Source organism: Marmota flaviventris, chromosome 6 (genome assembly GCF_047511675.1).
Source record: "Marmota flaviventris isolate mMarFla1 chromosome 6, mMarFla1.hap1, whole genome shotgun sequence".
Classification (NCBI taxonomy): domain Eukaryota; kingdom Metazoa; phylum Chordata; class Mammalia; order Rodentia; family Sciuridae; genus Marmota; species Marmota flaviventris.
This window is the reverse complement of record NC_092503.1, coordinates 112,330,418-112,471,839: the sequence shown is the minus strand read 5'-3', so window position 1 is coordinate 112,471,839 and position 141,422 is coordinate 112,330,418. Positions and strand designations below refer to the sequence as shown.

Genomic DNA, 141,422 nt, shown 5'->3' with positions numbered 1-141,422 from the left:
GGCCAACTGCCCCTGAATTTAATCCCTGCTTAAAAAATTAAAAAAAAAAAAAAAAAACAGATCTGATTAGGTGTAGTGGTGCATACCTGTAATCCTAGCAACTTTCTCAGGAGGCTGAGGCAGGAGGATAGTGAGTTCAAAGCCAGCCTCAGCAATTTAGCAAGATCCTAAGCAACTCATGGAGATCTTATCTCTAAATAAAATATGAGAAAGGGCTGAGGATACGGCTCAGTTGTTAAAGACTGGTACCAAAATAAAATAAAATAAAAAATCAGAGATTTGTCAATTGGCCCATTAACTTTCAAAGGATGCTAATCTGTCATCATTTCCCCAAACCCATATCATTGGCATTGAAGCATTTTTTGTTTTGGTTTATTTGATTTGGGTGCTGGGGACTGAACTCAGGAATGCTTTACCACTGAGCTACATCTCTGTTCCTTTTGAATTTTTTAAAATATTTTTTTAGTTGTTGGTAGACCTTTATTTATTTATTTGTGGTGCTAAGAATCAAACCCAGTGTCTCACATGTGCCAGGCAAGTGCCCTACCGCTCAGCCCCAGGCCCAGCTCCCCTTTTTAAATTTTGAGTCAGGATCTTGCTAAATTGCCAAGGTTGGCTTCAAATTTATGATTTTTCTGCTTCAGCCTTCCAAGTCCCCAGGATTATGGTGTGTGCCACCATGCCCTGCTCAAGGTTTTTATTCTGTTTTGTGGTGGTGGTGGTTTGTTTTGTTTTTCGGTACTGGGGATTGAACCGAGCAGTGCTTTACCACTGAGCTACATCCTCCATTTTTATTTTGAGACAATGCCTCACTAAAGTGACCAAGCTGTCCTTGAACTTGCAATCCTCCTGCTTCAGCCTCCAGAGTCGCTGAGATTACAGATGTGCAATACCACACCTGGCTAGAGTTTTTACATCTTTCTGAAATCAGGGAGACTGGACCCCAAATGGATAAATGTGAAATAATTTTCCAACCAGACTTTAAAAAAAAACACATTATTAATTCCTTTAGACATGAAATATTTATCAAGCACCCACTGCATGCAAAGCACTGGGCACCCACACCAAGATGAAAAAATAAATAAATAAGTAGGACTCAATCTAGATCCCAACCATGTGGTGATTGTAGCCATTCAGTGAGAGAAACACATGCATAGAAAAAGGACTGGGATAGGGACAGGGAAGGGATAGAGACAGAGCTATCAGCCTTCTCTTCCCCTTGACCCCCTGCTTCTCTCTCCATTTCAATCATGACCTCTGGATTGGGCCTGAAGCTAGACTTGCAAGTCATACTTTCATGGAAGCTGGATGTGCACTATGATATTATTGATCCATTTTTTCATTCATTCTTTCATTTGACAGGTATTCCCAAGTACTAATTCCATGCTGAACAGAAGACTCCTAAATCCCAGTCAGATGAAATACACTGTCATTCATTTGTAAAGATTAAGCTCATCATGATCCTGGTCGGAGCATGCTCAGCAGCCCATGAGGAGCACAGGCAGACCTGGCTGCAAGAGCTCTGCAGAGGAGTGTGCCCTGGGGTGGGTGGGTGTGGGCAGTCAAGGAAGGCTTGGGGGGGGTAAGTCAGGAATAGGAATGGGGGCTGGGGATCTAGCTCAGTTGGTAGAGTGCTTGCCTTGCATGCACAAGGCCCTGGGTTCCATTCCCAGCACCACAAAGAAAGAAAAAGAATAGGAATGGAACACTGCACCCTAAGTTAGCAGGTAGGAGCAGGATAGGATGCTAGGTTTTGTGGGGTGCTGAAGGAACTGGTTTGACTGGAACTGAGTTATTGCCAATGGTGCTGGAGAGACCGGAGGATGCAGACCTGCTTAGAGATGACCTGGAGGCTGTATGAGTCACCTGTTACCACAGGACTGCTGCCTGGTAACTCATAGGAACACTCCATGGTTTACAGCAGGCCTTTGTTTTCTTCCTCACAGACTTTGGGTTGGGCTTGAGACTGCTCTCTACTGTCCTTCAGCCAGCCTAGCAATCACAGGGGCTCAGAGAGCAGGCCCAACAGCACAGACATTTGTAATCCCACGCTCTGGTCACTGATGTGCCATCGGCCAAAAAAGGTCATGTGATCAAATCTATCATCAGTGTGGTGGGGAAAGTAGAGTCATATGGCAAAGGGTGTGGACGTAGAATCCTGTTCCTGGGAATGAAGAAATGGCACCAGGGACAGGCTCTACCTCAGCTGCTGTGCAGTAGCTTTGAGAAGTTCCTAAGCAGTTGGGTGTCATGGTTGCTCCATTCCCATTTCTAAAAACTTCCCAGAGGGGCTGGGGATGTGGCTCAATTGGTGGCGCGCTCGCCTGGCATGCGTGCGGCCCGGGTTCCATCCTCAGCACCACATACAAACAAAGATGTTGTGTCCGCCGAAAACTAAAAAATAAATATTGAAAATCTCATTCTCTCTCTCTCTCTCTCTCTCAAAAATAAATAAATAAAAATAAAATAAAAAATAAATCTTCCCAGACCACCATCATTTCCATCCTGCCTACAGCCTCTGATAGAAATTTTCTTTTTTTGTACCGGGGATTGAACCCAGGGGCACTTAACCACTGAGCCACATCCCGAGCCCTTTTTATGTTGTATTTTAAGACTAGGGTCTCCCTAGTTGCTCAGGACCTCGCTAAACTGCTGAAGCTGGCCTTGAACCTGTGATCCTCCTGCCTCAGCCTTCTGAGCTGCTGGGATTACAGGCATGCACCACGGCACCCATGTGATACAGATATTTTGATCCTATTCTTCCCGTGAGGATAGGAGACTCAAAGAAGTGTGGCTCAACCAAGTGACATAGCTGGAAAAAGATGGAGCTGAGATTTAAATTGGGATTCCTGGCCTCCAGGCTCCAGGACAAGCTTTGCTTTCCTCCCCAGCAGCTTTCATAAGATAGATCTGCTGCCCTGGGCAGCCATGGGAGGCTGCAGATGGCTGACAGCAGTGGGCGTCTTGTGAGGAGGGCCCCAGCTAGGCTGGTGGCAGAGGGAAGGCAGACAAAGATCTAATCCTTTTTGGTTTGTTTTTGCATTTTCTTCTTTCGTGGAGGTGCAATGTTCACAGAACTTTTTTTTTTTTTAATGCCCAGATCTTACCTGCAAACCCAAATAGAGATAGAGAACATTTCCATAATTCCAGAAAGGTTCCCTTGTGCCTCTTTCCAGTCCTCCTTACAGGCAACCATCTTTTGGACACTTATGACCACAGCTTAAATTTCCTTGTCATTATATTTTATATACATGGAATCATGTGCTGTGTTCTTGTTTGTGTCTGTCCTATTTCACTCTACGTAATGTCTTGGCGACTCACTCAACATGGATGCATGGAAATCCACATGACTACTGCTAACTTGCATGTCACAGTAGTTAGTTTATTTTTATTGTAATGGGTAAGTCTATTGTGTGGATTTACCACAGTCTAACCATTTTCCTGCTGGTGAGCATTTGAGGATTGTTTCCAGCTTTTTGGCTTACTGACATGCCTGCTATGAACACGCTAGCACAAGTCTATTTTGTGGACATATGTTCTCATTTCTCTTGGGGCATCTCCCTGTAGTGAGATTGCGGGGTCATAGGTCAGCTATCTAGTCGATTTTATTAGAAGCCACCGCACAATTTTCCAAAGTGGTTTTACTATCCTATACACAATCAGCCGCATAAGAGTTCCAAGGGCTCCCTGCCCTTGCCAACACGTGGCTTATGCGTCCTTTTCATGTTCCCTGTCCCATCTGCTGAGTAGGAGGAGGAGGTGTCTCATGGGGAAGGTCCATTTTCCAATCCAGTTCTCCCAGCTCCTGCAGGTTAGAATCCTGTTACTGGGGATGAAGATATGGCACCAAGGACAAGTTCAGGTTCAGGAGGTACTGGTGGGAGAGTGGAGGGAGGGGGCTAGAGAGAAGCCAGGGCGTTTCTAGCCTGTAGTGCATCCACGGCTTCAGCCCACAGGCCCACATGGTGACTATGTCCCTGGGTACCTTTCCTCCCTGGGCTCCCAAACCACCACTTCCTCCTTTTGCCTCTCTAGCCCAGGGGACAGTTGCTTGCACTGAATTACTTCACCAATGCCTCTTCGGGTTCTCAGCTCTGTCACCTCTGGTGAAGTCACTTCTTGCCTCTGGGATCCTTAGTTTGCTGCTCTTTTGGTTAATGCCGTACCCACACCCACCCCTCACTGCCCAGACATCTGCAGGGCTCCCTAGGTCTTAAGTGGCGTCTTCTCAGTAACGCCTCCCTTCCCTGATCACCCAGCTTAAAATTAACCACCAGGCCCTTGCTGCTCCTCTGTCCTCTTTATTTTCCTCCATGGTAATTATCGTCTTCTTTTATCTTGGTACCTATTTATTTCTTTATACCTTGTACCTAATTATATTCTAATTGCTTTTCTATCTCCACCCAAGTGTGAGGTCCAGGAGGGGAGGACTGGTTTTCAGTCTTGTCCATCACTGTGTCATCAGTGACAGTGACCGCTATGGAGTATGCCATCCAACGTTCGTTGAGTGAATAAATGTGGGCAGAGTATGAAAGCAGGTGGTCCCAAGTTCCGGGCTGGAACGCGCCAGTTACCTAGCTTCTGTAGAGCTGGTGGCAGGAGTTCAGGGAGTGGTAGAGTCCCAGCTGACAGTCAGGGAAGGCACTTCAGCCCTCTGTCCTCACTTTTCTCACTTTCCTGGAAGAAGTGGGCCACGCACATTTCAGGACCTCCCATGTTGAGAGCTTCACCCTGACCCCTACTCAGAGGCCCAGAAAGCTGCTCCTGAGTTCAGCTGTCAAAGGACACATTTGGACACAAAAGCCCTTCTTGATTAAAGTAGGCTTTCATTGGGAGTGGAGGGGGTCAGAGGTCAAGATGGTGCTAGCCCATATTTTAAAAATGAGTCTTGACCCCTACCTCACAGCATACAGAAAAATCAACTCCAGATGGATTGTAGCTCCAAATGTGAACAATACAACAACAAAGCTTCCGGAAGAAAACAGGATATCTTCGCGACTTGGGGTTGGCAACGTGTTCTCTAAAGAGAACACCAAAAAGCATTTAAACATAAAGGATGAAAATTCCTGTTAGCCAACATAATAGAAGAACTTCTATTTATCAAAAGACACTTCAAAACCAGTCACAGTGGCACACTCCTGTAATCACAGTGGCTTGGGAGGCTAAGGCAGGAGGATCGCAAGTTCAAAGCCATCCTTAGCAAAAGAAAAAAAAAAACTGTTCAAAAAACTTGAATGGGAATTTCACACAAGGAAGATATCCAGATAGTTAATAAGCATCAGAAAAGGGATTTGATTTTATTAATCATGAGAGAAATGCAAAAATTAAAGCCACGATGCAATACCACCATACATACAGTCAAATGGTCAAAATGAAAAGACATAAGTGTTGACGAGGACATGGAGCAGCCAGAACTCTGGCGCATTGCTGGTGGGACCAAACATTCATTCAACGACCATTGACAGCTGCCATTATCTACTAAAACTGAACACATGTATACACTGTGACTCACAAATGCTAGTCATCAGCAAATGCCCATAGCAATAGTATATGTAAAAGCAAAATATGGAAAACCTTAACAGTGGGATACAGAAATCAACTGAGGTATATTCACACAACAGAATACTATAAATGAGACAGAATGTGCCATTTCTCTGTATAGCAATGTAAATGATTCTCAGGAGCATAATTTTGGGGGAAAGAAGCCAGACCCAAAAAGGATGCATAGTGTAGCCATGGCTCACATCCATAATCCCAGAGGCTCAAGAAGCTGCGGCAGGAGCATCACAAGTTCAAAGCCAGCCTCAGCAACTTAGCAAGGTCCTAAACAATTTAGCATGAATTTGTCTCTAAAAAAAGGAGGGAGGGCTGGGGGTGTTGCTCAGTGGTTAGGCACCCCTGGGTTCAATTTCTGGTACCAAAAGCAAAAAGTTTGCATATTGTATGATTCCATTTATGTTAAGTTCAAAAGGAAGCAAGAAAAAAAAAAGATCTATTTGAAGGTAGATTTCTATGCGCTCCTTTTTGACAGGAAGTAGATGGATAGTGACTGGCTGAGCACAAAGCAATAGTCCAGGTCCTACAAGATATTCTGGTGTGGTTTTTTTTTTTGTTTGTTTGTTTGTTTGTTTGTTTTTCAGAGTGGTGGTTACACAGGTGGTTCATTCCGTGAAAATTTATCAAGCTGTCCACTTATGATTTACACACATGTCTACATGTACACAAGTGGAGAATTTCTTATCTGAAATGCTTAGAATCAGGAAGGTTTTAGATTTCAGAGGTTTTTGGATTTTGGAATATTTGCATAGACTTTACTGGTTGAGCATCCCAAATCTGAAAACCCAAATCCTGAATGTTCCAAAAATCCTAAACTACTACTTCTTTTTTTTTCTAAATGATTTTAGGAAGCATTTAATTTCAGAAGATGATATCAACTGTCTGTTACATCCATTTGCCCTCAAATGTGAAAGTTATTCTGAATTATAGCTTATGGAATAGCGAGTTATGTAGTAAAATTAATAACTGAATATTAGTAAATCATACAAAATCCAAAACTTCTTGAACATTGCTCAGTCCATTGGAGGCAATCCATCCAAATGCTCCATCAGAGATTTTAGATTTTGAGGTTAGGGTGCTCGGCTTGCATTATACATCAATAAGAATATTATTTGGGGGCTGAGGGCATAGCTCAGTGGTACTGCACTTGCCTAGCAGGCACAGGGTCACTCGGTCCTCAGCACTGCAAAATGAAAGAAATGTGAAGAAGAAGAAGAAGAAGAAGAAGGAGGAGGAGGAGGAGGAGGAGGAGGAGGAGGAGGAGGAGGAGGAGGAGGAGGGGGAAAGAGCTGTTCGACTTTGGAGTAAACTGGGGCAATGGAAGCAGAGTGGGTGGAGGCCCAGCAGAGGGCCCAGGTGGGGACTTCTGAACTTGCCTCCTGTAAAACCTGATTCTTTCTCCTCTGGCTCCACAGCTTCCCCTTGGGTCCTGGGGCTGAGGTTCCGGGGTCACTCAGAAACACAGGAGGACAGACAAGGAGCAGCAGGCGTGGAGACCGATCCCTGAGCCACAGGTCCAGATCTGCCACTTCTCCCAAACTCACGTTGCCTCTTTGAGGTTCAGCAACTTAGGGGTGCTGCCCTGGCCGGTTGCAGGGATGTCACTACCACCGCAGTGCGAGTGAGCCCTAGGAACTGGTGGGTCCTGCACAGAGGGGCTGCAGGGGAGTCACAGCCCATGAGCATGACTCAAACAGCAGGAAGAGAGAAAGAGAGAGAGAGAAACAGAGCTTTAAGGCCACCAGTGGCCTAAATATGATTCTCAGGTTTTGGTGGTGGTGGTGGTGATTGTATTTGGGGTCTTTTTTGTTCCTTTGTTTGGTTGCATTTTTTTGTTTGTTTGTTTTGCGGTACTGGTGATTGAGCCCCAAGTAGCTCTACCACTGAGTTATACCCCATTTTTGAGACAGGGCATCACTAAGTTGCAGAGGCTGGTCTCAACTTAAGATCCTCCTGCCTCAACCTCCTAAGTAGCTAGGATTACAGGTGTGAGCCACTTCACCTGGGCTATTGTCAGGTTTAAGAGAGACATAGTTTGGGTTTGTTTGATTGATCATTCTTTCTAGCTATACATGACAGTAGAATGCATTTTGACATATCATACATACATGGAGTATGACTTCCCATTCTTGTGGGTGTACATGATGTGGAGTTCCATGGTCATTTATTCATATATGAACCTAGGAAAATTATGTCCAATTAATGAATTCTACTGTCTTTCCCATTCCCATTTCCCCTTCCCTTCCCTGACATAGTGCTGCAGTCTGGCTGGGCACAAATGCCGCAGTCTGGCTGGGCACACAATCACGAGCCACCACACAGCTTGTAGATTCAAACAGCAACTCTTTATTCCCGAACTCACACGAGCCGTCTACAATCACGTTCTGGGGAAATCCACGTTCTCTGCCCAAATCCACCTCCACTGGGCTTCTATCTCCAAAATACACTGTCTGAATCCCGCGAGAACTCAAGGGGAACTCAGGCAGCAGGATACGCCCTATTCCCAGCAGGAATAATCTTAAACCTTAAACCTGGAACCTAAACCGGGAACGCCCTAATCCGCCTTGGTCCTTGAACAAGGTCACCTACATTCAATGTCACTGCAACATGGGGTACGCTGGCAAGGAAATTGTCATACCTACTTGGCTAATGGCTCCCAGCAACATAGTTTTCAATAAGCCCGTGCCCTAAAGAGAAGCCAGTGGCTTTGTCTGGTCTTAGCTGTGATCTAATCCAGGATGGAGAGGACACAGGCAGCAGAGGCCTCCAGGAAACCTTGGAGCAGGTGCAGCTTGTCCCCCACTGGGGAGTACCCCCACCTTCTTGTCCACCACCACCCGCATTGTCCTGGCTGCAAGACTCAGCTTCCTCCCGCCCTTCAGCCCATAAAGTCCTCCATCCCCTCTGTCCGGTGAGTCGCAGTGCTCATTTCTTCCCACAGTCTTTCTCCATCTGCTGCTGGGGACCCTGTCTAGGGTCCCTCCTCACAGCTCCCATCCCTGCTGTGGCGTATTTCCCTTCTGGACGGGGCATCTTCCCACCTTGGTGTCTCTGTGCTTGGCACTGAGGAAGTGACCGGTACTTCCTGACAAGGGAGGTGGGCACCCTTCCCTCATACAGTCAGGTCCTCAAGGATCTGCTAACTCCTCCACACAAAGATGATAAGCCGTCGAATCCCAAGGATCCTTGAAAAGGGGTAAATACACTAGCCCCAAGGGCCCACAGTGAACTAAGGGGAGAAGAATATATATTTTACTGGGATCCCTCAAGGTGACAGTGTGAGGGATTGTCACTGCAGGAGACCAATCCTACACATCCTCATCAGGTCATCAGCACCACTGCCAAAACGCATGCCAGGTGTGCTGTTTAGGCCTCACAGAGATGGTATGAGGTGGCTACTATTATTATCCCCACTTTGCAGATCAGAGAGCTGAGGCACAAAAGTTAAGCTGGAACTATTATATTGTAACGCAGGAATGTGAACAGGTCAGCCAACTTGAAAGCCTCTGTGCGGATCAGCCAGCTCAGTGCCTTTCTCTGACCCATGGACCCCTCCTCATGAATAGGTCTCTGCAGGGTGACTTCAGAGCTCAGGGTCCAGCCTGCTCAGAGGCTCAGGGTGAACTGACCTGAGTTAACAGCAAAATATATATATGAAGGCCGAGGGATGGGGAAAGCAAGCAGAGGCCCTGTGTGCACATGCGCCCACGCTCACACCCGTGTGCAAGAGGGTAGATGGGTGTGTGTGCATGCGGGTGTGCGAGGGTGTAAATGCAAGTGCTGTGTGCAAGGCCGAGGGGAGGGGCTTGCCTATCAGGAGAAAGTCATGCATGTGGAGGCCCCTGACATGGTTGGTGCACAGTAAATATTTGTAGAATTGAATTGAAATCCTAAAGAGAGGGCTCTAAACGTGAGGTGTCATTATTACTATTATCTCCAAATCTCAGGCCTTCTCAAAGGGAGGCAACAGAAGCTTTGGTGACAGTGTTAGCCTCCTGTCACCTGCAGATCACAGTGCACCGACTCTTGCCGGTGGCCTCTCTGGGGATGATTTTTCTCCTGAGCTACTTCAAGCAGGGATCTTGCATCCTGGGAAGATCATGGTGACAGTGAGGGTTGAAAGTGCTCATGCATGACTGTTATTTCATCACTGTTCCCAAAGTGGCCATTGAGGGTGCCATGGGTGTCCCCCATGTGCACAGGAAAGAAACCAGGCTCAGAGGGGTTGACCAGGAGGACATGCAGTTTGGTATTGAGAACTAATAGAGGATGTGGCTGTGCCTTTACCACCATGCATGGCCTGAGTCCTGGCATGTAACAGGTTAGCAGGGACTTGGGCCACGTAAGGGACTAAACAGTTGAGTGTAAAGCAACAGACCTTGGAGCAGGTCAGCCAGGGTGGCCAATTCATTTCCCTACACCCCAGTTGCCTCACTGACGAAGTAAGGAAAATAATGGCCTCATAGAGAGTCATTGTGAGGAGAGAATGTGGGTAAAACGCCTAGGACATGGTGAGCACTCAGATACCTTGGCCATTATTATAGGTGTGCTCAGCTTTTACTTGAATATAATATCCCCTCCTCCTCTGAAAAAGTAATGAAATTAGACTCAGAAACTTGGTGCAAGTTTTGGAATTAGTTCAACCCCCTCAGGTAACAGCTAGGAAAAGTGAGGCCCAAAAACCCGGCCCAAGGTCACACATCTGGTAAATGGCAGGACCTGGGTCAAATATGATTTTGGTGTCCCAGGCAGGGCCTTTCCAAAAGGCCTCTCCTGGGGTTGGGACTGCATTTGCCCAGCTGGTCTGAAGGTGCAAGGGGGCATGGGGTGTTGGGGAGGGTGCTGGCCCAAGCCCCCACTCCAGAGGTAGAGCCACAATAAATCTGGAAGGAGAAAAGGGGCCACATCTTCCCATGGTAGATGCCCACTGAGGAGGCCAAAGAATGGGGCTGGCCTGAGGGGCCACCAGCCAGCGCAGGATTCTTCCTGCTCGCCTCTCTTATGGGTCTTTAAAGTTTGAAGCCACTGATGAGAATACAGAGAGAGCCCTGGGTCCCTGAGCTGGTCCCAACCTTCTCCCCTGCCTCTGTCCCTCTCTAAGGCCTTTGCCTTTCTCAGCCCAGTCAGTCCCCTCCTGGCTGCCTCCGGGAAAAACAAGAGCCCACAAAACACCCATGACACCGTGCCACCTCCCCGGAGGTCCAAGGCCTTAAAACTTAATAGTCTCTCAAATGCTGTAACGCTAGAGGGGGCTTTTATGGACCCAACAGGGATAATGTTATGAGGGAGCGCTCACAGCGAGGGGCCGACCCAGCCCCTCACACACACTGCAAGGCCTCGGAGGGGCCCCTTCATTGCAAGGGCCACCAGCTCCCCGCTCCGGTGCAGTCACTCCTCTGCATCTGACAAGGCTATTACCGAACGGTTTGCTGCAAACAGGGGCCTGGTGGGAGGTTGGGACCCTGCTGGCCTTGGCTCATAGAAGCCCAGGAGTTGGGGGGAGGGTTTCCAGGGAAAATATCTCGGTGACTAATGAGCGGGCAATTGAAAGCTCCATCGTGTCAATGGGGAGCAGATGGGGAGGGAGGGGAATTCCTGCGGCCTGGCCTGGCCTCAGAGGTGTGGGCGGCTGGGAGGAGGACAGTGAGGGAAGGAGGGGTGAGAGAGCCCTGTGGGGTCAGGAGGTGGGGGAGCGAAGAGATCCTGGCCTGGCCATCACCCACAGAGGGGACAAGGTTCTGGGACCCAGGTCCAGGACGCAGACCTAGGTGGAGCAGCTCCAGGCGGTGAACGGAGGGCCAGGGCACTGGTGTTTTTTGGAGCACTTGGATTTTCTTCTTTTCCTCTTCTGAAGTTCATATTTTTCTGCTGTTTTCTCTCTCCCTCTCTCTTTTCCTCTCTTACCTTGTTGGTATCTCCTTGCTTATCTTTGCCAACTCTCCTTCCTCCACCCTGCTTTCCCTGGCCTGTCCTGGAAGACCAGAATTAGACGTTCTTTTATTTATTTATTTATTTAGAAATAAATAGGCAGGGTGTCACTAAGTCACCAAGTTGCCCAGGATGGCTTCAAACTTGTGATTCCCCTGCCTCATCCTCCTGAGTCCCCCGGATTGCAGGCATGTGCCAACACGCCTGGCCCCAGAAATAGGCACTCTGCCTGGTCTACAGTAGGTGTGGGCAGCCCCCCAAATAAACAAAATACTAAACAACACTGAATAAAACACTATGGTTGGCTGGGTGTAGTGGTGCACACTCAGGAGGTTGAGGCAAGAGGATCACAAGTTCAAGACTAACCTGGGCAGCTTGGTGAGACCCTGTCTGAAAATAAACTTTAAAAAAGGGCTGGGGGTGTAGCTCAGTGGTAGAGCACATGCCTAGCATGTGCAAGGCCCTGGGTTCAACCCGCATGGTTAATTTACACACACAAATACACACGGTTTATCCCAGACACACATGCATGGGGACACCTAAGTGCCCACATGTACACATATCCCAGACACACACACGAGTAAATACACTGACATTCACACTTACCCAGATCCGTGTGTGTGCAGACACACACTCACAACTACCCCAGACACACATGCGCACACACTCAGGGTGCACACACACATATTTTCTTCATTACCTCCTCTCATGCTGTCTTTTTTTCCATCTTGAGTTCAATGTTGTTTTTTGTCTCTTTTTGACCCTCCCCCTCCACTTCCCTTCAATTTATTCCAGCTGTGAAAACCTTTTTCCCATCTCCTCTGTCACCCCAGCAGATAGGTGAGTGGCAGGCAGAGGAGTCCACTCCGCAGCCACTGTTGGTAATCGATGCCAGATGGTGAGCTGGAGCCCAGCCCAGCCCTGAGCAGGGCCCCGCATCAGCTTCTGCATCTGGGTGCGAAAGGCGAGCCTCAGCCCAGGCCGGGGTCCAGTGAGACCAGGAGCCAGGGCTCAGGGGACACAGGAGGCTAGGACAGGGAACAGGAGCTACAGAAGGAGGGGGCTGGGTGCAGAGGATAAAGACGTAGGGGCCCTTGGAGCCAGGCCTAAGGCCATCTGCCAGGTTGGCTGGGATCAGGGAAGAAAGGACAGCCCAGAGCCAAGAGGCTGAGAGGAGGCCCTCCCCTGGCCCCTGGTCAGACATTTTATTTCCTTGAGGGACAAGGGTTTGCTGCTGCCCTTGTTCATGAATACATGCATTTGGTAAAATACAAGAAGGCAATTTTAACACTCTAGAATTCTCCATGCATGCTCTACCACCCGTGGTAAGGAAACCAGCTACCATTTATGGAGTATTTTTAGGGACTTTCTGAGTCACTATACATGATGAATTTATTCTCTTGTGTAATTTTCACAACAATCCTGTGAGGTGAGGGACTATCATTATCCCCATTTGACAGATGCAACTAAAAACGATGTAGAACATCTAACTAGACCATCTAGAAAGTGGGGGCACCAAGATCTCAGCCCCGCCCCGTCGGACTCCATCAACAACATGAGGATGTCAGAGAAGACTCTATTTATTTATTTATGGCATGGGGATTGAATCCAGGGGATCCCTACCACAGAGCGACATCCCCAGCCCCCAGCCCCCAGCCCCAGAGAAGACTCTGTACTGTTAAAAGGTCAGTACTTGAAGAGATCCGGTCCAAACCTTTTCTTCTCTCAAAGGGGAACCAAAATTCAGGGAGAAGGGCCTGGCCCATGTTCACACAGTGCGTTGGGCCCAGGGCAAGGCTAAATCTCAAGGCGCCTGCTCAGAGCTGCTCATGCAGCACTACACTGTGACTCCAGTCCCCACAACCCTGGCCAAGAGAGGGGCTTCCTCGGGGAGGTGCCTTTGTAGGGCATGGAATAAGATGAGGCTCCCAGACTGGCCGCCACGCATAAGGAGCCTTGTGTGTGTGCACATGGAAGGGGCCATCAGGATGGGCTGAAAGATGGCGCTGACTGCATCTCCACTGCACTTGAATCACGGAGGGGACTCAGAGACAAATTGCCCTCAAGAAACAACCTTCCCCCCCCCACACCCCATCTCTCAAAAAAGGAAAGAAAACAGAGCAAAGGGTCTAGTGACTGTCATGGGGAGCAGCCATGTGCCTTTTTACGTAGAATTGTCAGGATGATATTGGAACAAATCCCTGAAGGAAGTGAGGGAAAGAGCCATGTGGACATCTGGGGTAAGAGGGTTGGCAGAGGGACCAGCAAGTGCAAAGGCCCTGAGGCCAGAGTGTGCTTACCCTGCTGATGTGTCCAAGAGTCTGGGGGACAAAGGAGAGAACAGGAAACATGTCAAGGAAGTGGCCAGGGGTGGGGGGAGGTAGATCATGTAGGGGTCTGGAGCTGTTGTACTTAAAAGCCTAGCATATGGGCTGGGGCTGGGGCTCAGTGGTAGGGCTCTTGCCTAGTCGTGTGAGGCACTGGGTTCAATCCTCAGCACCACAGAAAAATAAATACACAAAATAAAGGTGTTGTGTCCATCTACAACTAAAACATATATATCCTAGCATGTACTCCCAGTCTGGGGGCTTCTGAGCAGAAGACTGACAGGGTCTGATTTAGGCTAAAAGTTCTCACTGCTGCTCCGTGGGGTGGTAGTCTGTAGCAGAGCAAAAGGCAGCTGAAAGATCCGAGACCCATGAGAGGGCGGCTGAAGTGTCATAGGACCAGGGAGGGACCAGCAGAGGAGGTGGGGAGAAGGGGTCAAATTCTGGACGCATTGGAGAGGAGAGGCCACATGATGTCCTGAGAACTGGGCGGGGGCTGTGGGAGGAGAGGAGTCCAGGCTAGCTCCCACTTTTTGGCCTGAGTCACTGGAAGTCTGGAGTTGTCCTTCCTAAGAGGGTAGGAGCAGGTCTGAGGACAGGCCAGCAGTTAGTTTTTGAACCCACTGAATTTGAGGCGGCTGTTAACAGGGCCAAAGTGAATCACCAGAGACTGATCCCGGTGACCATCAGTAAGGCTCCTTCTGTCTTTATTTAAAATTCTGGTGTTTTGTTCATCCTCCATTTTTAGCAGTCTTTAAAAAAAATTGCATTAAAATAAGATTTATCTTGGTGGCTGAGGTTGTGGTCTGTCCCCTCCTTGAGATTTACCCCAAAGCCAAGGCCCTGCCTAGCACAGCCATCTGCATGGAATGCAGGGTTTGGGCTGACCTCTCAATTTCTGCCCATTGTCCCTGTCCACAGAGATCCTGGGGTCGCCTTCGTGGTGAGCTGAAGAGTAGCCACACACACGTTGGGGTGGGCCCTGATGGGGATCTTGGGCAAGGGGAGGAGGCCACGTGGCTCTGCAGCTGGTGACCTAGAAGCAGCCAGGAGGGTGGGAGCCCACCAGCTCACCACACCCCACCCAGGGCCCCCGTGATGGATGGCATCTGTCTTCTGCTTTATTAAACTCACGCCGTGGTTCAGCCCTGGATTTGCAAACAGCTTAATAAGCATTTGGGAGGGATGGGGGGGGGGCTGGGATTTCAGGGGGTTACCAAGCCCCAGACAGGAAACTGCTTTCACCCTGAGTGGGCCCCAGGAGGGAGTCAGGTGTTCGGGTGGGCAATTGGAGGGGAGTGTTTGGTTTCACAGAAGGCAGTTGGGGGCCCCAGAGATGGGGGGCCCCGCCGGCCTTTGGTGCCAGCCCTCTCCAGCACAGTTGCTCACACCCTGGAGGTTCCCAACACTGTGGAGTGTTCTGGGCGTTGCTGGCCCAGGGAGAAGGACTGGCCAAGGATGGGGAGGAAATCCGGGGAGAAGAGGCCTTCCCTGTCCTCTAGGTATTCCCAACTGCTGGAGACACAGGGTTACACAAAGCAGATACCAACCCACAAGCCGGTCTCCTCCTTCTCCTTCTTCTTTATTTTATTTTTGGTGGCGGGGGGGGGGGGGACCACTGGAGATTGAACCCAAGGGTGCTCTACCACTGAGCTACATGCCCCCCCAGCCTTATTTATTTATTTATTTAGAGACAGGATCTTGCTAAGTTGCCCAGACTGGCCTTGAACTTGCCTCCATCTCCTGAGCAGCTGGGATTACAGGTATGCTCCAAAGCACCCAAATTCGTTCCCACCTCTTCTACAAATGCCATAGCATGTCCAGTTAGTTTAGAACATTCCGTTCAGAGCCTGCGTGCGTGGCATTGAGTGGGGGTACTGTGTGCCTTCCGTCTCCTGAATGAGGCTGGAGGCTCCCAGAGGAAAAGATGGGTACTCTGACATCACCTCTCCACACAGGCTGTTTGGGCCTCACCTGGTGACATGCCGGAGTCTATTACGGGCTCGTGGGAGGAGATCGCAGGCATTTTTCCCAACTCCTGGTCTAGTGAATGCCCTACTGGTAGCTTGAAGTTGGCCATGAGAAAGTGTTTGCAGGACGGATATTGGCAAGCACCTTCCCCCGGGGAGGGCCAGCTATGGAACCCCTCCCCGCACACCACTGTCTTCCCGGCTCTCCACCCGCAAAACTCACAAGCCCCTTCAGGTCCTCAAAAATCAGCTTTTCTTTTTTTTTTTTTTTTTTTTTTTAATATTTATTTATTTATTTTAGTTCTAGGCGGACACAACATCTTTGTTTGTATGTGGTGCTGAGGATCGAACCCGGGCCGCATGCATGCCAGGCGAGCATGCTACAGCTTGAGCCACATCCCCAGCCCAAAATCAGCTTTTCCTTCTGAAAAAGCTGAGGAGCTCCTTCTGGATAAGGGAAATGGAGACTGTGTTCTCCTGTTAATAAAGACAGTGCCCTGGGTGAGAGGCTATGGGGAATGAGCTTCAGTTCCATTGTGGCTTCACCATGTACGTGTGATGGTCAGTGTCCTTTGGTCACTGCCTGGATGGGTTGTCCTGAGATTAAATGAAATATTTGAAAGATAAAGATGCTTCGGAACAAGGCCTGCAGACCATAAGTAGCCCTTCACCAGTCTTTGGAGGTGCTAAATATTTTATCCACCCCCGCAACCATTGCTGGTTTTGGAACCCAGGGCCTCCCACATGCAAGGCAAATGCGCCAAGCTACATCAGAAGCCCTACCTTATCCTAATTTGTTGCAACTATCTGTATGAAAGATTCTACTGTTATTCTCATTTTACAGATGAGGAAAGTAGGGTTAAGGTGGGTGGGGACCCTCATCTGAAGTCACAGTGGCAGAGCTGGGATTTGAGCCCAGGATCGTCGAGGTCTAGCAGCCCATCTCTCTCACTGTCGTGACTTTGAACTTCTTCAACTTGAGTAGGGGTGGGAATCACACTAGTGGAAGTTTTCCTGCTGTCTCCACCTGGCCACCAGCAGAATCCTCTTTCTAGGTCAGCCCCACCCCTCCATATCACCTCCACAGCTGCTCATGCTTTTCATGTCCACAGGCAGTCCCTTCAGAGGCAGGGGTCTGCCTTACCAAAGAAACTCACATTTCCCCCTGGGATTTTTAATTTTGAGGTACCGGGAATGGCACCCAGGGGTGCTTAACCACTGAACCGCATCCCCAGCCCTTTTTCATATTTTATTTAGAGACAGGATCTCACTGAGTTAATTAGGGTCTCGCTAAATTTCTGAGGCTGGCTTTGAACTCGAGATCCTCCTGCCTCAGCCTCCCCAGCTGACGGGGTTATAGGCATGCACTACCCCACGGCTCCCGCTGGTATTTTTTATTTGCCTCTTTCCCATCACATTGCTGCATCATGCTGTCTTTTGATCCATCTCCAGCTCCCCAAATCCTCCAAAGCCATGCAAATGCTCACTCCCTCCAGAGGAGCTACCAGCCTCTACCAACCCAAGGCCAGGGTTTCAGAAACTGACCCTGGAGGCTGAGGGCCCCAGTGAGCTTCCTGCAACTTTCCTCCTAGGCCTCTCATCCCTGCCTCCCAAGACAGTTTCACCTCCTCAGCTTCCATTTTCTCCCCATTTCCTTTCTTCTCAAGCTTGTTTGTCTCCTGGGCTCTCCCCTGTCCCCCACCGGCCTCATCTCCCCCTCACCCACCTTTGTCTCTGTCTGGGTCAGTTTTGTGGCCAGTGTGTAAGTGTGTTTCTCTGTCCCTTTGTCTTTTGTGGGTGTCTGTGTGTCTGCTCTCTGCATGTATGTGTGTGTGTCCCCCTGCATCTCAGGGTCTGACTCTACCTGCCCGTGTCTCTGTGTGTTGTCTGTCTGTCTGCCACTGTATCCGCGCGTCTGTCTTCGGGGCTGTCTCTGGGGTCTCTTTCCGGCAGCTTTCCTTCGACAGGGCTGCACTCTGGAGGCTCCCGGAGGAGACCCCCCACTTACCCCTCCCAAAGTTCACTGCCTTGTCAAACGGAGCTAATCTCCTGCGGGAGGAAAAAGCCTCATTCAAACTGGGCGGGCGGGGTGGGGGAGGCAGGGGGAAGGGGAGGTCTCCTTGGCTGCAGCCTGAAAACACCCCGGCCCATAATACCCCTTTTGTTCTAGGCTGGTGGGAGGGGGTGGGCGGTGGAATGAAAGAAGGGGGATATTAAAGGAGCAGGTGAAAGACATGTGTCTTCAGCAGCCATAGATAAGCGCTTACCCCCTTCTAATCTGACTGAGGCCTATTATCTTCCCGCCGCAGTCATTACTATTAATATTAAACACCCCCCAACCCGGCTTGGAAACAACCCGAGGACCACGGGGCTGACCCCCAGCCCCAGCCAGGAGAAGACCCAGCCCGGACACCCCCTCCTACAGAACTTGACCACCAACCCGGACTCCCCAGGGCCCAAAACCCTTGAACTTCCCCGTGACCTTCAGTCCCCAAAGCCCCTCTTGTCCCTCCTGCCGGGGCCCCACTCAGCACCCTCTCTGATCATCTCTCTAGTGGACCCCTATCTCAGCGTTATTTCTGGAGACGTCTCTGTACCCCAACCCCCTTCTCTCCATTCCTCAGGATAACAGAAGCAGAAAGTTTATTCCCCCCGACTCTGACATCTAACAGCATTGGGGACCTTCCCATGACCCCAGTTATAGATCATGTGACCTCAGGCAGGTTCTTGAGTCCTCCGAGCTTCCATTTCCCATCAGTAAAATGGGAGTGAGTCTAGTCCCTGTGACATAGGGTTGTTTTGAGGATTATGAATAAGCCAATGAAAGGGTTCTCAGAGAGTGTGGATGCATTTTAATGACCCAGTCATCAGTGATGCTAACCTGTTACCTGGACAGAAAGCCACCCCAGGGCAGCAGCCTAAGCACTCATTCCTGCATAAAGCCACCCCTGGGCCCCACCTTTGTCAACCCCTGTGTTGAGAACACACGGGGGAAGAAAACGACTCCTCCCTCCAAGAATCCACAAGCTGGTGGCAGTGAGACCAGAGGAACAGGCAAAGGTACCATCGCAGCGCTCAGTAACAGGCACCTCAAGAGAAGGCAGTGCACAGGGCTTTGGGGAAAGGGGGCGGTGAATTCCTGCTGGGTGGGTGACGTTACACTAGCAAAGGATTAATTGCCTAACTCCAGGATGGCAAAGCCAGTTATCACCATGCCCATGTCTGTGGCGATGGCTTCTGGGGAAGTCTCAAGGCTTCTACCAACAGCAGCTGGGAGTGGGGGGACTGTGTGAGGCTGCTTTCCAGCTCCCAGCGCCCTGGATCAGGGTGCCCCTAGGAGCCTGCCGCCACAGAAAGAGGGAGGTGCAATGCCTCCTTCTATCCAGGCACCGTGCTAGGTGTTCCCCAGCGTCAAAGGGACACCACTGTACCCATTTTGCAGGGAAGCAAACGGGCTGAGAGAGGGCGGACTTTCCCAAGGTCGGACTGTTGGAAACGGGCAGAACAAGATCTTAAGCCTCATCTCTTGAGCTCCTAAATCTGTGTTATTTCTACTTCTTAGTGCCTCTAAAAATTTCCAATCCCCACTCTGTCCCTGTCTGAATATCCTTCCAATTGGAGGAGCTTGAACAAATACACAGCAAGGGGGGCGGGGGTTTAGAGGAGGGATTCCATATGAACACAGCCTGCTGCAAGCCCAATGCTTTCTCTGTATCTTGTCTCTTTTTTTTTTTTTGGTACCAGGGATTGAGCCCCGGGGCACTTAACCACTGAGCCACGTCCCCAGCCCTTCCCTTTCCTTTTTTTTTTTTTTTAATTTTGTGACAGGTTCTTACTAAGTTCCTTAGGGCTTCACTAAGTTGCTGATGCTGGCTTTGAACTTGTGATCCTCCTGCCTCAGCCTCCCAGATGCTGAGCTACATCCTAGCTCTGGTATCTTGTATCTTAGAAACCTGTGAACTTTGAATTTTTCAAATAATAAAGTCAGGTGCAGTATAAATAAAAATTCTGCTTTAAAATGTCACATAAAAAAAAAAAAAAACTTTCCTCCAAAAATCTCAGACTAAAATAGAAGCTTGAAAATGATATGCTAAGTTTATTCTATTGCTTCCTCTGCCTCTGGTGTGTGGGGTTTGTTGCTCCTATATACTCCTATATACCTTGTCTACTTTTGATGACTGCACCCCTTTCCTCCCCAGAATGGTGGTTGCCCCATTCCATGCAACTCTGTGGGACAGCTAATCCCAACTCCTCAGCTTCTCAGGCCTGGGGGTGGGCCCAAGAGCCAATCATCAGAGGAATTTTCCTGTACCCTGGTTTGTTCAAGATGTGAGCACGTGACCCAAGCTAGGCCAATAGGAATTCTCCTCTAGAATTTTATGGGCAGGAGTGTTGGGGATGGCAAATGCTCTCTTTCCTCTGAGATAGGAGCATGAAATTGCTGCCATGCTCTTCAGTCACCTCTTCCTGCCGCCCAGTGGATCCGAGAGAGGCCCTGACCTTCCTTCTCATTCCAGTTCCTTCTTCGCAGTTAAGAGACTTAGCTGCAATAGGGGGTTGAAAAAAGGAGCCAAGATATGGCTGAGATCAAGAACAAAATGCCAGGGCTGAGATTTTAGCTCAGTGGTAGAACACTTGCCTAGCATGCGTGACATGATTCTCGGAACCACATAATATATAAATAAACAAAATAAAATTAAAAGTATTTTTAAAAATTTTTTTTAAAAAATAAAAAAATGCAAGAGATAAAGTTAATTTAAAAAAAAAATCTCGTTTAGCTGTTGTTTTGTTTTGTTTTTGGTGCTGGGATGAAACCAAGGGGCTCTTTACCACCGAGCTACATCCCCAGCCTTTTTTAAATTTTTAATTTTTCATTTTGAGACAGGGTCTCTCTAAGTTGCCCAGGCTGGCTTGTGATCCTCCTGCCTCAGCCTCCCAAGTGGCTGGGATGTCAGGCGTGCCTGGTTGGCGGTACCTTTTGCAACATGACAGTCCTTAAACTCCACCTTCACCCCCATGAGTGAGCATCGCACATGCACACACAGGCACACTCCTGTCCTCTCTGGTTGTCAATGAGTCCCCCTTCCTTTGGCTTAAATGACTTGGCTATTGCTTGCTCCCTAAGCAATACTCTAGGCACACTGGGTCCTGCTTCACAGCTCCTGCAGCCTATAGACAGAGGAGGATCAAGGACTTGACAGGCTTGGGGATTGGAAAGTGGGGCAGGTGTCACATACTCCTAACCACAAAGCTCCGAGTTTTGGGTTGGAAAGGACTTCAAGCAGAGGGAGGCTGGGAAACTGATCCAAACCAGCCCTCTGCTATCTTCAAGAAAGCCTACCAGCCTCCTGCCTTACATCCCAGGGCTCCTTTTCTGAGACACTTGCAAATCTGTCCAGTTGCAAGTGCAGCCTGTTTCACCTGGTCCTGCCCCAGGGGAAGCCGGACAGCAGCTGACCCCTCCCTCTCCACTCTTTCATAGATTCAGCAAGGCCTTCTCTTCACTATCCTTTCGCCCTGATTAGTGTAGGTTCATGCATGCTGTGTGTACCACGTTCTAAGAGCTCAACCTCTAGACACACTACCCAAGAGACTCTATTACTTACTACCTGTGTAACTTTGGGCAAGTTACTAACCTTCTCTGTTTTTCACTTTTCTTCACTTCAAAATGGGAACGATCATATGAATTAATGCATATATAGTGCTTAGAATCATTCGTAGCACATAGCAAGGACTCAATAAATACTAGCTGTTATTATATGTTAATGTTGTGTGTGTGTGAATGTGTGTGTGTGTGTGTGTGTTTTCAGCCTCCCCCATCTGACTAGGAATTCTGTGAGGGCAGGAGACACACACATCCTTGTTCATCCTTCTTTCTTTCTTCTTCTTCTTCTTCTTCTTCTTCTTCTTCTTCTTCTATTATTATTATTATTATTATTTGGTACTGCAAATTAAACCCACAAGTGCTTTACCACTCAGTCACATCCCCAGCCCTTTGGATTTTTTTTAAAGCATCTTTTTTTTTTTTTTTTTACACAATGCCTTTATTTTTATGTGGTGCTGAGGATCGAACCGGGGTCCCGCCCGTGCTAGGCGAGTGCTCTATAGCTGAGCCACAATCCCAGCCCTCCTTTGGATTTTTTGAGCAGGATCTTATTAAGTTGCTCAGGGCCTCACTGCATTGCTAAGGCTGGCCTCAAACTTGCAGTCCTCCTGCCTCAGCCTCCCAAGTAGCTGGGATTACAGGTGCACACCATTGTATCCAGTCCTTGTTCATCTCTTAACGATGCCTTGGCATAAGAGAGGAGTAGCTCTGTGTGATGAGTGAATAAATGATGGATGAGTGAAGAGCAGTTGCCTTAAAGATTCAGAGTTTAAGTCCTACCTCTTGTTGGCAGTACCTCAGTGGTCACATGTGGGTAGACTTTAGTTCTGCCCACTCCTGAGCCAGGATGGGGAGATCTGCCAGGCAGAAGGGCTTCGGCAGCAAAATAGCAACAGAAGCAATATTCACCAGCTCCACCTTATGAATACCCTCGTCAGTGTCCCAAGCTCTGTCACAGCACCACACACACTGGGGTAGATGGGGTAAGGGTCATCTGATCCCACTTTACAGATAGGTAAACTGAGGCATAGGGCAGTGGGGTGATGTTCCTAAGGACAAACACAACCAGCCAATGGTGTGTCTGAGACAAGAGCCTAGTCACCAGACTTGGTTTGATCTCTGCCAGTCATACCCTGTCCCTTCCAGGCTGGGCCATCCGCACACACCACAACACCTCAGTCTATTATGGTTTAGGCAACAGCACAAGGATCCAAAGCAGATAACTCTCATTTCCATACACAGTATCTGTGGCTGCACCTTCCATATGTCTTGGTATTTGTTCAGCCCAGCCGGAGGGTGGTGGAGAGGAAGGGGAAGCCCAGAGTCCAAGAGTGCTCAAGAGCAACTCCTGAGCACACAATGAATGGCCTATTGTGTCCCCCAGTCCCCTCCCCCTCTCCACCACACCCAGAACACAGCGTCCTGTTTACCTGCCCCCGGGACCTGGCTCTGTCTCAGGTGCCACTCCAGCTGGGCCCACGCACAGGCACTGCCAAACCCTCTGCCCACGAGCCCTGGGTTTGGCAGCCGCGCACCTCCTTGGGGACTGTGTCCAGCCTTTGTCCTGCCCCAGTCTCTTCTCCCCCTACCTCTTCTTGGCTCATAACACAGTCTCTGGCCCATAGTAGGTTGTCTGGAAATGGGCCCTGGCAATAGTAGGTGTTTCCTTGGTGACAATAATAACCTCCAAGCATGTGGACCTCTGTAAAGGGCTTCTCCCAGCTCCAGAGGTGAGGGACAGTGTGAAACAGGTGGGTCAGATAGACTTAGACAAGGCTTAGTTTCCTGTCCCCTACCCTGAGGCTGGGATCAGGGCTGGTGGGGTGGGGGAGCATGGGAATATGGAGCCTGCCAATCTCTGGGGACAGAAGACCCATATTAAACACTTTCTGGTCCAGCTGGAATGCCATCCGCCCACTCTGCCACAGGTCAGAAGTCAAGGGTTTCTGGGAGCTGTGGTGCACACCTGTAATCCCAGAGACCCCAGAGGCTGGGATAGAGAATCCCAAGTTCAAGGCCAGCCTGGGCAACTTAGAAAGCCCCTTACCAACATGGCAAGACACTGTCTTAAAATTTAAAAATAAATAAAAGGGCTGAGGATGCAGCTCAGTGGTAAAGTGCCCCTGGGTTGGATCCCAGTACAAAAAAAAAAAAAAAAAAGAAAAGAAAAAGTCAAGGGTCAGGGCATCACCAAGGCCTTTGACACAGACTTGGATCCAAGGGGGCAGGTTGTGTTTAGGGGCCAGGAAGCTGGGTAGAGGTGGGAGGTGGAAGATGCGCAGGAAGCCAGGAGGAATTGCTTTACCCACACACCCTCTGCTCCCTAGGACTGTGGCAGAGGAAGAGGTGGAGAGAGAGGACGGTGGTCCAGAGAAGCAAGAAGGGAGAAGGAGAAGACACCAGAGAAAAAAGCCAAGGTGCAGGGGAGAAATGGAAGGGTGGGAAACCACAGCTCCAGCAGGGAAGGGGAGGTACCCTGGGGAAAGGAGAAATAAAGGTCAAAAAGGAGCCTGGAGCGCAGGCAGTCCACCTACTCACTTTACCTCCAAGAAGTCCAAGGCCCAGAGAGGGGACACACACTGCCTAAGGACACACCGCAAGCCTATACTCAGCCCAAACAGAGTCACAGAATAATAGCTTCAAGCCAGAAGACATTTCTTGGCTTTTTACTGAGCTGGACAAAAAGGGGGCTTCAGAGGGTCCTGCTCTGCTTGGCTTCTAGAGTTATGGAAACAGGAAAAACAGGTATCATGGCCCAGGCGGGTGATGACCAGTAGCCAAGCAGGAGATGATACAGGACTACCATCCACCACGAGCCACATTGCCTACCTAGTGTCAACGGAGCCAAGGTGGATGGGTTTTCCAGTTTACCCATCTTTGGAGGGAGGTGCTCTGAACTGAACCCAGGACCTCACACATACAAGCATTCGAACTGGAGCCACATCTGGTCTGCCCATCCATTTGTTCCACCTCTCCCTTTGTGTGCCTGGCTCTGTACTAGGTCCTCACATTGGGGAGGGAGACAAGGACAGGGTGGCAAAGAGGCTACAAGGTAATGTGTCCATATTCCTTGGAAGAAAGATCATTCAAGTGGACACTCATTCAGAGATCACTATATTCTGCTTCTTACCCGCTATGCTCACTTCACATGCCCACAAGGGACTTACCATTATTAGACCCACTTTTCAGATGATAAAACTGAGATTCAAAGAGACTAAGAGGCCCTGGATCTCATAACTGACGTGGTAGAACAGAAGGCTGAACCATACCACCTGGCCACCATCTCTCAGCCACTAGGTTGTACCCCCCCACACACAGGCTTTAATAGCTACAGCAGCTGCAAGAAGGTTCCTCCCATCCCCACCACCACCAACAGCCCTCCTTCCCCCAGCCATATGAATCAGCCCCTCCTCCGGACATACCCTGAAACTCTTATAAATGCCTCAGTTGGGCCTTATTTTCTGCCTTGTCTTAAAATTAGTTGTTGCCATGTCTGTCTCCCTGGCAGAAATGGTCTCTCCTCGTCCCTAAAGCCCCAGTGCCTAGCAGTGTCTGGCACATGGGAAACACTCAATGACTATCTATGGACGGAGCGTATCCAGGTAGTGGGATAGCCCCACGTAAACAGAACATAAGGCTCAGTAGAGGCTTCAGCCCCTTGGGAGGGGCAAGAGAATCATCTCATCCATCTCTATATCCTGAGTCATGCACACTGCCTGGCATAGACTAAAAGTTCGTACCTGCTCCAGTTAGGAGGCTTCCATGGGCCCTGGAGGGTGGTCTCAGAAGGTTTGGGACTACACCAGGATTGGGGCCAGAATGCAGGGCTCCTCCCCAGGAAGTCTGAAGCCTAGGCAGGCCACCATGGGAACCTCAGGAGGCTGGGATACAGGGTGTGGGGAGCCTCTCAGGAATGCTCGCTGTCCCTGGGGCCTCAGCCAAGACTCAGCTGGGGACTGCAGTGGGCTGGATCACAGTGAAGAAGAGTGGACAGGCTGGAGTTGGAACACATTCTCCAACCTCTTCTGTTGGCAGGTGCCTGAGGACAGTACCCCAGCCTGCAACCTTCCCTGCTCCATTATAGAGCTGTCCCAGCCACAGGAGGCAGGGGAGGGGGGACAACAAAGGGCTGAGCCTTGGGCTTCAAAGTTCAGGAGAGAAGCCAAGGAGACTGAGATGGACAGAGAGGTGAGGAGAGAGACTCAGGAGGCCTCTGGAGAGGGAAAAGGAAGGTTGCTGAGGAAGGAAGTCTGTACTTGGGGCCAGCCCTGCCTCTGGCAGCAGCCCCACTGGGCCAGGGTCCCAGGGATTTATTGACTAATCCTCAAATGATACACTCTCCCTGATTTACTCCCTCTCTGCTTGCACTCTCACAAGATCCTATTGTCTCCAGACACCGCTGGCCCAGGGCCTCCACCTCGGGGGGCCTCGGCCTCTCATCCACTTCCGGGAGGAATGAAGGTTCCCAGCCTCCAGGCACCAAGACCCTCCCCTGCCCTCTAACGGCTGCCCTAAGGGTCAAGCTGCCAGGCCACCAGAGAGTGCCAGGTAGGCTGGCAGCTCCTCGTCAACCAGGGTGACCGCCGAGAGCTGCTGGCGTTGGTGCCAGCGGCGATGCCATTGCTCCAGGGAGTCTGACCCGGGTAAGCAGCTGGCGGGTGGAGGCGGGGCCGCCAAGGAAGTGGGTGTCAGGGTGCTGAGCGAGGGGGCAGAGCCAGGGCAGAGTCGAGATTTTCATTGACCCGAGTGGGCGGGGGTAAAGAGAATTCGTAAAAAGTTTCTTTCTTTATTTAATGGTCTCCCCCCGAGTCCGAGGGCCTGGGCGCGGGAGGGAGGAAGACCGGCGGGGGTAGGGCAGGCCCTCCACAAGTGACACTTAATTCCCGGTCTGGACTGGGCCGGCTCTTGAAAGCAGCTAAATTAGCAAAACAGAAGTCAACTGTCGATTGCTTCATTGGAGGATTAAGTGTGATAAATGGAGGGTTTGTTCGCTCTCGGGTCCAGATGTTGTGTCTAAGTGAGGGTTTTTTTAAAAAAAAAAAAATTTTTTTTACATTCTTGGCCCAGGGCCCATATATATTTTGGATACTGCTGGGAGTATATAATATCATTGGAAAATGATGCGGTCTGCTAACCTTTTAAATAACATTTCCTCCCTCCTCTATTTTCTAATAGTTTGTTTTTCTTTCCATGTTTGCCTTTTATTGGGGGAAATTTTTTTTGGAAATTAATGAGGCTCAAGTTTGGAGACCAAAAGAAAAGAGAAGAGGAGAGAGAGAAAGTGTGCGGGGCGGAGGGGTGTGGAATGAGGCTGGGGTGGGGGTAGGGCTGCTCTTTGTGTCTTTTAAAGCGTTCCCCGGTTTGAGTTTTTTTGGGTTTTTTTTGTTTTTGTTTTTGTTTTTTTTAAATTTGCTCTGCGGAGGCTGCCCGCGGCTCTCCGGCGGGACTGCGTGGTGGCGCACTGGGGCAGGGAGCCCGGGGCTCTCCACCGCGCCCGGTACCCGCTCGCCCTGCCGGGGCCGCGGGGCTGCGCGCTGCTGGCCTCCGGGAAGAACCTGCCATTCCCCCCGCAGCAAGGCCCGACGTGAGGGGGGTGGTGGCGGTGGGGGCGCCTCCTTCCTGAGTGAAACCTACGGAATCCGGCAGGAATTCGGGCCTCCCAGATTTAAGAAAACAAACAAAGGAAAGATTGTCAGAGAGGGGCCGCCAAGAGCTGCCCGGCCGCCGCACTGCCCTCCGCGCTCACCCCCGGGCAGCCCGGGCCTCCTGGCGGGGGCGGAACACAAGGCCGGGGTGGGGGGCGGGGGTCCCCCGGGTGGTCCCCGTGGGCTTCCCTGCCTTGGGCTTTGGATAACCTGTCACTCTGTCTCGGGACAGAGGAGGCCCCAGGGCGCTTGGGAAAGCAGGCTGTCGCCGGAGTGGCTGCCTGGGGAGATAAGGACCCCCGCAGGAGTCATTTGAGGGCCTCCCTCTGCCTCTAGGCAAATCCTAAAGAGTCTCGCGTCCAGGGCGAATCCCTGTGTCCAGGCCCAGGCTTGGGGGTGAAATTTCCAGGCTTCAGGATCCCTTGGGGACGAGGGCGCCTCCTCTGTGCCGTCGCCGAGCCAGGCTAGGCCTAGTTCCACCGTGGGCAGGCTCAGTCCCCGGCTTTGCCCGGGTCTAAGGAGAACTATCAAAAGTGACAAAGTGGGGAGGAGGGGCTATGAAACAAAAGGCGAGGACCCCCGGGGCGCGGCAGCGACCCGAGTTCTCCCGGTCGCGTCCACGTGCGTCTCCTTCTCCTGATCTTTGGGGCTCTCTACTCGGCTCTCCCTGCCTGTTCCTCTCCCTGCCTGTTTCACTCTCCCCCTGTCTGGCTCTGGCTCTTAAATCTGAACACAGCTCAGTGCTTTGATTCTCTTTGTCTCGGTATCTCTGTTCGGGAACGTCTCTGTCCCTTCCTGTTGGCCAGTTCACGTGTCTCTCGGTCTCTGATCTCAGTCTGAGTCTCTGACTCTCTCCCTCCCTCCCTCTCTTCTCCTCCCTCCGCCCCCCCTCCCCGTTCCACTCGGTCTCCCCACTCCGCCCCCGCCCTAGGTAGCCCAGCGGGCGGGCGCCGGGCCAAGGCCGCCCCGGGCAGGGCCTTCCCGGCGCTGACAGAGCCTCGCGCCCGCGGCCCAATTAGCGCGCGGCGCGAGGGACGCGGCATCTGGAATTGCGCCGCGCTCACGGCCAAGGCCGATTGTTTAGTCTGCGCGGCGGGGCGGGCGGCCCGCGCGGTGGCCCCACATCTGGAGCCGCGGCCAGACGGCCCTGCTGGCGGCTGGCCGGGGTGCGTGTGCATTTTTAACTCTGGGATTTGCTGACAAGTTAAGAAGTCAGAAAGTCAGTGGCGGCGGGAACTGGCGAGGCGCGCAAGGAAGGGAGGGGCTGGCGGAGGCTCCGGCGCACACGCCGCGGCGGAGACACGCTCCGGGGGCGCGCACAGCCGCTCCGGGCTTGGGCCCAGCGGGGCGTTCCCGCAGCCCGCAGCTGCCCAGCGCCGCAGCCCAGCCGAGTATTGACTTTTCTTCCGGGATTGCTCCCCTTCCCCGCCTTTATCCTCTCTCACTTCTCCTTCCTCTTCATTAATTAAGTGGCTGAATTATCCCGAAATCCCACACTCCCCAGCTGGCTGGAGCTCCTTGGAGGCCAGCCTCTGGGGGGAAGCCCTGCAATACCAGGGCTCCCACGCTCTGCAGGAAGCACACAGAAGGCTCGGGAGGGCCGAGACTTGCCTGAGGTGGCTCCGCAGTTAAGTGACAGAGCTAGGACCAGAGGCCAACTCTCTTGATCCCTATTAGGGTTCTTGGCACAGCTCCTGGTCCCCTTGGGGCTGGTCCAGACTGATGAGCGGTATCACATTGTCAGAATTCCTTCTCAATCTCAGAAAATGTGCTTTTGCACTTTCACTCATATCTGCTGCACGCTGTGTGTTGGGCCTAGGGGATACAGCTGTAAACAAGACAGGCACATACTTGTGCCTGAAGACCTTGCGTTTTAATGGAGAAGATAGAGATGTGGCGAGCCAGAGACTGTACAGTCAACAAACCATCCAAAGTTACAAACTGTTGAACAGAAACAAAATAGCTAATACTTATTGAACAATTATTCTCTGCTGGTCACTGTTATGGTATTCTCATTTGTACTAACTCATCAAATCCTCATAATGTCCTAATGAGGCAGGTGTGTGTCTCATTTTGCAGATGGATAATCTGAGACACAGAGTTGAGAAGAGTGCTCAAGGTCATACACATGCACAGATGATTTATTGGAGGCGCAGATTCAGGTTTGACTCCAAAAGCAGGCCTCATATTCCAATATCAGGCTTCTAGGGCTTGAAAGAAAACGATAGTTGTCCAAAAGTGGGTAATTGGCATCCAGGTGGTATATAATTCACTCCCAGCAGCAGAACAAGCACTCTCCAGGCCTATGCTGTAATGATCATTACTAGCATTTACATGACTTTCTCCTTTTTATAAGCCATTTCCACTCACTAGGTCTTCTGTAATCTTTACCATGACTTAGATATAAGCATGATTTTTATTTTCCTTTCCACATCTGAAAACTGAGGCCCACCAAAGTGCCCAAGCTTAACTCGGTTTTTTTGTTTTGTTTTGTTTTTTTGTTTTATTTGTTTGTTTATTTGTTTTAGTTTCTTCATTGGGGATTAAACTCAGGGCCTCACTCATGATAGGTTAGTGCTCTTAACATTAAATTACATCTTCAGCCCTTCTTATTTTATATCGAGACAAGATCTTGCTAAATTGCCCAGGTTGACCTAAAACTGTAATCCACAGGAACTGGGATTACATATGTGCACCATCAAACTCTGGCTTAATTCAGGTTTTAAGGTCCCTGTTCCAACATTCTTTCTCAAACAGTTCCTCCCCCCACCCACCTACCCCGCTACACTTGGTCCAGTTTTTTTTCTTGTTTTGTTTTCCATGGAAATAGACTCAGCGATCACCTCAATCCCAGGGAATAGTGACTATATGGTGTCTTTGCGATGTTTCCCCAGGAGCAAGGAGGCACTGTGGTGTATTGTGGGTATTGCCCCTGGGGAGCCAGGCTGCTTTTCTGGTTGTACGGCCTAATTGACCCACACAGCCACACAAGATTAGCGACCTAATGTGATCAGCAGGTCACTTCTTCTCTCTGGACTTCAGTATCTCCCCCACCACCCCCCTGAGAGAGGAGATTCTGGCAAGAGCAAATCTACTTTTCTTGGCTCACAGACTCCTTTGAGATTTTGCTAGAAGCCCCAGGTCACCAATTTAGAGCAGTTCATGTACATACATTCTCACACACTCAGTTGTACACATTTTCAAGGGATTTGGGAACTCCTAAAGCTTACCCATGGGGCCTCTAGGGACTTTAAGACACCAAAGTTAAGAATTTCTGTACTGAATGGTTTCCATAGTCATTAGCCATTGGCAAAACCCACTAAGAATCTGAAAATAAGGAGCTGGGCTGGGGTGCATCTGATAGAGCACTTGCCTAGCTGTGCAAGAGGCCCCGAGTTTGATCCCCAGCACTATCAGAAAAGGGAGAGAAAGAAATAAGGAAACACAGAGCAGCCCTGGCAGACAGGGAAAATTGGGTCCTTTGCACTGAAAGAGTCAGCAAGTTTTAGACCCCTGGACTTTTCTTTCTTGATCCTTTACCTTTGAGGTTGTCAAGGGATAGGAAGGAACAGGAGGCATCCCAGTAGGGTCAGGTGTGTAAGCAAGTAACAGGGTGCTTACACCTCTTATTTGAAACAGGCCTGGAAAGAGGAACCCTCCTCCCCCACATCATCATCACAGCCCACTTTCCTGTTTTGAGCACCTCCCCGCTACACACACCCCAAGACCATCCCAACCCATCCCCAAAAGATTGTGTCTTAAGTAGAGAAGGTGGAAAGCTCCTAATTTTACAGAAGTTGAGGCCCAGAGTGGTCACGTGCTCACGTGCTCTCCTAGCATCACACAGTGAATTAATAACTGAGCAGTGGGGAAAGTCCAAGTTTTCCCAGCTCTTCACCTAAACCACCTTTGGTCCTCAAATAATTACAGCGCGCCAAGTACATGCAAAATACTACACTAGAGCACACGGGGGATGGAAAGCGGAGGGACACCTCTGTCCTCTAGGGCCACTGCTCAGTCCCTCTGCTGCTGTAATGGGGAGCCCCAGGTCGGTCCACCCCAAGCAGCCATTCTGCCTCTCCCCTGCAGGAGCTTTATCATCCCACAGGGTAGCTGAGAGGTGTCAGGGATTTCAGGTCCCAGGGGCAACCCTTATCTAATTAATAAGGGACAGAAATGGGTAGACAAATGCCCAGCCTTGGGGAAATTCAGTGGCATGGGGTTTTCTCATCATTGCTTAGGAAACCCACAGTCCACGGGGTAACTCCCTCAGTAACCACGCTTCACGGCTTTTCTCGATTCTCTTCTGTCTCTCTCTCTTTCTCTTCTTTTGGTACTAGGGACTGAACTCAGGAGAAGTTCACTACTGAGCTACTTTTTATTTATCCTCATCCCTTTTAATTACTTGTTATTTTGAAACAGGATCTTGCTAACTCACCCAGGCTGGCCTCCAACTTGGAATTCTCCTGCCTCGGCCACCTGAGTAACTAGGGTGACAGGCATGTACCACTCTACCTGCCCCTTTCCCATCTAATTTTTCCATTTCCTCCCTCCAGCTTCCAAGGATCACCTCCACAATAAACTACCTGCACGTCAAATTCTTGTCTTGGGGTCTATTTTCAGGGGAACCCACACCAGAACAAACACGTATCTCTGAACTGATAGGGCGCCGTGACAGGATGGTGCCAACATGTTGCAGGGTGCACTTTGTTTGATACATTCTACGCTGGCTTCATTTAGTCCTCACAATCTTGCTGTGAGGTGGGCACCATGATTTTACCGAGTAAGAAACTGAGGCTAAGAGATTATCCTGGCCAGATGCCTTGGCTGAGCCATGAAGCCTGGCTGTGTGCCCAGACCTGTCTTCCTCCCAAGCAGCTGCCTCATAATGACACATAGGACCGTGTGGGGCTCTCAGCACAGAGGAATAGGGGTGGGAAGACTTCCTGGAGGAGGTGGGTTTGACTTGGGCTTGAAGGCAGGGTAGACTTCCACGGGACTGATGGGAAAGAGGGAAAGTTCTAGGCAGAGGTGAAGAACCTCAAAAACAACAGCAAGGGGTTGGGCCTGGCTGGCAGGAGTGTGTCCTGGGGCAAGCTGAGATGGCACTGTGAGGCCTGAATACCAGCCAGGGTGGGGGTGGTGTCTTCCCCCCACCACCTGATGGCCTGTCAGAGAGGAGTCTGGGGACTGGCCAGCAGGGCCCCACTCAGGTGTGGGGGACAGAGGGTTCCCACCTGGTCTGCTCCCCCATTCCTGGCTAGGCACCCCTGGTCTCAATCATCCCATTTCCAAGTAGTAAATAGACATGTAAAGCAACCGTTTCCATTTGAAGCTCTGCAGACTGTGGGGAGGAGGGCCTGCAGGCCATCTGGGCCCTTGTTTGGCAATGTTTGTGCTCACAACAAACCTGATAGACAGAGATTTATCGCCGTTTTCATTAGCTGGGGTTGGTTTGGTTTGCTGCTCTCCTACCACGGCCCCCTCCCCACATCCACACACATGTCGCAGAGCTACAGATTTATGGTGGGTGAGGGGGCCAGGGGCTCCGCGAGAGGGGAGAGAAGGGGCAGAGCAAGGTGTGGGCTTGGAGCAGGGAGTGGGGAGGAGATGCAGAGCCTCTGCCAGGACTGGGGTGGCCAGGAGCAGAGAGCTCCGGAGGAAGGCCCTGGGGGTGGGGGTGGGGTGTCTGTGGCCTAGCCAGTGGCTGAAAGACACCTGCAGCAGCATCACTCTCATGCAAACTCACGCCTCTCAGGATCGACACGACTACTGGGCACAGAAGCTGGTGAATTTTGCAGGGCTGGGTTTGTAGCTCAATGGTAGAGCATTTACCTGGCATAGGTGAGGCCTTGGGTTCAATCCCCAGCACCACAAAAAGAACAGGAGGAGGAGGAGGAGCAGGAGCAGGGGGAGGAGGAGGAGGAGGAGCAGGGGGAGGAGGAGGAGGAGGAGCAGGAGAGGAGGAGGGGGAGGAGGAGAGGAGGAGGGGGAGGAGGAGAGGAGGAGGGTTGGTAAGGCATCACCACGTCTCTAGGCCAAAGGCCAGGAAGCATGCAGATCTGTGGCCACCAAGGTCCACTCTGGTCTGACCTTATTTGACAAATGCTTGTCTAGTTTCCCTTGTGTGCCAGACACTGTTTGGTGGCTTTGAATATTTTCACTAATTTCACCCTCAAGACAGCCTCTGAGGTGACTCTATTCTTGTTCTTTCCCTTAACACCAGGGTGTGCCCCCCCGCCCCCCCCACAAGAAGGAATCTGAAAGTGTGTTCCCAGTTGATGCAGAAAGCATTTTCCCCCTGGATGCTCCTGGGACCTTCCCACGGGTTCCACCAAGGACCCCTCTCTTAGGTCTCCTCTGCCTCCTGTCCTCCAGGACTGCTCAATCCCAGGCAGGTGTCCTGTGCCAGCATAGACCCGGCCTTCCCTGTCCTCCTGTGCCCTGCTCACACCTTCACCCATCACAATCCATCTAGCCCTGGGGCTGGGGTACAGCTCAGGGGTAGAGCGCTTGCTGCATAGCACGATATGCCCAGGGTTGGACCCCAGAACCTCAGGGCAGGGGGATCCCTCTAGCCTTCAAGTCCATCTGGACTCCTCCAAGAGGCCACTCCTTGCTCAAGGGGACTCAAGTCTTACAGAGAAAGACAGTGAGAGCTGCCCTTGGAATCATCTCAAAAGAAGAGAAGTTTGGCTCCCACCTCTTACAACCCAGAAACTTGTGCACTCTAGGCAATCATTCTACTACTGAGCTACATCCCCAGCCCCAGTGCAACTTTTTATACAGAGTTCCATGTTGGATTTCATTAGAATGAAGGTTAAGAGGAAAAATAAGTTTTAACTTGATAATCAATCCTAACAGTCATTTTATAAATAAGAAACCAAGAACAGAGAGGGCGAGTGATCTGCCCAAGGTCACACAGTGAGTTGATGTCAGGGCCAAAGGCAAGCCTCCCTGATGTTCCTTCCATGTGATGTTCCCCTGGTGTGTATATCCCTATTCCTATGAGATTGTAAACTCTGCAGAGCAAGGACCAGAATAAAACATTTCAGTTCCCACGAACAAGCAAGTGATGGCTAAGTGTCATTTGATGATATATATTTAAAAAAAAAAAAAAACAGGGAGAGAGAGAGAGAGAGAGAATTTTAATATTTATTATTTTTTAGTTCTCGGTGGACACAACATCTTTGTTTGTATGTGGTGCTGAGGATCGAACCCAGGCAGCACGCATGCCTGGCGAGCACGCTACCGCTTGAGCCACATCCCCAGCCCCATTTGATGATATTTTTAATCCCAAGGTAGGCAGCTTTCCAAGGAGCCCATGTCACCAACTTGCCTTTGTGGGCCCCAGATGGGGCAAGTTGTAAGGCTGAAGCAAGGTTGGGGTGGGAAAACATAGCTCCTTATCCCTGAGAATTCCTTTGTATAGAAAACCCACTGCCGAGCATTCTCAGTGGGCAAAGCACCTTCCTCCCCAGCCCAGCCCACCCCAGCCGTGGCCCTTGCAGAGAAGGTGGGTGAACCGAAGAACATCAGCATCCACCAGCCTATAACTGCAGCCCCACCCAGTGCCTCCCTAGGGATGAGGCCTGATCTCCAGACAGTCTGAACTCTATCAGGGTTGATGCGGCTCTGACTAAGGCAGGATTCATCGTGGTAAAGAAGGAATTCTCTAGCCACATGCTGTTGGGTTCCAGTCCTAGCCCTGTGCTGGGTTTTGAGAAACCCTGGGTAAGTTACTTAACTTCTCTGTGCCCTGGAAATAGGGATAAGAACATCTGGAACAGTGCTGGGGGCTTATTAAAAGGATCGAATGGCGGTGTGCCCTTTGGGAGTCTGAGACAGGAGGATCACAAAGTTGAGGCCAGCCTGGGCAATTTAGGGAGAATCTGTCTCAAAATAAAATGTAAAGGGCTGCGGGTGTACCTCAGTGGTAGAACGCTTGCCCAGAGCATGCATGAGGCCCTGAATTACATCAAGGTCCAGTACCTTAAAAAAAAAAAAAAAAAAAAAAAAAGGGGGCTGGGGTTGTGGCTCAGTGGTAGAGTGCTCACCTAGCACGCAAGAGGCACTGGGTTCGATCCTTAGCACTACATAAAAATGAAATAAAGATATTGTGTATCCACCTACAACTAAAAAATAAATATTAAAAGATTGGCTAGAGAATGTTAGGGCCCTCAGCAAGGGCCTGGACCCCTTTGCCGACCGACATCTTCCTGTGAATGGGGTCCTCCAGAATTATTAGCAAGGGAGTTGCTTGCCGAAGCCCTCAGAGATGAAAGAATAGCATGGATGTCACAGAACAGGGGGAGTTTCCCAAGGCCACAGACCTCCAGGGCACAGCCTGGTCACTGAGGATCCCCTTCCCAGAAACTCTGAAAGTAGGACAAGAAAAATCTGCCACCCACCCAAAGCAACTTCTCCTCCTTCCCTGAAATGCCAGGCTCGGTCCCTTAGTGTGGCTTAAAAGTTCCTTCCAAGGGGCCATTTCATGAGATAGTGATAATAAATGCTTTCTAGAACTCCTTACATGCCAGACCTGGTATCTTCCCCCAGGAAACTAGGAGATGGGGAAACAAGGACAATGTCATTATTTGGTCTTACAAGGAGGCAGCTTTTGCAGAAGAGCTAAACAACCTGCCCCGCACCATGAGCCCCAACAGTTGATCTGGGCTTTGAACCCAGGCAGTCTGCAAGCTCTTCACCCCCTGGGCATGATGTCAGTGGCCTCCCCAGCCTCTGACCACACTGTGCAAAGACCTCTTTAGTCAGTCCATCCTTCTCCCCGCCCAGGTCACATCATGTCCACATTTCTCACTATCAGGCTGGGATCTGATTCTCTTTCCAGTTGAATGGAAATTACCAAAGCCCAGGGGCCCTGGGGTAGGGTTGGGAGGGGAGGGAGATCAAGGCAAAGAAGACATAATCCCGGCCCTGGGGAGTTTCCACTCACCCCTCTTGGACCAGGCGAAGTACAAGTGGAGGCCTACATTCCATATGTCTAAATATTTAACAGTTATAAATCAAGTTAACAAACTGTTAAATAAAATATGTTCTATTCTCCTTTGCTAACACATATTCCTTCTAAAGATCTGAGAGGCCAGACCTGAATGTAGAGTTCTAGGCCTCTCGGAGTGGGAGGAAGGCCTCTGGGGCTCCCAGTCCCTGCCCCGCCCCCCACCTGCCTCCCTTTACTTCTTATCCCCGACTTTGAAATATGAAGGACTTCAGAAGCACATGGTGTGGATCCCCCAGTCTGCACACCCAAGCTCAAAGCCACAACCTGGTCTCCCCTGAGGAGAAGGTGGGACCTGGAGAGGAGGCCCGCACAGCCCCTTTGGGCAGGGAATTCTGGAGCGGAGTCTAGTGGCTCAAGGTGGGCTCTGCAGACCCCCCAGGGAGCTGGACCAGAGGAGGCCCTAAGTTTGCCTCCAGGCCCTGGGGCTGCAATGGGTCCCTCTCATTCCTTCTGTTTCCTAATCCCTTCATCCAGCCAGCCCACATCTGAACAGGAACACTCTGTGACTTTCCTGTCTAAGCACTTCTCCTGGCCCCAACACGGCTCCTCTGGCCCAGGCCCCCACCATCTGTTCCTGGGTCGCCAGGACAGCTTCCCAACTGGTTCCCCAGCCCTGCCCCCTCTGCAGCCAGATTTCTCCAGCACAAACTGGACCTTGAGGAGTCCATGCTTACCGTCCTCGGGAGGCTCCCTGCTGTCCACAGAAGGCCTAAACAATGCAGCGAGGGCACTTGGAGTGCGGCTCCTCCCAGCCCCCGCCCTGCCTGTAAATGATGCTCTGACCCGTCTGCACGGTGTCCAGTCCCTGAACAGAGGACTTCTCAACCCCACTCTCTCATCTCCTGTCTGGATTAACTCCTCCTCCTTCCAGATTCGCCTTTGTCATCAAACCTCCAGCAACACTTTCTCATCAATAGCCGGTCCCCACCCGCAGGTCCGTCACAGGGTCCCTATGCTCATATTGGACATCTACCCTGGATTACAGCGATCTCCACCACGGCCCCCTCCCTGTGCCCAACACCTCCATCTCTTACTGGACTATTCCAGTATCTTGCTCCCTAGACTCCCTGCTTCTACTCTTGCCCCCTCCTTTGGTTTGTCCTCTGCCAGCCGCAAAGTGAGCCTCTGAAAACATGTTTGCTCCTGAGCATGGTGGCACACACCTGTAATCCCAATGACTCAGGAGGCTAAAGCCGCAGAATTGTGAATTCAGGGTCAATGTCAGCAACTTGGCAAGACCCTGTCTGAAAAATAAAAAACGAAAAGGGTTGGGGATGTAGCTCAGTGAGAAAACCCCCTTGGGTTCCATCCTCAGTACAAAAAAAAAAAAAGTTTGCTTACGTCACCCCCTTGCTCAGAGTACCACCAATGGCTCCATCTCACACCAGAACCCAAAGATCTTGCTAGGACTATGATCTGGCCCCTTCTCTCTCTGACTCATCCCCTCTTCTCACCTCACTCACTGTGTTCTAATCACCCTGGCATTAGAACACAGGCATTCACTCCTCTCCCAGGACCTTTGCACAAGCTGTCCCCTTTCTTAGGTTCCTGTTCAAGTATCCCTGTTTCCAAACCCCTCTTTTTCTTTCTATCTGGGTTTTCTGCATTCTACCTGATGGATTGTATACCTCTTTGTGTATGTATTTCTGCCTCTTTCTTTCTTCTTTCCTTCCCTCCTTCCTTCTTTCCTTCCTTTCTTTCCTGCTTACAGTTTTGATGGAATCCAGGGTATCATATATCTGAGCTACATCCCAGTCTATCTCCTTCCATCATATAAGTTCCCTGAGCATAAAACTTTTTGCCCTCTTCAGTGTTCCTGTGACCAAGAACAGGGTCTGGCTTGTAGTTGGTGCACAATAAGAATTTGTCACCATGAGAGCAGGGCCTGTGGCTTATTGATCCCAGCATCTCTGTTGCCAGGGCACATAAATGGACATGTTCATGTAGATGGTAAAGGAACAGAGGGCAAGAGCAGGGCACGGAGATGGGTAGGTGCTAAGGGGGTCCAGGGTAGAGGGTGCTGGAAGGTAGGGTGGGGCCTAATTACAGAAGGAGCCAAAGGCTAGGGGGAGGATTTGACCCCATCTGGCATGGAGCCATTGCAAAGCCTTATGCTAGTGAGAATTTTATGCAGGAACTAGAATTTGGGAGAAGAATAGGAACAGAGAGCTGGGACTGATTTAGAGATTGAACAGAGGAAAAGTGTCAACTTTGAGTCAGACACTTCTGGGCCTCTTAACCTGGGCTTAGTCACTTTCTGACTCTGAAAATTGGCCGTGAACACACCAGGCCCAACTGCCTCCCAGGGAAGCTGGGATTTACCTGAGAAGGTGTCTGAGGGAAGGGATAGATGTAAGGGGCTGGGGGTCGTGGGGTGGGGAGGGGCAAGGACCAGGAAAGGGGCAGGGAGATGACTGGAAGGCATTACCTCCCACCCAGGCCTTGGTCAGCAGGGAATGGCTGGGAAACAGGGCAGCAGAGTGCCTCAGTGTCCCCTCCCCCCAAGCCCGCCCACCCCCAGGCTTTACTCTGGGTCAGTTGGAGCCTGAAGTGGCTTTTAAGCAATTAGACTGAGCGCTGGGCACTTGCAAATCTAATTGTTTCAACAGCCCTTGAAGGACTAGAGTCTGAGCTCTTCAAATGCCAGAGAAGAAGGAAACCAATGGTGGTGGAGGTAGGAGGCCCCGCTTCTCTGTGCCTCCCACCATTTCTCTGTGTTCTTGGGCTGGGGGCAGGGCCAGTTGGGGGTGAAGTGTCCCCCTCCCAGAGTCTGAGGGCTTGTGGCCCCTCCCCTGCACTCCTTCAGGTCTGCAGGGAACTGTCCGATTAAACTGAGCGCCCTCCTGGCAGAGCTGGTGAGAACTGGGGCTATGGATAGGCAGACTCCTACCAGCACGGAAAAGGGTCCCTCCCCACCTCAGAAAGCAGGTCAGCAGCCTCGCTGTCACACCAGCTCAGGACTGAATGCTCAAGGATAAAAGAAAAAAAAAAAAAAAAAAGCCCTTGACCTCGGGGGAGCCCTCTGGTTTGGTGACAGAGAAGAGATCTGCTCCAGCTGAACAGAAATTCAGGGAAGTTGATCCTAAGAGAGGGTAAAAGCACTTGCGAACCTGGAAGTGGTGGGAGTGGGCCCAGAACTGGACGCGATAACTGGGGAACAGCGCCTCCCAGAGGAGGTGGTGTCTGAGCTGAGACTGAAGGGAGGTAGGGTCTTGCAGGTCAAGTTCCAAAGGAGGACACTTTATGAGCTCAGAGAATGCACCTGGACCCAAAGCAGCCCAAGGGAGGGTGGAGGACCCAAGGACCCTCCTCCTCCATGCTCAGACTCAATTTTCTTGTCTGGAAAATGGGCTACCAGCCTAGCTCAGTGGGTTCCACTTGAGATCTCCTAAGCTTTGGAGTTCCACAGGGAAGCTTTGGCCACTTCAGGGGACAGTGGAGAGAAAAGAGTGGGCAGAGTCCAGTTCCCCACCTTCAACTGGAAGGTGCATCTTCTTTTAGCCATCTTATATTTTGGATTTCAGTGTAAATTAAATTTATCAGAAGGCTGTACTCTCTGTAAACTATTGGCCTAGATGACGCATGGAGCCCTTACAACCCTGAGCTCAGGGTCTTCCCTGCTGAGAAGGACAAGGAGTAAAACATGTCCAGAGCCCTGATGGCCAGTGGCCCCTTTGGAAATTCTACCCCAAGTTATGATGTCCTCCCTGGGTCCCTGCCCAGCTGCCTTCAAGACGTCAGACCCTCAACCAGACTGGATGCGTCCTGGTGGGTTGGTAGGTGAAGGTCAGTCATTGAGCACCTCCCTGGGCTGGTAGATCACTTGCCTGGCAGGCACAAGGCCCTGGGTTTGATCACCAGAACCACAAAAAACCAAAGTCCTCCTTTTGGCAAAGTCCCCAAACTTTTTTCAAAAGGATAAACTCCCTTTCCTTTCATCAAAGGTACAAATAAAGAAAGGCTGGGACTGCAGGTGAGTCTTCATGCAGTCACAGGGTGGGGGTGTCATTAGCTACAAGGCCCTCAGCTTGGATAGCAGCCCACTAAAGCACTTGGGGATGTCCTGGTGAGGCCTTTGTGAAGGGACGGGGGGGCTGTCCAGGAATGCTAAAGGAATCATCCAGTAAATCCAAGAATGAATGGAGAAAGAGGCTTTGCCAAGATGCACTTTCCCCTTGAAAGGGTCAATTTAGACACTGTTATCCGTCATGTTTACCTTGGTGTGAATGAAGTATCTTACAACAAGAGTTGCCAGGAGGAAGAAAGGTTTTGGAAACCGGATGTTGCTATATAAAGGAAAAATAATACATAAAGAAAGGCGATGACTGCAAGACACTCACCCAGGTGGCTCTGTCTCCACCTGGGCTACCTTGCCGCCCCACCTTCCCTCACCCAGCCTCCTCCCCACACTCTCTCTTCTTTCCTGGCTGGAAGCACACCCCAGATCAGGGCCCAGGTGCTGAAAGGTGCTTTCAGGGAGAGGGGAAAGGCATTTGGCTCCCAGCTGGAGGACCTGCGGAAGACGGTGTCAGTCAGTGCCATCTCGAGGGGTGTGGCCCTGTGAGGGTAAACACAGAGGAGGGGAGTGGCTTCCGGCCTCAGCTCTGGGCAGCCAGAGGAGTGGAAATTCCTACCTGGCCTGCTGCTCCCTTCCCCACCTGCCACGGCAGCAATTTCACAAACAAACAAGGCAGAGGCGGAAGTCAGTGGAGTCTTTACAATAACATCTACCCCTGCCCAGTGCCTCTGACCTTGGAAGCTCCGAGGACAGGCCACAGCTCCAGCTTCAGCACCTAAGACCCCAGGACAGCCCCACACTGTCCTGCATCCCCTCCCTGGTCCTGTGCTCCCCTGGGGACAGCTTCCACCTACAGAAGCCCATGCAGGTTTCAAACAAACAGACAAAACTCCCATTGCACAGGCTGAGAAGGCAGGTGTGGGCTTAGAACAGGTCACTTCACCATTTGCCATTCCAGGGTCTTCTTCAGTGGACAAAAGATGTGAAGAGAGTCTGAGAAATATAAAGTGCCTCAAGGGTCAGGAAGAAGTATCAGGCCATTTACTGTGGGTTCAAATCTTGCCTCCACCTCCCACTAGGTTTTGGGCAAGTTCCAGAGGTCTTGGTGCCTTACATTTATTTAGTTACTTATTTATTTTTGGTACCAGGGATTGAACCCAGGGGCGCTTAACCACTGAGCTACATCCTCAGCCCTCTTTAAATTTTATTTAGAGACAGGGTCTCAGTGAGTTGCTAGGGCCTCACTAAATTTCTTAGGCTGGCTTCGAACTTTCGATCCTCCTGCCTCAGCCTCCGGAGCCACTGAGATTACAAGCGAGGGCCACTGCACCTGGCTGGTGCCTTCCATTCTCATGGGAGGTGCTCCTTGACTGATCTTGAAGTTTCGGGAGGTAGGTTAACTGAGATAATATATGCAAAATCATGCAACTCAGGCCCACAGCTGGTGGGGGTTAGTTCCCTGTCACTGATTTCATTGAACCTGACATTTTAAGAGGCACCATTATTTTACATTCCACTAAGAAAGAACTAATGCTCTCCATGGGCTGGGAGACTCCTTGGTCTTGGTGGACTACCAGGTCACTGGGAAGACGGGGACAGAAAGACACCTCTCCACAGCAGCGAGACTACATTCGGATGCATTTTAGAATCCCATGTCCAGGCTGCTTCTCAATGAAGCCCAAATTTCTCGGGTATGGCCCAGGTATCTCCCTGTGCCTTGGTTTCCCCAAATGCATCGATAATTACAGGTTGTCCTTCTGGGGGCCCATTGTATTTAATGTGTTAATTCGTGTAAGTGATTGCACACAAGGCCACAGAAATGCTGAAATAAATGTTAACAATTACTCATCTCTGTACCCCCAGGTGCTGGCACACACTAGATGCTTCCTGAATGGTGGCCGAAGGGAGGAATAGAGATGTAGACATTATCATGTGACTGCTCCCCACCCCCCCACAGCCCCACCCCGTGCGGCTGGGAGAGGCCCACTCTGGCCTCAGCCAGGGGGGGTGGAAGCCCAAGAACAGTCACCTGCCCAAGGGCCTTCTGTCCAAAGTCCACGGGGCCCCACCCCTCCCTGCCACTGAGGGTGGGCGCTGCCACACCCGGGCCTGCCAGGGCCTCCTGGAGTCAGTGACAAGAACCAAACCTCCCCCAACTTCTACCCCTCCCCTTTCCTGCTTTTATTATTTTCTTTTCCATAAAGATTAGTCTGAGCTGCTCCTCTATCAAGGCCCAGAGGATAAACATGTGGTCCGGAGGCAGAGAAACCCCAGGCCCGAAGGCCCCGCTGCCCCCTCCCCAGCAGCATAAACCCAGGGCTTTTAAGTAAGGAATGGTTTTCAGTAAATCTCTCCTATCAGCAGAAACCTTTGAAAGAGTTTGTTTAAAGGCCAGGGAGATAAACAGCAAGGAGAAGTGTTTGTTTAAGATGTATGTTCTGTGTGGCCACTCTGGGGCCCGGATTTACATCTGTGGGGAGGGGAGCCACTCAGAGCCCAGGGCAGGGGCCTCCCAGGGGTGCCCCAGACTCCTGGGTATGGACTTCAGCCCAGGCAGGGACCTGGGTCCTCAGGGGAGGGAGGAGCTAGACTGCACCTGTGGGTCCCCCTTGGACTTGGGGGCAGGAAAGGGGGAGCTGCAGAAGGGAAGGAGCCCTTCTCACCCTGTACAGGAGGGAAGAGGACCTGCTGGTCAGAATGCAGGCAGAAATCCCACAGGAAGCCAGTCCCCTTCTCCCACATACTGAAAGTTCAGAACAGGCCTGGGTCCCCCCACCAAAAAAAAAAAAAAAAAAAAAACAGGCTCATTCTCAGCAACCCAAAATGCACCATGGTTTGCATTTAGGTATTGAGAGCTCTGTGACCTTGGAGGAGCCATCTAACCCAGGGCTAGAGCTCCAGTTCTTCTCTGTTGTGAAAATACCACTCACCTCACAGGGCTTCAGGTTTCCCCTTCCAACTGACAAATGTGGACTGGGCACCTACTTAAGGCCCAGGACTGTTCTAGGCGCCTGGGATTCAACCACAAACAAAGCAGTCTCTGCCCTTTGGAGACTTAAAGGGAGACAGACAACGAACCTAACAGAAAGAAACTTCTCACTGTGGTCAACCTGACCCATGGAAGGAATCTGGGCAGGGCGTGAGGCTTCGGAAGGAGGACTGGGGTGGCTTCCCTGAGAAGGTGGTATTTGAAAGAGATGTGGATGTATGAGGAAGAGGGGCCTAGGTAGAACTGCAGCCAGGGCAAAGCCTGGAGGACTGGATCAAACACCAAACAGCAAGCAGGTACACAGCCCTGGAGCAGGGTCCTGTGGTCAGTAAGTAACCACTAGTGCTGTGGTTGTCCCTGAAGCAGCCCCGGAGGGCTGTAATGGGCAGGGGAACCATGGGGAGGAGCAGGACTTATACAAGGTTTTTCCTGGAATTCCTTTCCCATTGAGTAGCAAAAAAGAAGGAAGCTTTGGAGATGAGGAGAGAGGAGACTGAGGACCAAGTTCATTTCACAAATGCAACGGTGCCCCACGGGTCTAAGAGCAAAGGCACCTGGATTCCCAAGGAAAGTCCTCTGCCTGGGTCAGGAATCTGAGCTTCCACCATGGCTCTGCCTGGTTTTTCTTTCCTCTCCACTAAGTAAGATTAACCCTTCCTCCTCTTCCCAGGTGGTTGAGACGGATGAAAGGAGGTATGCTGGATGCTCAGTAAGTGCTGTGCCTGACCAGGAGCCCTCCCTCATCCTTCTAGGACCCTTTTTGGCTCTTCCTTGGGCGGTGAAGCTGGATGGATAACCAGGTCCTAGAATTAGAGGGGAAGATGCAGGACAGTTGAGCTGTCTTCAGGCAGCTGAAGAACCATCTCACATTCATTCCTGAGTCTCCACAAGGAAGGTAAGAATTTTAGGGAAACAGGATTTTGCAAAAAAAAAAAGTCCAGGGCTGGGGATGTGGCTTAAGCGGTAGCGTGCTCGCCTGGCATGCGTGCGGCCCGGGTTCGATCCTCAGCACCACATACAAACAAAGATGTTGTGTCCGCTGAAAACTGAAAAATACATATTAAAATTCTCTCTCTCTCTCTCTAAAAAAAAAAAAAAAAGTCCAGGAGAAATTTCCTGTGATCGGTATTTAACAGTGGAATGGTCCTCTCTTTTTATTTTTTTCCCTTTGGTATTGGAGATTGAAACCAGAGGTGCTCTCAGATGTACCATTGAGCTACATCCCTAGTCCTTTCAAGAAAAAAATTTTTTTGAGACAGGGTAAATTGCTACATTGCCCAGGCTGGCCTAGAACTTGTGATCCTCCTGCCTTGGCCTCCCATGTCACGTGGCTGGATGGTCCTCTTTCGGGGTGCTGAGCTCCTGTGTTGGGTGGAGGTGGAGCAGAGGTTGGGGTGACCTGTTCTGGGAGCCATCAGGACACCCCCATTTCCAGAGCCCCTTCAAGCGCTGAGATTTAGGGTATACCATCACTCCTTCCTGGGCTTCAAAGTCCATGGATATTTTCTCCATTAGTTCAGGTAAAATTCACCTGGCCTGTGTCCTTAGTGTCCTGCTGTGTGACAGGCCAGTACGTCTGAAAGATAAGTCTGGGCTATATTTGGAATGGTCACAGATTAGCATGTGAGCCCTGCCAGGTACCTAGGTGCAGGTTAACAGGGTCTCAGATGTTCACTCAAAGGTACAAAGAGTGATGAGAATTTCCAGCACTGTGGGAAGGGCCAAGGGACAGATGTGTTTGGGAAAACATGCCCGAGGAGTTTATCAAATAGTTCCTAGTACCCTCCAACCCTATCTAGAATAAGATTGACTTTAGCAAAGATCACAAGTCATGGCTCCAAGATTTAAAGGGCTGGAGAGCCACCTCGGCCACTCCTCACCAACCCGCTGAAGTGCCAGGGGATCTCTGGGTAGCTTCCCCCTGCCCCGGGACACTGTGCCAAGGAGAACCCATGTGCTTGGCAGCTGTAAGCCAGCCCTTTTCTTTTCAAAGCTTCTGTATCGCCTTTCCCTCCTCCCCCTTCCTTCCCGCCTCCCCCCTCCCAAAATAAAGGAGGATGCCCCTTCTGTTGAGCACACAGCCTGTAATTTTGCTGTCAAATCTCAGCCAGGAGGTCAGTGTTGTGACTGACTGTGTAAGGATCGCTCCCTTAAGGGTAATTACACTAAATTCCCCTCTGAAGGACAGCTCTCTCTGGATAGAATACAAGAAAACCCCGCATCCCCATTCACGGAAATTCATGATTTCTGCGGCTGTCACTGGCACGCGAGAGACACTTCAAGGCGCTCCGGCTACTTGAAGTGAGGCTGCAGGGTGGTAGCCATGGCAGGACCCCGGCCACAGGAGTGGGTGGCCCAGCAGACCCAGGTTCTAAGGAGCATGGATCCCAGGCGCTGGAGCAGGAACTGAGCTCCTCTCGGGGTACCTCCCTCCACCTGAGCTGGCCATGCCCCTAATTGGGAAAGTAAGAAGGTCCATCCTCCTGCATGCAGCCCAGGAGAGGAAACCCCTTAGCCCTTGCTCATTCCTTTGTCTAACAGGTTGGCGCTGAGCATCTATTGCCTGCCCTCCACTATACCCAAGATGGGGTAGCAGGATCTGACACGGGGCAGTGGTCCCCTCTGGAAAGAGCTGGAAAATTCTTAAGCCAAACAAAGCACTTCCCATGTGAAAGGTGAATTCACATCCAAGCTCCCCCACCATCCCCAGCCCCCATCAGACAGGCAACATCTTGACCCTTGTCTCCTTCTGCCCTGAGGCCCCAAGGATGGCAGAAGTGGCCGTGACCTTGCAGGTCTAGCACCCCGGTACTTCCATTCTCCCTATCCAGGGAGACCTCGGCAGGAGTTGGGGAGTCACTCACCCACAACAAACAGTTAAAAGGAAGAAAGCGGGTCTGGCGATATCAATGCACTTTGATAACAATAAACTCTGCTTTTAATTTATGCTAATGTGTAGGGCTGTGGTGACAGTAAGAACTAAATTACAGAGTGGCTTTCGAGCCGGTAATTATCCCTCCATTTTTCGCTGCTCTGGAAGATGGACACACAATTATGCTCTCTTGCTGTATATTAATACAGATTCTTGACATCTTCAGCAGACCTGGAGCTGTCATCGAGCTTTTTGTCTCCTTTAATTGAAAATTAATGGTTACTGGGTTGCCACGGAAACAGAGGCCACGGACGCCAATGGCGCTCACGTCTCACCAAGGGACTGGCGGCGGCAGAGTCCGGAATGACCTTGAAAGTTAAAAGAAAAAAAAAACTTAAAAAAGAAGGGGAGAGGAGAGGAGGACAGGAGGGTGGGAGAGTGTGGGTCAGAGCTGAGAGACAGAAAGAGGAGAAGGAGAGGAGAGGGGGAAGACGAGAGAATTCCAGGAGGTTGGGAGCATGCATACTTGAGGAGAGGAAATTAAATTAGTAAGTTTTACCTCTCGATTTTTCTTCTTGCCACCCCCTGCCCCCTTTTAAAGACTGGGAGTAAGATCTCAAGCTCCAAAATCTGTGATTCTACTCATGTGTACTAGTAAGAATAACATCATCTGCCTAGAGTCCCCAGGAGGAAGGACAAAGGCGCCTGGATGCCATGGGAGGTGGCCCCAGACAGAGGCAGGGCTGGGGGTGCCATGGGGAACCTCCAAGGACCAAGAGGTCTGTGCTGTCAGAAATGGCAGCTGGAGAGGGGGCTGCTGCATGGGGCTCTGTGGGGTCCGGAGGGGGAGGGTCCCAGCAGGGGAAGCAAGGTTTGGTTTGCCCAGGAAGATAAGAGATGAAAAGAAGAGTGGCTCACTGAGAAACCCGGATGACAGCGGCTCTAGACTGGGAATGTTTTTTTAAGGGAAAGAATGGTGGGCCCAGCAAAGAGGCAGTGGGGACGCCCACATGCTTAAGAAAGAGAAGTGGGCTTCTTCCTAATCTGCCAGGAGCATAAGCTCCTGAGGAGCAATTCAATCCAATAATTATGGGACGCCTGCTGTGAACCAGTGTAAGCGAGACCTGAAGTTCATAAAAATGAACCTGCCTAGGAAGGACGGAACTCGGGGTTGAGGATAGACATGTAAATGAATGATCGCAAAGTTAGTTGCTCTCTCAAAGGTTTCTCCTACTAGGATGTTCGCTACAGTGTTGTTTAAAATAGCAAAAAATCTAGAAATAGCCTCTATAGCCAATAAAAAGAGGATTCATAAAATGACATGTTTTTAAAAGAGTTTTCCAGAAGCTGTAGCAGGGTCCTGGCATCTTGGATTATGTTAAGAAGATAATCCTGAGACGCAGGAGGCTGAGACCAGAGGATTGTGAGATCAAGGCCAACCTAGGCAATTTAGCAAGACCCTGTCTCAAAATAATTTTTTTTTTTTTTTTTGGATACTGGAGATTGAACTCAGGAGTGCTTTACCACTGAGCCATATCCCCAGCCCTTTTTTATATTTTATTTAGAGACAGGGTCTCAGGCTGGGTGTGGTGGTATATACCTGTAATCTCAGTGGCTCCAGAGGCTGAGACAGGAGGATCACAAGTTCAAAGCCAGCCTCAGCAACAGTGAGGTGCTAAGCAACTCAGTGAGACCCTGTCTCTAAATAAAATACAAAATAGGGCTAGGGGTGTGGCTCAGTGGTTGAGTGCTCCTAAATTCAATCCTCAGTACCAAAAAAAAAAAAAAGAAAAAAAAGAAAGAAAAAGAAAAAGAGACAGGGTCTCACTGAGTTGCTTAGGGCTTTGCTAAATTGCTGAGGCTAGTTTTTATCCTCCTGCTTCAGCCTCCTGAGCCACTGGGATTACAGGCATGTACCACTGCACACAGCTCAAAATAAAACTTTTAAAGGCCTGGGAATGGTAGTTCAAGGGTAGAGCCATTCTAGGTTCAATCCCCAGTACCCCCTACCTCCACACCCCCCAAAAAGGATTATGTTGAGAAGAATATTTAATGGTCTGAGAGGAAGTTCTTGAGTATTATTTAATGAAAAAAAATTGTTTACAAAATTGTGATATGTTCATTCCTCCATGATCAGATTTCTAAAATGTTCATGATACATGTACATTAAGCATATTCTGCTGCAATAAAGTTACATATATAAGCATGAGCATATGTGTGAGGGTGAACTTGAAAAAAAAAACAGCAGAAAAAGGAAAATCTTACCAGGTTTATCTCTGAGTGATCAGATTAAGGCTGATCTTTCTTTCCTTAGACTTTTCTATATCTTCCAAATTTTCTGTAATAAATACACGTGGCTGATTAACAGGGAAAAAAAGAAGAGGTGTTTTTAAAATTAGCTTCTCTAGAAATCAGTCCTCCGGAGATAAAAAATTCCTAGCAAGATACTCCCTGCACATTTCTGCAGAGACTGGACCCCTGTGCAGGATTTTCCCACCAAAAAAAAACAGACTCAAAGACCCTTCTCCAAAGACCCTTCTCCTAGAACCCCATCCTAGGCCCTCAGCCTCCCCAGACCCTCTCCCCATCCCAACCCATTGGCCAGTATGTCTGGAGAAGGGTGGGGAGTTGAGGACCCCAGGAAGGACTGCAGGTAGACAGGTAAGCAGACCATGGGGCCTAGACGGGGGAGACGCCTGGTTCCTGGGTTAACCTTTCGGGTAGTGCTGCTACCTTCAGCCGCATACTCACACTTGGTATAGACCACCAGCTCCTTGAGGGCCAGGTAAGGGGCACATTCATTAGGACCTGGTATCTGGCTAGAACTCAATAACCACCAAATTGAAGATCAGCCTTGGGCGTGTATTAAGTAACTGCCCAACACTGCAAATCCAAGGTGGATATTATTATTCCATTTCACAGATTGGGCAACTGAGTCCAAAAGGGCAAATTGACTTGCTCCAACAGCTGTGGATGGTAGAGCTACAACCCAACCCCAGGGACTCTCTGCCTCTAGGTTTGTACTCTCTATACCTGCCCCTTCCTCACCAGGTCCAGAGAGCCCAGGTGCAACTAGAGTCTGAATTGCAAGGATTTCTGGAATAAGCCCCATCTGGGGAAGGGAACTTTGAAAATCAGTGTCTTATCATGGTCTTTGCATCTCAACTGGCCCTTGGAAGAGCTAGGAGAGAGTAGTCATGATACCTCTAGTTAGAGCAGGAACTTTGGAGAAATACAGGCTGGGGGTGGGGCTCCTTGGGAATGCACCCTCTCCACCTCTCATCAGATGCAGGCTTAAATCACACTTGGTAAACAAGAGTGCTGTCCTTCACCCCTACTCTACTCCCCCACCCCTGCCAAGTTTTAGCCACCAAAGTTAGATTTCCACCCTCCCTTCCTCCAGGAAGACTTCAAGCAATTGACTTCTGGTTGCCATGATTCTTCCTTCCCTCTGCCCCTATGATAATACACCAGCCTATGGCACATGACCTCTGTGGCCGGCTCTACTCCATGCAGTTTCATGTGTTCACTCCCTTCCTCTGCTCACCAACCTTATAAGAAGATGCTATAGTCTTATCCAAGGCACAGAAAGGCTAGCCACCTTGCCCAAGGTAACACAGCAAGTCAATGACAGAACCAAAATTCCAGCCCACACAGACTGAAACCAGAAGCCAAGACATTCTTTACCATGACACCATGCAAGGGTTTGAGGTCTCACTAGAATTTGCTGCATTGGATGACCTAGAAATCAGTAGCCCATTTGATTGGGTTCCTGTGACATTTCAGTGAGAAGGCAGGTTGGTACAGGGCCTTGCCCTACAACAGGGATCTTGCATTTGCAGACAGGTGGAAACAGGCTCCTCCCCTTTCTGATGGTGTATGGCACCCACTTCATTGGTGTGGAGTGCCTCATGGTGAGGTCAATTCTATCCTCACTGATCCCACCACCCACACTCAGGACCTGGGGATAGGGGACCAGGGGAGATGACTGGGAGCCCCACTGTCCAAGAGACTAGCCACCTGATGGGGACAGCATATGAGAAGGTTCCAGGTAAAGGCACCTGTGCTTCTGCCCCGCCCCTAGCTGGGCCTTGGGACGCAGAGCGCAGGCTCACTCTCCAGGGCTCCCTGCCCTTGTCCACCTCTCCCCTGTCCTTCCCCCACTCCTGCCTGGCCCCTGCCTGCTTCCCTCCCCACCCACTTTCCCAGAGCAAGAACAAACAAGAAGACAAACCCAGAAGCACAGTCAGCTTCGGAGGTGGCAGCGAGGGATGCGGGGAACTTGCCTTCATTTCCCCGGCTTCCCTGATCCCGACCTTAATCCCCGCTCAGCATCCTGTCAGCCCGGTTGTTCTCAAGCTGACATTGCTGCAGGCAGCCTTTCCTCAGATCTGCCTCCTCCGGGGACTTCTAAAGAGGAGCCCGAGGTTTCTCTGTTACAGCCGGCTTCACTCACTGCCCTCGAGCAAAGCCTGGGCTCCCTGGGGGCCGCAGGGAGAGGGGGCTGCGGGGGGCAGTGCCAGGTCTGACGTTTCAGAGGAAGAGGGAGGATGGAGGTGGCTGAACCCAGAAGCTTCCAGAGTGAGGGTCAGGCATGGGGCAGGGGCCCAGCCAGCACTGTCTCTTCAAAGCAGGGAGGGGCTTGCTCAGGTGTGCGAGCCTGAGAGACAGAGGGGAAACTGAGGCTGGATCCCAGGGAACTCCCGCTGTTGGCACCAGTGCTGGGGAAGTGCTGGCTGTGAGGGTCTTTGAATTTCTCAGCCTGCAGAGACATCTGGGGCTTGCAAGGAGCCTACATGAAAGAAAACTTGTATGTCCACATTGTGGGTGGACTTCTGAACCCCTGCTGGGTGCTAGGGGAGACACAGGAAAGGCAGCCAGTCACTTGGCTTTTCTGAGCCCCTTTTCTCTCCTCTGTGAGGCTGGTAGGGTCAGGACAGCAGCTTCCTTGCAGGGTCAGTGTGAAGGTTAGAGACAGACAAGGTGTGCAGAACACCTGGGCTCTGTCCACAGGGACACAAGAGTCTGGAGCTCTGTCAGGGTTTTCGTGAATGGGATTCTGTGCAGGGGGTACACAAGAGCATGAGGAAGTGCAGGCCAGTGTCCATGAGGGTCTGCACGAAGTCCCTGTGAAGCTGCTGTGAGTCCCTGTTTGAATCATGTTTAGCCCGTAGCCTGAACTAATGTCCAGACTCTGGCTGTTGCCATTGGCCCTTCTCCCTCCCACTAGCTCATGCCATCCCCAACCTGCCAAAGGAACAGGGGTGCAGGAGGCTCTTGGACATGCAGGTGGGGTGCTCCTTAAGCTGGCTCACATGGCCCTGCCCTCCTGGGACCTCCTCAGATCCACGAGTGCTCTAGGGATTGAATCCAAAGGTGGTCCCCAAGACCCCCAATGCTCAGCTCCCTGGGAGAGAGCTCAAGGTGTGTGCTGGGTGGGCTTTGCGAGAGTCCATAGGGACCCAAACCACAGAGATGCTGGGGAGCAGCAGAGAGGTTGCCTCCCCACCAACCTCTCCATTCCACAGAGTGGCAGAGACGGAGTCCTGGGGAAAGAGCTGAAAATCAGGATCTGGATGCTGACTCTCAGAATCCCAAAGGGGCTCCTGCTTGCGGCAGTAAACAGAGTGCTGAGTGCTGGGAGGGATGGGGCACGCCTGTAACCTTAGCTACTCAGGAGGCTGAGACAGGAGGATCACACGTTCCAAGCCAGCCTGGGCAACTTAGCGAGACTCTGTCTCAAAATAAAAAAAAATAATAATAATAATAAAAAGGACTGGGGATGTAGCTTGGTGGTAAAGCACCCTGAGTTCAATTACTGGGGAGTACCAAAAAAATTAAAACACCAGCTTTTCCCGTTGCCAAGACTTGCATAGTGGGGTGGCCTTATAAAAGTCACTAACACAGGCTGCGGCTGGGGCTGGGGCTCAGGGGTAGAGCGCTTGCCTAGCATGTGTAAGGCACTGGGTTTGATCCTCAGCACCACATAAAAATAAACAAATAAAATAAAGGCTTTCTGTCCATCTACAAATATAAAAAAATTTTTTTTAAGTCACTAAACCTCTCTGAGCTTTGTGTTCTCATTAGTAAACCGGGGATAGCATTGCCATCAGTGTTACAATGTGGCAAACATCAAGCAACATGTGTAAAGTCCTGGCACATCCCAGGCACAGAGCAAATGCTTTAAGATACACAGAACCCCCCTGTTGTCTCTCTGATGAGGTACGCATGCCTGCGAGCATTACTTGGTAATAAGAAATAGAATGTTTGAGTGTTTTAGATTCCAGAAATGGGTACGAATGGCAAAAATTAAAAAGCAGCCAGGTAAAAATGGTACCTACTAGGTGCTGACAAATTCTATTTCCTTCCCTCCCTTCTTCCTTCTAAACCAGTTTTATCCTTCTTCTGATCAGACTGCTTCCACACTGAGGGAAGTCAAATGCCCTTCTGATCAGCTTCTGTGATGGATGTGCCTCTATCTCAGCTTATGTGCGGTGATGTTGGCGGGTGGAAGCGAGTGGTGGGGGGTGGCTGCCTCCAGGGCCCACTTAGGACACTGTTGTCTCCAAGTCTTTGGGAAATGACCAGTCCCAGAACTCCCAATTCCCAGGAACTTGTTCACCAGGATGATTATCCTAGACACCCCCACCTGCTGAATCACCACCCTGGGAGAGGGAGCCTGGGGATCAGCCTCTGAGAAGCTCTCTCTGTATCTGACATGCATTAAATTTGAAAAGGATCTTCTTGGGCTTTGTCTCTTTTGCACTAGACCAGTGCTATCAGCTCTTAAATTAATGTTAAAAGTCCTTGTCTTGGGAATGTGGCCGTTCCTTCCCCAATCCAGGAGATCCCTGTGGGATACCCCTGCAGAAGCTGCTGAGCCACTGAGCAGGATTCTGCCCCTGCCCCTGTTACCCCTCCCCAACAGTTGGTAGGAGTTGGGGCTCCCAGTTCCATTTTCCACAGTGGAATCTGCAGAAAACAGGGTAGTTTCTGGTACTTCTGGGTTCCCCCAGCAGTGGCCTGGGGGAACAGTGGGGCTCCGTGTCAAATGAAGATATCATCTTCCTGCCCGTTCATAGACAAACCCAAGAGAGAGTACAATTCCTCCAAATGCCCCAAAGCTTTCCTGCCCTGGGGGTGGTAACCAGAGGAGCTTTCTGTCACTTCCTCCTTCCCTGGTTTGTTATGCAGGATGCTCCACTCAGTATTTGGGGAGTGGGCAGGAAGCACTTCTCAGATTTCTAATGTCCCCCATTCCCCCCATTCTACCCCCTACACCCTTATAACCCACTCCCACCAGCCTTAGCATGAGTGACGCTGGACCCTCACCAGGGAGGTGTCCCTGGAGGAGGGAGGCAGCGGTTATGTGAGGGTTCTGGCGGCTGAGGCCTGAGTCCTGGCTTCCCATCAAGCAGCTGAGCAGCCCACGGCCAGCCCCCCTCACCACCCGTCACCTCACCTGAGAAGCAGCCAGTAAATGTCCTGAGGCTTCAGAGACCACAGATGGAAGAGTGGTCCGTGAGCACGAGGAGTGGATTTTGTTTTAATTCTTATTTTATAGAACGGATCCTTCTGCATCCTCTCCCCCGTAACAGGTGCAGGCTACCTAGGAAGCCCCTTGTCCAACTGCCTCCTCTCAGGGAGTCCTAGCTTCAAGCTGTCTGGCTCTTAAAACAAGCCCATCTGTTTGGGAGGTTTCAGAGGCAGCTGGGAGGGGCCCCAGCCATCCCAGTTCCTTCCAAATTGGTAGAGTGGGAGAACCCCGTTCTTTGGCCGCCTCCAGCCATGATGTCTGCCCCCGGGGGTGTCAGGGGAGGCGGCACCAGAGGAGGAGGACGCTGGGAGCCCAGATCCCGAAACTCCCATGGGCGTGAGACCAGAAACCCAAACCCTGGCCCCCCTACCCCACCCCTCAAGCCACCGTCCGGAAAAAATAAACTATTTCCTGCAACCAGCTCCGAAACAAAGTCTGTGAGTGCGCTGTGACACATGTTACATAAATAGAAGCCGCAGAGGGGAAAAGCCTGTTTTCTCTTTCATTATTTATCACTCTCTAACCATCTCCAGCTGGGTGAGTAAACAGGCGCATTGGCCCATAATGAGGAACAGACTGCTGCCGTGGGGCTGCCGAGGGGCGTGTGCGAGTGTGACAGAGTGTCTGTCTGTCTGTCTGCCCCTGAGATGGGAGAGTGGGAGTCTGTGAAGGAGGAAGGCTTGTGGGGGGGCACCCCATTCCAGAGGGCTAGGAGACCTTCCTGGGGTGGCCCAGCTGGGCCCAGGGTGAGGGTGGGTTGGGGGATCTGTTTGCTGGAGGAGGAGTCAGGGAGGAGAGAGTGTGTGGGTGGGAGGGGATGTGAGACTGAGCCAAGTGTGAGACTGCAAATGTGCAGGGCTGTGAGCATGACCTCCCCGGGGTGGCCTCTGAGTGTGGCCACAGGGACGCAGGGGGCGGGGAGCCTAGGGGCTCATGCAGGGCTGTGTGTAAGACTAGGAGACTTTGGGATTGGGCGTGGGTGATCCTGGTAGCATCTCTGGGTAAGTGTGAGCTTGTGCTTATGGGAATGTGGAAGTTTGTAGATGGGCATCACTGTGGGAATACTGTATTGTGCATGTGAGGTTTCATGACCAATTTAACCACAGGGTTGAATTTCATTCCCTCCCCAAAAATTTTTTTTAAAAAATGAAGTCCTATTGCCCAGCACCTCAGAATACAATCTTATTTGGGAAAAGGAACAAGCAGATGTCATTGGTTAGGAGTTGGTACTGCAGTAGTGTGGCCCAGATACAGGAGGACTGGTGTGCTTATAAGACGTCCTTAAGCGCCTGGGGCTGTGGCGCACGACTGTAATCCCAGCTACTGGAGAGGCTGAGGCAGGAGGGTCGAAGGATCGAGGCCAGCCTGGCCAACTTAGCAAAACACGGTCTCAAAGTGAAAAAAGAAAAGAAAAAAAAAATGTTCATGTGAAGACACAGAGGTGACTAGAGAACACTGGGAAAGATTGGAAGCCAAGGAGCCCCTGGGGCTACCGGAAGCTGGAAGAGAAAAGATCCTCCCCTACAGGTCTCAAGAGAAACCTTGAACTTGAATTCCTAGCCTCCAAAACCGTAAGACAGTGTCTGTTGTCTGATGCGACCCTGTATGTGGTACTTTGTTAGAGCAACCCCAGGAAATGAACGCAGGTGCGGATGAACATGTTGTGTGAGTTTTGGGGTGCAAATAAGTTTGAGAAACCATGGAGCATGCATGTGTGTGTAGGTGAGAATCCTGGTGAAGATAGGTGTGACCATGGGAGTGTACGAATATGCGTGCGAGACGGGGAATGTGTGAATGTGCACACACGTGCTCACCATCCTGGAGGGGAACCCGGCATCCATCTCCATGTCTGTGTGCCTCTGCCCATCCCCAGAGTTCTTCTCTGACCTTGGGCAGCCCTGTCGGAGGCCAGGGAAGCTCTGCCCCCAGCCTGGCCAACAGGACCCAGGAATGTTCCTCAGAGGTCCAGATGAGGCCAGGCCTGCAGTCTGGAGGCAGCAAGGTGAGGGGTCAGGGTCTTTATGTGTGGTTCTGGGCATTCTTGCCTAAAGCCTGGTTTCCTTGTAGCTCTAGGCTGCTGTGCTGGTATTACCTGTCCTGCATGGGGCAGTTACGAGCAGGAGAGGCAGGCCTAGGTGCTAAGATTCTTCTTTTCTTTTTGTTACTGGGATTGAACTCATGGGCATTCTACCACTGAACTACATCTCTGGCCCTATTTATTTATCTTTAGACAGGGTTCTAAAGATAAATAAGTTCTGAGGCTGGCCTCAAATTTGTGATCCTCCTGTCTCAGTCTCATGAGTAGCTAGGGTTACAGGACTGTACCAGTATGCCCAGCCAGAAATTTTTTTAAAAATACTTTTTAGTTACCAATGGACCTTTATTTTATTTATTTATATGCAGTGTTGAGAATTGAACCCAGTGCCTCACACATGCCAGGCAACCACTGAGCCACAACCCCAGCCCAGCCAAAGATTCAGATAGATAGATAGATAAATAGATAGATAGATGATAGATAGATAGTTGTTGATAGAGCTTTATTTTATTTATTTATATGTGGCGCTAAGAATCAAACCCAGTGCCTCACACATGCCAGGCAAGTGTGCTACTGCTGAGCCCCAGCCCCAGCCCAGCCAGAGATTCTTGAAGCAACAGTGAGCTCTTGAGCAGCTGTGTCGACCAGACTCATCCCTGTAGACCACCGGTGACACATAGCCATCTGGAGAAGTAGCCTCCCAAGCCATTATCCAACCAGCCTGGATCTCTCTCTCTGCCTCTGCGCCCCCAGCCAGGGGCCATCACACCTGTTCAGTGAACCAACAAGGCATGTTTTATGAGACCGATGCCTTAGAATATTCAAAGGTGTCCCAGAGAAACCTTGCCATGAAACCTTGGACAAGTCACTTCTCCCTGAGCTTCTGTTTTCCTTCTGAAAAGAACACAGCCACCCTTACCCTGCCTACATATAGGGATATTGTCAGGATGAAGGGGCCAAATGGACATGAACTTGTCTTATAAAGAAATACCTTTTAAAATGCCTGCCACACTCAGTGACTCAAAGTGGCTAGGGATGTAGCTCCATGGTAGAGCACCATGGGTTCAAGCTCCAGCTCGAATAATAAAATAAATAATTTTATTTATTAATAAAAATAAAAATAAAATAAAATGCCTGCCATACCCTGAATCTGTCAACAGCACATCACAAAGATAACCCCATTCACTAAGACTGTGGCATCTATCTCGCCTCTACCACCAGAGTGGATTGTCATTGTCTTTTCCAGCTCCATAGCTTCCTCCCTGGGGTTTGATTCCTATAATAGTTTGATTTAATTCAGGGGTCTGTGAACTATGGCCTGCAGACCAAATCCTGCCTGCTTTTGTATTTCAGACTATATGATTGTTTTATTGTTTTGTTTTGGCCGGTGCTGAGGATCCCACCTAGTGTTTTTTCTCATGCTAGGCAGGTGCTCTACTACTGAGTTACATCATGACCAGCAAGAATGGTTTTAATAGATAATTATTTGTCATCAATCTGATGATAGGGAGCATTGATTTTAACCCCAATTAAGTAAAATGTTACCTCTTTGCCCTAAATTCCATTCTTCTCATTAGCAGACATATATATGCTGTATTCAATTATTATTGTAATTTCATCAATAAAAATGACATGGAAATTTGTTCTCTCTCTCTCTCTCTCAATCCCCCTTCATTTTGTACCTTGTCCTCAACACCTGAAATATTTACTGTCTCTGAGCAGCAAGCCTGCTGTCCTCTGCCCCTACTCTTCAACTCTGGCACTGGCATAAAAATAGCCTGGAACTATGCATAAACAAATGGGCGTGGCTGTGTTACAACACAACTTTATTTACAGAAACAAGCGCTAGGCAGGATTCAGCCATAGTTTGCCAACCCCTGGAGCAGAACGCTGTAAGCCTTCGGCCATTTTGATCGGTGTGGAAAGGGGCAAGTAAATCCTAAGTGAGATCCAGAGGAGCCCGTGTTTCCTTGAATGACTCACTGCACTGGATTGGGCAAGATGTGAGTCTGAAGTGATGCGATGCCCTCCAAGGACTCTGAGAAGGAAGCCCACCCAGAGAAAGGCAGAGCTAAGCAATGGGAGGACCCAGGGGCATCGTTTTAAGCCCCTGGATCACACATCATCTGCAGCAAGCCCTACCCCTTGATTTTTCAGTTCCAGGAGCCAATCAATTTCCATTGTTATTTAAGCCTGTTTGAAGTGGATTTTCTGATGCTTGCACTGATATAAGAGCACAAAAGAAGGGTGTCTAATCCAGCCTGAGGCATTCAGGGAAGACTTCCAAGAGGAGGCGCCATCTGAGCTGGGTCTTAGCATGAGCAGCAAAAACAAATGGAAGAAAAGGGACACCAAGCACAGGCAGGGCATGAGAGGAAGCCCAGCTGCCTGAAAGAGCACAGCACACACCACAAGTCCCAGGAGGCAGAGCTGAGAGTGGCCAGGGATGAATCAGAGGTTCAAGAAAGGGTAGCTTTTGCTCTGTGCACCAGGCCAAGGTGCTTGGATCTGGAATGGGTCTTGGACAGAGCATGACAAGTCCAGGTTGTCACTTTACTTTATGATGCTGGGGATTAAACCCACAGGCTCCTAGATGCTAAGCCCAAGTGTTGCTAGAGGTTGGCACTTGGGACCTCTGTGGAGAAGACACTAGATGGGGGCACTGGGAGGGCATCAGGCCAAAAGTGGGGACCTCAGTTCATAGGCCCCAGGAATACATCAGGTAGAAAATAATGAGAGTCCCGACCAATGGCAGGGGGAGGGGTGGGTGAAGAAGAGGGGATGACCCTGGGAAGCAGTTTGGAAGACAGGGAGAATCAAGGAATGATTCCAGATTCTAGAAGGACTGGGTAGATACGGTACCACCAATGGGAAGAGAACGAAGAGGCGGGGCATGCTTTAGATAAGGATGATTGGACTGGGGACATGTCTATATGCTGTCACCGGAGACCCGCAGACATGGGCATAGGATCAAAATCTGAAACAGGGATGGTACTGGGAGCCTCAACTCACCAGGAGAGTGGGTGGGCTTATCCAAGAGGAGGCAGAACAAAGGGGCAGTGGGTCTCAGCCTTGAGAATGCCAAGGGTTTCTGAGAGGGGACAGTGGGACACAGATGAGTCCATGAGGTTCATAAAAAGGCAGAAGTGCAGGAAGAAGCTGGAGGGCAGAGTGCAGTAGGCGCTGGCACCCTGCCCACGTCTCTCGGCACTTGTCTCTGGATGCAGGAGGCTGCCGACTGCCAACACCTGCTCTGGGCCTGAGGGGGTTTTTCTGGCCATGGAAACACCCTTGGCTCCAGCCCAGGGCAAGACGGAAGTGCTGGAGAGTGAATTCACCTGCCAGCAGGCCTCAAGCAGGGCAAGGGGGCTGCTGAATAAATGGGCATGAGATGGGTACCCGGCCCTGGCCCCGTGCAAGGGTAACTGGAGGTGTGCCCCACACAGCTCCAAGGGTTCCCGGGGGGACTCTGCTCCTCTTGCTCAGCGTGGTAACTGGCGCAGTCTCCCTGTATGGGCTGCCTTCCCTTCCTCCCCATGACCCTACTCACTACTGGTATTTCTGGGACCATATCCTAAATAAGCCACTTGTGCTTGAATCCTTGTCCCGGAGTTTGCCTCTGGGGGAACCTAAAACCAAAAGGAAGGTTTTGTGAAATCCAAACAAGTAGAAAATGTCATATTCTGTCCAGATCAGGTCATCCCTGCACCCATCTCCAAGTCCATTGGCAGACCAATTTCTCCCAGAGTCCTCAGGGTCTCAGCAGGGCTCATCCCACATTCCTAGGATGAACAAACTTCACCATCAAGAAATCCTCTCTGCAGGGCACGGTGGCACATGCCTGAAATACCAGCAACTCCGGAGGCTGTGGCCAGGAGGATCCCAAGTTCAAGGCCAGTCTCAGAAACTTAGCGAGACCCTGTCTCAAAACTAAAAATTAAAAAGGACTGAAGATGTAGCTTAGTGGTAAATCACTCCTGGGTTTAATCACCACTGCCAAAAAGAAAGAAAGACGGAAAGTCAAATAGGGGCTGGAGATGTAGCTCAATGGCAGAGCACCACTGAGTTCAATCCCCAGTACCACCAAAAAGAAAGAAAAATAAATCCTTTCCTAGTCTGGGGTTATAGCTCCGTGGAGAGTGCTTGCCTGGGGCACTGGGTTCAATCCCCAGTATGGCAAAAAAAAAACCCAAATCTCTCATATCCCCTCTTTTGAAGACACACACTGCTGCAAAATGCAAAGGCTCTGAAGGATTCCTCAGTTCCTGTCCCTGCGCCTGCCTTTCCCTGTACCCCTGGTACAGCCCTCTTCTGTTCTGGCCTCCAAGTGGCTTTCACTTTTTTTTTTTTTTCTTCATTTGTCACATCTCCAGCCCTGTAGGTATTCACCCCTTCTCTTTCTGTCTGCCATCTGGGGACTGGTCGTGACTGTTGGCCAGTGGCCCACAGGAGCTATGGGAGGCTGAGCAGCCTCGGAATCCTCCCTGCCTTCAGTGGGTGTCAGCCTGACTAGTCTGCTTCTCGCCTCCTACCACCCAGGGAGGAAGCCAGTGGGATGGGGTGGAGAAGGTCTTGAACCTCCTAAGGGGGAAAAGGTCCTCAAGAAGCCACACAGGGGAGAGATGAAGGGTCAGCTCTGCTTTGCAACAAGCCCCGGTGTGAATACAGGCACTCACTAGGAGATGTCATCGTGGAACCGCGGGTGAGTTTCAGCTCTGCTGCGCTGTGGTCTTGTCATTGGCAGAATAAGGATGATCATAGTCCCCACCTGACTTAGTCTGGGTTCCTACAGAAGTGGCCCTCACGCATACAAGCAAGTGCTCTACCACTGACCTGCATTCCCAGCCCTTGTTTTGTTTTTTGTTTTTTTATGGTCCTGGGAATGAAACCAGGGCCTCATGCATGCTAGGAGATGCTCGATCACTGAGCAACACCCCAGCCCAGAACAGGGGTATTTTATACCAATTCCCATTGATCATGGGTGGAGAGCTCCCCTGGGGTGTTACCCAACCCCAGCAATCCTGGTCTCCCACACAGTGGCAGTGTGGGCTCCAATGGCCAGAGGGAGCCAGCCCCCAGGGAAGAAAAAAGCAGGTTCTGGCGAGTGGAGCCTCAGGCCATAAGTGGTCAGGATGAAGACACCAACAGCATGGTCTCAGTGAGCTGACGGGAGGAGAAACGAGGTCATCGGTGCCATGTGTAGCACCTGTGTGGTCACAGGAGGTTCTTTTCCATCAAGATGCAGCCTCACTTCAGTTTCCGGCTCCTGGCTCTAGGGCTTCCTGGTGAGAAAGGTCTTATGGGCTAGAGGGCCCAGGGTCAAGAGCAAAGGGGATTGGGGGAGAGAGGAACCTGAGTGATACAGGGAAGGCCACGAAAAAAAGCAGATGCCAGAGGCCCAGGCCTGGCATAGAATATGGTTCAGATCAGTGTATGGAAAACGTACACCTCTCCCCAAGGGGCCCAGGGAGATGCCACGCTTAATAGGGATGAACGAAGTCTCTCTCTTACTTTACCTTATATCCATCCTACCTTATTTCTGTCATTTGGAGATCTGCTTTCTCTTAAAAAAAAAAAAATCTGAGGCCATTGTGGGGATCCAAGATATATCTAAAAAGTTCCTAGTGAACAGTAGAGATGATCAGCATGTGGCAGCTATTTCCATAAGCCTACCCAGACTTTGGTTTCCCTCCTTCACATCCTACTTCCCTTTCCCAGGGCCAATGACTAAGACCCCAAGCCCCAGGCCTTTAAGGTTCCAAGGAAAAGAATGATTCCCTTGCTGAGCAAGGAGTTCTGAAGGCAGAAAGGGATCGAGGAGGGGCAATGCAAAGAACAGAGAGCACTACCTTCAGGTAGGAAAGGATGGCTCTGAGGGATGGAGGGTACTGCCTTGTCCCATCTTCTATCCAAGTCACCCCATCCTTGACCACCAACTCTTTTCTTGCAGCAGTGAAGACTCTGGCTGGGTATGGTGGCACATGCCTGATATCCCTGCAGCTTGGGAGGCTGAGTCAGGAGGATGGGGAGTTCAAAGCAGTCTCAGCAACTTAGCCAGGTCCTACGAAATTCGTTGAGACACTGTCTCTAAATAAAATATTTAAAAGAGGGCTGGGGATGTGGCTCAGTGGTTAAGTACTCCTGGGTTCAATCCTTGGTGTGTGTGTGTGTGTGTGTGTGTGTGTGTGTGTGTGTGTATCTCAACAATAACAACAACAACAACAAAATAAAAGTAGTGAAGACTCTGTTACTGCATACATTCTACAAACCCCAGCTGATACCTGCAGGTCCCCAACTTGTCCTAAGGTGTCAGACTATTTTTTTCAAGCAATGCTTTAAAGTATCACATCATAATCAGTTCAAATCAACATGCATTTACTGTGTACCTACTATGTAAAAACACTGAACTGGATGCAATGGGCAATCCCCAATTGACTAGAATCCAGGGCCCCTAACCTCAGCATTTTATTATAAATTTGGAGAAATGAGGCATACATGGCAAACAGTTTACAATGTGTTTAAAGTTACTAGGCACTTCTGACATAAAAGCTAGCCAACAACACATTGTAACATCAATGACACCTAAGTGCTAAAGGGGTGTGGGGGGGTGGGAGTGGCCAGGTAATCCAGAGATCCTGCCAGGAGCTACAGTCTATCCAGTGCCTTCTGGGAGAGGAGCTCTGCACCAGCCCTGCTTCTCCTACCAACTCTCTGCTGGGCTCTCATGCAGTGGAGGAAACTGAGGTCCAGCCTCGTGCTTCAGGATTTCAGGCTAGGAAATGACAGAATTAGGATTGAAATCCAAGATTCTTCATAAGGGAGGAAGATGTGGGGTAGTTCTTTAAAACTGAGGAAGAACTAAGCAAGACTTGTAGCACACCTTAAGTCCCAGCCACTTGGGGGGGGTGTGCTGAGGTAGAAGGATCCCTTGAGTCTGAGTGTTTGAGACACTGTGTTGAAAAGGGGAGGAATGTAAATAAAGGGAGAAGGGGTTCCTTCTGTTTCTTTTCTTGCCGTGCTGAGGACTGAACCCACAGTATGCTTGGCAGGTGTGATACCATTGAGCTATACCCCCAGGGGCTTCTTTTCTCAGGTGTCTGCACCTTGGCCTTTCCCTGCCCCCATGCTGTCCCACTCCACCTCCCAACCCCATGAACGACAAAGGGGAAAGTTAAGGTGTGGGGTCTGCTTTCCTGATTCTTCCTACATATGTCTTACTCTCCCTACATGGACATCCCATGGAGGGATCTCATTTGACCCAAAGATACTGTATTCTAATTAATGGAAAATTGCTCACTGCTTGTCAAATTATGTTCATTTCCTGATCTTTAATGACTGATTTTCTACCCATCAGCCCAAAGTCTCCATGCCCACCACTATGAAAAAAAAAAAAAAAAAACCCGAGTCTCTGAGTCTTGAAAAGTGATCACAAGGGTTTCTGCAAACATCTCCCAGTACCCAGGCACCTGGTCAGCCTGGTACCCAGAGGAGCAATGGAACCTCCTCCTCCCGCTAGGGACCTTCTCCTCACAGCTCCAGGGGCAGATCCCCATACTACTACCATGGTCTTCTACTTGGGTCAATGTGATGAACTGATAAATCTCCCCCAGAGGTGGGAGCCCCACTGAAAAGAGGGCCTTGAAGGAGTCTAAAGAGTGTCTTGACAGCTGCTGGCACAGTTCATTAAGACATCCACCCTTAGTGAAATAATTCTTTGTTTAAATTGTCATTTATGATGGGGAACAGTGTCCTTTCTGGAAAAGGAAAGGACTACCCTGTGCATTGTTCCCCTACCTCCACCAGGCACAGACCTGGGTCTTGCAGAATCAGAAAGATTGGGAAGCACAATAGATAGGGAGGGGAGAAGATTTCAGAAAGAAGGAACTTGGAGGAGCAGGGGAAACCTGCTGAGCAGGAGGCAAAGGGGGGTCCCAGAAGGAAGCCCACTGCAGAGGGTGCACAGTGGCCTACTGTGGATACAATCTAACTGTCCACCAACGGGAAGGTGGGTGAAGAAACACAGGAGCTTGATAGGGTGGAATGCTCTCTGGAAGCCTCTTAAAATAAATGACCTAGAGATACATGTAACAAACCTGAATTCATCTTGACAACATGAAATTGAGTAAAATCCAACAAATAAAAGCAAGGAATTAAAAAAAAAAAAAACACCTTTCACTTAACAGAGCTGGGTAGTACTAAATGATTGAGTATAAAACTTGGGCCAGGCACTGTGGCACATGCCTGTAATCCCAGAGGCTTGGGAGGCTGAGGCAGGAGGATCACGAGTTCAAAGCCAGCCTCAGCAAAAGTGAAGCGCTAAGCAACTCAGTGAGACCCTGTCTCTAAATAAAATACAAAAAAAATAGGGCTGGGGATGTGGCTCAGTGGTCAAGTGCCCCTGAGTTCACTCCCAGCCAAAAAAAAAAAAAAAAAAAAAAAAAGAAAGAAAGAACATTCCTGGATCCCCAGAAACCCCCTTGCACCTCCTCAGTTGCTTCCCTACCTGAAGAGGCCACTCTCTAGACTCCTAACACCATCAATCCATTGGACCAGTTTTAAAATTTCAGATGAATGGAATCAAACTATATGTTTTGTTGTCTGTTTTTGGTTTTCACTCTTGACACTATGTTTGTGAGAGTTGTTGTATGTGGCAATGGTTTGATTATTCTTGTTGCCAGGTCCTAGCCCCTGTATGACACCCGGATCCACTGATCTATTCTACTTTTGGTGGCTATTATGAGTAGTTGGCATATACTAATAGGTGACATAGCCTTTTTAGTGTATGCCTTTTGGTGAACATATTTAGGTATGCATTTCTGTTGACATATACTTAGAAGTGCAGTTCTTATGTTTTGTTAATAAAGTCTTATTCCTTAAGAATCAGAAAAAGAATATTTGAGCCAGGTGCAGGGGTGCATATCTATAATTCCAGCAATTCCAGGAGGCTGAGGCAGGAGGATCACAAGTTTGAGGCCAGACTCAGCAACTTAGTAAGACTTTGTCTCAAAATAAAAACAACAAAAAATAAACAATGGCTGGGAATGTGGCTCAATGGTAAAGTGCCCTTGGGTTCAGTACCTAAAAAACAAAACAAAAACAAATAAACAACTTTTAGAGGCAAAAAGGTAAGATTCAAATAGTCAGATAAATGGAATGATAAGATATCTGGGCCTAGGTGTTAGGACTATGGGAATAAAAGACTGTAGATACACTTCCACCACTACCACCATCTCCTTCCAAGTGGTGTCAAGCTGGATACTAAGAAACAGTTCATCTGTTAGCCAATTTCATACCCATGACAGGGAGGCAGCTGACCCAGGAGCCAGTCCTTGATGAATTACCTTCTAGCTGTGTGACCTGAGGCAAGTTTCCTGACCTCTCTGAGTTTCAGCTGTAAAATGGGGAAGAGAGCCACCCTAGTTGGGGTTTTGAAGCTAAACAGTCTGTTCATCAAGTGCCTGGCACACGGCAGGCACTTAGTAAGTGGCAACTCATGATTCACAACTTTCTGAAGTCAGTGTTCTTCATTTTTAAGTGAGGAAATGGGCTCACAAAAGGAAAAGTAAACATTTATGGAAAACCCTTGAGGAACAGGTTACCAAGCTTGAAGCTCCACCCATGCCTTTTCATGCTATCTTCCCAGCTTCCTGAGGAGGTATTCTCCCAATTTGATAGGTGAAAGAACTGAGGCTCAGACATCATGTCACTTACCCAGGTCATACACTAGTAAGTGAACAGAGGCTGAAGATCAACCCACCACTTCCTGGCTCTGGCCCCTGTGTTCCCAACCTGGCCTCCCTAGTAGGATCAGGCTCTGAGTCCTGGTTCCTGCTACCCCCTGAGCATACGCACCTGTCCTGAATCCTATGAAGGGACAGTTGGTTGTCTCTCTTGCCTGGTCCTATCGCTCTCCACCAGGAGCAGAGGATTACTTTCAAAACTCATGAAGCTCCTGCACCAGGAAGAAGGCTCCCAACAGGATTCTAAGATTTGGAGGCATCTGTTCTGTGCCCGCCTTTGGAGAGGCTTCCACTCTCCCTAAAATGCCCAGTAGGTGAGGACAAGACAGGGCCTCCTGACTCCCTTGGGCCCTCCAGTGAGACTCCCAGAGTGCTGAGAACTGAGCTGGCCTGGAGGTCTAAACTGAAATGAGAGCCAAAGCATTTCCCAGTGACCCCACGTGAGTGGTGTGGAAGGCCGATGCAGGCATGTGGTGGGACCATGTGGTGGGACGAGGGCTCTGGGGTATGAGAATAGCCCACTGGAAGTCACTCCATCCTCCCTATAGAAATCCTCTCTTTTGTATCCAAAGTCCCTAATTCTCACTTCACCCTTAGCCTTTGTTATATAAGGGATGGGAAGGGGACTCAGCTGTGCTGACACAGGACCTGCCACTACAGGCTGGGTCCAGGGTTGTTTGCACAGCATGACATCCACAGAGCTGGCTCACCACAGAAGATAAACTGGATGGCGCTACAAGGGCTTTGCTCTTCCCCAAACACTCTCCTGGGCGGGGAACCCTACTTAAAGGTTCCCAGGGGCATCTTCACTGTCCTTGCCAACTGGATCTGGTTAAAATCCTGTTGAATCTCTTCAGCCTGGGTGACAAGGTCTCTTTGTGCCTCAGTTTCCTCCTTTAAAAAACAAAACAGAACTATCTGCTCATAGGGCCACTGTAAAGATTCATTCAATCAATGTGCCCATCGTGTGGCATGACTCAAACATTAGCTGTCATTTGATGCCTTAATGCTAGCTTTATTGTTGCACTGGAAAGGTCACTCTGATGACCAAATAAATGGCACTGGGCTGGGGATGGAGTTCAGTGGTACATTATGTGTTTAGCATTCCTGAGGCCCGGTGTTCAATCCCCAGCACCACAATAAATAAATAAGTTAAATAAATGGCACAGAGTGTTCTCCCCCAACTTCACAACTACCTTTCAGAAAGGCTCTGGAAGGACCTACGTATGCCTGTCACCCCTGCCCAATAGGGCTTGTACAGTGTCCCTGCACAGAAAAAGGACAGCTTCCTCTCTGAGACCCCTTTCTCTCAAGCTCTATTGGAAGAGGCTTCTCCAGGAGCCTTTCTCCTCAGCAACTAGGCGTTCATTCTTGCCACAGCCCACCCTCCACAGACCATCATGTTTCTGCTCCTGGTCCACCTGCCTCAGGTGACTTGGGGCCAGGAGGCCTTCGGGAGCCATTATTGCTTTCCTGCCCTCATTCTACAGCAAGATCCTCCCTTAGTCTTGGGGACCTGGCATCACGGGGGGGGGGGGGTGTTTGCGGGTGGAGGGCACTCGTTGAAGATCCCTGAGGCCTTCTTCTCCTCTCCACTCCCTCAATACAGACGTGTGGAGAAGGAGGTGTGAAGATTTATTCGGATCCCCACGGATCTCCGAATGGGGCGTCTTCCACCCACCGGAGCCCTCCCCCCTTGGATAGTGGGCCTTTCCTCGCCCGGATGTCCCCCTCCCCACCCAAACACGCACCACGGCCACCAGTACAATCCCTCCAATCGGGGCAGAAACGGTAGGCAGAGACGCTGAGTTTTGTTTACAATCTAATTTGTCCAGATAATTGCCTCGACTTTGCTCTTCGCTGTGCCCTCGTGGATCCAGTCTTGGGCGCCTTCTTCACTGGTTCTCAGAGCACTTTACGGGAAATTCCCCTTCCGCGAGGGAGGCAGCGCGCGGCGGAGCGGCGGGGTGGGGGGTGACTGTTCACAACACCCAGAAGGAGCCTCCCCACCCCCACTCTGGTTCAAAAGCCCACCCCAGCCCCCACGCACTGGAGAGTCGGAGGGAGGCAAGGCAGGCGGGGACCGGACGCGGGCTCTGGACTGGGGGCCCCGGCCACTCCCCGCGCCAGGCGCAGCCCGCGGGGAACCAGTGAACCGTGTGGGAGCAGGACTTGGCCGCACCTCCAGACTCCAGGGAAAGGCCGGAGTTTACAAAGCGCACCGTGGGATTGGTCCGAGGCCAGGGCGAATCTCTGGGGTCTCTCTGCCTATCGCCTTTTTAAATCTGTAGCCCCAAGTCCTCTCTCCACGTCCCCATTTCTCCTCCCCTAAAGTTTGGTCCACGTGGTCTCTCTCGCTCGCGGCAGGCTGCCTCGCGGGGTGAAAGTTGCTGCACCTGCTTTAGGCGAATTATGGTAGCACTAGAAGTTGGTCGCTCCTTCCTCCGCCTCTCGCTCGCTCGTTCCCTCCTCCCGGGCGCTCCGCGCGCTCCCTCGTTCCCCTCCGCCCCTCCCGTCCCCCGTCCCCTCCCGCCCCGCCCGCGCGCCGCCCGCTCGCAGCCACTCGCAGCCCGGGCTCAGTCGCAGCCCCTCGGAGTCCGGAGCCGGCCACCCCTGCGGACCGGACAGTGCGGCCGGCGGCCGGGACAGAGCCCCCAGCCCGCGAGGAGGGCGCGGCGCAGGCGGCGGCGGCGCGGCGGGGAGGAGCCCGGGCCGGAACCAGGGCTGGGCCGGGGGCGGGGACGCCGGGGTCCCGGAGCCCGGGAGCCGGAGCGATCTAACGAACGTCGCGGGAGGACCGAGAAGGAGGAGCAGAGCCGGAGCGAGCCGAGCTCCCCACAAAGTGCGATGCCCCGGCGGGGCTAAGGCGCGCGGCGGTCGGCGCGGCGCGCAGGGAGGACGCCCGAGAGCTGCGCGGCGCGGGGCGGCGCGGAGGAGCAGCCCCGGCGGGCGGCGGCGGGCCCGGGCTGCGACCCGAGCGAGCCCCATGCCCTGCGCGGGCTGACGGGCCGGAGCCCGCACGGAGCGGCCGGGCCGGACAGGTAGGTGGCGGGTCCGGCCCGGGGAAGCGGGTGGGGGCTGGGCCGGTGACCAGACCAACTCCCTAGCTCGCGCACTCTCTCGCCTGCTCACTGGCTCACTTTGTGTTTGCAAACTGCCCGCCGGAGACGCGCCGGGCGCCGGGAGGAGTCGGGCCCTGGCCGGCGCACTTTGTTCAAGCCGGGGCCGGCCGTAGTGCACTGACCCGGGGAGCCGCGAGACCCCGCCCCCGGCTCGGGCCCCAGCGGGCCGGAGCTGCCTTGGGAACAGGTGGGGGCTACTGCGCGGTGGCGGGGGGGGGGATTGCGGTGGCGGGCAGCGGGGGCCGGCCAGGGGTGGGTGGCTGGAGAGGCCACTGAGGCCCGCCCCTCCCCCAGGATTCTGGGCTCCGCCCCCTCCGGGCCTCGCCGCTGGGAATGGGGTGTTAGGGGGCGCGACCCCCCCTCCCCGAGTCAGACAAAGAATACTTCCCGGCCCGGACTTTCCTGAGCTGGGAAGGGAAGTAGTGAAGTGGGCTCCCCCATTTCCAGTCTCGGGACTCTCCAAGATAGGCCAGAGGCAGAGGGACTGGGGCGGGGGGTACTACAGTCCCACACGCCGCATCGCCCTGGGTGAAGGGGAACTTGTCTTGCTTAGGTCGCACCTCGGAAGTTCTGAGACCAATCAACCCTCTTTCCCCCATCCCTCATTGAGCTCAGAGACAGAGCGGAAAACTTCTTGGGGACTTGAGAGCGTCTGGAAATGGCCTCTGTGATTTTTGTGCGCCTGAGCCACAGGGTGGGGGACCGATCTGGCGGATACCTCTATTCACCCGCTTTGGGGAAGCTACCACCCCACCACGTAGTGGGGTGGGGGGAAGCCCACCAGGGAAGAGGGTCCTAGAGTGACCAAGCAGGACCATGCCTCCCAGACTGAGGACTCTTAGGTCCCCCGTGAACAACCCCTTTCCTTCCCCCAACACCTCTCTGACCCGCGGCCACCCCGGCGGCGCTCCAGCATCGCGCTCCGCTTCAACGCCAAACAAACTTCCTTGGGCTGCGCCAGAGCAGAGCCCTTGGCTCTAGAATGCAGGGTGCCCTGAGAGAGACCTGGGGTCTCGGTGGCCACCTGAGTAAAGGATCGTGTAATTTCGCGGGATGCGGATTCTGAGGCAGAGCCCTGACGGCGGTGGATTACCTCTCTTCCCCCAACTGGGGCGACCTCGTGAACACACCCACATCCCATCCCGACGTTATAGGCTGGGAGGAAAAGGGTATGGGGCCCTGAGCTAAGAGATCGCCCCGCTCCTCCTTTTGCACCCCCGACCTCTCGTGCCAACCCCGCCTGGATATTTCCTCGCTTACTCGGCACCTGGGATTGAAGGCATCTGGAGATCATCGCATGAGAAGCACCCCAGCACTTCTGGGTCTCCCCTCTGGCAGACCGTGGCGCCCTGAGCTGGGGAGAGGGGCGGGGGACCCAGAGGCGCAAACCCCAAACTGAAGCTACAGTTCCGGAGAAAGCCCAGGAGCGTTTGGCCAATGCGGGATTTTATCTGAACTTCAGCATCTTCACCCTGCCTCAGAGCACTCGCCTGGATTTGTCCCAGACCCAAATGTTAGGTGTTGAGGGCCTCGGGGAGCGCAATTTGAGGGGCAATTGCGGTGGTTAAATCAAGGGCCCCCTTCTGTGTCCCCGAAGGAAGAGCAGCGGAATGATCTGTACGGTCGTCGGTGGCTGTGGGAGGGTCTGAGCGGTCTCACCGCCCAGCTTTCCGGACCCCAAGCTCACTTTCCGGAGAGAACCAGGGCAGATCGGCCCCTTGGCCTCCGTGCCTTGGGTCACAGGCATTTGGAGCCCCCTTCCTCTGCTCCTCCAACACAACCCGAACTGAGAGGAGCTGTCTGAAGGGGAGCCACCGGCCTCAGACAACCTCTGCTCGCCCCCGCGGAAAACCGCTGTGGGGAAGTCTAAAGCCTTTTTTTTTTTTAACTTGAGAAACTTTTTTTGCCCCTTGGGGTTCTGAGGTTATTTGTCACCTGGTGGCTGCAGGGAGGGCACAAGGACTTTGTGGTGGGCACCTAGATGGCTTGCTGGCTCCCGCGGTGCCTTTAGATCTGAGTTGCTCTAAGGACAGTGCACAGGGGAGATCCCTATGTAGTGTGATTTCCACTCTAGTCAATGCAAGATGGCATGGGGAGGAGGTGGTGCTATCAGTGCCCCCTCCCCAGTCTCCCAATCTGTACTCCTGGTTCCTTAGACACTCATCGTATCCTTGGTGCTAAGGTGGGGAGACCACTGGAACCTTCTGTTCTAGCAGCCTAACCCTGGGCCCCTGGCGGGGAGTTTTCTGTTCTCCCAGGCCTGGGCAGGGTTCTCAGGAGTTCTGGAGTTGGGAAGCCCCTGAGCCCTGGGAAGGGAAAGGCCTGACACCAGAGCTGAAGAATAGCTGAGGCTGGGCTCAACTTGCAAAGTTCCTTCTACCTAGACACCCCCACCCCCCTTTCTCTGCCTTTGGCCAGAAGCCTCCTTTCTGGCAGTCGGCAGGTAGGTCCCTTCTTGCCTGGAATGTGTGTATCCTGCTGGGCCCCTACTCCAAACACACCTCTTCCCGAGGGGAGGGAAGCAGGACAACTTGGGGGGGGGGTGTTCTTTTATCCAGTAATTCCCCAGTATTTGCTGTGCCCCTACTCTGTTTGGGTAGGTCCCAGGCTGGGTATTGGGGTACCTACGTGATAAAGGCTGGGGTCTGCTCTCTGGACCTCACAGTGTTGGGACAGGAGATTCTGATAGATGGGAGCAGTGGGTGTTTCAGAGAAGGGGTTTGAGATGTGAGGGGAGGGAAGGGACAGGGGCGGGACATCTCCAGAAGCCTTCCCTGCTCCACAGCTGTCCTCTCCTCCCTACATCTTAACCCTTAGCCTTCCCACTAAGAGCTGGGACTTGGCGGTTTCCTGTCACTACCGCTGGGGCAGTACAACCCCTACACCCTCCTCCCAAGCAGGTGCAATGTCTTTACCTTTCCTATAGATAGAACTATGTGAAATAATTATTTCTTTCCAAAAAAAAAAAAAAAAAAAGGGTTTTTCCCAGTTTCCCTTCCCTGGATCTTGCCCCATCCCAGTTGCCCAGGCCAAGGCAGCCTCGGGACTATTTTGGTCAGGACTCTGGGCTCCATGGGCTGGGATGACTTCCTCAGACTTAGTTCCAGAACTCTGGAACCCAGAGCAAGGAACACGGGCCTCCCCAGGGTAGAACATGTGTCAGAGTGGAACTTGGCAATAGAGATGGGACTCTGGGGAACTTAATTAAGCTCCTCGAACCTCAATTTTCTTAGGTTGTAAAGTAGGTCAGTAATACCCAATGTAGAGAGTCAGCTTGGGAGTTGAATGAGAGGTAAAGTTCCTAGCATGGTGCCTGGTGCCTGGTAGTGCCAATCCGGGGATGGCTTTTAAAAATTGTTAGTTTACCAGCACTGCCAGGCCACTTATTGGACTGAATACTGGAAACACTGGAGTATTAAAATTTATTTTATAGGCTGGAAAAAGAAGCCCAGAGAGAAGAGACAACTTGACTGAGGTTACACAGCTACTCAGTAGCAGAGCTGAGACCAAGTGTGGGGCTCCTGACCCTAGTATAAACCAGCATGGCTTGAGCCTCTGCTATGGGGAAGGGATGGAGGGGCGGTCATTCCCCCTGCCTCCTCCCCTCCTCCACAAGCTAGTCTTGGTCTCCTCTCTTCCCTCTAGTATGAAGGCTGTACCTTCACTCCCTGTCTTCCCTTTAGAGGAGGACTTGGGTATACAATCTGATGCCCCCCACCCTAGCACCTTGGAATGTCTCCCAGGTACTACTAAGATGCTCAGGATAAAAGTATAAATGAAAATTTCCCAGAACATGAAGGAGGAAAAAAATGATCAGTACCCTCTCTCTAAAAAGGGAGATTTCTCGTATTTGGAAACCATACCTCTCACATCCTTATAGAAGACATTTGGCAGCAAGTTTCAGACCAATTTGGGACCTAGTGCTGAAGGGATCACCTTTAAGAGGCAAAAAGAAACATCCCCTGAGCCTGAAGTTGGCTTTCTTCAGTTTTGCCTTCTGGGATTTTCCATGGAAATGCACACTTGCACTCACTGCTGGTTCTGCCCAAACGGGATCACAGTAGGAACCCTCTTTCTTCTGTCCTCCAAAATTTATGTCTGCACTTTGTGGCTGTGGCTGCGGCTGCAGTGGTCTTGTTAGATGCTGCTCCTGGGCTCAGGCATGCTGACTGGGAAGCAGGAGCTTCTGCACAAAAGGTACAGTCTGCCTAGGGCTACAAGTTGAGGGGCCATGGAGTCACTCTGGTGCGTGGTCAGAGCTGGCAGGGCCTGGCCAGAGCCCTCCCTTGCCTTGATCCCTGCTTCCAGGGCTGCCCCCACCAACCCAGGCCAGGGTCTTTTTGTTTTTCTCAGCTTCCCTTCCATTGAAGCCCCTGCATCTTTCTTTTTTCCTGCCAATCCCAGCTGTTCGGCCCACCTCCTGGGCCTCTTCCTTTGCGCCCTGAGGCCCCAGGGTGGGTGGGGTCTATTGATGGTGCAAGATAGAGGTAAATGTTGTTTCCTTTCCCACCCTAAATTGGTTCTGCTGGCATCTCACCTGGGCTTCCATGTGAATGGAGGTGGGGTCAAGAGGGTTTTTCCAGACACTAAAGACTTATGTAAAGACCCTCTTGACATTTCTCCAAGGTAGGCAGGGCTGGTAGGCATGGAAGTGACCTAGAATTCTGACTGGCAGGAAAGGAGAGGGCAAAATGATGACCACTTGAGGGCAGGGCAGCTCAGGGAAGAGAGACAAGACTCTCGACTCCACTGTACAGATAGTGTGGAGTGCCTACTAAGTGCAAGGACAGAGAAGAGGTAAAGTAAGAGGAGGCTCGCTTGTAACTTGTAAAAATCCGAATGGAGCAAGTGTGGGAGTGTGGACCTTTTGCATGGGTCCTGACCACAGAAGGCAGGCCTGGGTCCTGACAGGACACATGTACCAGTGGCACAGACCTTGGAAGAGCCCCACAGTAGGAGGGGAAAGTTGGGGGGGGGCAGGTATGGGGGTTTTGTTTTTTGTTTTCCTCCCTGGGGCAGGTCTGAGCAGGATCCCTGGGATTTGATTTCTGGCTTTCCATTCATTTCTGGAAGCCCACATTTCAAGGAGCCCCAGAACTAAAGAATTTGCTCCAAAAGTGGGCTGCAGTGGACTTCCTCCTTGCCTTCAGGTGTTCCTTGGGCAGATTCTTGTCTGCATCCTGGAAGAAAAAGGTGCTGCTGGGGAGAATTTTGGAGGGAGATGGAACATCAAGATTTGTGGGAAACCCAGGAGGGGTCACTTGGGGAGCAAACCTCCAAGGCTCTCCAGGCTTCCCCATCTCTAGATGGGAACAGGAGGCACTCCAAAGGTCAGGGGTGTGTTGAAGTGCTGCAGCCCACTGGGAGAAGCCCTCCTCCAGAGAAGCCTGGGGGGTTCCCCAGCAAGCCAGGGCTGCCTGCTCTTCTTCCCAGCTGAGGCACTACTTCAGGTTAGCCCTCCGGGAGCACTGCTCTGAGCTCTGGACACTCTTAGAGGTGTTGAGATCTGAGCTGAGATATGTTTTTGGCCCTTGTTGAATGCTGATAAAATGACTGGCACACGGGCTGGCTGGGACCAGGGCCTGGGGGTCCGCAGGGGTCTTGCACAGCGTGGACTATGTTTTTCAGCTGCAGGGAGTGCCACCCATAGTTCTGTGCTACATGCCTGAGTTCAGGAATGACTTGATGGGTCTGGGTTCTAAACGGGATCCAGACTTGCACACATATACCATAGGAACCCAGTAAGGCACTGCTACCAAGATCCGACCTCGCTCTCTGGCCTTAGGCACAACCTTGTCTTCCCAGTGGGCCCCAGATTTGTACTATACAATTGGTGAGGGACACCCGCAGCCCCCTCTGCCTGGCCTCAGCTTGCCAAAGCTGGGCACCCTCTTTGTTCTGACAGCGACAGGAACCCACTGCCTCCCGGGTCTTTTCCAAAGGGGTGACATGTGGAGCTCAGGGCAGGGAACCCTATGACCCATGGAAGTCTCCTCCTCGCCAATTAAGTAGCTGAGCCTGATTAAAAGGGGTGCGGCCCGCCCCCTCCTGCCTGATCCCCATCTACGAGATTTCCCTTCATCAGAATCTCACATCCTCCAGAAATTAATTTGATGCCTCTTGTTATCAATTAATTGAATCTCCTTGGGAGAGAGAGCTGTGCTAGGCGGGCTGCAGCTTGGCCCTTGTGTGCTGCCATCCCCCCTCCCCCTCACACCAGGACAGCCTTCCCCTCCCCCATTTCCCTTTTTCTGCTTTGCTTTTAATTTCACTTACTTTCTAAAAGAAAATTGCTTTAGACCCCTTTGCTCAATTTGGCCTGTGTGGCTACCTGTGGGCTGAGTACTGTTTGGGATTCACTATTTTTGAGGTGGGAGCATGGGGACTTCCTTTCCTCTGGTCCCTGTTTGATCTCTCCTTAAATAAACAAAATCTCACCCTTTGGGAATTTGGCCCTGGCCCTGACCCTGAGTGCTCCAGGGGCTACTGGTGATGAACTTGGAGTGGGGGACTGGGGGAGGGAAGGCTGGGGACAGCCTGTACTCTAGCTGGGGAGAGAGGGACAGAGAAAGAACCAGTTAGGGACCCTCCACTCCTTTGCCAGGGCTGGTCCATTAAATGTAGGGCAGAGGAGAGAGGTGTGGTACTTCCTAGCTTCCCAATAGCCAGGCGCCTGCAGTAACTAGCCCTCAGCATTCTTAAGGACACTTGGAAGCCCTGGCTCTGCTCTTTGCATGGAAGACCGAGTAAGAAGTTTCTAGAAAGTATCCCCATTAGGAAATCTGGGAGGGGTTTGTAGTGCGTAGAACTAGGTGGTCACCAGACTGACAAGAAACTGTGCTTTGCAGTTAGTTTCACAGCCCTCCTTGTTCTAATCCTCACCATCCCTGAGAGATTCACCAGATCTTGAGAATTCCTGTTCTCATTTGATAGGTGAAGGATCTAGGCCCAGAGAGGGGATGTGACTTACATAAGGTCACACAGTTAACTGGGACCTTCTGTTGGGAATGCTGGCCTGAAGGACTGTGGTCACAAATTGGATAACTTCACCTCTGCTGAGGTTTTCTGATGCCCAACACAGCTCAATGCTGTAGTAAATTTTCGTAGGTATCCCTACTGGGGCTTCTTTTGCACAACCCAAACCCAAACACAGCCAACACTGAGCCCATATTTCTGTGTGGGTAAGGAGGGACTGGGAATGAGTGAAAGCTGCTTCTCACCTGCCCTGCTGGTGACCCGCCTAGCCCCAGAGGGCATTTTGGTTAGCAACTTTGACAAGGGGACTTGCCAGTCTCAATATTATTCAAGGAAAATCTAGGAGGGGAGAGTCCAAAAGACTCTTTACAGCAAGGGCTTAGAGAAGACCAATAAGGACCCAAACCTAATTTCCACACTGCTGCTTACAAACTAATGGTGGCAGCTGGGCGTGGTGATGCATCCCTGAAATCCAGGCGGCTCAGGAGGCTGAAGCAGGAGGATTGGGAGTTCAAAGCCAGCTTCAACAACTTAGGTGGGCCCTAAGCAACTGAGGGAGACCCTGTCTCTCAATTAAAAAAAAAAAAAAAAAAATATATATATATATATATATATATATATATATGAAGGCTGGGCTGTAGCTCAGTGGCAGAGCGCTTGCCTAGCATGTATGAGGCACTGGATTCAATCCGTAGCACCACATAAAAAAATAAATAAAACAAAGGCACACTGTCCATTTATAACTATAAAAAATTTTAAATTATAAAAATGATATAAAAAAGTTTTGGGGACATGGCTTAATGGTGCCCCTGGGTTCTATCCCTGGTACTAAAAATAAATAAATAAATAAACCCAAAACAAAAACCCCCAAAACTAAAACTGATGGTGGTGGATAATTCTTTTTCCTTACTTTATACCACAGAGGTAATTATAAGGTCTTGTGTCTCTAGGGGCCTGTTCTAAGCTGAAACCAGTGCACCCCTGGCAGGTGAGCCCCTCTATGAAGGTTATCTGTCCCCCATACTTAATTTCTTATGTGTTGTTGGGAGGAATAGTCCCCCTTTGGAACCCATCTTGACACAGAGAGAAGTGGAAGGATGCTGCTGAAGCTTTGCATATTCAAATGTGGTTGTGCTTTGGATACCCGTGAATTGATGCCCAAGATTTCTGTGAATGCCATGCCTAGAAATCATCTAGGGAGATGAAGAGGGGCCAGGGCGTGCCAGGGGCAAGGCTAGACAGCAGCCAGAGGCTAAGCAAGGGCCAGACCCAGTGGTCTGTTGCAAGCCCACTGAAGCCCCTCCTATGCCCATAGGAGGCCCTGGTGTCAAAGGCCACTACCAGAACCAGGCTCCAGGTGGCCGTTCAGGCCCTGAGTGGGTTGCCCCTACTACTTAACCAGCAGGCCCCCCACGTAAGACGTCACTATTTAATTAGCCATCTCTGATTAACCAAACTTGGCATTCGGCTCCTCTTGCCCTCATCTTTCCCAGCTCCGAATCAATGGCTTTGATATGCTAATTAGGGAGTAATTTAATTTCAAAAGGCCGCAATTAACAAGGGTGTTGTGGACATGCTGTAGTTAAGCGGAGTAATCTAATTTGCATTAGTAACAAGCAGGGACTAATTAGAAGCTTAATTAGACACTTAGATGGCTCTTATGTTTACTTTCTTAATGAGATGGAGTGGGATCTTTGGTTCTCCCTCTTTTTCATTGTTAATTCTTCCTTTTGGTCACGGTGGTAGGAGGGAGAGCTGAGCCTGGCCTCTTTGCCAGGGCCTGGTGGGAACGTTTCAGGGCTGGAGCCAGTAAAAGGTAAATTGGTAGGAGAGGTGGTGAGGAGAGGTTCAGAATCCCCAGAAATGCCAGAGCGACTGTGCTCTGGGCCTTGCCGGCTCTGAGGTGGGATGCAGGGAAGAGTCCTGGTCCTTGACTCAGCCACGTAGCAGCCAGGTGACCTTGTCAAGTCACTTGGCATCTTTGACGAGTGGTTCCTTCCTCTGTCAAAGTGAGCAGAGGATTGTGTGGGAGGGAGAAGGGACAGAGTACAGGGAAGGGCTTTCAGGGACTCTGAGTGCAGTGGGTGTTATTAAGAATAAGACACAAGGCCTGGGGATGTGGCTCAGGGGTAGAGCACTTGCCGAGCACGTGTGAGGCCCTGGGTTCCATCTCCAATGCTGCCCAGCCCCTCCCCTCCCAATCACAAATTGTGCTCTGAGCCTGCTCTTGCCTTATGATAGCCCAGAAGTCACCTCCTCCAGGAAGCTGTTAGCAAGACCCTAAGCACCCCACTCCATCCAGGTTCTCATCACCCCCAGTGCATAACCTTTGTAAGATTGTATGTATGTGTTGTATAGAGCAGAGCTTCTCAACCCTACACTTGAAATTTAGAATACTTGAAAAAGCTTTGTGGGATACTCAAGCCTGAGTCCTTCTCCCCAGGGAGCAATTTAACTGACCTATAGTGGGACCTAAGAATGGTTTCTTTCTAAGGCTCCCTAGGTGATTCTGCTGCATTAGAAGGTCTGCTTACCTGCCCCATTGTTTGCCTCTGTCTCCTCCTTCCACCAATATGTAAGTCCCCCAGAAGCATGTCTTATTCACCTCCATTTACAGAGACCATAGTGACTGCTGCGCCCCACATCAGTTACAGGTGAAGACCCTGCCCAGCTGTGAACCCGGGGAGCTCACACAGGCTCCTCGGGGTCTGTAGTGTTTGATTTTGAACGCCTTATGCAGATCTGAGAATCTCTGGGGAGGAACTGAGGAGAATAGCGGGAAAACCAAAAAGTTGAGGGTTTGTGAGTCTTCTGAGATAATGGTCTCATTGCCACTGGATGGTAAAATTAGTACAGATTTTATGGCTATCAAGGATATCAAGAAAAGATATGCCAAAATATACCCTACTGTCATGTATAACTAAAAACAACAGCAAAAGAATAACCTAGAGAGAAATCGAGGACCTTAAAAATAGAGGCTGGAGTTGTGGCTCAGTGGTAGAGCACTTGCCTGGCACACGTGAGGCACTGAATTTGATCCTCAGCACTGAAAAAATAAATAAATAAAATAAAGGTATCGTGTCCATCTACAACTTAAAAAAAATTAAAATTAAAAAAAAACTTTAAAAATATGTAGCCGATAGGGCTGGAGTTATAGCTCAGTGATAGAGCACTTACCTAGCAATGTGTAAGGCACTGGGTTCTATCCTCAGCACCACATAAAAGTAAAAGAATTGTGTCCATATACAACTTAAAAAATATTTTTTAAAAATATGTAGCCGGGTGCGGTGGCGCATGCCTATAGTCCCAGAGGCTCGAGAGTCTGAAGCAGGGGGATCACTAGTTCAAAGCCAGCTTCAGTAACTTAGCAAGGCCCTAAGCAACTCAGTGAGACCTTGTCTCTAAACAAAACATTAAAAAGGGCTGGGGATGTGGCTCAGGGGTTAAGTACCCCTGGATTCAATCTCTTATGCCAAAAAAAAAAAAAAAAAAAAAGGTAACAGCCTAGATATCAAACTCTAGGGGATTGGCTACATAAATTCTGGAACATGCAGCCACTCAAGCAACTATGTGACCATTAAAAACTGTTGCTTAAAATATTTTATGTCATGTGGAAATGCTTATGATAGTAAGTGGTGAGTGGAAAAATAGGAAAATTCAGACCAGGTACCGATTACCCAATTTCACTTTTAAGCATTTGTATTCCAAAAGAGAGTGAAAGTGGATTGACTGGAAGGGTCACCCCCCAAGGCCAGTTCTCTGGGTGGTAGAGTACTCTTCTTTTTTTTTTTTTTTCCTTTTACCTGCCTACCTGCCCCACTCCACACACATCAGAAGTCCCACCAAGATGTCTTTTTTAAGATTGGAAAATAACGTTATTTGAGACTTGGAGAGAACCTGGAGCAGGAAGCACAGGACACCTTCCAAATTAAAGGCTGTGTTGCTGTGTTTTAGACTAGCATCTCCTTGCCCTACCACTTGTACTAAGCCCCTCCAGCTCTGAAGTTTTGTGCCAAGAATTGGCCTTGAATGCTCCCTAGAGTTGGGGTGGGTAGTTTCCAGACCCAACACTCAGGTTCCAGTGTGGGGGAGGGGAGCAGAGGATGCCAGCCTCTGACTCACATAGTAGTCTCAGAGGGAGGGCAGGGGCTTGGAGAGGGGTTGTTGTTTGGTTTTGGTACTGGGGCTTTAACCCAGGGCCTCTCACATTCTAGACAAGTGCTGTACCACAGAGCTAAGTTCCTGCCCCAAGAGGAGTTGAGATTGTTTTGGAACTCAGTGCCATGTGCTGAGTAGAAAGACTGCTAGCATGATCAGCCACATAGTGCTGGAGGGTTTTGCAGTGCATCACCCAGTTCTGGTTTTAGGACCCATTTTAGAGCTACAGTCCCCCTACTCTACATGGAGGGGATCAACCCACAGCCTTGCACAATGCTAGGCAGGGCTCTACCACTAAGCTATGTTCCCCAGCCCCATGTGGACAATCTAACCCGTAGGTCCTGCCTTGCTTTTTTGTAGTGCTGATCCAAGGACTGGGGTGAATTTAAATATATATATATATATATTTTAGTAGTAGTTGGACACAAAACCTTTATTTTATTTTTATGTGGTGCTGAGGATCGAACCCAGGGCCTTGCACATGCTAGACAAGCGCTGAGCCACAACTCCAGCCCCTGGGGTGAATTTTTAAACCCCAGCCCACTCAGAGTTGTGTTGCAACAGGAATTTTGGGCCCCATAACTAAGTAACTACCCTTGTCTGATTGTCTTCTTCATGCAGTGTGTCTTACCTGATACCACAGCATTCCTGGAGGGAAATTTTCTTGGTATTAGTCCCATATTACAGATAAAAAAAAAAACAAAAACAGACAGACTGGTAACTTCATTGCTTAATATCACTAAGGTAATCAGAGGTCAGAGTTAGCAGGTAGGATGGCAAATGAGTGGTTGGCTGTGTGTGAGGCCAAGGCCCACAGTGGCTGCCTGAAGCCAGTGGGAGGTCAGAGCTACATGCGGGAGGGCTTCCCTGGGCCTTCCCTATTGAGAGGCATCCTTCAGTTACTTGTAGGGCCAGTACTTCTGGCTCTGAAAAGCCCTGTGCTTTATGTTCTCTGACATAAGGAAGATCTGATAGTATAGTTTTTTTTTTAAAAAAAAAAAAGGCTAGAAAAGAAAGGAAAAAATAAGGTGTCCCTCAGGGTCTTTCTATGAGGTACCCACATGTCTGTCTTTATATATCATCTACAAATTTCAAAGACTGTTAGTCATTTCAAAGACTGTTAGTTCTGGAAAAGTCTGAAACTGGTGACCTTTTTTTTTTTAAAAAAATAAAGGCCTTTGCACTAGGCAGGGTTGGTGGCACACACCTATAATCACAGCAATTTTGGAGGCTGAGGCAGGAGGACCACATGTGCAAGACCAGCCTCAGCAATTTAGGGAGATCCTTTCTCAAAGATTAAAAAATAAAAAGGGCTGGAGATGTTACACAGTGGTAAAACACCTCTGAGTTCAATCCCCTGTAACAAAACAAAACAAAGCTAAAAAACCTGTATGTGCTGTTTCCCCTTCATCCAGTGTACATGATGCCTGGCCAATGCCTACTTATTCTTCCTACCTAATCGTAAATGCTATTTCCTCAAAAGAGAAGGCCCTTTCCTTCCCTGCACTCATACTGGACAGAATGTATTTTATTCAAGCTTAGTTAATTTTTGTATCCTTATTTATTGTTTGCCTCCCATTATGGGAACATAAGCTTGACAAGATCAGGGCCAGTGTCCTGTTCTGCTCCTGGAGAAGACTGTGTGTGTTTAAATACTTGTTGAACCAATGAATGAATAAAGGGTCATTGCTAGGGGAGTACACTCCCAAAGAAACCACTGAGGGAGAGACTCCTAGTGGCTAAACTTTAAAAAAGATTTACCTGGGAAAAGGCAAGGGGTGGGTCCCCCATTATTACCTTCTACCCTTGCTGATTCTTTTACACATGGCTCTTAAAGCATCTAGGACACTCCTGCAGTTGCTTATTCAGTGGGGACCACGCTTGAGTTTCCTGAAGGTAGATCTCTGGGGCTTAGTTTAATCTGGCCCTAAATACACATGAATGAATGGCCCTGGGAGATCCATCCCTAATTTTGGTCATCAGGAACATCATAACTAGAGCCAGGGTTCATCAGTGGAGACCTGCTGCCTCAGACAGCAGCTCTAAGCATCTTCTGGGAACTTTTTAGAAATACAAATTCTCAGCCCCACTCCAGGCCTATTGAATTAGAAATTCTGCGTTAGTGAGCAAGGTGGGGGGGAGCAGCTCTCCAAGGTGATTCTGTGACTACAATTTGGGATCCATTATTCTCCCCTCCTTTTACTCTGTTATATCTTAAATTTATCTGCCTTTTATTTATTGCAATATGCTTCTTCCTAGTACTTGGAATTATAAGTTATAAACAGCCATCTCTAGCCGGGCACGGTGGCATTGGTGCACTCCGGTAGTCCTAGTGGCTCCGGAGGTTAAGGCAGGAGGATCACGAGTTCAAAGCCAGCCTCAGCAAAAGTGAGGTGCTGAGCAACTCAGTGAGACCCAATCCCTAAATAAAATACAAATTAGGGCTGGGGATGTAGCTCAGTGGTTGAGTGCCCCTGGGTTCAATCCATAGTACCAAATAAATAAATAAATAGCTATCTCTAGTCTAGTTATTCCCATTATACAGAAGAAAGTGGAGAATTAACTTACCCAAGTCACTCAGCAAGTTGGTGATAAGGCTTGGGCTAGATGCGGGTTTCCCTACTTCTAGTGTCAGGCTACCAGCGGAGGACAAATTCTACTCTCTCCTGGGCTAGATTATAGGTTTCCATAGGGCTGGAAACTGGCTTCTTATTCTTATTCTTATTCTAGCAATGACCCAACTCCAGCTACCACCTTGGCTCTGTGGACAGGTGAGCTGTGGTCACACCCGCAACGGTGTGCTTCCTTAAGAGCTGGGGATGCGTTCCTTCTCCAGCTGCTCGCGTGCACGTCTGTGCCCAGTGGACGCGCCCCCCGGGAGAGCGCTGGGGGCTGCCCCGCCACTCCCTCCCTCTTGGGTAAACCCCGGGCATCCATCACTCTGTTAATTGCGCTAATTAGAGATCGCGGAGGTGTTAATTGGAAAACCCTGGTATTGTGCCTGTTTGGGGAAGAAAACGTCAATAAAAATTAATTGATGAGTTGGCGGCGCCGGTTCGCGGCAAGGCGCAGGGTGTCGTGGCAAATGTTACGGCTCAGATTAAATGATTGTTAATTAAAAAGCTACGGTAATTAATATTCCCTATGCCATATGGACCCGCGAAAAGGCACAAAAGGTTTCTCCACGTGTGGGGCTCCCCAGTCTTTCTTCCTCTCCCCCTCCAAGCACCCCAGGCCTTGGGTGCCCGCTTTAGTCTCAGGTAGGTGGATCTCGTCACTTCCGGCCAGGGAGGGGACGGGGTGGACCTGGAGAGTTCGAAGGCCTGCCTTGGTCCTTAGAAGAGCCCCAGCATCAGGGGAAGTGGGAGCCCCCGACAGCCACAGAGCCCCCCCAGAGCGGAAGAGGCGGCTGCGGCTTTGACCCAGCTTCCTTCCTTCCCACAGCGTCTGCTGACGCCCGGACCCATATAATCTCAAGCATGCCCCGGCTCCCCCAAAGAGAACCCTGAGAGAGGAGAGACTAGGACCTGCCCATGTGTCGTATCAGAATCCTAGATGGAAGTCCTAGACCACCCCCAAAGTACTTGGCCTCCATTGCCCCCATCATATGGTGGGAGAGGGGTCTGGGAAGTGTTGGGTGAGGATGAGAGCCCCAGTTTTAGTCAATCCTAAAAAGATCTCTGATCCCCCTTCTTGTATGGAGGGAGAAAGCAGCCCAGTGACTGGGCAAGAGGCCGTGACTCTAATAAGGTCCCACAGTTGGGCCTTGAAAACAGGTGGTCCAATTCTCAGAGCTTCTGCCCTTTCCTGCAGGTGTTCAGCTGCTCCTGGCTGGGAAAGGGGTGATGAGGAGGAGTGTTGTGGGAGGGTAGGGGTGTATGGAGGCTGGAGGTGGGACTTTAGGGAGGAGGTGCTCTTGGAATGTGCATCTCCAGTCCCAGAGCTGGCAGCTCAGGTCTACACTGGGTGGGGTCCTTTGGCAAAGGGATTCCAGCAGTGAGTCCTCAGTGGCTCCCAGCAGCCACTGAAATACTGTGGCTTCATGTCCACATGCTGGACCAGGAGGTTTTGCTACTGGAGTTTCCAAATCAGAAGAAAACTTCTCTACATGGAGGGGTGTATTGAAGGTGAGACCCCAAGAAAAGGCAAAAGACTCACAGCTGACTGTGGCTGAGCCAGGTTCTTGACACAAGGCCCCTGCTAGAGTCCAGGCTCTCATGGGCACTGACTGTCTTCCCCACTCCCTTGTAGTTACAGGGCATTGATACCAAGGGCTGCCCCCAGCACCCATCCCTAACTGCCTGGGCCCCAGGCACCCAGCATCTGCTCACCCACAGTGCAGGAAACACCCTGGTCCTATTGCAACACCCTGTGGAGAGGCAGAGGGATGAAGGAAGCTGCTGGTGTGCTCAGCCTTGGAGGGCAAGTGTCCCAGGGAACAGGTGAGGATTCTCAGGCGGCCTGGGAGTGCCTGCCATGCAGGTTTGGGGGGCGGGTGTTAGTGGGTGGGTGGGAGCATGGAAGGAGGTATAGGGCTGTGTGTCAGCAGGGCGAAGGCCCCTGGAGGGGGCAGAGCTTGCCACATGGGAATTAATGCCATTCATACACCCTGCGGAAATGACTTTTCAAATGCATATAATCTCAAGCATGCAAATGAGAGGCTTGCTTCACCCTGTTTAATATGAATGATCGGCCCTTGAATAGCTATTATTACACGCCACATTGCAGCAATTATGTTGTTCAGTGGGTGTCGCTCTATATCCCCCCCATGAAAAGACAGGAAAGAAAGGGATACTTCTTTTTTTTTCTTCCTTTTTTCTAAACTTGCTGTCTGATCTACAACTTTATGGTGCTCTTAAATGTTAGAAGGGGACACTCTCCCTTACCCCGGGGAAGTAACTGCCAGATTCTCTTTGCTTTATCCTGTGTGCACACACATCCCTGAGGCTCTGGTCTTTGTCCCCTGGGGCCCAGGAGTTCTCAGATCTCAGAGCAGCCAGACTTGGATTCAGGGCAGGCAGCTGCTCTCCACCCCCAGCAAGGCCAGGGCTGGGGGAGTGGGAGATGGAGAGCAGAGTAGGCCCCTGCTGTCTTCCCTTCCCCCTCTTTGAGCTGAGGCCTGGCTTGAGTGTGGGGGAAGTTGCTTCTGTAGGCTACTAGGGTGGGTGGTTTCAGGGGAGGGGACTGGCGCCCTGTGCTGTGGTGGGTGGAGGATGGCGTCCACCCCATCCATCATTTGGCAGCCACTAGGCCTCAGGCTGACACGGCCATTAAGGCTTGAGACCTAGTGCTTAATCTCTTCCAAACCATCACCCCCATTCTTGCCTTCACCCCTGGCCCAGACCCTCTCAGAACCCAGGGGTGGGAGTGGAAGCTAGGGGTTGGGAAGTAAGTCCTTGGGAACATACAGAAAAATTCAAACATGGGCACTCTAGTAGCATGGGGGTGGACAAGAGAGGCCACACAGACCATTGGGAAAGGGACACAGGGAACAGTGGTATGCCTCCCCATGGACCCTTGATCCGCTTTCAGTTCTCTTGTCCTCTCCCAGTCCACACTCCTCCCCTCTCTGCTCCTAGCAGGATAAAAAGAGTAAGTGGTCCATTGGAGTGAGAGAAGGTTCTTCCCTGGAAGAAAGGCAAGAATTTGGGGGTAAGAAGGGAAGCTCTTGAAATCAGCCACCTTGGCGGAGGAACTAGGAAAGTATTCTCTCCTCTTCCTACAGTTTCTTACCAGTTACCTGTGAGACCCTCACCCTCCCGTTGGGTCCAGGAGACCATGTGGTTATGGGCATTGGCCTGGGCCAACAGGGGTCAAGAGAAGGAAGAACATTGGCTGGCTTCCATGGACTTTGCTGGATGCTCATGTGGCTTTTACCCCTTAACTCTGTGATTTGGGCCAAGTCATTGACCTCTCTGAACCTGGGTCTTTGCTTTTTACAGTTAGGGTAGGTGGAGAAGGGGTTGGTCCATAAAGGATGCTTCCTCTACCAGGTGCATTGGTAGAGGAAGGAAATAAAACACTGGTTTATTTACTCCCCAAAGAACTGTAGGAGGTCGGGATTAAATACTTTAACAGACAAGGAAACTGAGATTTAGGGAGTTTGAGATGCATTAATAATCTGTGGTGGATGCCATCCATGTTCTGTTTGACTGAAATCCATGTTCCTCTCAAGGTGCTATGGCTTTAGGGGGAGTATTGGGAATTAGAGGACAGTTTTGCACACTAATGTTCCCCATCTTCATTGCAGTCTGTGTATGAGCCCATGGGACGTTGGAACCTCCATGACTCCTGGAAGGGAGCTCAGGCCTCTTCCTTCTCACTACCTTTGATTATCCCAGTCCTGTCTTCTTTTTCTGGGGTAGGAGGAGTTTCAGCTACTTCTTAAAAGCCTTGTCTGATCAGGGAATCAGATTCTTTGTTTTGTGTGAGGCACTTAACTCTCTGAACCCTCAGTTTCTTATTTATTTATTTGGGACAAGGGATCAAACCCATAGCCTCATGCACTTTAAGCATGTAATCTACCACAGAGCTACCTCCCCCCCCCATTTCTGTGGGGTGTTGATTGTGGAACCCAGAGCCTCAATCATGCTAAGTGTTCTATCCCCGAGCTACAGACCTAGCATCATATTTTCCATCTGTAAATTAGTGTGATAATAACTATCTCCTGCAGTTTTCTGTTTGTTTGTTTTGGAGGTGCTGGGGATCTAATATAGAGCCTCCTGCGTGCTAGGCAAGTGCTCAACCGCTGAACTGCCCCGCCCCCCCCCCCCCCCCCCCAGCCCTCTCCTGCAGTTCTCTCAAGGAGGAATCATGGGCTGTAGTTAGTTTTGAGTGTCTACTTGGGGCTCTGTGCTGGGCTGAGGGACTTAGAATAGGAGATGGAATGAGAACCCAGGGCTTCTTTCACTGCAGACTCCTGCATTTGTTGAGTGCCTGCCTCCTTGGAGGGGCTGGGTGGATGGAAGCCATCTTTACTGTAAAACAAAAAATATTGATTAGGACCTCAGTGTGCTGGGGAGGCAGGTCCTGCCCTGAGGGAACTTCCTCTCTAGAGGGGAACTAACACCAAGTCCTCTACAGGTGTGGGGGCGGGGATACCAATGGGGTCCCAGCGAATGAATAGCTCGCCTGCCTTTTGTTGTGGGAACACCCTTTCCAGCTAGACCCCCAACTCTTGCCCCACCCTTTCCTGACCTGAAGGGAGAGGCCAGAGCTGGTTTAAGGCCCCGAGGGGCGTGGCAAGGCGTTGTCTCCCCTCCCCTCCCTGCGGGAGGTGCCTGGGAAGTGTGGGAATGTGAGGAAGGGGAGCAAATGGAGGCCTCAGCTTGTCTGGATCTGTCCCTTACCTAGGCCTAAGGGAGGGGTAGCACCAGAAGGGCCACACCTGCAGGAGAGGGTCCCAGGGGTGGCCTTTGGGGAAGTTGAGGATGGAAGTTCAGAACCTGAGGGCACCCAGGCCCAGGGTGAGGGGAAATGGGGGGTTCTGTGACGATGGCGATTGTATTTGGGGCATTTTGGTGGCCGCCCTGGGTAGGACCCGCCCTGCCCGTCTAGCCTGGAGCCTCAGCCCCTCCCCCGTGTCTCTCCTCCTTCAGGTCCTGCTAGAGCGACATGATGGTGGAATCCGCCTCAGAGACAATCAGGTCGGCTCCGTCTGGTCAGAACGGCGTGGGCAGCCTCTCTGGGCAGGCCGATGGCGGCGGGGCCGGGGCCGCAGGCACCGCTGCAGGCGGAGCGGGTAGGGACGCCGCGGCCGGCGCTGACAGCAATGGCGAGATGAGCCCTGCGGAGCTTCTGCACTTCCAGCAGCAACAGGTAGGAGCCCGCGCCCCTCCCCGAGGTCTCTCCCACTCCCTGAGGGCCACTGGGCTGCTGCGCCCACCAGTCAACCTCATTTTAACATTCTTGAGAAGGTACACCTCCAGGGACTCCTGCGCCTCTCCTTCTGGTGGCCACTGTAAGCCTTGGGGAGCCAGCCATCCCCAGGGAAAGAGAGAAGTGGTATTGGAGCCTGAGTCTAAAGAGCTTGGAACAGTCCCAGGAATGACATAAGGACAGACAGACGCTGGGCAGTAGGCTTCGGAGTCTGTTTTGAGTGGGTGGTTGCCTCACTCTCTGCTTGCGCCTGCGCATTCCTGGCAAACTGGCTAAATTAGCAGGGGTGTGTGTGTGTATCTGGGCGGGGGGTGCTGTGCACACAGGGGTATCTTCACTTTATTTGTATTATAAAACATTCCCCGCCTCCAAGTCTGCCTGGATCTCTGATCCAAGCTGTGAAGAGATTAAACTTTGAGGCACCAGGGGCCAAAGCCACCAAGAAGAGGCCAAGAGAGGGAGGCAAAGGCAGGCCTCTATTTTTAGGGCTCAGACTGGCAACCCTCTGTGTGCCCCTTTCCTCTTCTGTGACCATTTTCCTACCTTTAAGTGCAGGGTTCAGGAGTTCAAGGCTAGCCTGCCTGAGGATCAAGAGGCACTAGGGTGGGGAACCTGGTTGGGTGATGACAGAGCAGGGCCCCCCAGGTCTCAGCCCCACCTGGAGTCAAAAAGGAAAAATCATGCTTGACAAGTTCAGGAGAACCCGCCCAGCCAGCCCTGGCCTCGGGATTCTCTTCTTATTTGACTGTGCTCCTCAAATCACTGTTGGTGGCACTGGCCCTTGGGGGCTCTTCTGGGAACATGGAAAATCAGGGTCTTTGGATGCCTGTCCCTGCCCAACATCCCAGCTCTGCCTCTGCTGTGTACCTGCTGTGCCTTCACAACCGGCTCCAGGGCTCTCCCTGTCTCCTAATAACCCCTAAGGAGCCCTTTCCCACCATACTTTTCAGAGCCAGAGGTTAGACTAGAAGCAGCACCAACCCAGGCCCCACAACTGCTCTAAGCTGGTCAGTAAGTTCTAAAGCAGGAATGGAAAAAGCCTGGGTTAGGTGCCAGCCCACTCCTTACCAAAGGCACCACAAATCATGGGCCTCCCTGAGCCCTGGCCTATTGGGCATCCAGTGTGCTGGTTTAGGATCAGATGCTATTGGGGTGTGAAACCTCTCTCACACTACTCATGGATGTGAACAAATCGAGGACTTTAAAAAATGACGTCCTCTTGCCAACAGAGACTGGAGTGGGAAGGGCCTTTTGTCCCTGGGGAGATGGTCCTTGGGTGTCTGCCGGCATCTCCCAAGCCTCCCTATGCAGGTTCTCTGGGGAAGAGACCCTCAGGGTCACAGTGCCTTCTGCTGGATACAGAAAGTCAAAGGGAAAAACCAGACCCTTTATCAAAATAATAAGGAAACACACCCCACCAGAAGTCCTCGAGGCCACCCATTTTGTATGACTAGCCCTTCCCCTCCTGCACCTCCATTAGAACAAAGCTATAAAAAAGTTGGGGGAGATAACAAAACTTTCTTTTTTTTAAAAAAAAAAAGATACTTGGAATGAAGCATGAGCCCAGGTCTCTCAACTGGAGAGATGTTTGGGGTGGGGAGAGGCGGGACCGTCTGTACTGATCAGGTTTCTGGGTTCTGCATTGCCATGTTTTACCATCTATATTCCACATTCCAGTTATTCCTGTTTGTTTTGGGGAATATCCCAATGTCCTGGAAAATCCTATATCGGTTTCACAAATAAACTCGGGTGGGGATTTGGAGGCAGGAGGACTGTTTTATCCATTTGGGCTCACTATGGGCGGAGTGCCCAGGGCTAAGGAAAATATTTGAGACTTAAAAAAGGTTTTGTTGGCTCCAAACTCTAAAAAGAACCCTGCAAAATTAAAATTACAAGGTTTACAATTAAAAATGAAATAGTCTGTGGGCCATTCTTCCACCCCCCCACCACCATAGATGAATGCTACTTTGGGGGGAGCTTCAAGGGTCACCCCTTCCTGGTGCTCCAGTAACACTGATCTGTGGAGCTAAAGATGGCCCCTGGGTTCCTCCTCCCTCTTGGAGGCCAACTGTCGTGCACACTGTGTCATTAAATCCCACTTCAGATGAGGCAGCCTGAGGTAGACACTGACTTGTCCAGGTGACAAAGGCAGCAGCTACACCTTGTATCCCAGGCCTGTGCAGGAGGTGGAGAGAGGAGGTTCTGGGGCTAAAACAGATGTGTGTTGGTGAGGAAGGTAAGAGGGTGTCATTCCCGACATAAATGTTCCCAGCCGGGCACCCTAAATGGCTATTCTGGTATCCACACGAACTCCAGAGGCAGAGTGTTGAGCGAGTGGGTCGGAGGATCATGTGCTGGCCCTGTCCTCCTTTTTGTGCCCCTCTTGGGTCTCCAAGGCCCTCTCCCTTTGTCTGTGTGTTGTTCCCTGTCCCTCTGCTCTGGGTAAACACACCAGAAATGCAATCCTGGCCTTTGGGAGTAATGAGTTTCTCTCTCTCTCTCTCTCTTTCTCTCTCTCTCTCTCTCTCTCTCTCTCTCACACACACACACACACACACACACACACACACATAGAGTCAGAAGTCAGGCTGGTGACAAGACTTTAGGCTGAAACAAACAGCACTAAAGAGGGCAGCCACGTCACTTCAGAACAAGAGCAGGCGCTTGGTTTCCATGCAACCAGCAGGCTGGGAGCTTATTTAAACAGAGGCTGGGGGTGACCCGGCACGCCTGCCAGGCCAGGTCTGGCTACACAGAGGGTCCCTGGCCAGCTGCCCCATTTCACCATTCCCGGCCCCCTTATTGGTGAGTGACAGAACCAAACCAGCTTCACTCTATCCCGGGGGCTTTCACCAAGTGTGTAGACTCAATCCCGCATGGACCTACTACCCCGAGAAGGTGGTGCTGGGGGACTGCAGGCCTTGGAGCTGGAAGTCATTCAGCAAGCAGTGCCTTGAAGAGTTGCTGATCCCCAGCTGCTACTGCAGAGTACCCCAGACTAGAGGGACATAAGGGATACATAAGCCCCCTCTTTCATCAAGGCAAATATCCTGTTGCCCCCTCTTCTGCATCTGTACCCCATATGATATTTTTTCTTTAAAAGTTGCCCTTATGATTTATATTCATCTGATATCACCTATATGAAAATGTTCCCAGTGTGTGGGGGCCAGCCCAGGGAACCCCACAGATACCCTTTGGGCTCTCTGATGGGGGACAGTGAGAGCTGGAAGAGGTGTGCACCAGATTTTGGGAAGGAGAGGACCTGGGGAGGTCTTGGAGACTGGTCAGGGCACATTGGCCCAGGAGGGCTGGACTTGGGGCCCGGACGGCTGAGCCGGCAGGCCTGGTGGGGCCGGCAGAGCTGCTGGCGGCTGGCTGAAAGGCTGCCTGGGCCTCCGGAGCGCATTCCCATTGTCCATGGGTTGCGGGGGTGACAGGTCAGGGAGGGTCATGGGAGGGTTGCCTAGCGTCTGGGAACTCCCACTGCAGTTGCCGTGGCAACTAGGCCAAATCCCACCCTGTTCACATCCTGTGAGGAGATTCAAAAGGGTTGGGGGGCTCTACACATTAATGGGCTTTTAACGTACCCCCCTCTAAAGAAATGGGGGGGGGGCGGGGAGTAGGGGGAGGGGAGAAGAAGAATGGAAGAGACTTTCCTCCTCCATCTGGTCTCCTCTGCTCAAGCTACTTTAGGGGGATCCGATGGGAAGGGAGGTTCCAGAGGGAAGTCAGCCCCTCCCCACAATGCATGTGCTGTCAACAGTTGTCTGTAGTCTGTCTGGTCCAGCATTGGGACTTTCAAGACTCCCAGCCTCATGCTTCAGATTCTGCCTTTGGCCCTGCACCTTCTGGCTTCTTGTCCTTCTGCAGACAGAGCCCCTTGCTGTGCTGGGTTATGGAGGGAGGTTTGGGGTCTGAGCTCCTCAGAGGAGGCACTTAGAGACTTGGCGCCTGTTCACATTCATGCTGGCTGCTGGGAAGTGCACAGAAACCTCACCTCGGCCGGCCTGGAAGCCTTGTGAGCAGGGCAGGTGAGAGGTGCGGGGACTGAGGGAGGGTGTGTCAGAGATGCTGCTTGTACTCTTCCTGGACTACTCTACCAAAGGCCACCCTAACGTTTGCCCCAGGAGGGCATTGTGTACCACACGTGCAGAGGAAAGAGCCCTGGTCTAGGAGAGGGGTCTCCTGGCCCCTGCTTTCTTGGGACTACAAGAAGCCAGCCCAGTCTCCCAGCTGGAGAGCCTCCTACCTCCCTCCTCCTTGAGTTGCTGAGGCCTCTGCCTGCCTCTCTCTCCTTCCCCCTCCCTACTTCACCTCCCTGAGGATGGAACCCAGGGAGCTTTACCACTGAGCTGCTTCCCTGCCCCCCTTGTTTGCAGTGTTGGGGATTGAACCCGGGCCTTGCACATGCTAAGCAAGAGCTCTACCTTTGAGCCCCATCCCTTTTTATTTTTTTATTGAGACAGGGTTTCACTAAGTTGCCCAGGCTAGCCTGAACTTGTGATCCTCCTGCCTCAGCCTCCCAAGTAGCTGGGATTATAGACATGTGCCACCGTGCCCAGCTCCTCACCCCATTTTGTTGCAGAATTCTTGTTCCTCCTGATAAGAATTTTGGGGATGAAGAAGAATGTGGGGAAGGTGGGTGAATGTTTCTGCTGAGGGTGTAGGGTTTATGAGGATTAAAGTGGGGAGGGCTGTACCCAAGGCCACCCTATCAGGTCAGGACTCAGCCTGGAGCCCTCAGTAGGTGAGCTGGGTTTTCTCCTGGAGGAGGAGTACATGCTTTTACTCTAATGCCACCTTAGAGTCCCCGGCAGTGTCCAGGGTACTCACTTAGCAGGCCTTGCCATAGACCTGCTTCTGTTTCAGCGGTGTCCACAGATAGAGCAAGCTGTGTATCTGGAGACATCTCCAAGCATCTCCAAGGAGGAGGAAAGCCCCTGCCCGCTACTACCCCTCAACCACCGCCTCAGCTTTGTGACTTCATTCCTTGCCAGTGCGCACAGTCCCTAGCCCCTGGCCCTGCCTCTCAGCACCTGGTGAAACTGGCTTCCGCTGGTTGAGGTTGGGCAGGTGGATGCTGTCACTGGAAGTTGTTGAGGCCCCGTTGCCACCATCCCCAGCCCTCCAGCATTTAGGAGCGGTAGCTCTAGAAAGGGGGGGGATAGAGGAGCCCTGCAAAGGACGGTGGTCCTTCTCTGGACCGCGTTTCATTTGCTAACTCTCATCTTTCTGAGGCCAGAGGGCCAGTTCCTTGTGGAGAGAGGCGCCTTCCTAACAGATGCGGGGCTGGGTCCTGAAGCCAGCATCGGGGACCCTGCATGTGTCCCCCACCCACGTGGGCCCGTCTGTGTCTGTGCCTTGCTGGTTTTCATTTTAATGGTTCTAATTTGAGAATGTGCCGATGTCATTTTTACGAGGTTGGTGTAAAAAAAATTTACAGCCTTTTCCAAAAAGCTTTTTTTTTTTTTTTTCTCTCCAAGGGAAAAAAGTGTAGAATCACTTCGGGGGTTTTATGGTCTCTTCTCCCCAACCTTCCTTGCCCCCCCTCTTCTCTGTGTAATTTCATTTTTATGTTTCTGTGTTGGAGGACAAAGCTTGGCTGGTCAAGAACTTGTGTCTCCCCTGGTCAGTTCCCTCAGTGGTTGTGGCCACTGACCTCCAACCCCTTCTCCCTATACCCCTTTCATCCACCTTCTGATCCCTGGGGAGTTGCATGTTGAAGGGTGGGTGCTCATTTCAAATCAGGCAGTGCTTATTAGGTACCTGCTGTTTACTCAAGTGGGCTAGGTATCTGTCCTCCAAGATTGTATCACTTTCTGCTCAAAATCCTCCACTGATTTTTTTTCTCCTCAAGTGTAGAAGGAAATTAAAAAAAACAGATCTATCATTGTCCCTGTGGAACCTGGCCTTGCGCACTTCTGGGGCTTTGCCTCAGGCTGCGCTGCTCAGCCACACTGGCCTTTTTAGTTCATAATGCACCAAGTTTTTCCTACCTTGGGGCCCTCGTACTGTCTGAATTCCACCTTGAATCCTCTCCCCTGGACATGGCTGCCTCCTGCTGCTGCCAAGGGTCTCCTCAGAGACCTCCCTGGCCACTCACCTGAGGTAGCCCACCGTCGCCCTCCCGTGAGGCCAACGTTGGCATGCGGTTTGTTCTCGTCTTTGTCGAGTGTCCGCATCAGTGCCTTAGGAGGTAAGCCCCTCAGTGCGGCACTGCAGAGGCCTCCGGGGTGCCATGACTACTTGAATTATTGGTCTATGGGTGGTGAATCATCCTGGGTAGAGGCCGGGGCTTTCCTGGGAGTGCTCTTCAGGTTTGAGATAGGATGAGGGAGCCAGAAATGCTTCTAGTCCCCGCTTCTCCTAAATTCAGCTTACCCCAGAGAAAATTCCATTATCACAATAACTTGGATATGACTGAATCCCAATCATGCCAAAATGTACCAGAGACACAGCTTTTGGGTTTTGCTTTGGCCGCCTCTCACCACAATCCACATTAGCCCCCTGGCTAGCAGGGCCTTATTCCTTCCTGCTGGCCAGCTCCTGGCTCTTGTTGCTGTGCAGAGCCTCCTCTGTTGTCTATTCAGGTTCTGCTTTTGCAACTGTGTCCCTCTGGGCACGTCACTGTCTCTCCCTGGATCTCCATAGTCTCATTTATAAAGTGAACTAGATCAGTATAAATATAAATGTGTGTGTGTGTGTGTGTGTGGCATTTCTATTTTTTGACACACTAAATTGATATTATGACCCGCCATGGGGTCATGACCAGTAATTTGAAGGACACCGGCTTGGATGCCCTCTGTACCTGCAGCTCAATGGGGCCGCATTTGTGACAGCCCTTTCTATCTCGTCTCCCCAGTCAGCACATTCCCATTCTCCCAGGCACACAGAGAATAAGGCGGGGGACCCCAGAGGGGACCTGGCACCCTCCAGACTGGTGAAAGGACTGGTAACAGCCCTGCACCCGACTTCCTTGGGGACAAGGAGCCTTCCTCCCACCTCCCAACCCAGATCCTCAGCTATAGAAATGGGGAGGTGGTCTCCTCCTGGAGGTGAGAGACCCCACTGCCCCGGGTTCCATCCATCACAAGCCATTTGTTCCTCATCGTGGAGATCCTGCTAATGACTTGGGAATGGGAATGGGGGAGGAGAGTGCGGCTTCATTAAGGAGACAGTTCTTAGGCTGTGGGGGCTGCCGGAAGAGGATTTGGTGAGAAGGCCTTCTGGGTGGTACTGGGCAAGTGACCAGGAGCTGCCTGGTAAAAGAAAAATTAGTAACAATAGTTAATTCACCCAGGACCCACTGGGTGCCCCGTGCTGTGCCAAGCCTTCCGTGTGCACTGTCCCGTGTGGGCCTCACAGCAACTCTGAAGTCAGTGTGGCATTGACCCCGTTTCACAGGAGGAGGAACTGAGCTTCACAGAACTAATGTGACTCAGCCAAGGTCACTCTGTACGGTGGAGCCGGGACCAGGGTCCGGGCACTGCATGGATGGAGCGGCTTCCCCTTGAGGAAAACGGACCTTGAGCTCCCAGACCACAGAGCTAGGAATTTGATTTTCAGTCCAAGGCGTGAAAGGAAGAAGATGAAGTTTAAGGGGCCAAACGGCTTCTAGTTTTCCTCTCTGCCCTCAGCCTCCCTCCCTCTTTCCCTCTCTTCAAGTGTGCCCCATGGCCTACCCCAGTGTGGGCTTCTGAATGCCTTTCCCACCAGGACTGTGTTCGGGCGCCTCTAGTTCCCAGGAGACGGACACTGAGCCCACCTTGTGCCTGGGGATTCCTTCCTTGGTCCCCTCCCAGAGCTTCCCCTCCCCTCCACACCAGAGAGCTCGACAGTGCACAAGACTCGGGGAGAGCAAATGCCAAGACCTCTCTGGACTCTGTGGGGTCACAGAGGCCCCTCAGTGGGAGTGATATGGTGGCCTGGGCAGTCAGAAGTATATGGATTCTTACAACTTCTACTCTTGGGACCTAGGGCCTCCGTTTTCTTGGCTATAAAATGGAAACAGTGACACCAGCTCTGCCTGATTCAGTGCTGTGAGACTTCTGTTAAATGCTAGAAGTACTTTGAAAACTGCAAGGCACTGCGCTGCTGTTAGCTCTCGAACTTGGGCTCAGCCTGTGCTTGCCTCCTGTGTTCAGCCTGGACTAAAGTGAGTATTGCTGATAGGCATTGCTTGTACGCCCTGGGCTGGAGCTGGGGGCTCACAGCTGCATTTGAAAACATCCACGATTTTAAGGAGGCTCCAGTCTGGTTGGCACATCAAAGAAGGTGGGGTTGGATGAGTTGGGGTCAGGGCCTGCTGTTTCTATCTCTGGGAGGTAGGCAGTCCAATGACTTTACCAGGCCTCAGTGTCAGCAGGGAGTGTAGACATGGCCCTGGTGCATTTCAGTGGTGGATGTGACTCAGATGGGGCTTCAGAAAGTCTCAGGCCTACATCATCCCCAGGGTGACTGACCACTCTAGGGCATCTTAGGCCAGAGGGACCCCAGTTTCCCAAGCACACCCTTGGCTGGGGAGCTGGATGTATGGATGGTGAGGCCCGTGGAAGTAGAACATGGAGCAGTACTTAAAGGACACTGAGCAATGGGGGAGGGGCCATCAAAGGAGGGATGCTTAGGCCCCAAGCCTGGGATTGTCCCAACACTCCCACCACATGGCACATGCAGCATGCTCTTCAGGTGATACTAGATCCCACCTAGAACCACCCAGTCATTGCTGGGCTGTAGGCAAATTTATATTATATTAAATGACCTCTCACAGTGTACCACGAGCTCCCTGTTTCCTCCAGGTCCAGTTCTATACTGGTGGGTGACTGAATGCTAGTGAAGAATGAATGAATGAAGTGCTTGGATGAGGTCAGAGCCCATACCTGGGGCCCTGGTCTTCTCCAGTCTCCTGCTGCTACCAGCACTGCTCAGCTGCTCTGCCTGCCTGGGGATTGTCCCAACACCCCCTCTTCCCCCTATTACTCACCTGTGTGGGGTGTGTGTTGTAATGGGAACGCCTCCTTGTCTACTTGGTGAGCTGGCACTTCCATTGGCCCTGCCTCCTCTGGGAGGTCTCCCCAGCAGAGGAGGCCCTTCCCTGGGCCTGGTGTGGAACTCGGCCCCCCTCAGGCTGCCCACCTTACTGGTGTCTGCAGAGACCTCATCACAGCACTGGAGGACTTGGGGACCAACCGCGTACCTTGTTTCTGTGTGTCTCCCATCTGACATGGCCCCTGGGTATTTCATAAGTGAGATGTGAATGAAAGAGGGCGGAATGGGAGAAGGAACAGACAGCCATGGGCCTGGCCTAGGTGCTTACCTGGCTCTTTTCATTGGGCCCAGGGAAGGGCAAGGTGGGAGGGGGTGGAACCTGTCGCAGGGAGGCCTGTCACAGGGAGGGAGGCCTCACAGGAATGAGATTTCAAGGCCCTATCATTTTTTTTCTTGTAAATCTTGTAATTTCATGCTCCAGGGGGTCAGTGAGGAGTGAATGCAACTCTCCTGACCACTCCCCCGCCCCAGGAAACCGAGTGGGGCTCTCCCTCACAATGTCCCCTGTAAACCCTCCCCTACTGTCCACCCCCCCTCACACAGGGATCTGGGGTGCTTCATCTTCCAGCCCTGACCAGTGCCCCCTTTGGATCAACTGGGCTGGCAGGTTCCCCTCCCACTGCCTTGCCCTCTGGCCTCTGACCCCTATGCCCCCTCCATGCTAACTCCACCTTTAGATGACAAAGGACATTTGTCATTAGACCTGGAGGAAGTCAGTAAAAGCCAGGGGCTCTTTCCTGATGACCACCTGGCCACCTCCTTGCCTCTCTGCACCCCACCCAGCGCCCACTTCTGGCGGGCTCCAAGAGCCTTTAGACCTGGGTCAGATTTCTGCTTTTCTGAAGTGAACCTTGAGGAGAAACAGCCTCTTTCTGGAAGCCCAGGAGTTTCTCTGGGTGTGGGGTCCCAGGAGGGGCCAGGGGGCAGTCTGGAGACTGCTGAGGAACACATATGTTCCTATGTAGATGTGAGGGTGCATTGAGGGACCATCCTCAGGCAAACTCAACCAGAGCCCCCTGGAGGCGGGCTGTGGATGTGGGGAGGGAAGGGCCAAGATGGGTGTGTCTGCTGCTGGGCACACAGCTGGGTTGGTTGGGTGTGAGGGTGGACCACACATCCACTGGAAAGGCTTTGCTGTGAAGGTGACTTGGCGGTGCGGGGGGGGGGGGGGGAGGTCGGTGAATGGCAGTGCACGTGAGGGGAAGCACTTGTGTGGACACAGATGTGAGAGTGAGCCTCGGGCAGGTGGGCAGGCATGGTTCCTTTAAGTGTGTGGCGCCAGGCTGTGCTGGGGAAGGCGGGTAGAGCGCAGCTAAGAGCAGCCAGGAGGGAAGGCTGGACACCTTCCGAATGCCAACAAGGTGCCAGGCGCTGCTCCCTTAATCCCCCTAGTCGTTCAGAGGTAGCTAGTGTCCCAGTTTTGCAGATAAGGAGATGGAAGTGCAGAGAGACAAAATGACCTGCCCAAGGTCACAGCTGGTAAGTGGTACCGTCGGGATTCCAGCCCAGGTCTGCCTCATGCCAAAGCCTGTGGGCCTCAGGGGCCTGGACACTGCGCTGGCTCCTGAGCAGGTCTTCGAGGAACCTGGAGGCAGACAGGCCTTATACTCCTGGAGGGTGATTCAGGACAAGCCCCCACAATCCCGCTGACCAGATGGAGGCGTGGAGGGCGTGGCTGACCTCACGGAGAATTTCCTGGGCCTCCTAACACCCGCCTCCTGCTAGACTCCTCACTGCTCAGCTCTCAGGTCCCTGACTCCCTGATGTCATACTGACCTGCTGTAGCTGCTTTTCCCATAAACTCCATACATGTCCACTCTGAGGACCCTACGGCCCCTGCACCATGGCCCTCAAGCCCAGACCACTCGTGCATCTCTGCTGATCATTCAGATGTAGCCTTTAAGACTCGATTTCATTCTCCCAGTGCAAGGCTTTGTACCCACTCTCCCTGGATTCAGCAAGCCACACAGTGCCCAGACCCTGTGCCCTTGACCCCTAGGCTCTGCCTTCATCCCTTCACCTATGTGCTCTCACTCCATAGTGACTGCTGCCTTAGTCCCAAACTGATCCCTCCCCCTAATATGTCAGATGGCCTTGGAACTAGGCTCCTGGGTTCACTCCTGTTTCTGATACCTCCAAGCTATATGGTCTTGGTCATGTTACTTAACCTCCCAGAGACTCAGTTTCCTCATCTGCAAAATGGGCCTGACAATCCCCACTTCACAGCCTGATGAAGGAAGATTCAGATCCTGCCTATAATGTACTTAACACATGGCAGATGCCACTCAACCAAAAGTGCCTGTTGTTAATGCCCTGAGCCCACCCCCTGCACTTTCCCCTGGAGTCCTTTTTGACCACTGACCCTTCCATTTGCTGTCCCCATTGAGTCCTAACAGAATCTCAGTGGTCCCAGGTGCCTTTTTTCTAATGCTATGATTCCTATAATGACTGTCCTCAACCCAAGTCTAGAAGTCGATGGGACCCCCGACCTCTCACCCTGGGCCTTCTGCCTTCCCTCGTGCTCCTTCCCTTACTGCCCTGAACTCTCCCTGCGCCGACCCGCCCGCCTGCCCTGCTGTTGCTGGAGTGTGCAGCTGACTCAGCCCTGTCTTGCAGGCTCTTCAGGTGGCCCGGCAGTTCCTGCTGCAGCAGGCCTCTGGCCTGAGCTCCCCTGGGAACAATGACAGCAAACAGTCTGCCTCTGCTGTGCAGGTGAGGGGGGCACCAGCTGGCGCAGGGCTGGTGTGGGGGTGGGGCCAGGCTGAGGGTGGTCCTGGCACCGAGGGAGGTCAAGGACCCCATGGAGAACTGCTCTTGCCAGTCCCCAGTGCCAAAAAAACGGGCAACTTTCCAGAAGGAAACAGAGTCACCACAGGGGTGGAGCCAAGACACTTCCACTTTGTCCCCAGTGCCACCTGATCACCCAGGCCTTGCTTCGTCTCTTTCCCTGGGCGCCTGCGCCTGTCTGCCGTCCTCTCTGCCTCCGTACCTCTCTGGCTGGGTTCCCCTTCCCTGCTTCTTCCCCTCAGGTTTCTCTGTCCTCCCTCTCTTGTCCCACACGTGGGTCTGGCTGCCTCCTGCGTCTCCCTTGCAGGGTCAGTGGGTCTCCCCTGCTCTCCTTCCTCTCACCCATGGACTCTCCACAGGTCTCCCCATGTTTCCTGTCTCTTGACGTCTCTCGTCTCTTTTGTTTTCCTTTGCACAATCTGCCCTTTTTTCCCCTCTCCCTCCCCCCCAGCTTGCTGGCCCATCTGGCTGGCTGGCTGGCTGGCTGGGGGAGGGGGGATCTGGGGGCCGGGGAGCCAGGCCTTCTGTTTACTTTTTGTGTCACAAAGAACTTCGGAGACTCGTCTGAGTCCTGGATGGGTCACCACTGGGGCAGCACTCCCTCCCCTCCCCCAGCAGTGGAGCCCCCTCCCCCCCCCCCCCAGCAGCAGGGGCTGGGGACTGGGGAGAGGATTAAGCTGGGTTTTGAAAGGAAGTTTATCTAAGGGAGGAAGGGTGAGCGTGATGCCCGGCCAAGCCAAGCGGATCCGGAGCCACATGCTCTGGAGTCGGGGGGTGGGGGAGTTAGAGGGGTGGGGTGTGATGCTCTGTGAGGTACCCAGTACTGGCCTTGGTCCTGGGGGAGATTCCAGTGCTCCAGCAAAGTATCTGGATTTATACAAAACAGTATGTTTAGGAACTGCTTTGGAGAAGCTCAAAGTGCTGGACAGCTGAGCAGCTAAAGCAGTCCGCAGCCTCTTTGAATAATCTGGAACCTTCGAGACAGCCCTCACTGAAGAGGGGTTGGGCAAGTGGGGGTGAGGACAGAGTCTGGAAGAGCAGCAAAGGGGAAGAGACTTCTCATATGGAGAAGGTCCTCACACCCAGGGGGTGTCAGGACTGGGGGACCCCCGTCTATACTTCCTGCGTCGGCAGTGATCTTCAGGCTGCTCTTCTGAATCCTCCCCACCCTTAGGACCTCCTTCCTCCAGCAGGGAGAGGTGGGCTGTGGAGCAGGAGTGTTCCCCAAGCCAGCAAGTGGCCTGCAGACCTAAAGCAAGAGGGAATGGGCTTGGTGGTGAAGGGACTGGAGTCAGACATCAGGAAGAGCTTCCCAGCTGGGTGTTGGGGTAGGAGATCTGAAATAACTGAGAGGGAGGGAGGCTATGGAATATTCCTCAGGAGACTCTTCCCCCTGCAAAGTGAGAGCAGCCTGGAGGTTTGGGGCTCAGACAGACATAAAATGGTCCTTTTCTGGGACTGTTTCTCTTGCCTCCTTACCTCCTATTAATCGATTCATTCCTTGATTCAACAGCTACTCAGTACTCCCAAACAACTGTCATTTACAGAGTACTTTACATGAGGAAGATAACCAAGCAATTGACAAGTATTGTGTCATTTTTTTTCTCACATCTGATGGGACAGGTGATGTTATTAGGACCACCTTGCTGATGAGGAAGCCGAGGCCCATAAACACTAAGTAACTTGGGCAAAATCACACCATTAAGAATGGGCAGAGGGGCTGGGGTTGTTGCTCAGAGGTAGAGCTCTTGCCTAGCATGCATGAGTCACTGGGTTCGATCCTCAGCACCATGTAAAAATAAAATAAAGATATTGTGTCCATCCATAACTAAAAAATAAAAGTATTTAAAAAAAAAAAAAAAAAGGATTGGGCAGAGCCTGGACTTGAGCTCAGAAAACTTGTCCCGGGACTCACCCTTTCAATCCTCACACTGTGATGCCGCCTCATGCTTAGCCTAGGTCCAGAAGCCGGGGCCAGTGGTTTTCTAGGACCCAGGGAGGTGGCTGTCCTTGGCCCTGTGTTTCCCCTAGAGCGCCTTCTGCTGAGCTCTCTCTTTAACTCTGGGTACCTTCCTTGCCTCCCATCCCCACCCTGAGTTCACAGTCTCCAAGGAGATGGGATCTCTGTCCCCCAGTAGGGTCCAGGGATTAGAAATGGCTTTTCTGTGAGCTTCAGGCTGGTGGGGAGAGGGTGGAGCGAGGCTGTGCTCCTCCTGTGAGCGGAAAAGTCCATGTTGAAGATTTGACACTTGAGTGAAGTGGGTCATGAGGGAGGTTGATGGTGGCCCCTTTCCCAGGCTCCTCAGGCTGCTGCTCTGCTCCCCAGCGGGTTGCCTGCCCACACCCCTCCCAGCCAGGTTCACCACCACGCCTAGAGCCAAGTGCAGAGGAGCCACCACATTAGGGCTCCAGCTGCAGCCTAGGGAAGATGCCTGGTGTGGCCAGGCAAGGACCCCAGGCAGTGCAGGTAGCTGGGAGGTGGGGATGGGGATGGCTGTGGCCAGGACCAGGTCCTTGGCTTTGTCTGCTCCCCGTCTGGCATTTCTGGAGGTTCTTCTGGTTTGGTTTTTGTTTTCTTTTTGGTACCAGGGATTGAACCCAGGGGCACTTGACCACTGAGCTACATCCCCAGCCCTTTTTATTTTCTATTTTGAGACCAGGTCTTGGTAAGTTGGTAAGGCTGGCCTCAAACTTGGCATCCTTCTGTCTCAGCCTCCTGACTAACTGGGATTACAAGCATGTGCGTGGAAGTTCTCTTAATATCCCATGACTATCTTGTGCTGCTCCTGCACAGAATAAGGCTAAGGGCTGGTTATTTGGAAGGGAGCTAACCCACACCGTGCCCCAACCTGCCCTCTGCATTGCTCCTCACTCACCTAGGGTCCCACACTGAAGATGTAGAATTTGGATCTTTCACTCTAGCACCAAATTGCAGCCACCCCAACTGTCAGCCCTCAGAGAAGCTTCCTCTGTCAGGCACTGTACCTGATCCTTCTGGTCAGATTATCTTTATCCTGTATTCATGGGCTGGAGCTTGAGGGGTGCTGGGGGGGTGGGGCTGCATCAGCTGCCAGCATCAGGCTGCTCCCCCTGCCAGGGCTTCAGTGAGCATTTAGCTGCCCTGGCCACTCTCCAGACGAGGACTTGCAGGCCATGTTGAACAAATGCCTATCCCGACCCAACCCAGCCTAGGAGGCCCACGGGGATGCCAGGGGAGCTCCAGCTCCAATCTCAGAATCCCAAGGGGCAGGTGGGAGGTAGATGGGTTCTGCCACCCCACTGACACTTCTTGGATCCATTGGGCCACCTGGGACGAGTACACACAAGCCAGCCCATCCAGCTCTACAGAGCGGCCCATGGCCTGTGCAGGCAGCTGCTCAGCCAATTGGCAGGAATGGCAGGGGCCAGGGAGGCCTTCCAGGGCATCTCTCCCATTCTCCCGCCTCCAAGTAGGAAAGCCCCAGGGGAAAAGGTCACATCCTTTCCTGAGTGCTACTGTCAGTGACTCACAGTCCTGGTACCCGGAAAGATCCTGTGGGTGTGTCTGGCCTCAGTCTCTCTTGCTGTGGAACATGTCCATCTCCTCTAGCTTGCTTCTTTACGCGATGAGCTGTGGTCTTCCATGACCCTTCCCATGCAGTGCACTTCACTCCCCGCTTCTATATCCCTTCGGGAGCAGGACAGGTTGCTTTGCCTCTGTAGGCCAAGGATGATGGTGCCCTCCTCACAGGGCTGCTGTGGAGAGTCATGGAGATGAGACATAAAGAGCTTAGCCAAGTGCCTGGCCCCTGCTCAGGTCACCAGTGTCCTCTTGTGCAGCTGAGGGGCAGGGAGGGCAGGTACTCTAAATCTCAGTAAGCAAATAGGGAAACTGAGGCTGGGTGACTTCAAAGAACAGGAAATAGCAGGGACAAGAGCCTAGATAACTGGACTCTGATATTCAGGGCTGGGAACTCACCACTACATAATGCCTCTCTTTGCTGGATGTCCCTGTGGGAAGAGGAAAGAAAGGAACAGCCTGTGATACCTACTCAGCATTGGACACTGCCAGCCTGGGCTTTGTGACCCCAGTCTTTGATAGTAAGACCCAAGTTCTCTGAGCAGCCACCCACAGACGCATCATCTGATTCTGTAAGAGGGATGGGCATGTGCCATTGTCTGACCCCAACCCTAGGTCCCCTTGGGTGTGGGTCATGACATCCCAGCACCCTGGCTTTCCAGAGAGTTCTTCTGGAATGCAGCTACAAAAAGGGCAGCTCACCTTTGGGATCTCAGCCACAGTGACCCTTTCCGCCCAGGGGGGTCCAGGCCTGCTCTAGAAAACTGGAATCCACACAGACGTGGACTAGAATCCCTACCCTGCCACTTAAGGCCACCAGACCTCTCTGATCTCCTTGAAGGTAGAAGTGGGGTTTAAAAACAAACCAAAAAAGCTCACATGGGCTCATGTGCACATGCCTGCTGCCTTAGTGGCCCCTGGGGGCCTCATGCACATGGTACATCCACGTCTAAAAACAAGGTCAGGTTGTTACCTGTCCCAGGGGCTTTGGACAGGGGTGGACTGCGGTACAGGAGTGACGCCCAGGTAAGGGCCAAGCTGCTAGTTATGGGGTACATAAGAGTTGGGGGCAGTGGCACCTCCCTGCTTGCCCTTGAGCCTGGGGATTCCTTGATCCATGGCTTAAGGGGTGGCTGGGTGCTGAGTTGTGGCCCTGACAGGGATTGGGAAGGGAAGCAGCTCCTCCTTCCCCACCCCACAGGTGGGGCTGAGGCTGGGGAGGGGTGTCCCCTGGGGAACTCACCTGTCCCGCTCAGAACAAGTCCTTGCGTGCTACTCCTCCCTGACTGGGCTGGCCCACACCTCTCCCTCCAGCCCCAGGCCTTCAGAGGGGCCTCTGGTCTGCTGGGGAAGGCATTTCAGCTCAGAGGAGCAAACACTTAGTGCCTGCTGTGTGCCAGGCCCTCTGCCAGGGGTTGGGGGTGCTGTGCATACAGGGTTCAGAGGAGTAGGGGTGGCAGCCCCTCAGAAGACCTGTTCTGCTAAAATGGGGTCAGGCTGACACTGTGACACAAGCCGGTAATCCCACCTACTTGGGAGGCTGAGGCAGAAGGATCACAAGTTCCAGACCAGCCTCAGCAATTCAGTGAGATCCATCTCAAAATCAAAAAATAAAAAGAGCTGGGTTGTAACTTGGTAGTGAAGCACTCCTGGGCACAGTCCCCAGTACCACAGAGGGAAAAAAGAAAAGAAAGAAAATTATTTTTAAAAAAATAAAAGGGCTAGGGGTTATTACACAGTGATAAGAGAACCCTTGGATTCAATCCCTAGTACTTCCCCCCCATCCCCCCACCCCCACCCCCACCCCCCAAAAAAAGAAAGAAAGAAAAAGAAACCAAAACAACCCTAAAACCTATTGGGCTGGGACAGTGTAGTGGCTTGGACCTGCCTGGCTATGACTGCACAAGCCTGGGGGTTTCAGAGGCTGGGAATAGTAGTACCATTGCCTCTCCCTGAGCCTTCTCCCTGCAGAAGGGTCCTCTGAGCCCCCTGGGGCAGAAGGCAGAAAGCTGCTCTGCTTCGGGAATCCAGGGTCAATCCGGGGTGCTCCTGGTAGGAGTCAGTTCTTGTAGTCCATCCCAGAGTTTTATGTTTGAGGAAACTGACATCTGACTGGGCAAGTGACTTGCTTGAGGCTGCACAGCAAGTTCAGCCCAGAGCTGGAAGTAGAAGCCTGCCGCCCTAATTCTGTTCCTGCTGTTCTTTCCCTGGCATGCACACTCATAAGGACAGCACCAACAGAGCTCACTTTGCCTAAGGTCTGAGCCACTGTGTGTGCTATCTAGAGAGTCGTGCTAGAGTGCGTGACATGTTTGTGAGCAGGCCGAAGTTCAGATGGGCCAGTTTTTTAATAGTTCCAATGGCTGCAGACTGCCCACTGGCCAGGCTTGTCTTAGCTAGTGGTCTCAGAACAGACTGCGCAAGAGCTGGGGATGTGGAGTGCTGCTCTTTCCCTCCTTGGGTGAAACCCCCCCCAAAGCATGGCTTCCCCAGTGACCCAGTGTCACTAGGGTCTAGTCTTCCTGCACCAAGGACAGCACATCCTGCAGTAATAGGCAACCCGTATAAACACTTGCTATATGCCAGGCTCTGTCCTAGGATTAATTAATCTTCATGGTGACCTTATGAGGCAGGCACTATTACTATTTCCATTTTAGACACAAGAAACACAGAGATCAGGACGGTTAGTCACTTGTCCTATTAGACACAGTCAGTAGGCAGCCAGGCCAGAATCCGAGCCCAGCTACTCTGGGGGACTCTGGGTGCTGCCTCTACCTAACAGGGTAAATCCCACAGGTGCCCGTGTCAGTGGCTATGATGTCGCCGCAGATGCTCACCCCCCAGCAGATGCAGCAGATCCTGTCACCCCCACAGCTGCAGGCCTTGCTCCAGCAGCAGCAGGCCCTCATGCTCCAGCAGGTGAGTCTGGCCCCAGGGCAGTGGCCCCTGCCTTTACTGGCCTGGCCTTTGGCCTCGCACCTCTCTCCTTGTTTGCTACCAGCCTCATTGAGGGCCCAAGCCATGGCAGAAACCAGAGAGACTGCTCAGGCTGGCCTGGCCTGCACTCCTTCAGGGCAGTAGGGAGAGGCCAAAGGTCCAACCTCAGCAGCCCCTCACCCCACTCCACCCCCATACTCCTTTCCTGTATTCTGGCCCCACTTCTATCTTTTGGAACTCCAGGAAGGGACAAAGTTCTGGAACATCCTGGGCTCCTGTCCCTGTGGCCTGTTCAGGAGATCCACCAAGAGGTTGGGAGGGTTCACAACTGTGGGATACCCTCCCCTCCCTCTCTATTCCCTCCCTGCCCAAGTCCTACTTCAGTATCCTCAAGGCTGACTGGAGAGAATAGATCTCTCCCCACCAGGTTGTGTTTCCAAGAGACCTCCGCCCCTGCCTCGCCTGCAGGAGCCCAGGCTGGGGTTGCCGGTAGCAGCCCCTGCTAGGTCACCATCCCTTTGTTCCCCACCAGCTGCAGGAATATTACAAGAAGCAGCAAGAGCAGCTGCACCTTCAGCTCCTCACCCAGCAGCAGGCTGGGAAGCAGCAGCCCAAAGAGGTGAGAGGCTGCAGCAGGGCCCCTACCCAAGGCACTGGATGCCCCCGTAGGAACTCCCATCCTGGCACCTACAACCTAGCTCTCCTCTGCCCAGAGTCTGACAGTCTAAAAGTGGTCAGGAGAGAATCCCTTTGCAGGAATAGAAAAATTGGGAAAAAGTTGGGAGGAGTCAATGTAATAGGGGTTAAGGCAAGGGCAGTCCACTCGCAAGCCCCCACCCCGTCCCCCTTCACTCCCTCCTATGTCACGTGTTGTCTGGGCCACACTGTAGGTTGCATCCTGTCATTGGTGTGTCTTATTGTCCGGCTGTGTCGTGGTCATGCCATCTTCCTGCCTACTTGTCTCTCTGTGCTTCTGTCCCTCAGCAATGCACCTCCCCCCACTCAGCCTGTCCCAACTTCTGCCCTTTCTAATAATGCCCTGCCCGTCTGTGCCACAGTGCCTCCTGGGCTTCTGTGTCCAATCCCCGCTGTCCATGACCTGTGCCTCCCTCCTGCTGGCCAAACCACAGACCAGGTTCACAGCAGCCTCTTCCTAGCAGGCTTCCCTGATGATGTCCAGGCAGTCTCCAAATCCTGTGGGCCCTTCTGGGTCTTGTAACGCTGCCTGTCTGCCCTTAAACCTCTGGGCTGGACTGATCCTCTTGTCTCCTTACTGAATAACCAGCCCCACACTCTACCTCCTCCAGGGCAGGGAGGCAGGCAGACAATCTAGCCTCCAAAACACCCAGGACACGCTTGGCTCTGAGGGCTCAGAAGGCTTGCTGACAGCCTGACTTGTCAGTGCCTGTGTGAAAACTAAAGCAGGGGGTGGGGGTGGGGTGGGAAGGGGGTGCTGCCTGTGCTGCCCGCCAGGCTCAGTGTGCGCCCGGCCTACCAGGGCCAGCTCCTGCCAATTGAGTCCCATTGGACTACTAGATTCTCTGTGTCTAAAAAGCAAGAGAGGGCTGGATCTGCATGTGGGGAGACAATCCCTTCCCGCAGCAGAGCCCCGCCCCACACACCATGTGGGAAGGGTGCCCTCCAGGCAGGAGTGGCCCCCACATCTGACCGGCTCATCTATCTTGGTGACGAGGGCCCCCGCCCCCAGGCACACAGCTGCGGGACTGAGCCAGCAGCTGAGGAAGGAGGGGAAGGAGGGAGGGTGTCTTGCTGCGTGTCTGGGTCTGGCTGTGTGTTTGCGCGCCTGCGTGCGTGCGTGCGTGCATGCGTGCGTGTGTTTACCGCGAGGAGGCATGCAGCCCTATGGAAGCTGGGCCGGGAGCAGAGAAGCTGCAGACGCCACCACGACAGCTCCAGGGGCTGACAGGCCCTGGGAGGGGGTGGCCGCAGGGTGGGGGCCAGACGGCACCCCTGAGGCCGCTGGCAACCCTCTCTGCCCGCCCCCTCGGGCACCCTCCCAGGCCCTGGGGAACAAGCAGCTGGCCTTCCAGCAGCAGCTCCTGCAGATGCAACAGTTGCAGCAGCAGCACCTGCTCAACCTGCAGAGGCAGGGACTGGTCAGCCTGCAGCCCAGCCAAGCCTCGGGGCCCCTCCAGACCCTCCCCCAAGGTGAGTGCCCCCCAGCCCCTCAGATTTCCCTGGATCCAGGGGCCACGCGTGCGCCTGGGGCCCGGCCAGCCTCCCCTGTCTCTCCCGCAGCAGCGGTGTGCCCGTCGGACCTGCCCCAGCTGTGGAAGGGTGAGAGTGCCCCAGGGCAGCCTGCTGAGGACAGTGTCAAGCAGGAGGGGCTGGACCTCACTGGCACGGCTGCCACCGCTACCTCGTTCGCTGCCCCCCCCAAGGTCTCCCCCCCACTTTCTCACCACCCTCTGCCCAATGGACAGCCCACTGTGCTCACATCTCGGAGAGACAGGTAGGGGGGCTGGGCCCTCAGGGCAGTATGTTGAGGGCTGGGGAGGGAGGGCTTGGGACTCCGGGACCCAGGAGTTCACCTCCATCCCAGGGCATAAGAAACGGTGCAAGACCCCTGGGAAACCTGTAGCTGGGACAGAAACGTCACCAGCAGGGGAGCTGGTGCTGAGCTGGGCCCAGGGCTGCTGGGGTCTTTAGAGTCTCCAACCACCACCTCCCTCCTGCCCTCCCAGCTCCTCCCATGAGGAAACCCCCGGCTCCCACCCCCTCTACGGACACGGAGAGTGCAAGTGGCCAGGCTGTGAGACCCTGTGTGAAGACCTGGGCCAGTTTATCAAGTAGGTGGTACACCAGTGGCCTTTCCTCACAGGGCCCCTCGCCCTCTACCACAGAGCTCACCCCTTCTGGGGCTTCTGGTCACCAGCTGTCCTATGTCCTCACTCCAGGGGAACCCAGGTTCTCTCCCCCTGCCGTCTATCCTTTGCCACCCCCCCCCCCATCAGTACTTCCCGGCTTGCAGCCTCCGCACCCCCTCCCTGGAGCACTCTGAGGGCATTTCCCTAGCCACCACCCTCCCCACAGCCTGGACAGTGATGGCCTGAGACGGGCTGGGGACAGGCAGGGAGGGAGGTGGACAGGCGGCTGGCAGCAGGCCGCCAGCTGCCACAGCCGTGCCAGGCTCTGTCACTGACTGATTAACTCCGCATCAGGGTCAAACAAATTGTTTTCACGCTTCGTCAGAGGTTTACTTAATTAGTTCATTTGCAATTAGATCTCTCTGTAGAGGGGGTTTTAGCAAAGACATCAAAGAAGGCTGAGGAGAAGGCTGCTTCCGTTGCCCCCTTTTCCCACCCTTTCTTTGTATCTCTTGGTCTGTCTGCTCTTCGGGCCTTGGTGGGAGGGGTTGGAGGATGACTTGGGAGGTGGGGGACAGCAGGGCCAATTCTTTCTTCTCTGCCCCTCCTCCCCTTGAAGACACCTCAACACAGAGCATGCCCTGGATGACCGGAGCACGGCCCAGTGCCGGGTGCAGATGCAGGTGGTGCAGCAGCTGGAGATCCAGGTGTGGCCCGTGGGATGTGGGAGGGCCCCTGCTCGAAGCATCTTCCAGGAGAGGTCTCTAGTCTCATGGTCAAAGCCATAATCTTATGCTTTCTAGGTCCTAATTAACTATGGTGAGAATGAGGACAGCTGGATTCTGAGGGGTGAACTAGAGTTGTGGGCATCTCTGCTGGGAGGTGCAGAGAGACTCGCGCTACATAAAAATAAAAATGACACGAACAGCTAGCACATCAGGCACCTGCTTTGTGCTGTACTACATGCTTTATCTAAGTAGCTCAAGGAGTCCTTCCAGCAACCTGTGAGGCGGGTACCTTGATTCTCCCCATGCCACACAGCACGCAGACATAAAAGAACCAGTCACTTGCTGGTGCTCACTCGGCTGCTGAGGGACAGGGCCGGGTCTAGAACCCAGGCAGTCTGGCCCCTGCATTGAAGTTCTGGAACACAATCCTTAAGAGGTGACTCTGGACAGACCATCAATTAACCAATCAATATTTACCCATCTCCCTCTGACTCCTAGCAGAGCGCCCTGCCTGAAGAGGGTAGTCATGAAAGATCCATTGAATTTATGAATGGGGTGAATGAACCATTCATCCATCCCTGCATCTCCATTCAGTACTCGAAGGCCCTCACACACAGGTGCCACCACACTAGGCACTTGGGTGCTGTTCAGCCACAGACTCTGAGTGCTGGTTTGAAGAAGGCACCCCGCCACCCCATGTGTAGGGGTGATGCTGAGCTCCAGCCTGGGACACACAGGGCAGACTCTGATGGCCATGGGCCAGAGGAGAAAGGGAAAGGCTTCACAGAGCTGGCAGCCTCTAGTCCTGGCCTCTAAGGTTGTGAAGGGTCCAGAGGAGCAGAGATTTGCTGAGGCTTCTGGGAGCCGGGTTCAGGGAGCCCGGAAGCTGGCCTGTGGAGGCGAGTTGGGGGGAATAATGGACTCTTTGAGGAGTCTGGTGGAAGGTGGGGTGGGGAGGAGGAAAAGGAGCCCACTGCCTCCTGCTTACCTCCAGCCTCTCCACAGCTCGCCAAGGAGAGCGAACGGCTGCAGGCCATGATGGCCCACCTGCACATGCGGCCCTCCGAGCCCAAGCCTTTCAGCCAGCCAGTGAGTGACTCTCCTGTCCCTTCAGCCTCCCCAAGTCCCACCACAGGCCCATGGGCCCTCAGGACCCCTCGGGTGCTGGTTCTCAGCCCCTCCCCATTGCTCACAGCTGAACCCGGTCCCCGGCTCCTCCTCATTCTCCAAGGTGACCGTCTCCGCAGACCCGTTCCCAGATGGTCTCGTGCACCCCCCGACCTCGGCAGCCGCCCCTGTCACACCCTTGAGGCCCCCTGGACTGGGCTCTGCCTCTCTGCACAGCGGGGGTCCGGCCCGCAGGAGAAGCAGTGACAAATTCTGCTCTCCCATCTCCTCAGGTGAGGGCAGGTGGGGCTGTGGGGCCACTGCTTGGAGGGACAGTGTCCCTGGAGGGCCCCCTCTGGCTACCTCATCCTCTGCCTGTCTCCCCCAGAGCTGGCCCAGAATCACGAGTTCTACAAGAACGCCGACGTCAGGCCCCCCTTCACCTACGCTTCCCTCATCCGCCAGGTGAGCGTAGGAGCAGAGGTAAGGCTGGGGAGCTCCCTACAGCCCACCCCTAGACCCCAGCCTCTGGGGGTTCCTGGGCCAACATCCCCCTCACATATGTTCTCACATAGTCCTGTGCTTAGGGTGCCCTGTGCCCAAATTGGGGAATTCCAAACAGCCCCCACCCCATGGCCGCGGCTCCCATGCACAGTGCTTTCCAGGAAGCCACACGCCCTCAGAAGAAGCTCCTGTTTCCCCACACAAGAGCTAGCCCCTAGAGTCTGGGCTCTGGTCAGCCTTGCTGGGCCATGCCCAGCCTGACCCGTGTGGGTTACAGCAGGCCTCCTCCACTCAGAGGCTAGTTAGGGGCCAGGTAGAAGGGAGAAGGCACAGAGCTGTGTCCCTCCAAGGCCCAAACTGAGGGTTCCCTTGGCCCTTTCCTTGTCCACAGGCCATTCTGGAAACCCCTGACAGGCAGCTGACCCTGAACGAGATCTACAACTGGTTCACCAGGATGTTCGCCTATTTCCGAAGGAACACTGCCACCTGGAAGGTGAGGCATGCCCCTGCCACCTGCCCGCCCCTGGGCTCCAGTCATCCTTGGACATCATCCCACAGAGCCCAAGGTTGCCTGGCAGTTAGTCCCCTCAACATTAGTTCTGCTGAATTGGCCCAGCAGGGCACAGGCATCGCCATAGGCCCTCGCCCCACCCCAGCAAGGGCTATGAATTCCTCCATCACTGTTCTCTGGGCCCCTTCCTTCCAGCCCGGTGCTACCTCCCTTTGGGAAGAATCCTTCCCGTGATCTCCCATGGGCCCCAAAGACTCCAGCCCCGTGAGGTCGGGCCTGAGGGGTTGGTGATTCCCAAACTTGGTATTGAGAGGCTCTAAGGATCTGGATATCCTGGGATGACCACCTGTTCTGAAGGCAGCATGCAATGGAGTAGGGGGGCCTGGACACAGGGTGGACCAAGGCCCATGGACCATATACTTGGGCACAGACAGGTGCTCACACGTCCCCGTCACTGCTGCCAGTGGCGGGAGATAATTGTCTATATCCAATTAGTCACTTCAATGCCTTCAGCTAGAGAGTTTTCCTGGGGGACCAGAGGAAGGCAAGAGGGGGACCCTAGAAAAATGGGACACAAAGATGAGGGCTAGGGCACTAATGCATTTATTTATTTGCTAAAATAAGGTGTGTGTGCATGCACGTGTGCCTGTGTGTGTGTGTGCTCAGGCAGCTCAGTGGGAAGGTGACATCTAAACTGGGATGGCGCAGAGGGAAGGAGGAGGAAGTCTTGGCCCCTGTGGGAAGGTTGGAGGGGGTCCATATCTCAGAACCTTAATTGGATCCCTGGTTCTTGAGTCCCCCTGCTGGCCAGTGCAGAAACTGCACTTCAACAGGCTACCTCCCGCAATGTCACCAGGTTTCAACAAGTGTTTTGGGAGACCTCCCTCCCTACCAGCAGCCCAGCTGGGTGGGGTCTGCACCAACAGGCTTCTCTGAGTGCAGCCGGAGGGACTGCTTCCCGGCTTCTGTAGCCCCATGCCTAACTCCCAAAGCTTAGAAGAGAGGCTGTGAGGCAGGGGCAGCTGTTCTGATTGGCTATGAGTGATATCATTTCCTGCCAACCACAGACCTGCCCTCTTTCCAGCATGGCCTTCTTGGGACTACCTGGTCCAGTCTCCAACCTCTGGGCCAGATCAGATACCGGGTTCTAAAAGTGATAAGAGTCCAATACCAATGAAAAGGATCATTACAATTATTATCTAATGTTCACTTTAATATTACATACTAATCCTTTGCCCTTAGGAGTAGCAACACAGAGCCTCATTTCCATAAGACAGCAACCCCCTGAGGATGGTGTACTAATCACCCCCCCCCCCCCTTATCTCTCTCACCTGCCCTACTTCACTGCAATTTTCTACTTCTGGCTTCTGTGGCCATTAAGAGGAACTGGCTTCCTCTTCACTACTCAGTGACCGTCCTGAAGCCACCCACCCCTCATATTTCAAACTGAACACCTTGGACTGGTTATGCAGCCTGGTCCTCACCTCCATCTCCCACACCTAGCTGGGGTCCCAGTATGAGGCCAGCTGGGCCTGGGGAAAGTGAATGGATGAGTGAGTGACCTTCCCAATTGGCAGTGCTTTGCTGTGCCGCCTTTGCCACTGGGGGGCACTGCATGGCCTGTGCCTTCCCTACAGCAGAGCAGAATCCATGTCAGCTCAGGTCCACTTTGACAGTCAGGGTTTTTATCCTAAGCCAAGCTTCATTCATGTTACTTGGGAAATATGCCCTGTCTACCCTCAACTCTCTTTCCCTTCCATTTCTACTTCTACCTGTTTATCTGTCCCTTGAGGTCCTTCCTTTTCCTCCCCTAAATGATTTTGACTTCCTTCTTTCCCTCTTCCTTTGCCCTCCCTGTCCCCCACCTTGAGATGCTGTCTACTTCAGACTAGGGCAGAAGGGTTGGGAGCCGGTGTGGGCCAGGCCAGCTGCTGTTCCTACGGGGACAGAGCGACCATCTGCCGGGCTGATGGTCCTCGCTGGCCCTCCCCATGTCCATCCCCTCCCAGGGCCCATGTTGTGGGCCCATCCTTTTGTTTACGCAGCCCCCGCCAGACCCCTTAAATTGCCGTTAATGTTTCAGCGTAACGAATTAGTCTCTCATCACGAATCAGGCTTCGAAATGAGGGAAAAAAGCCCCGGTGAGGCCATCCTCGGAAATTGGGGTCATTCTCATTTGCAAAGCGGAGGATCGGAGCCCCGTAATGCGGGCAAATTTATTCCGAGGCAGGAGCCCCGGCGTGATTAGGCCCTTTGTAATTATCGCTCCAAGAGATTCCACTCCAGCCGCCCGCCTCCCTCGTGGATTAGCAAGCGAGTCGGAAAAATACACAGGATTTAATTAGAGGCAAATTAAAATTGGTAATGAAATCGGGCCAGTTGCAAGTGGCAAGAGTTGGAAGGGAGAGAGGGAGAGGGGGTCTCCAGGGGCTTGGGCTGCCCGCCCTGCCCGCTTTCTTCCCCGTTTAGAAATGTAAAGAGGAGACAGGAATGGGGTGAGGCGGGGGAGGTGGAGGAGGACAGGTAACAGGGACAGGGACGTAGGCAGGGATGGTGATGGCTGGGGATGACCAGTGGGGCACTGAAAGCTGAGCAGAGAGCACAGGGACAGGATTAAGGGACGTGGGTGCCAGGCAGTGGGTGAACTGGGGCCCTAGCCCACACTGGGCGGGCGTTGGGCCTAGCACCCCATCCTTACCAAGTGTCCTACAAACCGGGTGACCTCAATTCCTGAAGCTATCCTGCCGGGAGGAGTTAGAGTGACAGGGAGACTTCCCCGCTCTCCGTTCCTTCCTGCCTTAGGCACACTCACACCCTCCTTCCTCCTGGCTTCTTTATTTCCACAAGCGTGGATCAGGCCTCTGCCATGTGCCTCATGCTCTCAACGAATAAGTCACAGTCCCCAGACTCCCAGGGCTCCATGAGGGCAGCAGTGAGGGTTCACGAGTTATTGCCCAAACTTGTAAAGGCTGCGTGTATTGTGCATGGGCCCGAGCGGATCACACTCATCAGAAACCGGCTCCCTGTCTCTGGTGGGTGATGATGGCAAGATGAATTATTGATACCTAGACATCATGTAGTTGACAGACAGAATTTTCCTAAGCGTGGCAGGGAGAGAAGGAACGTACTGAAAGGCTGTCTGTGGTGAGCAAGCTGGGAGCCCACCCCTGCCCGGCCCGCCCCCTCCCTGTCCCTGACTTGGGACAGGTGACTATTGTGCTTGGGGTGTGGGACTGAACCAGGTGCCTGTGCTCACCTGAGCAGAGGACAGCCCAGCGGCTGCCTCTGAGCCTCTCCTCACTGCACCCCCAGAATGCCGTGCGCCACAACCTCAGCCTGCACAAGTGCTTCGTCCGTGTGGAGAATGTCAAGGGCGCTGTGTGGACCGTGGACGAGCGGGAGTATCAGAAGCGGAGACCACCAAAGATGACAGGGTATGTGGGCCAGGCCCCGGTGGGCCACACCTGGCCTGGGTATGAGCTAGGTCTCTGCAAGACTCTCCAGGGGACCTGTGCCGCAAATGCCTCCCAACTCGGGGATTCAGGGAGAGTGAAGGCAAGTAGGAGCCCAGTGCTAGCACAGGGACAGCTGGAATCAGAAGGTGGGCATTTACATGGTTTTCTATCCCCAGTTCTGACTGAGGGGAGTTAAGGGGACCCGGTATCAGAGAGACAAAGCCCACGGTAGCCATAGCCAGAGCTGGGTCATGGGCATCTGGCAGCCAGCGGGTCAAGGGTGAGGGGGCTGCTGTCCCCAGGACCTACTCCCCTACTCATCATAGGATGAGCCAATCTCTGAGACCCCTGGGCCGGCCTCTTTATTTGATGGGGAGGAAGGGGTAGAAGGCAGAGAGCACGGAGGGCTGGCAGGAGGCGCACAGCACTGTGAATGGAACTCACTTGTCTCCCCTCATGGCACCTCTCTCCCGACCCCCAGCATCCCCACCTTGCCTGTGCGTCTTGGCCAGAGGCCTCGGGTCAGGAGAGCGAGACCTGAAGCAAGTTAGAAGGATCCCTCTGTAGTTCCCCTTCCCCTGGAGGATTCCTTCTCCCCAGGCAGTTGTGTGGCACTCAGGAGAAGCCGTCTCCCCCACACCAGTCTCCATGCTGGTTACTGTCACGTATCATTACCAACTTGGAATCAGAAGAGCTGGGTTCAGGGCCTGGCGCGGTGGTGCACACTTGTAATCCCAGCAGCTCGAGAGGCTAAGGCAGGATGTTTGTGAGTTAAAAGCCAGCCTCAGCAACTTAGTGAGGCCCTGTGCAACTCAGCAAGACCCTATCTCTAAGTAAAATACAAAAAAGGGCTGGGGATATCGCTCCGTGGTTAAGCACATGGCGCAGTCTGGCTGGGCACAATTCAGGAGCCACTTGTCAAAAGAAATCGAACTTTATTTTTAGAACACACACCGCACCACACAGCTCTTCAGGAAAACCCTCAGAGCCCAACTGCCACCACTGCCTTCCCACAAGTGTCTCCACCTCCCCCACTCCTCCTGCTCTTGAGGCCAATTGGCTGGGTTGTGTGGGCAGAGCCAAAAAAAGTCCCCCAGTGAGCAGCTCCCTGGTCTGAAAGGCCGGGGAAACAGCCCAATGAGCATCACCTTAGAGGAGCCAATCAGTTGGCAGCTAGAAGTTTGCTGAGGCCGCTGTGAGCCAATCATCAGCTGGCAGCTGGAAGTTTGCTGGCAGCTGGAGGTTTGCTGGGGCCCATTGGCTGTGGCTCTCAACATCCACACTCTGGGTTCAGCCCTCAGTACCAAAAAGAAAGACCTGGGTTCAAATTGCACCTTGTATCTCATCAGCTGTGTGACCTTGGGCCAGTTTTTTGACTTCTCTGAGAGGTTCTGTAAATGGGGTCATCATGGTGGTAGAGAAGCAGCCTTGAACCATTGCTTTCTCCAAATACCTTCTGGTATCTAAATACACACACACACACACACACACTTCCTTTTGTGTGGAGTCCCCAGGGACAAGCTGAGCAAATGGCTTATTGCATAGTCCCAGAGTTCAGAATGGCAAGAAAGTAGATTTTGCAGACGTGGAACTATGGCATTCTGGAAGATACAGCTCAGGCTTTGACGCACATGAGAAAATCCAAGCCAGAGAGAAAATAGGCTGAGGTGGCCCGATGTGAAGACAGACATTGGGAGGGCTTCTGCTTCCCACCTGACAGTTCTGAGACTGGCCAGGTCCCAGTGCCCCTGTGAGGTTTAAGCACCCTCCCCTAGGCAGGGCCATGGCTGCCCGGGGCCAGGTGAGTTTCCCAACTGACTATGATTAGAACACATGAGACTGGGCAGACAGAGGCTGATCCCACTGTGGCCTCCCAGGGTAATGGAGGGACAGTCCTTGGCACAACACCAGCCCTTGGGATTAGGAGAGTACATGAGGAGTGAGGGGGTGAGCCAGAGTCTGCCTTCTCTTCCCCAGGAGCCCCACCCTGGTGAAGAACATGATCTCCGGCCTCAGTTATGGAGCACTTAATGCCAGCTACCAGGTGACTGGGCCCTTCCAGCCCACCCAGCTCCCTTCTCCAGGACCCTGGGCTCAGGGTGGGAAGAGACCCCCTGCCCTCCCTACAGAGGGCCCACGGGAGGAGTGGCGGGTGGGAAAGATGAAGACCACTACCCCACTCTGACCCAGGGCCCAGCTTCACCTCAGCTTTCAGGGCTGGTTTGGGACCATGTGGGGCAGAGAGCAGGGAAGCTGGGATGACCAGTGATATCCCTTCCTGGGTGTGAGGGTGAGCCAGGCCTGGTTCTCAGAAAAGCTGGGACATCGGAGGCAGGGCCAGAGCTCTGACCTTGGGATAGCTCTGTGTTCCAAAGCCCTGGGGTTGCCCAGGTAGACACCCCAGGGCCACCCGCAGACTGCCCCACAGGGGAGCCCCCCCACACACACACGTGGGGAGGACTGGTTCCCTGAGCCCGCTCACAGGCTCAATCCTGTGTGCTCCAGGCTGCCCTGGCCGAGAGCAGCTTCCCCCTCCTCAACAGCCCTGGAATGCTGAACCCCGGCTCTGCCAGCAGCCTCCTGCCCCTCAGCCATGATGACGTGGGCGCCCCCGTGGAGCCGCTGCCCAGCAATGGTAGCAGCAGCCCCCCTCGCCTCTCCCCACCCCAGTACAGGTAAGCACCCAGTGCAGACCCTTGCCTCTTTTCTTTGCAGAGATGGGGGACATCAGACCTCAGGGATACTGGGCGTGGGGAGGACGCTGGGGGCACGGCCATGTTTGGATGAATGTGGAGGGCACACGGATGAGGGATGAGGGAAAGGCCCGGGTCCACCTCATCTCTTCTGCCCCTAGCCACCAAGTGCAGGTGAAGGAGGAGCCGGCTGAGGCGGAGGAAGACAGGCGGCCTGGGCCCCCACTGGGTCCTCCCAACCCCAGCACTGTGGGGCCTCCGGAAGACAGGGACCTGGAGGAGGAGCTGCCCGGAGAGGAGCTGTCCTAAGGGCCTGGAGGGGCAGGCAGGGCAGCAGGAGATTCCTCCGCCCAGTACCCCGGCCCACCTACCCCCACTCCACGCCCCTCCAACCTGAAGGCACTTCCAGGACTCAGATAGGGAGGCCTGGGCCAGCACCTCCCACTGCGACCTGACTGACAAACGCTTGGGGGCAGGAACGGTCCCGCCCCCAAGGGGACACCGAACTGAACCCCTGGTCTGGGACCGGCAAAGGACACGGAGGGCCCAGACCCCTCTCAGACCCTCCCCTACATCTGACACCACCTCCCCCAACCACCACCAGCAGCAGGGCCCTCCTCCCCCACCAGCTCCCCCTACAGGGCCCTCAGCGCCATGGAGACCCGCAGGCGGGGCTAAGCCACCTCTCGGGCCCTGGCCCACACCTGGCTGAGGCCGAGGTTTCTGGCCAGAGGCCCCTCCCCACTTTGTGCTTCCTTCCACCTTCTTTTCTGTACTGTGAAGAAACAACTCTCCAGCTCCAGCTCCTAGCCCTGCCCTGGCCTGGTGGGGGAACAAAGTTTCCCACCATCCCCAAGAAATCAGCCCTTGGGCTGTTGTGGGGGACCAGTGTGTGCCCTGTGGGGGTCTGTGCCAGCCGGGCCACCCGGCTCCAGCCCTCCCCCAACCTGAGACCAGGTCCAGGCTGACGGGCCTCCTGCCACACTTTGGCTGGGTGCCCCTCCAGTGCCCCGCACCAGGGAGCACGGATGTGCCCAGTGCCACCACCCCTTGGGTGGACTCCTGCAGGTGGAGCCCAGATTGCCCTGAGGCCCGGGCTGGGGCCAGATAGTGCCCACTGCTGGGAAGCATGGGGCGCAGTGTGGGTGAGGCTGGCCCCAGCCTCCCCTTCACACCTGGGGTCCCGCTGCAGTCCTCACCCACCCTCAGCACCCCTTCCCCACCCCCCCAGTTAAACGGATGACCAAAGACCTTTCTTATGCCGGAAGCAAAAACCAAAACTTTTTGTTGGCTTTTTCCTTTGTGGCCTCCCCAGACACCCCACTCTCCCAGCTCCCACCCTGGCCCCAGGCTGGAAGCCCTCCCTTCACTTAAGTTATTGTTTTAAACCAAAGTTTACAGTGTCTGTTGGTGGCAAGACCCTCTCCCTCCACCCTGCCCCGAGGACCCTGGGACCCCGAGAGGGCCCTCTGGCCTCCCCTCTGCCCTTGCCCTGCCTGGAGGAAGGAGAGAAGGCAGAGGGGAGTGGGTGGGCTCGAGTCCTGGTCCCCAAACCTGGGCTGCTTCCTGGGGGCTCTCCAGACCCCTCTCTAGGACCAAGTCCCCCGTCACGCTGGGAGTGTGGATTCCAGCAAAAAAGCTGGAAAAGTGAGACTCCACAGACCCCCTATGGGGGACCCCAACCTAAGGCCAAGGACAGGGTGTGTCGAGTGCTCAGAACACCCTGGCCAGGCCCTTTTGCTGAGAAGACTCCTTGGATGTTTCCCAAGAGACCCCAACATACCCCATCACAAGCCACCCCTCCTGAGAGGCAGGGGCCCTCTGCCCCTTCCCCCATGTGTCCCCACCTGTGTTCCGTGTGACCAGCACAGAAATATTAAACGTCCTCTATTCACTGGGCCCTGTGCGTGTCATGGAGGGGAGAGTGGGGAGGGACGTCCAGCTGGAAGGCTGCGGTGGGAGGATGGCACAGTAGGGCCCCTGCCAAGGTGGCTTCTGCAGGTGCAGCACTGGGCATGTCGGGCACCAGGCCTTGTGCCCCAGGTTCATGGACCAGGGTGTCTGGTTCCTCCACACCTAAGTCAGGCCTGCATCGCCCCGTTTTGTCCCTGAGTCCCAGCCCCCTCTCCCCAGGCTTGAAATCCAAGTTTCTGCTTCCCGTCTTCAGCCAGGGACTTGCTCTGTTCCTGGGGTGAGCGGAGGGGGGCTGGCTGCAGGGCTCTTTTCCCCTGGCCTCCACCCCTGCAGGTACCCCCTCCCCATGCCTTGGGTCCTTTCAGGCCCACCGTCCATGTGTCTGTGGGGCCACCTGGATAGGCTCATGCACTGTGGGGTGGCATCCTGACACCTGTGACGGGGCTCCAGGGGAATGCACGCACACCCATGCAGGACGCTGGTGACCACAGTACTGGTGTTTGGAAAAGGAACTATTCAAACCCACCCAGAGGGACCCTGGACAGCCAGGAGAGGAAAAGGAGAGAGGAGGTAGTCCAAGCTGGCACACCAGGCAGGTGACACCTCCCTGGGCCCCATTGTCCCAGCCCGGGTCTCATTCCATGTCGAAGCCTAGTTCCTCCCACCTTCTCAGACACCAGTGCCCCTTCCCAAGCCGTCCCTCCTCAGGCTGGGTGGGCCCCTCCAGTCCCTGGGGCAGGGCCCCAGAAGGAGGTGTATGGGGGGAGGTTGTTGAGAAAGCAGCAGAACTGGGATCCATTACCCTTCCCCCAGATTTCTCCCAAACTGCTGGAACTTTCCAGAAGCTACATTTAAGGAGAAGGTGGGGCAGGAAAGGGGGTAGGACCAGAGGTGGGGTCTGCTGGCTTCTGTACTGCTCAGGGCTGCCTGTGTCCTTCTCCACCATCATCATTTCCTCCTGTCTGGCTCCCTGGCCTGCCTCCTCCCCACCCTAATGAACTCCTGGTCCCTCATTCCTACCTTGAGAGGGGCTGAGTGGCGGGCAGGGGGTGTTCAGCTTGGAGTCTTAGAGTTTCCCTGCCCTCTGCCCGCAGTCTGTCCCCCCAGACACTATAAGGGGCAGCACTGCTATGTATTGTAATCTGCCCTCCTGGTCCTCCCTGGAGGCCATGGGGCCCTGCACAGTAGAATTTAGCTGTGTGTAATCCGTGGACAAGGCATTCTCTAATGCAATAAAACAATAACCCTTGACTTTGCTGCAGCTGCTTCCCCTCCCCCTCCCAGCTGAGACCCACAGGGCACCTCTGGCTCCAAGAGCCCCAGAGGATCCAGGGGTGTTGGCTGCCAAGCACCCAACTAACTCCCTTACCCTGCCCCTGGAAGCAGAGTCTGTTCTGTAGGCTGGTCCCAGGGGACTTCTTCCTACTCCAGACTCCAGAAGAGGTGGCACCCAGCCTCACTGGCAGGACAGTTCCCTCAGCAGAGCTTCAGTTTCAACCACAGTCCTTTTCCTTTTATCCTTTCAACAGAGCTATGGTAAAAGTCTGGTCAGTTCACCTCTGTGGGAGGTGAGGCCAAGAACTATCTCAGGCACTGGCAGAGAAGACGGTCTTACAACATAAGAAACAGGCTGGCGCACACCTGTAATCCCGGTGACTTGGGAGGGTGAGGCAGGAGGATCCCAAGTTCAAGGCCAGCCTCAGCAAATCAGTGAGATCCTGTCTTAAAATTTAAAAAGAAAGAAAGAAAAAGTGGAAGTGTGGCTCAGTGGTAGAGCATTTGTCCAGGATAAGTCAGCCCTGGATTCAATTCCTAGTACGTGGGTGGGGTGGGGGAGGAAGAAAGAAATAGGAAGCTAGACTCTAGCACATACCTGCAATCCCAGAAATTTGGGAGACTGAAACAGGAGGATCACAAGTTCAAAGCCAGCCTCAGCAACTTACTGAGATCTTGTTTGGAAATAAAAAAAGAATAAAATAAAAAGGACTGGGGATGTAGCTCAGTGGTTAATCCCAGGTACAAAATAAATAAATAAATAAAAATAAAGAAAAGAAAGAATAAATGAGAGAAACAGGAGACTGCCAGACCTGGTGTCCCATCCCTGTAAACTCAGCTAATCAGGAAACCAAGGCAGGAAGATTGCAAGCAAGTTCAAGGCCATCCTAGGTAAGTTAGTGAGTCTGTCTCAAAATAAGAAATAAAAAGGGCTGAGGATGTAGCTCAATGGTAGAGCACCCTGGGTTCAATCCTCAGTACCACAAAAAAAATATTCATTACATTTTAAAAATAAGAAAAAAGAAATGAGAGGCTACCCTGGATCTCCACCTTCGGGGTGCATGGAGCTTATAGACTCAATAACTAATTTTCCTACTGATCTGACAGACCCCACATGGGGCAGCACTCCCCCCGCACACACACACCCCATTTTTACCTTCTAAGTAGGAATCAACTCCTCTGCCTGCCCCTCAATCACACTTTGTTCTGAGGAAGTCCTGCATGCTGTTTTGCTTCTCTCCTTAGTTAACTGTGGCTTGTGTCTTATCCTTATCCCCTAAAGGGGGAGCTATATTTGGAATATGTTCTTAGGTTGGAGAGAGAGAGAGGGCGGGGAGGGAGGGAGGGAGAGAGAATATGAATATTATTCGAGCTGGACATTTTAAGGGTAGGTCAATACCCCCCTGGGCCCTGCGCAGGTAGATCTCTCCCTTGCAGTCAAGGCTCTTCTCCTGCCACCCTTGCCAAAGGCCTTTTGCCAATGGCCAGCAGAGGGCGCTTTAGACAAAGCGGACCTGCTCCTCGGGACGAACTTGCGCTCACCATCTTGGGAGAACTCCCGCCCCCGCACAGCCCTGCCTTGGCCTAAGGCTGAAAAGGGTTGGTTTTGCTGTTGGAACGTGCCAGACCCTTCCAACTGTGACCTGTGAAATATCTTAAATAGAAATGGGAGAATACAAGAGGGGGGAAGAGAGGGAGTGGACACGAAGAGATCTCTGGAAACTAGCACAATGAAGGATTCCAATCTTTTTGATAGTAGCAATAAATGTTAACACTTAATGAGCTCTTCTTATATGCCCAACACTCCTCCAGAAGGCTTGTATTTCATTTAATACAACAGCAACTCTGAATTAGATACCATGATTATCCCCATTTTACAGATGAGGAAACTGAGACAGGAAGTCAAAGAGGGTAACAGGTAAAGCATTAAGAATGAGGTATCTGGTTTGCAGTGGGACAGGTAAGAGGGAAGCTCCAGGCTCTGTGGCTTAGTCCCAGCTTCCTAGTGACCCTGTTGACTTTGACATTCCCCCTCCACATCCACTGCTTCTAGAAATTCAGCCCTGGCTTCCGAGTTCCCCGGTCTCTGTTCTTCTCTAGGTAGCACGAGGTACATTTGGGCTTGGGACAATCACCCAAGGACAGAGTGAACCAGAGAAAGAGACTGAAACACCCTAAAAAGTAATCACACAGGGCCCTCGGGATGGAACGGGGAGCCAGGCCAGCGAAGACAGAGAGGCCCTTATCCGAGGTGGGAATTCACTAGGACCACCCCCCACACTCACGCTCACACGTGCACACCCCTGAGCACAACGGAGACACACCCAGGCCACTACTCAGGTGAATTTATGCTAAGAGGCCCCTCCCATCTTGTAGCCATCTTCAGGTGATGAATCTGTGGACAGCCTGGGGGGGTACACACGCCTCACCGAGATCACAGTGACACCCGTCACTCAGGCCCTGGGACCCCTCCACTGGCCTACAGTTTCCATTCCCAGATCAAAAGTTCAGAAAAACAGCCCCTGCCAAGGAGGCAGCAGGCCCACAGGCCCTCTGTCCTGGCTGGGGGTTGCCAGGTGGAACGTGGAGGGCTGGCCACCTTCAGAAGGCAGCCCAGGGAACCTGGGGGGGGGTGACAGTGCTGAGGTGGGATGGCACTCAGTACCCCAGGGGTGTCTGGCACAGCCATCAGGCTCCTTCCGTGCCCCGTTACATCAGAGAGCCGCCTCTGCTCAGGAAGGGGCTGGTGGCCACCAGAGGATACAGGACAGGCCTCTGGTCTCAGAGCCAGTTCTCTGGCCAGGAAACGGATGGAGATCTGGAGTCCAGGGTCCATAAGAGAGTAAGTGCCGGCCCTGTAGGGGTTGGCCAGGCCCCTGCCAGGGTCCCAGCCCTGCCTCCGCTCCCACCAGCCAGCTCTGGGGGAGCCTTGGGGAAGCCTCTTGGGAAGCTTCTGTAATGGCCACTGATAGCATGTAGTCTTGAATGTCCATTACCATACAGGCCCGGAGACGGAGTGCTCACCCGGGACCCGAGTGTCCAGCAGACTCTTGGGAAGAGCCCTGGAGCTAAGGAGGGAAAATTTAGGTAGGGAAAGGGGAGAGACCTGCAGAGGGGCTGAGGCTGAGCCTAGGGAAGTTAATGTGGCAGAGAACAAGGGGCGGAACCCAAGTAGGAGAGGCAGAGGCAGGGAGGCCTATGGGTGCCCTAAACCTGGCCTCTCTCTGGCCTTACCAACCCACACTAGCATCCTTGCACCTGGGTCTTGGGTAAGTGAATAGAGTCTGTTTCCTTTTCTAAAAAGCACTGGTAAGAATCTCTCACTGCTAGCTGGGCATGGTGGCGCACACCTGTGTTCCTAGCAGCTCAGGAGGCTGAGGCAGGAGGATTGCAAGTTGAAGGTTAGCCTCAGAAATTTAGCAAGGCCCTAAGCAACTTAGTGAGGCCCTGTCTCAAAATAAAAAATAAAAGGGGTTGGGGATGTGGTTCAGGGGTTAAAAATCCCTGGGTTCAAGTTCCACTACCAAAAAAAGAAAAGATCTCTGACTACTCAGAAGATTAAGGGGAGAATTAAGTGGAAGTGGGGGTACTGATGATGCTGTTAATAACTACAAGATCTGGCCTGGGTCATTAAGGAGTCTGCATCCAGAGGGGGGTGGCTATCCTGTCCTTTAGTACATAGGAGTGTGGCAGGGAGCACATCAGTGGCCTACCACCATGCTCTGTGGCCTTCCGAGGTATTCAGAGTGGGCTTCCTGGAGGAGACGGGGAACCTCAATGGGAAGATTAGACCTGGCAGGAGAGCACTCCAAGAGGTGGTGGAAAAAAAACAGAGAAGGCCAGGGTAGGACTGGGTAGCATGTTGGGGACCACAAGGGGACCAGGGAGACTGGAGCCCTGAGAGGTGACACTGGAAAGATAGAGTCAGACTGCGGAGGACTGTGAGGACCATACTGGGGAACTAAGTGGGTGACTCGGGTGTCTTGCTCCGTTTTTTAATTGCAAATAACTGAATGCCACAGGCCAGGTAACTTCATAAAGAAAAAAGGTTTATTATTTTGGTCCACAGTTCTGGAGGTGCAAAGTCAAGGGGCTGCATCCAATGATGGTCTTCTTGCTGACAGTGTCTCAAGGGGGCAAAGAGCATCTCATGGCAAGAGCAGAGAGAGAGAGAGCAAGCTGTGTGCATGTATCGCTTCTGGTCTCTCCCTCTTTTTATCACCAATCAATCATGGGGTCCCCTAATGACCTTATCTAAGGCTAATCACCTCCTAAGACTCCATTTCTGAAGAGCATTTTCCAATTAAGTCTCCATCCTCCTGGTTTGCATTTTTGTGCTTTGTTTTGTTTTGGTACTGGGGATGGAACCCAGAGGTGCTTTACCACTAAGCTACATCCCCAGCCCCCGGCCTTTTTAAAAATTGCTTTTATTTTTTAAATACATGACTGCAGAATGCATCACAATTCTTATTACACATATAGAACACAATTTTTCATATCTCTGTTTGTATGTAAAGTATGTTCACACCACTTCATGTCTTCATACATGTACTTTGGATAATGATGTCCATCACATTCCACCATCATTGCTAACCCCCTGCCTCCTCCCTTCCCCTCCCACCCCTCTGCCCTATCTAGAGTTCGTCTATTCCTCCCATGTTCCCTCTCTCCCTACCCCATTATGAGTCAGTCACCTTATCAGAGAAAACATTTGTCATTTGTTTTGGGGGATTGGCTAACTTCACTTAGCATTATCTTCTCTAACTCCATCCATTTACCTGCAAATGCCATGATTTTATTTTCTTTTATTGCTGAGTAATATTCCATTGTGTATATAGAAAAAGTAGGCCCTAATCTCTATCATGTTGGATTAGACCCCACCTTCCTTAATAAGACTCCTTTAACACAAGAATTAAAACCAAGAATCAATAAATGGGATGGACTCAAACGAAAAAGTTTCTTCTCAGCAAAAGAAACAATCTGTGAGGTGAATAGAGAGCCTACATCTTGGGAGCAAATTTTTACCCCTCACACATCAGATAGAGCACTAATCTCTAAGGTACATAAAGAACTCAAAAAGCTAAACACCAAAAAAACAAATAACCCAATCAATAAATGGGCCAAGGACCTGAACAGACACTTCTCAGAAGAGGACATACAATCAGTTGACAAATATATGAAAAAATGATCATCATCTCTAGCAATTAGGGAAATGCAAATCAAAACTACTCTAAGATATCATCTCATATCAGTCAGATGGCAGCTATTAAGAATATAAACAACAATAAGTGTTGGCGAGGATGTGGGGGAAAAGGCACACTCCTACATTGCCGGTGGGATTGCAAATTGGTGCAGCCAATATGGAAAGCAGCATGGAGATTCCTTGAAAACTGGGAATGGAACCACCATTTGACCCAGCTATCCCTCTCCTTGGTCTATACCCAAAGGACTTAAAAACAGCATACTACAGGGACAAAGTCACATCAATGTTTATAGCAGCACAATTTATTTTTTATTTTGAGACAGGGTCTTGCTGAGTTGCCAAGGGCAATTTGCTAAATTGCTGAGGCTGGCCTTGTACTTGGATCCTCCTGCCTCAGCCTCCTGAGACACTGGGATTACAGGTACTCACCACCATGCCCTGCTTCCACCCTCTTAATACCTCACAACAAGGATTAAAGTTCAGCACATGATGCCTTGAGGGGCATGCTCAAACCACCCGAATAACAGCAGCGGCCACAGTGCCCCGGAAGGATTTGGGCAGAGGAGTAACAGGATTGATTGGGGGTTGTGGGATGGAGCACTATGGGAAGATGGGCTAAGTAGAATGCTGGAACTGTGGAGCCAATGAGACTACTACTGGGGTCATCCAGGTGACAAGTGACAAAGTCCTAAAAATGGGGTTGCTTTGGAGAATGAAATTAGGAGGCACTTTGCATAACAACTGAGTAAAGGAGGGACTGGGCAGCTGCCTGAGCTCACCTGGGGATAGCTAAGGTAAATGTCCACGTTGAGAGGAGGATGACAAGTGTGGCATATTTTGTGGTGGAATATTATTCTGCAAAGAAAAGGTATAAACAAGTACTCTCCACCAGCAGGGGATAAGTAAGCCATTAAAAACAAACAAACAAAAAACCAGTGGAACAGAAAAAGGGTTTCAATTTACATAATGTCTGAAAACATGCATATCATATAAGGACATCTGTGCCCACATAGCACACATTTAAAGAATTTGTAGGACTAGCCAGGCGTGGTGGCACATGCCTGTAATCCCAGCAGCCTGGGAGGCTGAGGCAGGAGGATCGCGAGTTCAAAGCCTACTTAGCAACTTAGCAAGGCCATTAAGCAACTCAGTGAGACCCTGCCTCTGAATAAAATACAAAATAGGGCTGGGGATGTGACTCAGTGGACCAGTACCTCTGAGTTCAATCCCTGGTACCCCACCCCCCTCAAAAAAAATTGTTATGGACCGGGGATGCAGCTCACTGGCACGGTGATTACCCAGCATGCACAAGGCCTAGGTTCAATACCCAGCAACCTGAAAAATGAGAAATAAACCACATTCCACTGGGGGTGGGAACCTGCGAGAGGGTGTGTGCAGCTTCCTGGGGCCTCTTGGAGCTGGGTGTGGGACAGCGAGTAGGTGGAGGGAAGAGTGTGTGCCAGGCACAGTCTGCAAGGGACTACCATTCAGAATGACTGTGTCCCTCCACAGCAGCAGGGGAACTGGGCCTGAGAGGCGGTGGAAAGCTGCCTGTCCAGTGTAGAAATTTGGACATTGTACTCTCAACAAAATAAAATCTTTTTGATCAAGGAAATGACACTATCTTGACATCTTGGGGGAAAAACAGACATTTTATTTTTTCCCAAATGGAATGCTGTTGTCATTCTTCGGCCTCCATATCTAGCTGTCTTTGAGGTTCTTGGAGGAGAGGGACTGTGTCTCATCCATTTCTCATTTTCAGGTCTTAGTGTGGTGCCTTGTACCCAGTATGTTCTCAATAAAACTTGAGCATGTGAGTGAGTAGTCTCAGAGCTCAGAGATGTTCTGTATTATTTTTGTCCATTTCCATTTCTTTCTCTGCTGCTGACTTCACAGTCACATTATTATTATTATTATTTTTCTGGTTGCTGGGTATTGACCTTAGGTCTCCCGAATGCTAGGTGATGGCCATGTCAGTGAGCTCCATCTCAGTCCATAACAATTTTTGTGTGTGGCAGGGGCCTAGAGACTCAGGAGAGGGGGAGAGCTTAAAGATCAGTAACGGGCCAAGGCTCTGGTGTGAGAAGCTGGATGGAGGAGACAGCTGTGAGCTGAGATGAAGGAAAGTGGGAGGGACACACTCAGGAAGAAAGGAGACATAGCCAGGCTCGGTGACACATGCCTGTCAACCCAGCAGCTCCAGGGACTGAGGCAGGAGGATCGTGAGTTCAAAGCCAGCCTCAGCAACTCAGTGAGACTCTATCTCTAAATAGAATACAAAAAGGCTGGGGATGTGGCTCAGTGGTTAAGTGTCCCTGAGTTCAATCCCCAGTACCAAAAAAAAAAAAAAAAAAAAGAGGGGGTGGGGTGGGGGAAGGTGAACTGGTTCCGCAAAAAGGAAGCCAGGAAAACAAAGACACAAAAAGGACCTATGGTTTTAAACTTTAGGTAACCGAGTAGCGGAAGCCAGTGGCAGAAATCAGGATATATGAAGAAGGAGCTCATTTTGTGGTGGAAGATGAGAGGATTGGTCTGGGTCAAGTTGAATTTGAGGTGAGAACAGAAAATCCAACTTCTAATTAAAGATGGCAGATGGAACCCTGGCCCTTCCCTTCGTGCCATCTGAAGCCCTGCTAAATCTACAGTGGGGAATTTTATTTTAAGGATTAGACTCCGAGAGACAAACAAAACAGGATCAGGGACATCATCAACAAGTTAGGGAAGCTGGAGAGGAAAGGGCAGAGTGGGGTCCTAAACTAGCACTGAGAACTGAGAGGCAGTCTGCCCGCATGGTGGACCCCACATTGGGTCTTGATATTGGCTGGGGCTGGTGACCTCTAGGAGTGAAGATATATATATATACATCCAGGAATTGAACTCAAGGGCTCTTGACCACTGAGCCACATCCCCAGCCCTATTTTATATTTTATTTAGAGACAGGGTCTTACTGAGTTGCTTAGCACCTCACTTTTGCTGAGACTGGCTTTGAACTTGTGATCCTCCTGCCTCGGCCTCCTGAGCTGCTGGGATCACAGGCGTGCACCACCGTGCCTGGCTAAAGACCAGTATTTTTTAAAAAGCAAAAAATAACTGGCTACCGTGGACTTGAAGGGAGGGACTACTGATCACACAGAGCACAGAAGATTTAAAGCGATGATGCCGATGGCTCTTCTGTAGTGGTAAACAGAGGGCTCCTGGGCTGGGAGATTCCGGGGATACTCGGGGATACTCTAGGGGACTTAAGGAAAGGATACAGATATCAGGGTTCCCAAAGGCCATAGTCATCAAGACCATCCAGAGGACAGGGCTTTTGAATTGTGTTCTTTGATTTTTATCTAGGATCACCAGACAAAGGAAGAAACCATCTACTATGAAAAGCAGAGATCAAAACAGACAGAAAGGGGCTGGGGCTGGGGCTCAGTGGTAGAGTGCTTGCCTAGCATGGTGAGGCACTGGGTTTGATTCTCAGCACCACATATAAATAAATGAATAAAATAAATGTCTATACATCTAAAAAAAAAAAAAAAAAAAAAACCAGAAAGCAACTTGGAGGACACTTCTACTCAGATAGTGGAAAATATTTTTTTTTAGTGCCAGGGATTGAACCCCAGGCCTTGTGCACGCAGAGGCAAGCACTCTACCAACTGAGCTATATCCCAGCCCCGAGGAAAACTTTTTTAAAAAGTCATTTATTGGGCTGGGGTCGTGGCTCAGTGTTAGAGCACTTGCCTCACATGGGTGAGGCACTGGGATTGATTCTCGGCACTACATACAAATAAATGAATAAAAGAAAGATCCAACAACAACTAAAAAAATTTTTTTTAAAGTCATTTATTCTCAGAGAGAGCTGATACTACACACTTATGAAATAAGAATGAGATGCTAGAAAAATGAGCATTTGGAGAACAAAATGAGGTCTTAGAAACAAGAAATACGACAGCAGAAATGAAAACAGGCTTTGAAGTTAAAGACCTCTTGGAAGAACAACAAAGCAAAACAAAAAGACAAAATCGAGGCCCAATTTAAGAGGCTCAATAGCTAAACGACAGGAGATTTAGAAAGAAACACAGAAACTAAGAAAAAGAAAATATCTGAAGATGTATTTCAAGCCAGGAGTGGTGGTGCACAGCTTAGCCCCAGAACCCCAGAGGCTGAGGCAGGAGGATCTCTTGAGCCCAGGCATGCAAGGCCAGCCTGGGCAACATAGTGAGACCCCATCTCAAAATAAAAAATAAAAACAAAGAAGGAGGAGGAGGAGAAAAAAGAAAGGAAAGGAAGTAGTTCAAGAACTTTCCCCAGAATTCACAGATATGAGTTTCCAAAGAGCATGTCTATGCCAAACAGCCTATAAAAATGTGCTCTCCCCAGAGAACATCATCACAGAATCTCAGAACACTGGAGACAAAGAGCAAATCTCAGAAACTCACAGAGAGAAAACTAAGTCACATTAAAGGATGAAGACTCAAAGTAGCGTCAGATCATTCAATCACAGCGTCATAGACAATAGTGTGACATTGCCTTGGTGTTCTGAGGAAAAATATTTACCCTGCTGAACACTGAATGGAGCACAGGGGAAACACGGGGAGATGGGGAGACATGCAGGGTCTCAAATCACAACCACAATCATTCTTCCTCACAGTGGGAGGGTGGAGGATGGATTCCAGGAGAGAGTCACCAGCTCAGACCTGAGCAGTCAAAGTTTCAGAGAGTCTTCTAGAAGGCTAATATTTGGACATTTTTTATGTGATCTCCATCACTGGGGAAGATATGAGAGATGAGTCACTAATCTGTAATAAAAAAAAATCCTAAGCAAAAAAAAAAAAAAAGGGGAGGGGGAGTATGGATTAGGTCCAGAGAGCAAAAAGTGTTGAACAAAGAACAGTAAATAACATAAAGCTTAGCTGTAAATGACATTTAGTCCTGAATTCAAATCTAACCAGGAGGATGATAGGGTAGCCATATGGGGAGAGACGCGTAGGGCTGCTGGGAGAGGTCACAACAGGGAGGGTGGGTGAAAGAACTTAGTCCCCATCATACAGAGGGAGAAGTTAGTTGTCACTTAAAAGCAGACAATCAAAAGGTAGCAAGGGAAGTCTCTTTTCTACAGAGGGAAGGCTGAAAACCAAAAGATCCTCTAGAAGAGTTGAAAGTGGCTGTGTCCCAGGAATTGGAGGAAAAGGGAAGGGAGACAGAGACAATTGCTTTCCTCAGCAAGGGTGGTAGAACCGGTTGATGCTCCAACCACCATACCAGCCCTCTGTGCGGACCTGTGGGCCTGGCCCCATCCATCTTGTTACCCCAGCACCAGGCCCTGTACCTGTCAGGCAGCAGGCCCTCAATTACATGTTTGCAGAACGAGTCACTGTGGGTTCAAGCAGGGAGGGAACTTTTGTTTTCAACCCCATGATTTTACAGAAGAAATGACAGTGCTCAGGTGGTGAGTGGCAGATTGGCGGCTACGGTGGCAGCTTCTGGATTCTCTGTCCAGAGCTCCTGTAATGAGCAGTGACAGTCACAAGAGACAAGCAGCTCTCCTGGGGACAGGATTTAAAGAGGGAACAGAAGCCTGAAGCCTGGGTATGGTGGCGCACACCTGTCATCCCAGAAACTCGGGAAAGAGGCAGGAGGATCACAAGTTCAAGGCCAATCTAGGCAACTTAGCAAGACCTGTCTCAAAATCAAATACAAAGGGCTGGGATGTAACTCAGTGGTAAAGAGCCCCTGGGTTCAATCCCCAGCACCACAAAAATAAAGAAAAAAGGAGCAGATTGAACGAGAAGAGAAAGACAGGGCTGGGGGTGCGGCTCAATGGTAGAGGCTTGCCTATCAAGCACCCGCAAGGCCCTGGGTTCCATCCCCAGCAAGGCAAAAACTAAAGAAAGAAAGAAGAGAGAAGATGAGAAGCCATCCAAGAGAAGAAGGAGGTGTGGGAGAGGTGGGCGTGGCTCCTGCCAGAATTGTGTGACTTTGCCTAAACCCAGAGAGCAGCAATTCACAGAGGAGGTGGTGGCCATCCGGACCCACCAAAAACCCTGTGACACCCAGCAAAAGCCAGGAGTTCAGGAACACAGCCCACAGCTGTGATCCAGGGATCAAGAAGCTGCTGCTGCTAAATGTGCCTCTCCACAGCCAGGAAGCTCCAGAAGGGGCCCTGGGACGGCCGGTCAGTCGGAATCTGCAGGAACACTTCATAGTCCCACCACCTGGCCTGGGGGCAAGTGCAGCTCCCAGAGCTGCCTCACCCCTGCCTTCCAAATTCCACCAAGTGCAATGACCTTGACTTCCACTTGGATCCGTCTTGCAAGAGAGTTTTGAGAAATGTGATTTTCAGCTTTCTGACATTGCCTGAGAAAGAGGGACCTGAGCTGAGACGGTGCTCCACAGATTCCGCCACACCTGGCCCCTCTCCTCCTCTGCTCTGTCCAGGCCACTGCACCCAAAACTTCCCTTCTCCTCCCAATACTCCAAAGAAGAGCCTGGCGCCTGCCCACCTGCCTGTCTGTTAGGATCCTCTGCAGGCAGGTGGGGGCAGGGAGGGAGGTTCCAGCAGGGATCAAGGAGCCGCCGCCTTGAAGACCCTTCCTTCAAGAGCTCCGGAGTTTGCCCTGGTGCACTCAGTTCCCTCTGCCACCCTGTTCCTGCTGCAGCACAGGACAATCCTCTATGGAAGAGAGAGATGAACCACACACTTTACCCTCCGTATGCTTTGGATATGAGGTGTCACTCGAAAGTTCTCGTGTTAATAAAGAAAGTAAAATGATTATATTAGCAGAGCTGTAACCTAATCAGTGGATTAATCCATTTGGTGGATTAATAGTTTTGAATGGGTTATGGGAAGGTAACTGTGTGCAGGTGGGGCATGGCTGGAGGAAGGGGGTTCCTGGGAGTGTGCCTTGGGGATTATATATTTTGTCCCTGGCTCCTTCTGTTCTCTTTGCCTCCCGGCTACCATGACATGAGTAGCCCTCCTCATGCACTTCAGCCAGGATGCTCCTCCTCATCTAGGGCCCAGAGCGATGGAGTCAGCTGACCACAGACTAAGACCACTGAAACCATGAGCCCCAAGTAAACTTTGGGCCACCTCCTCTAAGTTGTTCTTGTCAGGTGTTTTGGTCACAGCAATGTCATGCTAACACACCCTCCCTCCTGTCATGGGGACACAAGCCCTTCCCTGACCTACCTCCTTGCCAGTCTCTGTACCTGCCCACCTTGAAGTCATATAGACTTAAGTCCAAAGCTGGTCTCCACCATGAGACCCAATGCAAGGCCATGTCACTCTCTGAGCTTCGACTTTCTCACCTGTGAAATGGAGTTAAAGGTAACACAGGGACGTTGTGAGGATTGAGTTCATAGTTGGTAAGGCTTTTAGCAGTTCTTGGAATGAATTTCAGTTGCCTATTGCTGTGCTAAAACCACTCCAAAACTTTGCAACTTAAAAAAACAGCTCTGCATTCCTTATGACCCCTGGGGCTCAGCTGGGCAGCTCTGTTCCTCGTGGTGTGGCTGCAGCTACTCATTTAGCTGTTTTCTGTTGGGGAGATCAGAACAGGTGGAGGCTGGCTGGATCTCTTCTTGCATCAGGATGGACTTCTTTTTCTTCTGGGGGAGGGGGTACCGGAGATTGAACTCAGGAGTGCTCCACCCCTGAGCCACATCCCAGCCCTATATTTTGTATTTTATTTAGCACTTCAGTTTTTGCTGAGGCTGGCTTTGAACTCGTAATCCTCCTGTCTCAGCCTCTCGAACCACTGGGATTACAGGCGTGTGCCACCATGCCTGGCAGGATGGACTTCTTATATGGTGGCCCAGGGTCCAAAGAAATCAGGCAAAAGTGGCTGGGCCTCTTAAAGCCTGGCCAGAGCTGACACAGTATCATTTTTGGTGTATTCTTTTTGGTCAAAGCACATCCCAAGGCCAGTGCAGTCAAAGGGAAGGGAAGCGGCCTCCACCTCCTGGCAGGAGGAGTGACATGACCCAGGGATGACAGGGATGAGAGAAATTGGTGGGGGCCACCTTTGGCAACAGTGGACTCACCACATAGATTTCCAGAAGTGGTAGATGGGGATGGTAGAACTTGGGCTTGACCGGTTGGGTTAGCACCCTTTTGGAGTCTGGGCCAGCCTGGTGTTTCCCAGACCATGGGGACTGTATCACTGGGGTCCTGCAGATGATTTGGGCATGGTGAGGAATAACATCACATTCTGAATTCTTTGGATGCCGTCAAAGAGAGCGACCCAGCTCAGCGCAGCCAGTCGGTAACCCTTCTCCAACACTGGCTGGCCTCTGGCTCAGATGCAGCAGTCAACAGGATCTGACAAGATGGCTGTACCTTGCTCGTCCCTCCTGCATTTATTTTAGGATTGCCAAGTGACACTGGTTTCCATTCTGAGGGTGACAGGAAGTTGGCTGAAGTAAACGAGCCATCTCAACAGAGGAGTTGGAGTCCACACACTCCTCGGTTCCAAGCTTCAAGCCAACATCTCCTTAAGGTGCAGTTCCTGCCAACATCTCTTCTAATGAGACAGTTGTCCCCAGAGGAAAAGTTGATGATCCCGGTGTCCCCCATCCTTAATCTGTCCTCCTTACTCCTTTGCCCAGCAAAATTTTCCTCTTTAACGTTACCTTCCCCTCCCCCATAGAGGTCCTCTGGTATCATCATATCTCTCTTCCAGAAAGTTCTCCATGTGCTCTTGCTGACTCCCTGCCCACTGTCTTCTCTCAGGCAGCTGAGTCCTGAGGCCAGACCACCTGGGTGAGGTTCTGGATGTGTCACCTGCCAGACACACCCCACCCCTCACATTTGCACTCCCGGGCAAGCGTGCAAAGGAGGAGGGAGAGGGAGGGGGAGGGAAAGAGAAGGCACTGGATGGAGAAGGAGGCTGATCAAATCAAATGCATTTATGAACATGGCATCATGAATCCCACTATCATGTATAATTATAATACACCAACAGAGAGAAAGTTAAAAAAATGTAAAGGAGGCCCCCCCAATCTGTATCTTGGGAGTTACAGTTTACAAATAAACCTGACAAACCATTATGTAAAAATACATTCCATCCTCCTGGTCTAACAACTGCCACCTTAACCAGGAGAGAGGAGCCGCACAGAACAGGACACCAACGGCTGGCTGTGTTTGGAGTGAGGAGCACAGGCACTCCCTGAAGGCAGGACAAAGCTGGTCCCATTCCGGTCACTCAGAGATCATGGAGGCCCTTGGGGGCCTTTGCCTCGCTTGTAGTGTGGGGAGTATTCTGAGAGATTTGTCCTCAGTCCCCAGGGCTGCAAAATAATAATAATAGTAATAATGATGATGAGGAGGAGGCGGGCGAAGAGAAGGAGAAGAAAAGGAAGGGGAAGAGATTTATCAGCAGGCAGCAGGCGAGCATGGCCTTGAGACTTATTTTTTTTCTTCTTGCCAAAGAAGAGAGAGATATTTAAACAAAGTTTCTTGAGGCTGAATAATTATGATGCTTCAAGTTATTTATTCCCCTCATTTAAATTAAGTGAATTTTAAATGTCAAAGACAATTCTAGATAGGTTTCTTCTGGGTCAAATAAAAATTTTATTTAAAAACATAGACTCAAAAAGAAAAAATAACAAAAAAAGGAAAAGAAAAGAATATATACATAGTTCATTTTTTCACCTATCTATTCCTCAACAATATAATGTATCTATAATATCTAAAACCTTATTGATCATAAAATGTGCCATTATTTATGTTCAAAGAAGAAAAAATATGCAATTAAATTGACAAGCAATTCTTTGATTAGAATCTCCATTTTATGTTTATTAAGAAGAGTATCTGGTGGGCATGGTGGCTCACACCTGTAATCCCAGCTTCTCGGGAGGCTGAGACAGGAGGATCAGGAGTAGAAGGCCAGCCTGGGCAACACAGAATGACCCTGTCTCAAAAAAAAAAAAAATCCATCAAAAAGAACACTATGACTTGTGCGTATGTTGAAAAAAAATATGCCTTTCTTATAACTGAAAATATCTATGTATGCACACACAGAGCTATAATTTCATAAAAGACAGTAAAATATAGAAATCACTGAATTTCATTAATATTGTATACGTCTGAAAGCAGTAAAATTTGGATGAATAATAAAAAAAGTCCATAATTCATAAACTATTATATATGTATTCTGCAACATTTCTTTTTTGTGTTCTCCTTTCAGTAAAATCACCAATTATGGTTTTATGATCAAGATTTTCATGTGATTGTTATGTTAATGCCATAAAAAAATTAAAAATAAGATGTAATTTAAAAAAGTATCCAATGTGTAAATGTATTATTATACATGCATTTTAAAGTAAATATAAAAAGTTAACAAATTAAAATAATTTAGATACTTTTAAATTTTAAATTTTAATTTAAAAAATGTGGGATATTTTTAAATTTTAAAATATTCAACATTTTTATGAGAAAAAGAAAAAACACAAATTATAGTTAACGAATAGCAATCAATTTATCTGTATGTGAATATCTCACCATAATTTTATAATAAGTCTGGAATTCAGTTTGTATTAATCCTTCTACTTTGTACTTCTTTTCAAATTTGCTTTGGCCAGTCTAGCTCTCGGTTTTTCTAAGTCTGAAAAAGTCTTTCAGTTGCCTTAACTTAATTTTTTAATTTTTTGCAGCAGCGGGGTTTGAACCCAGAGGTGCTTTACCACTGAACTACGTTTCCAGACAGGATTTTGCAAAGTTGCTGACTCTGGCCTCAAACTTTCAATCCTCCTGCCTCAGCCTCCTGAGTCACTGGGATAACAGGCATGCATGACCATGCCTAGTGGCACAATTTTCTTTTATCACTGGTTTTCAGCAATTTGGTGATGTGTCTTTATGTGGTTCTCTTTCTTTTAGTTTTCATCAAATTTGGAAAAATCTGAACTGGTATTTCTTCAACTATAATTTACTTTTGTGGTGCTGGGCTAAGCAAACACTCTACCACATCCACATCCACAGTGCCTTCACATATGATTTTTTAGCCTCTTGCCCAGTCTGTATCTCCAACCACATCTATTAGATTGTTTGATATAACCTCAAATATCAGTGATGTTCTATTTTTCCCCTTCTCATTTTCTCTCTGAGTTTCATTTTAGATACTTTTAAAATTGATGTATCTTCAAAATCTTTGATCTTTTTTTCTATAGTGACCTAATTGAATCTGCTCTTTATCCAGCCCAGTCTTTTATTTATTTATTCATTTATTTTTTAAGGTACTAGTTTTCACCTCTGGAAATCCTGTTTGGATATTTCCTATGGATCCCATTTCCCTGCTCTCCATCTTCATGCTTTGCTCTACCTCCTCGAATAGCTAGCCTATCATACACCCTCTTTCCAGGCCCTTCTCTGCTAACTCCTTCACCTTCTCCTGATTGTTTTCTCCCAGTTGGCTTCTTTGCTTGCCTTTTGTTATGATTTTGGTTTGTCTTTAGATGCTCTTTATCAGACGGAGGAATTTTATTTCTATTCCTAATTCTCTGAGAGTTTTTATCAGGAATGGATTTTGATTGGATTTTGCCAAATGCTTTGGTGTCATCTGTTGAAATGACCATATGGTTTCCATTTTTGAGTTTGTTAATCAAGCAAATAAAATTGATCGATTTTCAAACATGAAACCCGTTTTGCTTCCCACTTGCTCCGGATGTATTGTCCTTTCTGTGTATTGTTGGAGTTGACGTGCTGACATTTTGTTGAGAATTATCGATCTGTAACTTGACTGGCTGCCCCACATTGTGATCGTTCCATGGCGTGGTGCTGGATTCTTCTGCATTCCTTTCAGTGTTGTTGGCCTCTGTTCTGGCACGCAGTTAATATACGTGGAATCAGATTCCTCTGGTGATGCTTTGCTTTTATTAGGATGGATCCAGAGCAGGTGTTAGCCCAGGGTTAATTTAGACCTCAACTAAGGCAATGGCCTTCTGAGGATTGTACCCAGTATCCCACGCATTACGAGGTCTTTCCACTCTGCCTGTTGGGAACACAAACTAACCCCAACCCTGCAGGAGCTCCAGGCATTGCGTTGCCCTCAGCGGCTCTTTCCCTGCCTTTCCCTTTCAAGCATGTGCAAATCAGAACTCAGCCAAAGATTCAAGGAGACAGATCTCTGGCCCTTCTGCAAATCTTTGGAGATATATATATATATATATATACTCAGTGCCCTCCTCGATCTTATTCTGCCCTGCAAATTCTAGCACTCTGACCTCTTGAACTCTAAACCTGTCTTCTCAATCAGCAAGACACCCAAGCTCTGTTTGGATTCCCCAATTCCTTGCACCAGAGCTGGGGAAACTGCCCAAGGCAGTGAGCTGGGATAATTACAGGGCTCACCTCATTTATTTCCCTTTTCTCAGAGATCAGAGTCCTGAGTTGCCTTTGCCCAGAGTCTGAAAAATCATTGTTTTACATATTTTGTCTGGAGTTCTAGATTTTTTTTTTAAGGCAGGAGAGTGAATCTGGTCTCTGTTATTTCATTATGGCTAGAAGATGTGGCCTTGTTTGGCTAATCACTATTGTGTGTGTGTGTGTGTGTGTGTGTGTGTGTGTGATTCTGTCAGAGAGGCAGTTCCTGAGCCAGAGGTCCCTCTGCCTACGTTTAAGAGCACTGCTAACTAGATATGTCACTTCCGGTCAGTTACTTACCCTGCCTGTGCCTCGGTTTTCCTTACTGTCGAATGGAAGGGACAATAGTGGTATTGACCTTAAGGGCTGTCATGAGAAATGAACAAAGGTGTTTCGTGTCCATCTTGGCAGGTAGTGAGTGTCCAATACATGTAATTATTTTATTACAGACCACCGACTTAGGCTCCTTCAGTTTACACCCACCTTCATGCAGAGAAATAGGGGTCTCTCCTTGTTTTCATTTTATTTTATTTTTATTTTTTGGCAGCCTTGGGGATTGACCCCAGGGCCTCACACATGCTAGACAACTGCTGTACCACTGAGCTACCTCCCCAGCCCTTCTTTTCTTTTTTTAAAGGTCATCTGGTCCCTTGGTTGACAAGGCAGAACCATTCTTTTGGGTCATAGTTTCTGTTTGTTCTATTTTTTTCCTTTCCTAATTTCTCAATCTTCCTCTGTCTAGACTCTTCCCTCAGGCCCAAAGCCTGCTCCTTTCTATTGCCTTCCAAACACACACAAAAACCCTTCCCCCTTTTTTCCTCCCCCGCCCCCAGCTCCCTTCCTCCTGCTTTATTTCTCCTGGCTGCTAAAGGTCCTGAGAGTCCTCTGTGCCACCTCCCACCCCTCACCTCTCCTCCCCCCTCGAGGCCCCACGCTGTACAGCCCAGGCCTCTGCTGGCTCCAAGCAGCCTCCTAGAGAATTCCACCTTGAAGGAAACCTTTGGGGCTTCAGACGTGGATGGCCAGGGCCCCTGAGAACCAAGAGTTCACAGGGACAAAGACGCATGCTCTCCAGGACCACGCAGCTGGTCTCCCAGGCTTGTAGGTGAAGAGGTGGAGAATGTGTCCAGAGCTTGAAGGTGCGGCTGGAGTGTGCTGGACCATTACTGATGCCCCCTCTCTCTTCAGGACACGCCAAGAGTGTGAACAGGAAGATGCAGGCCAGGAGACAGGGTTGTGGGGCCTGCAAGTGTTAGGGTGGGCTTGGTCCTGCCCTCTTGGCTCCCCTCCTGGGCCTCTGTCCCCTTTCCCCTATCTCCTTCACTGACTCAGTTCCCTTGTTCATCCTCCTTCCCAGGGAGCCAGACGGGGGGGCCCTCCACACCCTCTCCTCTGTCCCACCTCTCAGGGCACTCCTGGGACACTAGGGCAGTTCACCAGGCACACATCCACCTCCTCCTCCAGGCCGGAGCTCCCCCAAGTCGCCTTGGTTTCCCTGAGCACAGAACTGGCACCCAGTGGGGTTTCATCAGTATTTGTTCGGTGATAACGACGTGTGTGTGTCACTAGCTTGCTCCTGTGGTCTGAACTCACCCTTCTAAGTTTGCATGTCCCCAGTGGCTGGGAGGGAAAGATGAAGAGCAGGAGCTCTGGGGTCACACTGTGGCTGCAAACCCCAGTTCACTGTGGCCGCGCTGGGTGTGCTCCAGAGCGTCGGTCACCTGCTCTGTGCCTCAGTTCATTCTTCTGTGGGTAGTAGGAGTACCTGCTCAAGGAGGATTCCCTGGGGAGTAAAAGAGATCCTCCACTGGCCTCTGCTTCCCTTCCTCTGGGACTTTGCTAGTGCTGCTTGTCCTACCTGGAAAGCCACTGCCATCATCCACGTGGAGAAGTGGCACACTTCCATGTAGCCTTCCCAGAATTCCACAGCCTGCTGCCTCCTTCCTACCAACAATTATGACCTGCTTCCTGACCCAAGCCATGTCCATGCCTGTCTGTGCCTCACCCTCCCCAGGGAGTCTGAGGGTTTTTTTTGTTTTGTTTTGGTGACAGGGAGTGAACCCAGGTGTGCTTAACTGCTGAATCATATCTCCAGCCCTTTTTTGTATTTCCAGACAGGGTCTCGCTGAATTGCTTAGGGCCTCGCTAAATTGCTGAGGCTGGCTTTGAACTCGTGATCCTCCTGCCTCAGCCTCCTGAACCACTGGGATTACAGGCATGTGCCACTGTGCCTGGCTCAGAATCTGAGCTTCTTGATGGAGCGGTAGCTGGTTGGTATAGCTTGGAGCTGAAGTGTCCTCCAAAGACTCAGGTGTTGAAGCTTTGGACCCAATACAGAAATGTTCAGAGGCGGGGCTTTGGGGAAGTGATTGGATCATGAAGGCTCAGCTCTCTTCTATTGGTTAATCCATTGATGGTTTCATAATTGAATGGACTATTGGGAGGGGGTGGAAACTGTAGTAGGTGGGCCCTTGTAGAAGGAAATAGGTCACTTACTGTGCGTCTGCTCTGGAAGTGTACATCTTGTCTAGCCCCATACCCCTCTCTCTCTCCTTCCCCACTGCCATGAAGTGAGCATTTATGCTCCTCCACACCGTTCCATCATAATACTCTTCCTCACCACAGCCCAGAAGTGATGGAGCCAGCTAACCACAGACTGAAATATCTGAAACCATGAGCCAAAATAGATCTTTACTTTTCTAAAAACAATTTTCTCAGGTATTTTGTCACAGCAAAGAAAACCAACTAATACACTGGTGCTTCATGGATACTGAATGAATGAATGAATGAATGAGTGGTCACAGGATATTCCAGATGCTACAACAATGTTCTGATAATCTATAAAGGACGAATTTTACTGAGTCTTGAACTGAGACTTCCAGGATAGCAAACACAGCTTCTTCTATTGAGTCTCTGGTTGCTGCTGAGCTTAGTTTGGCTGGTTGGGAGTTAATGATGAACAAGGAGCACAGATGAAGGGCAGAGGGTCTTTCCCTCTGCCCATGCTGTGGACAGGACAGGGTATGTGGCTGTGAAGGTTACATAGCACAATTTCTAAAGGCCTAGCTGAGGGCTTGACATGAAGTTAGCTCAAGAAACAGCAGAATCAACATCCGTGCTGTTTGGCAGTGGTTATTGTTGTTAAAAGAA

At 51.5% G+C, this 141,422-nt stretch overlaps 1 protein-coding gene and 1 long non-coding RNA gene across 6 annotated transcripts; one reads left to right on the top strand and one right to left on the bottom strand.

Moving 5' to 3' along the window:
* Positions 1 to 45,966: 45,966 nt before the first annotated feature.
* On the bottom strand, positions 45,967 to 53,814 carry LOC114099251 (uncharacterized). Its single transcript, XR_003583857.2, has 3 exons — positions 53,395 to 53,814; positions 48,198 to 48,289; positions 45,967 to 46,300 (listed from the first exon to the last, which is right to left on the bottom strand). It is a non-coding gene; the product is annotated as an uncharacterized lncRNA (long non-coding RNA).
* Positions 53,815 to 68,196: 14,382 nt separating this feature from the next.
* Positions 68,197 to 118,870, top strand: Foxp4 (forkhead box P4). Of its 5 annotated transcripts, none has more exons than XM_027943632.3 (17): positions 68,197 to 68,285; positions 87,098 to 87,317; positions 99,039 to 99,134; positions 105,565 to 105,687; positions 106,238 to 106,324; positions 107,727 to 107,874; positions 107,968 to 108,178; positions 108,411 to 108,515; positions 109,153 to 109,240; positions 110,267 to 110,350; positions 110,457 to 110,661; positions 110,757 to 110,833; positions 111,264 to 111,365; positions 114,696 to 114,817; positions 116,816 to 116,882; positions 117,344 to 117,513; positions 117,693 to 118,870. In XM_027943632.3, the coding sequence occupies exons 2-17, from the start codon at positions 87,114 to 87,116 to the stop codon at positions 117,838 to 117,840; spliced, it is 2,037 nt and encodes a 678-aa protein (XP_027799433.1). In that variant the 5' UTR covers positions 68,197 to 68,285; positions 87,098 to 87,113; the 3' UTR covers positions 117,841 to 118,870. The 5 variants fall into 5 exon arrangements, with proteins under 5 accessions (XP_027799433.1, XP_027799432.1, XP_027799436.1 ...); XM_027943631.3 differs by having other exon boundaries at positions 107,965 to 108,178; XM_027943635.3 differs by having other exon boundaries at positions 68,198 to 68,285; positions 110,493 to 110,661.
* Positions 118,871 to 141,422: the final 22,552 nt, after the last annotated feature.

What these genes read in the sequence shown, in the direction of transcription:
- Foxp4 (XM_027943631.3), top strand. Translation starts at nt 87,114, where the DNA reads ATGATGGTGGAATCCGCCTCAGAGACAATCAGGTCGGCTCCGTCTGGT. An exon ending in GGAAGCAGCAGCCCAAAGAG is followed by an intron (nt 106,325 to 107,726) that starts GTGAGAGGCTGC and finishes GCACCCTCCCAG; the next exon opens with GCCCTGGGGAACAAGCAGCT. An exon ending in TGCAGCAGCTGGAGATCCAG is followed by an intron (nt 109,241 to 110,266) that starts GTGTGGCCCGTG and finishes GCCTCTCCACAG; the next exon opens with CTCGCCAAGGAGAGCGAACG.